At 49.3% G+C, this 129,807-nt stretch overlaps 6 protein-coding genes across 11 annotated transcripts; 2 read left to right on the plus strand and 4 right to left on the minus strand.

Moving 5' to 3' along the window:
* Nucleotides 1–15,713: 15,713 nt before the first annotated feature.
* On the minus strand, nt 15,714–31,475 carry PALB2 (partner and localizer of BRCA2). Its single transcript, XM_078600034.1, has 16 exons — nt 31,282–31,475; nt 28,606–28,682; nt 28,435–28,494; nt 27,583–27,682; nt 25,382–26,798; nt 24,247–24,859; nt 23,209–23,356; nt 22,633–22,844; nt 21,671–22,486; nt 21,071–21,235; nt 20,878–20,954; nt 20,157–20,315; nt 19,520–19,636; nt 18,984–19,071; nt 18,581–18,750; nt 15,714–16,664 (listed from the first exon to the last, which is right to left on the minus strand). Exons 1-16 carry the CDS (start codon nt 31,313–31,315, stop codon nt 16,418–16,420), a joined length of 4,500 nt encoding a protein of 1,499 aa, XP_078456160.1. The 5' UTR covers nt 31,316–31,475; the 3' UTR covers nt 15,714–16,417.
* Nucleotides 31,476–35,464: 3,989 nt separating this feature from the next.
* Nucleotides 35,465–61,533, minus strand: HEXD (hexosaminidase D). 5 transcript variants are annotated; one of them, XM_078600125.1, is made up of 17 exons: nt 61,424–61,533; nt 58,371–58,467; nt 52,227–52,357; nt 50,295–50,436; nt 49,300–49,536; nt 47,772–47,881; nt 46,712–46,799; nt 45,784–45,948; nt 45,223–45,406; nt 44,943–45,014; nt 44,443–44,508; nt 42,898–43,033; nt 42,378–42,460; nt 41,632–41,713; nt 41,136–41,237; nt 39,848–39,937; nt 35,465–39,167 (listed from the first exon to the last, which is right to left on the minus strand). In XM_078600125.1, the coding sequence occupies exons 3-17, from the start codon at nt 52,313–52,315 to the stop codon at nt 38,987–38,989; spliced, it is 1,827 nt and encodes a 608-aa protein (XP_078456251.1). In that variant the 5' UTR covers nt 52,316–52,357; nt 58,371–58,467; nt 61,424–61,533; the 3' UTR covers nt 35,465–38,986. The 5 variants fall into 5 exon arrangements, with proteins under 5 accessions (XP_078456251.1, XP_078456235.1, XP_078456229.1 ...); XM_078600109.1 differs by having other exon boundaries at nt 58,337–58,467; XM_078600103.1 differs by having other exon boundaries at nt 61,371–61,533.
* Nucleotides 61,534–62,320: 787 nt separating this feature from the next.
* MLST8 (MTOR associated protein MLST8) lies at nt 62,321–73,556 on the minus strand. 2 transcript variants are annotated; one of them, XM_078600180.1, is made up of 9 exons: nt 73,444–73,556; nt 71,515–71,693; nt 70,710–70,761; nt 69,811–69,973; nt 68,268–68,343; nt 66,434–66,586; nt 65,803–65,927; nt 63,775–63,938; nt 62,321–63,002 (listed from the first exon to the last, which is right to left on the minus strand). In XM_078600180.1, the coding sequence occupies exons 2-9, from the start codon at nt 71,641–71,643 to the stop codon at nt 62,884–62,886; spliced, it is 981 nt and encodes a 326-aa protein (XP_078456306.1). In that variant the 5' UTR covers nt 71,644–71,693; nt 73,444–73,556; the 3' UTR covers nt 62,321–62,883. The 2 variants fall into 2 exon arrangements, with proteins under 2 accessions (XP_078456306.1, XP_078456315.1); XM_078600189.1 differs by having other exon boundaries at nt 71,515–71,705; nt 73,444–73,539.
* A 6,430-nt stretch (nt 73,557–79,986) lies between these two features.
* Nucleotides 79,987–91,516, plus strand: LOC144722057 (large ribosomal subunit protein uL3-like). Its single transcript, XM_078600152.1, has 10 exons — nt 79,987–80,185; nt 83,030–83,222; nt 84,538–84,706; nt 85,330–85,465; nt 86,648–86,834; nt 87,327–87,487; nt 87,678–87,779; nt 88,864–88,959; nt 90,528–90,647; nt 91,389–91,516. Exons 1-10 carry the CDS (start codon nt 80,183–80,185, stop codon nt 91,446–91,448), a joined length of 1,227 nt encoding a protein of 408 aa, XP_078456278.1. The 5' UTR covers nt 79,987–80,182; the 3' UTR covers nt 91,449–91,516.
* A 489-nt stretch (nt 91,517–92,005) lies between these two features.
* Nucleotides 92,006–104,539, minus strand: TEX2 (testis expressed 2). The gene is made up of 11 exons (XM_078593905.1): nt 102,699–104,539; nt 100,640–100,831; nt 99,656–99,905; nt 98,694–98,839; nt 98,201–98,323; nt 97,285–97,384; nt 95,831–95,960; nt 95,107–95,232; nt 93,887–94,117; nt 92,878–92,998; nt 92,006–92,506 (listed from the first exon to the last, which is right to left on the minus strand). Exons 1-11 carry the CDS (start codon nt 104,025–104,027, stop codon nt 92,375–92,377), a joined length of 2,880 nt encoding a protein of 959 aa, XP_078450031.1. The 5' UTR covers nt 104,028–104,539; the 3' UTR covers nt 92,006–92,374.
* Nucleotides 104,540–106,705: 2,166 nt separating this feature from the next.
* MFSD11 (major facilitator superfamily domain containing 11) lies at nt 106,706–120,072 on the plus strand. The gene is made up of 13 exons (XM_078600140.1): nt 106,706–107,367; nt 109,850–109,902; nt 110,118–110,225; nt 111,100–111,179; nt 111,670–111,766; nt 111,921–111,979; nt 112,425–112,578; nt 113,529–113,566; nt 113,982–114,047; nt 114,749–114,874; nt 116,007–116,181; nt 116,333–116,468; nt 117,005–120,072. Exons 1-13 carry the CDS (start codon nt 107,272–107,274, stop codon nt 117,161–117,163), a joined length of 1,347 nt encoding a protein of 448 aa, XP_078456266.1. The 5' UTR covers nt 106,706–107,271; the 3' UTR covers nt 117,164–120,072.
* Nucleotides 120,073–129,807: the final 9,735 nt, after the last annotated feature.

Consider the following 129,807-nt stretch of genomic DNA (forward strand, 5'->3'; position numbering starts at 1 on the left):
CGGAGATGAGACAATCGCTCTCCTTAATTAACGCCAACAAGCTGGACGGGCATCCTGCAAGACGTCTGCCCCATCCGCCCCTCCTCCCCACTCACGGCACAGGCACGGTAACACCGTGCCCCGTTTAAGAAAAAAAACTAAGCCCACATGCCGGTGCGCCACCCGCACCCTTACCCCGTTAAAGACCACGTCCAGGCACCTCCTGCACCGCGTACAGACGTGTTTACATTAGTAACGACAATGCCACCAATTAACGACGAGTGACGAAGTGGTTCCCCTTTGTTCAGCTCATAGCAAAATTCGCAAATCCGCTCCAGCAAGTTGGGGCTGCGGGAGAGCGCCGCGGCTCTGTTGCCACAAACCCACCGCGCGAGCGCACGCCCTCGCTGGCTAATTAGCGGCCGCGCCGTTAAAAAATTTAGAGCGGTGGCGGCGATGCTCGTCGCGCCCGGGGACCGATGGCGTCACCGCGATCGCTCGCAAAAAACCCCCGGCGGTGACGCCGTCGCCACCGCCGCCACCGCCGCCACCGCCGTCAACGCCGCGGCCGCGAGCGGCGCCGCAACTCATCGCCGCGAGGTTCGGCTTGCGCCCGCGCCGCGTTGGGTTCGCAGAGCGATAGTCACAAAACACGACAGCAACGACGACAAAAGCGCGCCCACCCGCACCAACCATCGCCACCCCACTGCTCCGCGCCGTCGCGCCCTCAAATTCTCACACAGCTATCCTCAAAAATCTCTCCAAGTCCGTTACAGCCGGGCAGCCATGTTGGATAGAAGGATGCGAAGCGATGCCGTAAAAAAAAAAAAAATCTCTCTCCCCGTGGCCGTTCTCTTACCAATCAACGCTCGCCGCCACACAGACAATTAATTGTTTTCGGTCCTCATTAAGCGCACGGGGGAGGGGGAGGGAGACAAACAAGGCGAGTACGCGTATTACTGCTAATCACGATTATGCACACTTCTTGGCAGCGCGCCTGCGCTGAAAGAATAGCCAAGAGAAAAGCAAGACGCCGGGCGAACGGCGCGATCGGCGTGCACGGGAGGGAGGGAAGGTCTAGGGGCGGCGCAGTGGGACCGGCAGGGAGCGGCGAGCCCATCACTCTTCAGCACAACATCGGGTGGAACAACAACAAAAAAAATTAAGCACAATTAAAAGCGTGGGAACGAGGGGGGGGGGGCAGGGCGCCGGGCGGCATTAACATTCGTGCCGAGCGGTGGCGGCGGCAGCGGGCGTGGATCGCACGCTCCGTGCCAGCTCGCCGTGCCAGCGCAGCCGCTGCGGCCGCCACCATCGCAACCGCCGCCACGGGGCCCACGACGCAATCCAGGCCACGTCGCGCAGCTCTCGTGTCGCACACGCGCCCCGGAGGTGCAGAGGGGGGGTTTGCAATGGAAGGGGAGGCTGGGCAGGGGGCATGGGTTGGGGGACAGTCGGCGAGGTGGGGTTGGGGTCAGGGAGGGAATGAGAGTGGAGAAGCAAAAATAAAAAAACAGCACTGCATCTCCCGAAAGAAATCCACGTTCGCGCATTCCGCAAATATGGGTACTAATTAAGCGAGCGTTGATTACCTTTTGCAACAGACGGACGGATGGGGGGGGGGGGGGTGTAGGGGGGGGCCGACGATTATCACAGCTCTCCTTGGAAGGGTTTCAGTCGCACGCGACAGACGGAGCGCCGGTTCCCAGCGCGCCCCGCACGAGCTGCCACGCGCGTGCCAGGGCTGGGGCGTTCTCCGCCGCCTCCGCCCCGCTCCGGCTGGCTCGGGCGAGGAGAAACCCCCGGACCTGGAGACACCCTCCTCCTCCGGCTGCCCCCCTCGCCCTCTTGCGTCCCCGCTCTCTCCCGCCCCTGCTGCCCTCTTTCTCTCTCTCGATCGCTCGTTTGCGGGTTTTTTTGTTTGTTAGCGCCGCGAGTTGTTGGCAGCGATATCAAAGTTGGTTCAGTCGCGAGCGCCGGCTCGTCGTCACAGCGCTGTCCGATCGCCGACGTGAAGCGGCGGTGAGGAATAATAAAAAGTCGAGCAAGGAGCGATCGCGTCGCGTGGGCGCGGGCGCTGCGAGTCGCTGCGTCTCCGCGGTGCCCACTCACTGGCGCGGGCGTGGTGCGTGCTGGGGTCTGCGCGTCTCTCCGCGTGCGTCAAGGAACCGTGGGGATTGGATCGAGCGCGCGCGCGCACACACGTACGTATGTACGCCGTCGCCGCACACACGCCCGGCCCAGAGATGGCGGCCGCGCCGCCACCGCCGCCGCAACCTCGCGATAGCGCCGGTTTTCGCAGAGGGCCTCGCTGTAGAATCGCAAAGGTTCGCTTCTACGCTTCCTCCCGTCACGGTCGCACCGGTCGCCTTGTCTCGACGACTCTTGTTTACCACAACTGCACCGAAGGATTTCAGTCGACAAACAAAACCGCAGCGGGTTTTGGAAAAGTGCCACCTGGCCTGCGATCGTCACAGCACGGAACTGTCGCGAGTTCGCTCCACAAATCTAGCGTCTGATTCCGAGTCGGCGCGTGCGCACTCGACGCGGGCGCGTAGCGAGCGTTTGCGGTTTTTAGAAAATGTTTCGGTGAATGCACATTTACGCGATCGTGCACGGAATATCAAACGCGCAAAAATTTGCGTTTCAAAATTCGCAGAATTTGAATTCGGACGAAACTGCAGCTATTACGTGACGGTGGAGTATGCTTGAGGCCTACACCAGCCTAGATCGCTGTTTTCATATCACGCAATTTCCAGTAATGCAACCGTGCGGTTTGGCCGTTACTATTATTTTGGACTTATAAAAAATTGTGATTCACGTCCCAGAGAAATCCTACTAATTTTATGTTTTACCAATTTCGTCTTCATTCGGCGCCTATAAGAATTGCTTCAGGATCATATAGCCTCATAATATAACATCATCTACACACATGCTGCCCAAATATTTAATGGCATGGCTTCACTTGGCCTCTACCCTCAGCCCGAGACGAGGAATTCGAGCCGAGACGCGAAAGTTGAGCTGCCAGGTTAGGCAACATCCTTTCTTCCTGTTGACAAATCGCATCGCTTTCTCTCAGTTCAGATGCTTACAGCGAACGGAACTAAAATAACAAGCAAGCCCATTGCTTTCGGCTCGACGAGCAGTCGTCAAAAAAAATTTTGGGCGAAAATATTGGACTCCAAAGTCTACGTGACTTCACATTAAGTATCGATGGAGAAGAAACGCAAATAAAACGTGAACACACAACTATATTTTCGGATTTTGCCTGAAGGGGCAGCAGCAGCAATACAAAAAGCCCGACCGCGCCTCATGAATAATAAATCACTCCGCACCAGCGCCATTGGATGCTCCGCTGCAGCGACACCAGGAGCAGGTAGCGCCCAATCCTAAAATCCGGGTTAAAACCACGCCTGCCCTGAAATTACCTCGGTCCGGTTTACCCACAGCCTGTGACCAAAATCACCCGTAACGCACCTGAACTCGCCACATTTGGGAAAGCCAGGCAGGGCTGAGACTGAACACCGCTCGGATGGGTGACCCACGTACATAACAGGTGCGCTATGGGCTGTGGTACTACATTGTCAGTCGAGGGCAGTGCAACAAAACCCATTGTTGTGCTGTATTGGTTTTGGTTGTTTATTAGTCATGTTTATAGTATTTCCCTGCTTTTGTTCGATGTAACCCCAGTAAACTCCCCCTGTCCCCATGGAACGCACTTGCCGGTTTGGGCTGGTCGCCTTTAGAAAAGAGCGTCTTAGCTAAACTAAAAACTAAACTATTTTTATTTTACCAGATAAGCCTCACTGAGCTATACAGCTCTTTTTCAGAAGCAACCCGGCCACAAATGATAGCTCAACGAAGTCGCTTATTACATGGAAAGTTATAGCAGCCAAATACTCTAAACCAATGGTTCTTAACCTTTCCTGCAGCCTGTACCGCTTTGGTTCTCAGAAAGGGCATCTCGCACCCCCAGGGGCTGCGTGCACCGCAGGTTAAGAAGAACCACTGCTTTAAACATACATAGATTATAAATATGGAGGAAAAAACCGGAGGACACGGAGAAAAAACATCGCGCGACCACGGGGAGAACACGCAAACTCCAAATATACAGCAGGCGTCAGGGTCGGGATCGAACCGATGACTTTCTGTATACCAGGCGAGGTAGTTCACATCTCCTAGCCACCGTGATGATGATGAGAGAGACACGCAAACTCCAAATATACAGCAGGCGTCAGGGTCGGGATCGAACCCACGACTTTCTGTATACCAGGCGAGGTAGTTCACATCTCCTAGCCACCGTGATGATGATGAGAGAGAGACACGCAAACTCCAAATATACAGCAGGCGTCAGGGTCGGGATCGAACCCACGACTTTCTGTATACCAGGCGAGGTAGTTCACATCTCCTAGCCACCGTGATGATGATGAGAGAGAGACACGCAAACTCCAAATATACAGCAGGCGTCAGGGTCGGGATCAAACCCACGACTTTCTGTATACCAGGCGAGGTAGTTCACATCTCCTAGCCACCGTGATGATGATGAGAGAGAGACACGCAAACTCCAAATATACAGCAGGCGTCAGGGTCGGGATCGAACCCACAATTTTCTGTATACCAGGCGAGGTAGTTCACATCTCCTAGCCACCATGATGATGATGAGAGAGAGACACGCAAACTCCAAATATACAGCAGGCGTCAGGGTCGGGATCAAACCCACGACTTTCTGTATACCAGGCGAGGTAGTTCACATCTCCTAGCCACCGTGATGATGATGAGAGAGAGACACGCAAACTCCAAATATACAGCAGGCGTCAGGGTCGGGATCGAACCCACGATTTTCTGTATACCAGGCGAGGTAGTTCACATCTCCTAGCCACCGTAACGTCCAACTATTTGACAAAAAAGGGATGCATACGGCGACTCGAGGGCTCAGGAGCCATCGTACAAGCAGCGTCCGTAACTCGGAGTCGCCGGAGCGGAAACTTGTCGCCCCAGCTCATGTGTGGCACTCCCTTCTCACTAATGGCACTCACGCACCGTTCACGCATCACACGAAAAAATGCGTCTTTCTCTTCCGTAAAAAAAAAATCACGATCACGGCTAAAGTGAGGTTTGGGAATTTGTATGTTTGTAAAATTAAAAAATAATGTGTTAAGTGGCACAACTTGAAAATGTCACATTTTGGGTAATGCCGCAAACAAGCAGGTAGCTCATTATCTGGCCGAGATATTGATGGTCTTTACGTTCACAGTAGTGTCGATACATTAGTAGTATTGGATGTCACAAGATGATGATTACTTATTTCTGTCGTCACTGACGAAACAAATCAGTGGCATTTAATTTAAGCTAATTAATTGGTGGCGCTGCTTGCGTTGGCAGTTGTACAAAAGCGTAGCGGAAAAAAAAACTAAACATACTCGTCAATAACGTGTCCTTGAAATAAGAAAATATGAAGGTGATGTTTCAGGCAATGGCCCTCCTTCACAGCACACAAAATAGCACATTCCTCTCGCTATTCAAAACCCATAGCACATTCCTGTTAATAGTTCCGAAAAAAAAATTGTGGCACAACTACCAAATATAAAAATTCGTGTAAAAAACACTGTACTTTTACCGCGAGATGTTCATGTTGTAAATACTTAAACTGGAAATATGATTGAAGAATTACAGAATTTGCTGATGTTAGACACGTCTGCTTTAAATTGGGGGGGAAAAACGAAGTAAAACAGATCGAACACAATTCGTCAACCCAGAGGTCACATCCCAAGTATCCACCGGGTGGCCATCGAGAGGGCCGGGTCGCTCGTCATTTTGCAAAGAAAGGAAGAAGAAAAAAACAACGTCACAAAACAAGGCACCACACGTGCAAAGCGCCACGGTGCTCCGCCACATGCAGAGTCACGCCGGAAAGTACGCGGGCCGTAATTACGCCGGCTAATCGAAGAATTACAATTTCAATAATGTCCACGAGCACATCAACCATATGCTGGGTCACATGGGGAGTACGACCTGCGGCAGTTTGGGTAGGTACTGAATTATGATTTTGCTTGCTTTGAAATTAGCGTGGTTTTTTTTTTACGAGCATAAACTAAAGTTGTGAGCACAGTCTCACACACAAAACGAATAATTGCGCTAAGCGACAGCAGACATGCGGAGCAAGGCGAGCCAGTGGAATAATACAAATAATAACTATAAAGCTGCCGGATAATGCACCGCATAACGAGAGGGAAAATTGCGGCAACACAAAATCACCAAACAAACGATGCGATCAAAATCGACGTTCGGGATATACAATCGGCGGTGCGGTTCGAAAGGGGGGGGGGGGGGGTGGGAAGACAAAACTAGGCGTCATGCTGGACCCTCCGATGCCAGGCGGTGGTAGGGGTGGGGGGCACTTCGTGTTCAGACGCCATTTTGCGACAGCAGCGCGCGACAAAATGGTTGCGCAGGCACAAAACCCCTGACTGGAGAAATGCCAAATTAGGGCTCCGGCAGCGGGGGCAGCCATGGGGGCGGGGAGCGACGCGTGCACACACACACGCACACAACATGCGCTGGCACAAACGCGCACGCAAACAAATAATACTAGACTACACATGGCAAGCCAAAAAGCTCTCTCGCGCGCCGGTCCCACAAGCGCGTCGGCGGCGCTCGCCGCTCGGAACCGCGGTGCTCGCGCAACGGAGCCTCCATTTGCCAGGAAAGGCAACACGGATGCCGAGTTACTGCGCCACGGGCAAAAGGGCGAGAGAGCGGCGAGAGAGCGCAAGCGCCCGCGCGGGAACTCGTCACGTTTTCACCGAAAGCACCCAGCATTGCGCGCAACGGCGAGAAATTCGTGTTCTAAACGGTTAAGGGTTGTGAGGCAGGTCTACGTAGACACTTTGCATCCACGCTCCGAGACGTCCATTACGTCACGGGTGCTTTACGGACGCAAGTCGTCGTTGTCGCCGTCGTCGTTAACAAATGCCACAGGCGTGAAACACAAAGCGGGCTGTGCGACGAGAGGCCATGTGACGCGTGTTGAATATTGCAGAGACGTTCTCAGTACGTGCGTGCGCATAGGACCTGCAAGGTGGGCGGTGGGCGAGTGGGGAGGGCCTCGAGGAACTGCAATGCAAGGCGCAGATATAGGTTACGCACATCAATTTAACTCCCATTAGAATCGCTTTACGATCCCTGCTGTACAAGCCTTACAGAAATCAGGCAGTGAAGGTGCAGTGCCTTGCCAGTGCTAAGCCTCGTGTGTTTAGTGTTTTTTTGGTTTTTGTTCTGATTTATTTACCTCATTGCTGTACTTTATTTTATTTGTTTGGCTTTTGTCGTTTTTGTGACTGAGGCCACTCTTGTAAATTGAACTCATTCTGGTCTCGTGAGTTTTGACCTGGTTAAACAAAATAAACTTGACAACAACTACAAACTCCGGCACTAAAGATGTGCAATTTGCCCTCTGACTGGGAATCTCTCTGTGTTCATTTATGGCCACAACTAAGGCCCCACTTCACCAACCTGCACCTGACCCTGTTGAGCACAAAAGTAAATCCAGTCATTGGGGTGTAGATTAGGGTAGTTTTTCTGCGGCTTGATGTCCTGCAGACACTGCACAGCGGTCAGTTTCACCTACAGCAAATTGTGATCGTTTCACAGGCCTGTTGCGCAGATAAGGCGTGCCACTTAATTTCATACGCCCTATGGCCACACAAGGCCAATCTCTTTGAATTGGACCACAACACGATATTCAAGTCACAGCAAGTGTCTTTGCCACTCTAATAGAATACGAGAAGGGGATGTATTTGACCTATTCAATAGTACTTCTGTTACTACAAGGGCCCCTACAGCGACAGATGTGGCTGAGATGTGTGCATTCATCTATGGCCCTCTAAGGGTGCTTGAAATGCCCTTTTGGACCCTCAATTTTAAAAAAAGGTTCTCCACACCTGGAATGTGGTATGTATGACATATGTGTTTCGGTGTTATGATTTGTATGGGGGAGCAGTAGTGTAGCATTTGGCGCGCTTCGCTACAAACCGATTCGATTCCCACTCACGGCCAATACCAGTGACGATTATCTGAAACTGTCTTGGGCCTCCCCTAGGTCGACTCAGCCTCAAATGTGTACCTCGTGTAGTGTGTAAACATTGCCACAAGAGAGAAAAAGGCGACCGGACTTGGTACTGGCCACCCACCCCCTCGTGTGCTGTGCCAGCCTTCGTAGGTCCTCATGAGCAGCACTTGCTCCAAAAGCCTGTTAAGGCAATACGGGGATCTTTGTATTTTGGTTTTGGTGTGTATGCATGACGTACGTGTAAGTGTGCAAGTCACTTCTGGCACTGCCAGAGCCTCCCAGTAAACATGGAATGTTGGTAGAACAATTCCAACCACATGCCAACGTTGCCCAACATTGGCACATTTACCGAGCTCGTCTTGCGGTGACAGTAGTGACCGAGATGTTTGTGTTGGCGAACGATTGCCTCCGAAAATTATTTGATAGTCCTGTTCCTACGTATGTAGGCATGTTGAACTTCTTTTGCGCTGTACGGAGCCAACCGTGCTAATCGGAGGTGCGGGGGAAGGAAGAAAAACAACTCCCCCCACCCCTGCCCTACATGGCCCATACCGTAACAAGTTGTGGCCGTTTCACGGTGGCACGGTGGCACGGCTATCGGCGCTGGCAGAAGAACAGGCATTGTCACTTGGGCTTCTTGGAACACTTACTTTTACATGTTCACTATTTTTATGACAGGCTCTGTCATCATGGATCAATCAAACATGTTAAATGTTCCACAGAGATTTGTTTAAAATGTGTGCTCCAAAAAACATTGCCCATAAAGCACCCACGGTGCATGTCTCCTTCTTGTGCGCAGCGTCCTGAGACATGGTCGCGTTTAGACACAAACAGCCCTTTGTTGATCCACAACTGGATGAAGGCCTAACTACACTGTCTGTATCTATGTATGTTGAACTTCTTTCGCGCCATACGTAGCCAATTGTGTTAATATCTGAGGTGCGGGGGACGGATAACAAACTAAACACAAAAATACATTCTAAAGAAATTAGTTTTCAATCTAAATTTAAAAGTGCATAGCTCTAGTGGCTTCCTAATATTGGAAGAGCGTTCCAGACGGCCGAAGAAGCGCATTTAAAAGCACGCGATGCAGTGACTGTCTTTGTTCGATGGCCAGCCAAAAGCCGCTGCGAGGATGACCAGAGTTCGCGTGATCGTTTAGGCTCCTTGACGAGATCAGCGAGGTAATGTGTCGACCACGGGGGTTGTTTGACCATACTTAGACACACTGATCGGTGCAAGTTGGTGACAGGTGGGAAGGCCCAGGACCAGTTTAGATATCACTCGCCATGGATTTAGCTCTGGCTCGGAGTCGACCTTGTGTTGCCACGTTCTTGGCACAGTGCACAAACCACTGCACCACCGCTCCATGCCATTTGGACAATTAAAAAAAACTCAATTGTCCTGCAAGGTAGCGATAGGGTCTCCAGTTTGTACCCTACGTGAATGTCACGGCTTTGAGATCTGAATGCAATGGGACCCATACCACAGCTGAAACTTGGCTGAAAGTGATGGCTCAGAGGCAGCTATCGATCACTGTCACACAAACGCTCCTCCAGCTACAGCATCGTACACCCTACACTGTAATGAATACGCACATAACACCGTATCGATGTATCGATGTAAGTAGACGATGTTTGCTCAGGATACATGAAATTGAATTGTGAAAATAGGATACTCTGGATTCGTATAGGTTGTACGAGATGTAATTGGTTCATGTACACCAGGGGTGAAAACCGACAGCCCGCAGGCCAGATACGAAGCGCATCTTAGCGACACCGTGTACTGGAGAACGCTTTTGGGTTAACAACACTCGGGCAGAACAGAAGAGTGGCAGTGCAGTGGTCACACTTGCGCCTCACAGTGAAATACCTAGGTTCGATTCCAGACTCGGGCATCTTTCTGTTTTGTATGTTCTGCCACTGTTCTGCATGGGCTATCTCCAAGTTCTCTGCTTCCCCCATAGCTAAAGAACATACACGATTGTTGTTGGCCAAGCATCTCAATGCAGACACAACGTGTGGCTTCCCACGCGAAATAAGTAAATGTTAATCACGCTAGTGCACTCAACCCATGTGTGTCACTACAATGGCCTATGGATGGCACAATCCATGACTAAGCTAGGTTACTGTAGAGCACAATTCTAAACTGAGACGATACGGCAATTATGAAGACACAGCTCACGAGTAACAATAAATAAAAACTCAACACATTCTTCAATAACACTGCGGCCTTAAGAGGAAACATATTTAAAAGATGACGTTTCGCGCATAATGGGAAATTGCCTGAAGCATCGACTATTCTATGTTTTTTTTCACTTTAAAGGCCAGTGCTATTGACACATGTTGAGTTTTTGTTGATTGTGCCTGTGCACCACTGCCAACACAGCAGCAGCAGCAGCAACACCACCACCTAATATTTAGTAAAATAATCATGAGCGTCGTTGTTGAGAATATAAGTAACAGAATGGACACAGAGACAACTCCCCTCGGTCATATATTTGTCTCTTCATATTCGTATTGATTTACAAGTACCGCACTCTATCAATACAAGTCGGTTATTGATTTGCACGCTGTGCAATTTTAAATCTTTGGGAGTGTGACTTTATTTAATTTTCCAATATTTGCATTGTTTTGGGGCCCCCCTCGCCCCCCAACAAACCCCGTTATACGCGAGGCACAGAATGTAGGTATGTTGACCTTCTTTTGCACCGTACGTAGCCAACCGTGCTAATCGCATACTCTATGCATTCGGATTAATTGGCCCAACGATTCCAACGGCATGCCAACGTCAGACCAACGTTGCACATTTACCAGATTGTAGTTGCAGTTCAGTATGCACCTCGGGGCTGTGGATCTGCAACCATTGAACACGAGTTTGCAGGCTTCGATATTAAATGCAGGGTAAAGTTATACGGTCAGGCACTCAATTATAGCGCTCCGGTGGCGTAACTCTAAACATATTAATATTATATAAATCGGTTATTCACACATTCACACTGAAGTGAGTCAGAGCAGCCGACACGCCGCGGCTGCGTGCATCATTTCAGAAATACGTAAAAAATATTCTACTGTACGTGAATGCAGGGAAAATATTTAACAGCTCACGTTTCACACAATGGCCCTTCTTCATTGCACATCATGGAAATTGCCCGAAACGTCACCTATATTTATTTTTTTACTTTCAACGTCAGTGCTATTGAAACAGGAGGATTTTTTCCGCAACTCTGGCTGTCGCCTGATGATGGCTGGTTGGAATTACCGGCGAAACGTCGTACTCGAATTGTAAAAGGTTTTGGGTTTACTCTCCAACACACCGGTGGTGCTGAATTAGTAACGAATTGGCATGTTTTGTTCACGTGACAAACCTTACTCATTGGCTGCGTCGGGTGGTGGCGGGTTTAAGACACATTTATATTTATGCGATCTAAACCAAAAGAGGAAGTGGACCAAAATACGAATGCATTGTCTCCGATATTAACAAAGCATCAACGGGTGTGTGGAACACCGTGGGGAACACAGCCGACCACGTGGGTTGTGTTTTTTTCCTAGGCCTTCCAACCGTCTTACCGCCACAACTCCCCAAGACCCCCAACCCCGTTGTCGGGGGAGAAAGCGGCAGAGTAGAAATTATTTTCTGGAGCTCAGCCCAAGACAGCTCCAACTGAAATGAAGGCCTGGTCATTGTGCTTTGGTGAAACACCCACCGTGGTGAGCGGAGGCCACGCCGATGAGACCACGTGTTCCTCCCTCTCTCGCCACGTGGCACACGGAGTCGCTGTCCACTGCGCGGGTGCTGAAGCGGCCTCTGTTGGCACACAAGGCATCGATTAATCATGCGCGCACATGCCTAGCTACCCTTTGCCAATCCAATGCTGTATGAGGCCCTACCCCCACGCGAGAGAATATATTACTTTCACTTAAGGACAAATAAGCGAGTCGGAAAACAGGAAACAAAAAGAACAGATTATTGAATCAAATATGGACTGTAATGTTGACGGTTATAAAAAAAAAAATCAAGAGGCCTGAATGGTTACAGGCCGAGTCGACGTGTCAGGCAATGGGCCCTTCTTAACAGCACATTATTGACGAATGTCGAGTTTTCTTTTATACTGTGCACGACTGCTAACGCAGCAGCAGCAACATATAATTTGTTAAACATTCCTTGTTGACACACTTTGTAATGACCATCAATCAACATCACAGACTGGCTGCCTCTATACAACAAATATGCCCACTTGAGATGCGGTCATATTTAAGACCCTTATGTAAAACCACATTGTATTGTATCACACACAGACACACACAAGCTTATTCGCGTGGGTCCCTCCAAGGTTACCCGTAGGGTAAATAACCGAGGTCATTCACTGTAATTATATGTATACGTTACTCTTTAGTGTAAACGTTTGCGCAATACTGTACTCTTTGAGAGTCAAAAATATGTTGTCTGATATATAGAGCGTATGTTCATGTAACTTTAGCTGAACATGTTTAATGATGTGTAGGCTTGGAATAAGGTTATGTTATGCTACATGCATTATAGTATTTTCATCACTCGGTATATAGCAGGTGGTGCAACTGTACCGGGCCAAAGCACTCGGTTCCGTAAGAGTGCAGCAGCGGGGCGAATTGGAAAGTGGGCCACATTAAATTCCTTGTACCATGTTCCATGTATATAAGATCTTGGATTTCACTTCACTTGATACAGTAAATTTGGCTGACGGTCCCACCTGAAGACGGAGACTTGTGTTGCCTCCGAAACGTCGCGATTTTATTTAGTTATTTTCATTTATTATTATTTTATTTTATTTTTATTATTATTTTACCTACATGACTTTACCGAAAAAACCTAAGAGTATGTTCCATGCCACCAATCACGCTACGCCACCAATATGCATACTCGCCACTGGCATTCATGGTATACCGTCCACATTCCCACGAACTCTCTCACACGGTGCAAAGGACATCAGCAACTCAGCCGAGCTAGAGATGCCGCTTCAACTGTGTCGCCTATTTTCCTCCAAACGTTGCATATTTCTTCCCATCTCGGCGACATCAATAACCTTGGCTCCTACGTACACCTTTACCGAATCTCACTCCGTGTGTATGCGGCCAACTCCCGTCACCCCCGAGCGTTGCCGGGCCATCCCTCCCACGCGCCGCAGAATTTGCCGTCGAATTTTTGCACAAATTAAAAACAAACAAAAGCGAAATTGCCACGAGACGAGAGAACACGTTGAGTATGTGCGCAAGAGGAGAGCCGGAGTGTGAGTGAGAGAGGCGGGAACGGGCGAGAGACAGAATGGGTGCATGGCCCAAGCATCGACCCCGAGTGCTGGCGCTGTTCCCTGGCCGCTGTTTGACCGTGGGAGGCAGCCAGGCGTCACTAACCACCAAGCAAGGGGTGGGGAACACGGCGCTGACAGACAGCATTGATCAAATATCAAATGCGGAAACACCAGTGTCAGCATGGGACATCAACAGCAGCAGTCACTCTCAATCCACTCACTGGAGGAACGTTTCTCCAAGCTGTCGACATCTCTTACGGTCCTACGATATGACAATCCACACATAGCATCTGCACATGAGCTGATTTCATCACAAAATTTCAAGTGTTTCCACTTTTGGGCTGCGACTCGACCGTTGACCATCATCCCACCTTCTACCGACGTGCCCTGCCAAAGCCCGCTTTTCTTAACGTGCAGTCACGATGCTATCTCTAATTTGCATGTGCTTTATAACCCGTGCATTACTCTTTCTTTCTCTCTACATAATTCCAAGTGTGCACCTTAGGCGCAATTCAGGGTGATTTGGTTGTAGGGCAGGGGCTCATTTCATGAGGTCCCGGTAGACAAGCAACATCGGCCCAACGTCAACTAATGCTGGTCCAACGTTGCACGCTGACTGGGGTAGGAGCAGTGGTTGGGCCAGGAGTTACCGGGGAACACACGTGCCGCCTTGCCCTCTTGCTGCTCACCTCACCCAACAGCACACGTTACACTAAGCGCTACGACTCGCGAGCGGTGACATGATAAGCAAGATCGTTATTAACCAAGCGTCTGAGGCTCCGTTATGGTACACTGTCCTCAAAATTACGGGCTGGTTGTATTTAAGTTGAACTTCTTTCGCACCATGTGTAGCCAACTTTGCCAATCGGTGGTTCAAGAGTGGGGTGCCCCAGAATGTTTAATTAAGACCTCGCTATTTTCATTTAAACCAAATGTATGCAATTTAAGGCTTGTAATGATATACAGGACCTCCTCTACTTACCAACTTTCATTCGACTTACGAACTTTCATAGATACGAACGAGCATTAAAAGTTCAACCGCTGCGCAATAGATGGCGGTGGTGGTGGCATCTAAATCTGCAGAACATGAGGAACCAGTGGCGTCTACATCTACAGGAGATTATACAACTTTTAAAGCCATTCCCCGTGTTTAGCGTACATGCCGTACAACATGTTTGGAATCGACAGGAGTAAAGTTGTACTTACGAACAAATCGACTTATGAACAGACCTCTGGAACCTAACTCGTTCGTAAGTAGAGGAGTCCCTGTATACATAATCAAAACAAATGAATACACCGCAAATCACAAACCGATTTTGGAACGCAGAATCCAATGCCAATGTACACATGACATTGCGAAGCTGGGGCTGCCCGACACGTGGCGCTTCTGCGCAGCCAACAGTCACTAAATAAAACCTGAACACATTCGTCAAGATCGCATATACGTGACGTTTTGGGCAATGGCCTTTCCTTGGAGCACACATTTACGTGCTGTGACGAAAGGCCATTCCCCAAAACGTCACCTCTTAAATATTTCCTTTAAGATAATGCTATGTATCTGTTGAGCGTTTTGTTGTTTGTGCACCATTTTAAGTGGAACACCACAAGGTAATGTTTCACAAGTCAGCACGCCTTTCAAATGCAATTATTTTACATTTTGTATTACATGGATTCCGCCATAAGACTCCATTAATGTACGGGACACAGTATATCCGCCGGCGTGAATCTGAGAACACACTGTACCTCGGTATTGGGCTGTATGCCCCAAGGTGGATGCGACACACGTGCTGGTGGAAAGGATATAGCGGTCGCTGAGCACGGAAGAGCCAAAGACACAGGACCCCTGTTGCAGGGGATCCTTCCGTATAAGAGGACACCACCCCTCTGTGTTCGACGGGACCCTCCTTTGTGCCAAGACGGCATCAGCAAACCGGAGTCCACCTGTGCGGACGAGCACACCTGTGGGGCGGAGAGGGTGGCGTTACACGGGGACACGCCCTGACCCTGGGGAAACCATCTTGCCAGTGGGGGGAGGGAACACCTCTACTTATACGACCAGAGGATTATTCCGGTGTTTGAAATTTGACCAAAGTACTTATTTAAATGGGATGTAGTGGCTCAGCAATTACTGCACGGTGCTATGAACCAGGAAAATCCAAGTTCGATTCCCAGCCACGGCTAACATAAGCGGTCAGTGATATCTGAACAGTTCCAGGACTTTTACCTTTGCCGTCCCACTCTGGCCAGCATGAAGTGTGGTCAAACAACTCCCTGGACTGTCACGGCTTGTGAAGGCCATCATCCAGTAGTAGTTAGGAAAACGGATGTTAAATTATTTTACTCATTTATGTGTACAAACTAAACAAAGATACACACACAAACGTTTTAATCTCTTTTTATTAAGTCAACGTAACCACAATACAAATGTAAAAACTGGTGAAGTTTAACATTAAAAACACATGTATTTGGCTTTGTACAATGTTTCCCAAAGAATAAACAATTAAAGCTTTGACAATCCTGTATGTACAAATAAACATTCAACATATTTTAAGCAATGAAACAACACCGCTAAATATTTACATTGTTTGCTGCCCACTATGAAGTGACCACCATTGGCATTTCGTTTTTTAACCAAAACATACGTACATTTATAGCCCTTCAGCCAACCCACTTCTGGATGAGGGCCTCCCTATGCCATATGGATGATTGGGGTTATATGGCCATCTTTCACCATGCTGGTCAGTGCAAGTTGGCGTTGGAGAACAGTAGTGAAAGAGTATAACAACTGTGGATTTTGATGCACGACCCTCTTCCGCCCACAACACAGCCTCACAGACCTATGACAGCCCATTTGCGCATGGTGGATACCCATACAAAAACTATCCATGCCCATCCTGCTTAGCGCTTCCGAGATCTGACGTGATCAGGCACATTCCCGTGATTTGTTCTTAGGCAAACAAATCCACACGTGATTATTTTTTTATTTTTGCCCAGTATTTTGAAAACGCAATAATATGAGGTGTACAACAGCACAGCAAGAGGCTGTCGCGAGGACCATCTTCCCAGCTAAAGCAGCACAGGCCTTAGAGCGGGCCACATTTAAAAACCTTCACCGATCCCTGCACGTTTTCCAGCAGTGCCATGTGACAGGGAGAGGCCCCAGGCTGATTGTGGGACATCGTGGCCCAGTCGAGAAGGGCCCAGCGCTGCCCAGAGCCCGGGGGGTCCCACACTGCGGCGAGCTCGCCCGAGCAGACATCCCACACGGCCAGGGCACCGGAGGTGAAGGCTGCAGCCAACGTGCCACCGCCCAGAACTCCACACACAAAGCTGTCGGGGAGCCACGGTTACAATGAGATGTCTGTTTTCCTTCTTATTTTCAATTTATGTTTGCCTCTGCATTGCTTTCCTGCCTCAGATAACGAGGTTGTTTTTTTTATTCACCCGTCTATATTGGATGCGGCGAGGATCTGTATCCTAGTTTTGCTTTTCTACGATTGCTTTGTTGAAAATATAAATTAAATCAAACATGTATTCGATGTCTGTTGCATAAGTGTGTTGCAATAAGAGCACCAATCTTCAAGGGATGGAAGGAACGCAAAAAGCAATATTTTACTGTAATAATGAATATGTATTTGAAGCATAATTTGCATGAATGATGCTGTAGAATATTAAATAACTATTACTATTAATTCAACTTGTTTTTAACATCTGGGCATGTCTATTAAGCAGTGAAAAAAGCATGGGATAACTTTTTACATACACGAATCGTACATTATTTTTTATTAGTTAATATCCAGGAGAGCCACACTTCAGTCGTTCGACTCATTTTCATGACAGTCCTGCATTGGGTTTTTATTTTAAGATGTTTTCAGCCAATTAATGAGTGTGTTTATACAAGTGGGAGGAAACTGGAGCACCTGGAGAAAACCTACTCGTGCAAGGGAGCAAACTCTATCTTCGTAAAGATGGAAAATGATGGTGATCAGTCCACTTGCTGTACTGACATCTCCTGGCGAGCCAAATTATGGCAACCTCAATGCCCATGGGAAGAAAGTTTCACAACATTTGTAAGATCCACAACCCTAGCCTTCACACTACTGAATTAAATGCACGTGCAACCACTGCCTGGCAGAAACTGTTGAGCGATATGCCCCAAGGTAGGGATGCTGTGCAAGATATACCAAGTACAGTATTCTTCTTAGAGCTACGGTTGTGGAGTGACGAGTGACGAATGTTGATTTGAGCACCACTGATTTCACCGACACCCATTCCCGCTATTCTCTTCCCCTTTTAAGTTATTTTCAACCCCATGATGTTGTAAAACTGAAATCCCTAGCATGTGATGTTGACATTGTAAATTGTTACGATATGAGTCACATAAAAACACCAATGGGGGTATAACCTTCTGAATCAGAAACAGAATGACGGCACTATGAACGAGCCCAGGGACATCAAAGACACGAGATCAATTATAAAGAGGTAGAGACCTCGCCGAACGCAGGGGTTACTAGAAAATTCCGTGTTGGGCAAACCGTGTTCATCACTCTACGTTGAACTAAATCGACGTAATTTCCGCCCCTTGTTATTGTACTAAAGGATGCCGAGTCGCTCTCCATGTCTTGTGTGTGTGTGTACAGTCTTTATATTTCAATTGAACTTCAACACAAAACCCCCGTGTCCATTACTCTTCCCACACTGCGGCACTCATGCCCAATGCTCGCTCCTGACACTGTCACTTAAACGTTAATGATTCACAATCTAGGCGTCCGTATGGCCAACGTTCTCAACAAGTGGACAGCTAGATCCATGTGGAAATGTGTGAACAGTTGCGTTGTGTTGTTGTACGTGTCAAGTGTGTTACATTATCACACAACACACAAGACCACATGCAAAAGCATACATGGTAAATAAATCGTTCTCTAGGTCAATTCATTCACACTTTCCAACGGATGCGGCACTCACACGTCACTACTTTTCGACGTGGAGATGAGAATCTTAGCAGCGTCAAACCGCGTACAGCCGAAACATCACCTCCAGTGTTCCGGCAAACAGACCTCATTAGGTTAACCACGTGTAGCCGAAAAGGCATTCAATAAAGCAGCGTTGGGCAAGGTTTTCCTGTATATATCTAGAAAATTATTCGCGTGTTATTATTAAATAAATTTTAAAAAAATTGCCATGCCTCCTTCGATTCAATTAGTATAAGCTTGGGAAAAATCACAGGCCTGGGCTGTGCGACTCACCCGGCCGTGTGCCCTGAAGGCAGCTGGTAGTGCGCGGCGGTGCAAGCTCGCCGGCTGCTCGGGTTGATGGCGGCGAGCGTGCAGGCGACTTTCTCAAAGGCGCTTGGCTCTGTGCAACCTTCTTCCTTGGAAATCTCATCCATTGGACTCAGCACAGCAAACAGGAGTCCCTAGATCAAGTTACAAAGCGAAAAAAAACTCAGCTACCACAGATACGTTCACACATGACCAACCAAACACAAAAGCACACACGCACGCAGGCACACAAAGCATGCACAACTATCAAGGCAACGTTCAATGCAATAATTGACTCAATGAAAAATGAACTGCAGAGGTGTATCGCAAGTCTGCCATGTGAACTGTCGTGAAAGGATTTGTTTAAAAACACAACGGAGGTACGTACCGAATCAGAAACAGCACGCCTGCACAATGAACATGGGCCAAGAAACGTCAAGGAGATGCAACAAATTATATGCCCGGATTTCACGTTCCTGTCAAAGTAAACAATACCACATGTTAAACAAAGCATATTTTGTATATGCTAATAATTTGAGCCTGCATTACTTAATACCATGTAAACATTGATATAATTGTTCTTCCATTTCATGTGTGCATCTCAATCGGGCAGTGATTCAATATACTTGTGTGGTGATGGCAGGAGGCATTATGTTTTCCAGGTTATCGTGCCAACTAGTGTTTTTGATCATTACTGTACAATTTTAAAGCAGCTACGCAGGCTTGGTTTGGCGACAACCCTGCATGTTTACAGGCTGCTTCGGGACTTCTATGCTCCCTGCCTTCACCAACTCGAACTAGCATGGTGGTCAAATAACTCCTACCACTCCCAGTGTGGAGAGACCCTCATCCAGCAGTGGATCAGCACATTACCGTACTCAAGGGCGTGTACAACATCTGAAGCAAGAAGGGGATATATTTCACCAAATAATAAGGTCCTTTGATGCAGTGGAGCCAATCAGAGCTTCATCTTCTCCTGAAACATCACTGAGGGTGATGATATCATCATCAGGGGTTGAAAGATGTGACGCACAATGGCTCCTGCCAAGAACAAAAAAGGACTTTCAAACCACAAATCGTAACATTAACGTGCATGACCGCTAAATAGCAGTCCACCTGAGCTCCATCGCAAACCAAGCTTGTTGTTAAAACAGAGCCATTTTGAAGATGGACTCGAGTAAGCTGGAATTTGCACGAGGCCAGAAAGACCAGCCGAAAATAAATAAAGCATTTTTTTATAAAGCAATAACACACAATTTGCACTTTAATTAATGCATGGCAGATATACGGCATTCACTCTGCATGTGGTAATGGTGACTCGGAATAAACGAGCGATTGTTAAAAGTTTGTACATTATAAATATGTATTTGTTTCGTGTTATTTATATATGTTAGGTATTAATTATATGTAAATGTACATGTATAGTGACAGATAATTTAATTAGTTATAGTATGCATCACATCGCCCCAAAGCCAGAAAGGCTCTCTACTATTAGTCCAGCTTTGAGAGGCTTTAGTGGACTTTTAAATGTGTAATTTGTGTGTTTTGGCAGGTTCCGGACCCATTTTGCTCGTCAAAGGACAGCATCGTTAGCGTCTGCACAAGCCTCCTCCGCGTGACGCACACCACCCGCCGCCGCCGCAGCGCCACCACAGCCCCCACCGTCTCTCCAATCAGAGGCTGGCTCACCACCGCCAAGCCTCCCACCACATGCAAGATCCTGGGAAAAGATAGATCAACGTTGTGGCCAAACAAGACTACTGGCGTTCATGAACATGTACTGCCCTTTTCTGCTGTCAATCGACTGCTGGATTAGGGCCTCTCCATATTGTGCGGGTCATGGGCATTGTTTGACCGTAGTTCACCACCATTGGCGTAGGTTGGTGTCGACGGCTGCGTATTGCAGGACAACGGCGCATGTTTCGGCACTGCCCTCTGCTGCCCACAACGCAGCCTTGAAGCCTCACAACGACCGTTTAATACAAGGAGGCCAGCCAGCCAAGAACGATCCAGGCTCAATACCGCTCGACTTGCAAGACCCCACGAGATCGTGAACATTCCGGGTGATTTGGTTTTAGTCTACATGGTCACCGTGATAAGTATGAAAGAAAATCGAATGTCAAATTGGTGACCCAGGTCATTCTTGCAAGTGAGGCCATCTTGGTCTTTTGAGTTCTCACCTGGCTTCACCTGGGCTTGCCAGCCCATTACATCTGCCTTGCAAAAGATTAGGCGAGCACTGCCATCGACGACATCTGGTGTTGGCGAAAAGTAGCTCTTACCTCACATTACCAGCTACTGCCACCAGTCGAGGAGATTGAGAGTCTTGGATGAGAACCAACTTGGAAACTTCTGCTCCCTGTTGGCAAAACAAACCACAAGTTTGATCACCAAAACAAAATAGGTTATGGCGTTTCAATGACAGTGTGTCCAATAAAAGGCAATTCTATAAGTAAAAAGGCAATGATTACTCACATCAGTCAAGACCCATGTATGGATTTCTTGCCATTGTCCATCTTCCCAGTGCTCAGCCCACAAGGAAACAAGGCCTTTCTGAGCAACAATGAGGCACCTGCAAGGGTGTCCTTGAAGCTCCCAGAATGCACTGCACAGGGCCTCAATGCTACCACTTGCAGAGCACTGCCAATTTCACACAAAAACCATTAAATAATCATCATGATATAACTGTATCCAAACAGCACAGGGCTTAAACTACTACTACGTCACATCTTATAGGTCAATGTTGTCTGTATAAAAAAAATGTACACATTACAGCATTTTTACATGTACAGCTCTTTTACCAATCCGCTGCTGAACGACTCTCCCCACACTGTGCGGGTCATGGGGGTTATATGACCATACCTCACGACGCTGGTTAAGTTCAGGTTGATGAAGGTGGTGAGCATAGATTTTAGAGCATTGAACAGCATAGCAATGGGTTTTCTGCACTGCAATCTGCTCACAAAGAGGCTAGTTATGAATACTGTATTAAACTCTCTAATACGGCCAAATCCAGAAGTCCCCAATCCACTCTCATTCATTCACTGTATCGAGGACGGTGCGCTCACAACATACCTGAATCGTAGCCATCAAGTCTAACTGCCAGTGAAATTGCGGCTTGGGCGCTCCTTGGGTCACGTCCATAGGATTGTTCTCATCATCAGTTACAAGCGGAGCAGAGCTGTCTGCCTGGTCTCTGTGCACGTTTAGTTCATGTGGACTCATCTGTACTACTGCTGCTGCGTTGTCAGGCTGTGAAGGATGAATAAGCACAGTCTCTGGCCTCACAAATTCTTGATGTTCCCAACCCTGCAGCTCAGCAGCAGAGCACTTGGAAAATAATTCTGCTCCATCTCTCATAGGAGGCTGTCCCTCGTGACAAACTGGAGCAGCAGCTGCAACCGCCGCCGGTGGCAGCTCCCCTTTGCAGGGGTTTGCAACATTCACCTCGCTGTGGGTAAAATCCTTAACTTTGTTTACTTGTCGATTAGGGGCACACTCTCCATTTACATCAGCATATTGGAGATCTGAATTGAGCGGTTTCACCAAGCCACTGGTCTGTGACAATCCACAGACTTGGCTCAGATGCAGTGAAGGAGGGCTAAATCCCACTGACAACCGCGGTGGTGATAAAGCAGGCATCTGATCGAGTTGCACCTGTCCACTCTCTACTGGAGTGGACAGGATGACAGTAGTGGACAACTGTGCCTTGGCATCTCCACAGTCAAGTTTTTGTGATTTATCCATTACATTGTCATCTGGGCAGCATGCATTTGCTTTTTCAAAGCGTTTATCTTCTTGTGGGGCTACGTTGTTATCTTCACGTGTAACCGAGCACTTCTCTTCACATGGAACACCTAAGGCAGCTCCAACCTTTACTTTTTCTGCATCCTGTTTGGAAATGCAAGACCACCGATACACATTTTACCATCACTGAACAAACATAATTGTACACACTACATTTAATCAAAAGTGAACGTAACCATTTACTACTGTGTTGTGTTTAGCTCGAGAAGAAGTGGCCTGTAATGCCTGACCTCGTCATCAGTGATTCGTGGATTGGTCAAGGTTCCGGTGTTGAGTTCTGTATGTGCGTGGAGTCGCTTCAGCTCAGCAAACTCGTCGGGCAGGGAAAACTCCTCAACGACACGACGCCGACCTCGGGACTTTGTTTGCAGGCATGAGAGCATCAGGCCCAGCGAAAAGGTCAGCTCTTGTGAAAATGATGAAATATCTGCATCCTCAAAATCTTCATCAGGTACAAGTGCCCCAGAAGGGAGAATTATTTCACTTTAAAATGCATGAAAATGTAAAGTTACACAGTACTATTATTTAAAGAGGAATCAATTCACTAAATTAGCCAATATATATCATCTCCGACTATACACCTTATTGGTAACGTTTTTTTTTTACCGATCAGTGCACACCGGTTCAGACATCACTCGCCACTGACATTAGTTGTGGCTATGAATCAAGCACAGGTCACACGGTTTCAGCGTAGCGCACAAACCACTGCGCTACTGCTCCACTCCATTGCGTGTTTATCATCGTATGTTTATCGTACATGCATTACGATTTCAAGATAAAAGGGAGCGACTGTAGAATGTGCCTACCTGTGGGTCCCTGCTCCTCCTGTCCCTGTGCTGTAGCCGCTGGGGACCCTTGCTTCCGCGTGTCTGATCCGATCCTCAGTGATGAGCTACGCAAGGGAGGTGCATTGCTCCATGTGCTGCACTGCGTGTCAGGGATCAGATCCTCGCTCTGGCAGCACCGACACACCCACGATATTCAGCAGATTCACAGGGTTACCATCAACGTCACTCTAAATTGTATGGCATTTTAATTGGCTTGATACACAGGAAGCACCGTCACACATATTTGAGGTGGTCAGGCACTTCAGGTCAGAGCACCGAGCTGACACTGCCAAGATGCTGGATTTACATCAAGACACCGGGTCCTAAAAGGTAGAGAGTTGGTCTCGACCGAATCACCAATTATCGTACTCAAAAACACACTAACATTAAATTTGGTTCTACATTTTATTTGACTAAATTCAAGCTCTGATAATTAATACATTTCTTAGGGGGTTGACAGTCATGGGACAAACAATGGTCTATGGCAGAGCATGTGGGAAAGTACTGCCCTCTACTGCGTGGTTCAGGTCACTTGAAGGGATGTCAGAGGTAACTCTGCAATATCCACTTCCATGTGCCATTCTCTAACATGAAAGGTTTCACTGTTCTGTGGGAGATACGAATCAATACTTCGACACATAATGTGATGGCATTATCACAATTGGGATCATAGTGGGAGAAAAACATGCTTTAAGTCACATGTTTTCTGTATCTCTGCCTATACAATTAAGAGAAACTCAAGAACACAACATATTAAACGGAGGCCATATGATATAAAAAGACAGTAGCTTTCATCATATAAATTTTCATAAATTCGACAGTTCATTATAATAGAATACTTATTTGTATTCTTTTATTACAGGAATACGTAATATAAAAGCTCTAGTCCCAATCAAAGCATAAATCAATTTATGGATGCAATCTTCTCTATTTAAAATGCGGTTACAAGAATAAAAAACAAACTATTGCTATATTTTTCTATTAAATATAACATGTGAAGAATGCAAATGTGAGTACCTGATTTTCAGAATCTCCTGCAGTTGCAAATTCTGGTCCAACATCAGAACACTCTTTATGAATACTGATGCCATTCAAATCATGACAGCCCAATGCCAAGATGTCTTTTGTAATGTCTCGTACTTTCAATGGTGCCGTTATATTCTCATACATCGAAGCACCCACACCCTCATCGGTTACGGTCGATGGCAAACTCTGGATGCCAGAGTTTTCAATGGATTTGTATCGCCAACAGACCTTGGATCCATTTTGCTTCCCTTTCACCCTCCCTCTGCGCCTGATGCTCAGTACACGCCGTTTCAGCACCCCAGTGTTGCAATCAACCTCAGTGTCTGTGAGGCATTCCCTGGCCACCACCGGTGTGTCAACGGAGGTCTGCGAGATACCTTCATTAAAAATAACAGACTTGAGACCAGACACCTCCACCAGCTGAGGCTGACTTTCGCGAGTTACAGGTAAGCAAGATACACTCTTTTCAGATGACGCCGTCGAATTGGAGCTCTCAAACAGTAGTTGTGTCTCTGGGCTCGTATTTTCTTCGCTCTGACTCAATGCAATTTTTTTTCTACGAGATATCCTGGCTCTTGAGGCTCCCTTACCACCTTCACAACTCCTATGAGAGACAGAAAAGCCATCACCATGGGTTAAAATTTACCAACTTTAAATAAACCACTCACAAATAACTTCAAAAATTGGTGTGTTACGGTTATTTTTCATTGTGGTTAGCAATGTCTTAATATACCATTGCTTCAGCCTTTGGAAAGATTCCCCAAAGATTATTTAGCATATTGCTGGCAACAAAGGCTGATATGTTACCATGGGTGTACCAGAATAAAATTATATTATCTTTAATTACATCAAAACAATGTATTTTTGAGAACAATTGAAAAGTAGAATAAGTAAATATACAGATTTAAAAAACGAGTAGTTATGAATATAGCACTGGGTTAATATTACTTTGTGGAAAGGTAGACTCGCAAACAAGCCAGAGAAGCATCCAGGTTAATCTATTCTTGTAGTGTACTTATTTAGTTCAGCATGGTTGTGCTAAAGGGAACATTAAAAGCTTTAATACAGCAAAAATACAATAAACGCTGCTCTATTAAAGTATTAGAGGAAAGAATGGTGTCACCACCTGGTTTTTAAGTGGTTGTTAATGACGGCCTGCAGATCCACCTCACTGCGGCGACTGGCCATGCCACGTGTGGTTCGCACGTAATACTCCACGGGGAACGGGAGTCCGTTCACCAGCGTGTGGGAGGTTCCCGGCTCTGTTCCGTGGACCTCAGTCGCACATCTTTGCTCATCGGCATTAGCTTCTTTGCAGGTTTCACTCTGCAGTGTTTGTGGTAAATAATTTTCCTTCTTTTTTACAATCGATCCTGGAATGTCAGAGCACTGGATTTTGTGTCCCATGGCTGTGCATTTTTCACTTTGACATCCAGAGGCTTTTAAATCTGACGGAGTACAAGTCCCTCCCTGTGCAATGCAGTCTTCTTCATTGATGTCTAATTCAGGGGTGTCTGAATTTTCAAGTGCTGTTTCTTCGTAGTGTTTGACCGCTGCATCATTATTCATCTTTTCAGTTGGTTTATTGTCAACAGCCAAACGCTCTCTGGAAATACTGCTCACATTTTCAATACCAATTACTTCTTGAATGGCATCAACGTCTTTCAAATCCCGAGCATATTGATTTAGTTTTGCAGTGTCTTGGATACTTTGCCAACCAGAAACCTCAGGAGATTGTATATTGCTTCCAGAGTACTCGTGCACAGGATGAATTGCAGAAATATTGGATATAAAAAGCAAGGAACTCGTTTCATTTAGTTCAGGAAGGCGTTCATCAGAATGTGGATCATTATTTTTGGAAGACGTTAATATGTGAATGCTGTCAACTTCACGCTCAGCTCTTTGTGATCGCAAAGAGCTTCTACTGCACCTCCTGTTGCTGATAGAAAAGTTGTAGTCAGATGGTTTATTATGCTGTGAGCTCTTAGCAACACAGGGAAAATCTGACATGGTTTGTTTTGTATAAAACTTTTTTTGTAAATCAATTTTTCCGCCCTCCAGAACCCTATTACTTATCTCCGAAGAAGTAGAACTCTTAGGGCCGTCATGTTTGCTTCCTTGCGGGGCCTGTATTCTGCAAGTGTTACCTTGCTTTTGACTCCTCTGTGTCCATCCACGTTCAACTTCACTCCTACATGTCCCATCTGTGGTCCTTTGTTCGGTAAGTGCTTTGCTTATTCTCACATTTCTTTCATCCATATTTGTCTGTTGGTCGCATTGGGTTACATTTCCCAATTCACGGCCAGTTCTTGCTTCAGACTGAGAAAACGAATCTGTGTTTGCCTCGCCCAAGACGTGTTCAAGCCTTGGCTCTGTCAATGGCTCAGACACTTTCCTGGCACAACTCTCCGGGATGTGATGAAATGTGATCACTTTGGGCTGTGATTTGAAGCCGACAGTCGCCACCTTTTCTTGGTACTTTTTTTGAAAACCAACAGCAGATGGAATTTGGTTTTCATTGTAAATATGATCATTCCCATCATCTAAAAATGAATGAAAATGGGAGAAAATTCCAAGGGCAATTTACCAGCACATGTTAGTTTTGTATAAGATACTTTCTTCCTCGTACAAAACCATGTTTTTATTACTGAATTTTTCTAACATTATGATTCGTCATGACTTTTACACGCATATATACCCTCACGTTAAAAACTCCAAGCTGAAATTATCACCTGTGTAAAAATGAGTTCAGCCGTGCTTCTGAGCATTTGTGTAGCATACTCTTTGGTTTTTTCGGTAAAGTCAAGTCGGTAGAAAAAATAATAGATCACGACGTTTTGATCGCCACACAAGCAATCGTCCTCAGGTGGGACAGATCCCACCTTAGGACGATTATCTATTATTTTTTCTACAAAACGTGACTTTACCGAAAGAACCAAAGAGCATGGATTCCTGCAGTGACGAAAGCTTCAAATCAAGATTTGTGTAGCAATTACCTATACAATTATAAATTCACAGCCCTTTGTCAATCCACTGCTGGATGAAGCCCTCTCCATACCATGTCGGTCATGGGAGTTGTTTTACCATAACCACCATGCTAGTTAGGTCAGTCTAATGAAGAAGTGGTTCCAGAACACATTTTAGATATCACTCGCCATTGATATTAGCTGTGGCCGAGACTCAAACTCAGGTAGATTGGTTCATCATGTCGTGCACTGCCACTTAACCTAGACTGCAATTAGCCATTGAGTACTATACTGAATCTAATCATATTTCAAGGTTTATACACGATTGCATAAATATTGCATTAGAGGATCACTACTTTACCCAGTTCGACTTCCTCACGGTTCCCTTCCAGAAGCAGATGGTTTTGCTCTGCAATGGTCATCCTGACATGCGATCGAACTCTGTCAATCTTCTCCACTCTCTGCAAAGCAGCAGGAGGTTTACACAAAGGTGTTACGATGATCCGTTACCAAATACATCTGCGCAAAGCATTCATGCAGTTGTATGTATATACACCAAAACCTTGCCCATCGCGGATTCGACTATTGGCGCCAAATTTTTTGAAGTACTGTACAGTTCGCTGATGGCGCCCATGCCTCTGCCCTTAGCAGTTTTGACCACGAGATTCCTTTACAGTTGCTATCGTAAAGTACTGTACACTAACTGCACTCTGCTTGCAGTGACGCTCTCGTGAAAGAATACACATGTCATCATTAGTCATAGTATTTTTAGTACATGTTTTTTACTGCATGTTTACTATACATGATCCTTATGTTTATTTTTAGGTTTACTTTTACGTATACAGTACATTACTGTCCCCTACATTTTGTTATTCTATACATTTAATATAATAGTTATATTTAACACTGTAGAGAATATTAATTATATTTTACATTTAATATACTTCCTGATTCATGTTAATGTAGGATAACATAAATCAAAAACAGGGATGGAGTGTCATATTAAGAACCGTGAACCAAACTCCATTTTTCCCATATGCCTTTGAGATTGTGGATTGCGAATTTTCCGATTGCAGCCATTATTCAAGAACATAACTTCCGCGCTGGGCTAATTTTTGGTATATATATGAAATTCCACTGAAATTAAGCTTATTGCAGGTTTCTATTGGGGTCCTAGGGAAATACAAAGGAATCTAACGTGAAAATCGATTACCTCCAGTTTCTGCTGTACTTTTATATATTGCTTCTTCAGCAACGCCAGCCTCTGCTTCAACTAAGATTGCACAAAGAAGGTTTTAGTGTCACACTGTATCATGTTGCATATTTACACATTTTCATATGCTGTATGTAAAATGCCGCAATGGACAATTCCGATGCATTCTACCTTTTCTTTTTCTTCCGCCGATATTTTCATCTTTTTAGCTTCTGCAGAATCCATGCTGGCAGTGTGATTTTTGTCATCTTCAAACAGAAAAAGAATGTTCACTGCAAATGTATTAATTTAACACGTAGGCTTCCGCGATCAATATTGATTCATAATCGATTTTTGGGTCATCAGTGTCACAACACCCTCCTCCACCCCACACAGCCAAATAAGTAAAATTGTACGTGAACAAAAAGTGCCAATGTATTATTGCTTCAGCACACCAGTATGTTGGAGGGAAATTCACAAGTTTAAAACCTTGTGGACTGTACGACACACATTGGCATTTTATATTCTGTGGTTCTTTCGATAGTCACGGAAAAATAATAACAATATCAAGTGAATAAAAAATAATAAAATATCACGATGTGATATTTTATTATTTTTTATTCACTTTCTTATTGGGTTTTTTTTTCTATCTACGTGACTTTACCGAAATAACCATAGAATATGAATTCCTGCAGTCACGAAAGTTTTAAGTCAAAATTGGCATTTTACTCACGCGGCTTTTTTTACCAAATAATCTATTATGAATGCAAATCAATAATTAATCCCTCTGGGTAATTATTTTGCCTTCATTCTGGATGGAGCCAGGATATGGCGTTTTCATTCATTGCTAGTATTTAAGACGAAGCCATTAGCTCTGGACACTTTATTAAAACATGGGAGCCACCTGGCGCACTGTCCACACTGCAAAGCATAAGTGACCAACCAATCATACAATCTTGCAAGTTCATGTATGCAGATGACTCTTGGAGCAACAGTGTTTGAAATTTTACCAGTGCACAAACCTAAAGACCATTGCCAATGCTCTAACAGCTGACCTCAGGTACTGGTGTCATATTTCCAACCTTGGACACTCCAACCAAATACCTCCAAAGCCACCACAAGTGCTTTCCATCTGAACAATCCCACAGCAAATGCCATAAGCAAGAACAAGCATGCAATGCACGCCCGCAAAATAACCTAAACCATAAGATTCGTATTATAAAAACGCAGGTAAACTGTGTTAATAGCTCTGAAAATAGTGAGACAAACGCATACCTTATCAATGCCCTACCTAAACACAGACCTTATTGGTCACCCCGTGCCCTTATAAATCTCAACATTAATCCTACAAAGTCCCATCACAAGGGAGAAACACAAAAAAATAGACGTACATAAATAAAACGGCAACCCGTATTGAAACGGCTATACGCCGTATGGACCTGAAAACGCAATTTCCCTGTACAAAGAATGCGGGATTAAACGGTATGGGTTGACACGGTATGCAAAAGTACTGCTCTGTAGTCATTGAAAAGGAATGCTTTAGTGCCATCAAATGATAACCCTCGACTCCGGTTATACACAGCACACATACCAATGTAACCGAATAAGGGTTCAATCCGTGCATTTACAGGACATGTGCTTGCCATGGTATAGGCGCTAGACAAATATGGACACTTGATGCATAACATTGAACAATATAAAGAACGGGAGAGTCGTGGAGGTTAATAGCCTATGAACTCATGAAGAGATGAGTAATGGTGGTGACGATGGTGATGATGGTAGTGATCGTGGTGATATTGGTAAAGATTGTGGTGGTGATGATGGTGGTAAAGATGGTGATGGTGTGATGATGGTGGTGATGATCGTGGTGATATTGGTAAAGATGGTGGTGATAAAGATGGTGATGGTGGTGATGATCGTGGTGATATTGGTAAAACCTTAGATTGCGAGCATAATTCGTTCCGGAAACGTGCTTGTAATCCAAAACACTCGTATATCAGTTGTGATCACGTGACGCTCGGCAGACAAAGCGTATACACGTACTACTCGTATTGCAAGACCTCGCTCGTTTGTCAAATTTATATTTATTTTAAAAATGTGCTCGTCTTGCAAAACACTCGCAGACCAAGTTACTCGCAATCCAAGGTTTTACTGTACTTGTGTTTAGTATCGAGTACTTGTGCTTCGTGAGTACATTAACACTGTCAGTACTTGTTTATTTAGTATTGAGTACTGTGCTTAGTAGTGCACGGATATACTTAGTATACTTTAGTATTAGCAGTACTCGTGCTTAACGGGTACTGCACTGACATTAATTCTAGATTTTAAGCTTTCGTGAATGCAAGGATTCATACTCTTAGGTTCTTTCGGTAAAGTCACGTAGGTAAAAAAAATAGTAATAAAATAATAATAAATGAATGTAATTTTGTTCTTTTCATTTCTTATTTTATTATTTTTTTACCTACGTGACTTTACCGAAAGAACCTAAGAGTGTCCACTGACATTCTCAACATTTGAAAGATTAAAACACGTATTTAGTTAAAACTGAAAATGTCGTGCTTAAGTTTGTTTCGTCCCCCACCCCCCCCCCACGATGAGCGCCGTTGGCTACGTACGGCGCGAAAGAAGTTAATCACACGCACGTGTTTAGTCATGTGGCGAGTACTCGCGACTCGTGAGTACTTTGCTAAGGTACTCGGCGAGCTCTAAGGGTGGTAGCAAAGGGGCCTCGCGGCTCATCTCTGAGGCCGCCACACGCCGTGAGGAGACTCCGGCCCGGGCCTGGGTCGCCGCGAGCCGTCGACGGGACGCGAGCGAGCGAGCGGCAGAACGAGCGAACGAGCGAGAAGAAAGCCCCCCGTGGGTTACCAGCGTCTTTATAACCACGACGGCATCTCTCCATTGTCTCCTGAGAGATCGTGGCTGAACTCGAGATGATGATGAGGAGGAGGGGGTGACTTGTTCGCGTTCCCTCACGGGGCCGCGTCTCCGATGTTTTGGCGCCAAAAGAAAGTTAAAGGGCGCAGCGCGGGACCAGTGGAGGGCGATACACACGTGGGGTGGTTCATACCGCCCCCACCACGCACCACTCAGAGATTTATTCATGTTGTTTGGTTCTTTCGGTAAAGTCACGTCGGTATAAAATAAAACATAATACATTATTATATTTTATTTTATAAAATATAATGAAATATAATAAATGTATTCTATTTTATTGTATACCTATAAAATGTAATATAAATAAAATATAATAAATTTATTCTATTGTATTATAAAAAATGTATTATATAAATGTTTTTATTCTATCATTTATTATATAACATTTATTATATTAATTTATTATATTTTATTATTATATTTTATTTTGTTATTATATTTTATAGGTATAAAATACAATACATTTATTTTATACCTATAAAATATAATAATTTATTATATTTTATTCTACGTGACTTTACCGAAAGAACCAAAGAGTATGGATCCCTGCAGTCACGAAAACTTCAAATCTAGATTTATTCATATTCATGAGTATTATAATTGATTTGAAGCTTTCGTGACTGAAGTAATCCATACTCTTTGATTATTTCGGTAAAGTCACGTTTTTATTTCTAACTACAGTACGTGACTTTACCGAAAGAACCAAAGAGTACTGTATTATAATTGAACTAGTTTGTTTTGCCCGTCCAAGGACGGGTGTATATTGCAGTAAATCTGAAATATTCAATAGAAAATTTGTTCAGCTCATGATTATTATTGAGGGGGGGGGGGGGGTTGCCCTATGTGGAGTGACGTCACCCGCTAATGGTTATTGTGTAGGGGTGCGGCATGTGGAGTGACGTCACACCCTCATGGTTATTGTGGAGGGGTGCGGCATGTGGAGTGACGTCACCCGTTCATGATTATTAATGAGAGAAGGGTAGCGGCATGTGGAGTGCGATAGTGTAAATTTCCACGCGGACATGAATATTAATGAAGGGGGGGGGGGGGGTCTTTTGCAGTGACGTCACACACGGATGTAGCACTGTGCTGCGTATATTTATTTTTTACAGTCACTTTCTGTAAAGAAACGTCATATTTGAAGCGACTTTGCGTATTAAATTATTTAATTCAGCTCGACCTTCTTCTGCGTTAGTGTAAAAATCCACCCACTCATGAATATTAATGAGGGGGGGTGGGCCTCATGTGGAGTGACGTCACGCGGGGGGTGGGCCTCATGTGGAGTGACGTCACGCGCGGGACGGACAGACATTTCTGGGTGATTATAGCAGGTAATACGTCTTAGTGTTGTGATTGATTACCGTACAGTATTTGTTATTACATGATCATTACGATGTATTATTTCTAAGTATTTTAATTAATAAGCATGAGTTGCGTTTGCTCCACTGTTAAATGATACTGACAAAAAAGGTCCCATGTTGTAGCTGGTCACTATAAATGCCCTGATAAGTGAACTGTCTTTGGTACTGATCGCCCTTTGGCGTTTTTTGCTTTGAAACTGGCATTTTAGACTATGAAAGAATCTTGACTTAAAGCTGTCGTGACTGCAGGAATTCATATTATTGGGTCTGTTGGTAAAGTCACGTAGATAGATTCAAAGAAACAGAGACAGCAGCCTGGTTTTTTCTTTGAACCTATCGACGTGACTTTGCCGAAAGACCCAAGAACATGTAATACTGGTGTTGGCCAATCAGTTTCCAAGACAATGCACACATTGGTAGCGTGTTTTGTTTTCATGTTCATCACAACTACGTGTGGTTATATCATGGGACCTCCCCTTTGCCAGTATCAAAATATAAGAATAGTTTTTGTTTGTTTGTATTTTCACCATACGTATAATGTGGTTAGGGGCCGTCCATCAATGACGTCACGCGATTTTGGACAATTTTTTACTCCCCTGAGAAGCCAAAACCTACATTTTGCAGACAAACACATTCCGCTGGAAAACATTGGTCCAGAAGACATGCTCATGAAAACAATTGGCAATTTTCTATATATCTCTTACACATCCTGTTGATGGTTCAGAAAATCCATGATGAATCTTACGAAGTCTACAGCAATATAAAGTCGACGCCTTGTACACATCAACGCGACACGCATTCATCACCGAAATTAAAACAGGGCAAGACGTCTTCCCAATCAAAACAAGCGCGGCTCTCTGCTCGTTTCTGTTGGCAATCTCGAGCCGTGGCCGATAACACAAATTCAATCCTGCCTCATCACCGTGATATGATGTGCCGCTGAGATACGAAGGTGGATTGATTATATCACTCACTGGGCTCCCGGCTGCCAGAACACAAGAGTTACTACTCCACATACGCCGAGAGACACCCGACTCGATTCGAGTTTGACTGCGTGCCTCGCTTGTCGAACTGCGCCGACCAAAAGGCAGCAAACGTGACTTAATTTATGGTCACCATCGTCGGGTCATAATTAATCCACCGCTGCGTGGAATCCTCCGCAAGCCATCGGCGTACCTCACGGCTCTGCGGTGTAACAACCGTACCGTGTCAACCCATACGGTTTACCCTGTATTCTTGTACAGGGAAATTTAGTTTTCGGGGTCCATACGGCGTACAACCGTTTCAAGACGGGTAAAAAAAAATGTATATTTGTTTGCGTTTCTCCCTTGCGATGGGACTTTGTAGGATGAATGTTGAGATTTATAAGGGTACGGGGTGACTAATAAGGTCTGAATTGGTCTGTCATAAGGTAGGTACTGATAAGGGGTTGACAGGTATGTGGAACAATCCATCTAGCACCTGTGCTACACTCATTCCACACGGCTCCAACTCGTCAGTGAAGTTCCAATAATCTTTTCACATGGGATATTTTAAACATTATTTGGTAGCGCTGCATTGGCAGTGCTGCAGGGGCACGTGATAAACTTGCAGTGGGTATAAATTAACGAATAAACTTCTGATGAGGCAACACGATATTTATTGTCTTTCTTACAAGTCCCTAACACAAAGGGTATATTGGTCCCTTCACCCGATACCTGGGGAGGTATGGCCTCTGGACTATACGGGCCCTATCACTGGGTACCCCGTTACCCTTCGTCCTCCGGCTGGGGCCCTAGGGGATGCTATGCTGACCCGACCGGACCCGGTCCGTGGGTCCTGACCACTGGCCTCACTGAGCTCCAGCCCTGAGGACATCGGAGCTTGAGGTCCAGGGTCCTATCTTCACAGCCAGGTCTTCGTTCTTCAGCTTGCAGATAACTGAGCCAGACCTCTGAGAGGTCCGGCTTATATACTGGTTCGTGGCTTGCTCCGCCCTAGTCACGCCTCCCTTCTAGAACTTTCTGGAAGGTGACATCATCCCCCCGGCCCCCCCCCCGGGGCCCCGGGGAATGTGTCCCAGGATCCGTTTGCTCGGGTTTGAAATTGGCCCCTATTGGGCCATGGACATGAGCCCTGGCGTGATGGCGCTTACGCCCTCTATTGACGATAAGGGGAAGCTACCAGCCCACAGAGTGGTGTGACGATTACCCCTACAAACTCATGACTTTCGGCAATAACACTCTGTCTGACAAGGAAAATAATGTAGAAATAAAATACAGTAATACTCCGATTTACGTCGGCCCCGTTTAACGTCGTTTCGCACATACGTCGTCACTTCATCATTACTCTACCACGACCTGATTTGCGTCGTCTTAACCCCACATTCACGTCGCTGACAGCATTGTCCGGTCCTGTCTCGTATCCGTCGCCTCTCATATGCATAGTCACACCTTTCAGAAACGTATCCCAGACGTAAGCCGGGGAATTACTGTATATATAAAAAGGCGACGTTTTGGGCAATCGCCCTTCTTCATAGAACATGGTAAGTGCCCGAAACATCACCTGTCATACATTTTTCCTCTCAATGCGGTGTTGTTGAGGTATGTGTCGAGTTTTTTTTTGGTGATATTGGGATGGTTGATTAATTCATCATTGATTTACATTACTGTTGGATCTGTCTGAAAGTTCAAACGCTCAATGATAGCTGACGAGATACGGCATTCATTAACTGCTTCGCACGTATAGACAAGAACGTAATAGAGGCCCCTAAATAGCGTTCGTGATCATTTGAGCATTTATTTCACCAGTAATCAGTCCCACGGAGATTAGAGTTGCTATTTTAATGGTAAGGCGCCTATAACCAGGCAGGTGATATCACAGAACAGCTTCATACACGACACATTCGTCAATAATGTCAACACCGTAAAACTAAACGCCATCACCACACGTAATTATACCGCTTGTACACAGGCTACGACATTAAACGTCACGTTATTAGGCAGCTCACAAACAGGGCCGAGGCATTCATGAGAGAATACACAACTGTATATGTGGATAAACCGCAGGCAACGTGGTTTTCATTCCCATGATTATGCGTTCTGATATTTGACAATAAACAACCACATTTGCTTAATCGCAAACACAATAACTTGTGTGTGTGTATAGTTCGTATTCGATGGAGTAGCATACGACGAACAAAATCTAACACGATTGGCTTAAAGACAAAGCAAAATATACAGCACAGTTAACACCAAAACACACAGGGCCGGTCAGGTCAACACACAATTTGATGTGCATGATGTTGTGTCGTATAAGTGCACGTACATTCACTATGTGACACAGCACATTAGACATAACCCAAATCAGATCATGATGCAGCAGATATTTACGCAGCGCAAGTTGGACCGCTGGCAGTCACTTCATTTGTGCCCACCTAATGTGGCGTAGCAACCAATCCACCACCCCCCCGACTGTGTCTCACGTGCCACACACACCGCAAACTGGAACCAAGGTGCTGCCCCGCCGTGAGCGGGCACACTGGGTCAACCGAACATCCCGCACGACGCTATTAACATTTACTTACAGGGTCTCGGTCCAACCAACCTTGTGAAAGGATTCATTTCTCGCTGAATTGCATCTTGAAGCAGCCCAATTCCTTGCAACGAGAGTTTTCGTTACATTTCCAAATTAGCTTTTGAGACAGATCAATGCAGCCAGAGACAGCCCAATGCATTCAACGGCTTAAGTTAGCACTTACTAAATATTCCATATCTAGTAGGCGGGCAAGGCCTACAAGTGGTTTGTCGATTCTCCCACACCGAGTCCTCAGAGCAGCCACCGAAATTATATCACTCACAGGCCACTCGGTACACACACACGTGTCTTCCAAAAAAACACCAACCTGTTCCACTTGCTCTTTAAGGAGACAGCGAGCTTGTTATGTGCCCATAGTTTGGTTAATATGGAAACATTAGAAAGCCACTGGAGCTCCGCACTTTTAAATCAAGATTTAGAACTCATTTGTTTAGAAGTGCCTTCTGTCTTTGATTTGTTGTCCTTCCCCCGCACCTCTGCTTAGCGCGGTTGGCTACGTATGGTGCGAAAGAAGTTCAACATACATACATACAGATCGCCAAGATCATCAACTGCGTGTGGCCCATGCGTTCCGGAGAAGTCAATCCCTGGTCTACAGGAACACATGTGTTGGAATACAAAGGCAGACCCCACAAAACCAGTCCGCCCATCCTGTGAGGACACACCACAGGATGGGCCTTGTGTCTCGGTCTCGGTGAGACACAAGGTATGGTCTTATGACTCTAAATGGTCTCATGATTCTACATATTAATTGTGCAACAGAGACAGACTCTTTGTAGTGGATATCGCATCAATGGTGACAAAACTTCGCTAAGTGTGGATTTGCTAGCAATGCACACAAAACATTGTAATAAATAGCTATTTTTTAAAAAATGACTCCACTGCATTCAAAACATATACAAATGTTTGAAAACCGAGAGTTCTATGCAACTCGTTGGGCAAAGTTGCTGGATGACTTCTTACCAAATGATAAAGCCAGCAGCAACTAAAGTGCACTCTCCAATGAGAGTCAAACATGGGACAACGAACATAAGAGCATAGAGAGCACGTGGTATTGATGTCGTGAACTCTGCAGAGTACGTATGCAATAAAAATGGTAAACAGTTAATAAAATATATTCTGGATATTTTACTGTGCACGGTAAATATCTGAGAATAGCAATGCCAATTGACTTTGTTTACGTTTTACAGTAATGCAAAATGTTGTACCACAGGACCAACACTGTTTTGTCTTAGTTCCATGATTGCACTTGTAAATAAGTATACATAATTGTCATTTTCCCACCTCCGATTAGCACATTTGGCTACGTGCGGTGCAAATTAAATTCAACATACATACATACATTTTAATATTAATAGTCAGGGGCAGACACAAAGCTTAACCCCCCCATTACACCAATCGTAACCGCTAAGAATGGATCCGACCTCATGGAAATGGACCGTGCTGCTGCTCAGAGCAGAGGTCGCAAACGGGTTTTGATTCCTTACCCGTACCCGGCCGCACCAGGGTCGCAAACGGGTAACCGTACCCGGCCGGGTACGGGTAGGGTACGGGTATCGGGTACCTGATTGCGACCTCTGGGACGAAGCCATGTTGCAGGCGCGGGTGGGTTGATTCTAGGAACTTGAATTGTGAGAAGAGACAAGACGTTGGGAAATGAGTGACAAACAGTTACTCACCAGTGACTCATGGCCTACCCGTACCCGTACCCGGCCGGGTACGGGTAGCCGGGTATCGGGTAGGGTACGGGTATCGGGTACCCGGTTGCGACCTCTGGCTCAGAGGCTTCTTCAGCTAAGCTCCGGGTGAAGATGTATTCCTTGCGCAGGTGCATAACAGCTACACTTCAAATGGTACCGAGAAAGGTCCAAACGCAAACAACGCCGCTGGCTCTCGTCCTCTGGTAGCACCAAATGCAACTTCAGAACCCAACACTTAACAAGACCCAGTTGTCAACGTTGATGTTTTCACTCGCTGTACTCCACCCTTCCTTCACCCACTCACGCAGGCGATATTTCAGTTTGAACATGGTGACACAGGGATGTTACAATTTGCCTGTCGCCATTCAATATTGTCATGCCTCAGGGTCGCGATTCACCTCTGCAGTCGTCCCGGGAGCCCACTCTCGACAACATGTACGAACTGAAAAGAAGCGATTCTCACGCACAATTCACGACAATTATCACGAGCATAATATTCGACTATAAATCGATGCATGGATGCGTTCTATGTCTCGGGTGCAGCCGTGGCGCAGTGGTTAGTGCACTATGTTACAATCCAAGTTTGCCAAGTTTGATTCCCAGCAACGGCTAGCACCAGCGGCGAGTGATTATCTGCACCAGTCCTGGGTGCCCCCGCCCACCCCTTCACCGAGCTGCACTGACCAGCATGGTGAAGTAAGGTCAAAACATCCCCTTTGATCGACATGGCATGGGGAAGCCGTCATCCAGCAGTGGACTTATCATAGTTCATGATGATGAAGACGATGATTAATATCTCTCGTGTGCTAACAGGTAGAGCGTTGGGTTGGGTGGGATGAATCTGCACCTTTGAGCAGCCACTCCCCAAGGCAGCGTCACGAGCCACGGTGGTCCACAATGATACATGATTGAGGGGTGCATGGAATTTCCCCCCGTCCACCCCACGGAGCCCACAGACAGTGCCCAGTGAGGCGCTGCCTGCAGACGACGCCGGCGCGCTCAGGACTTGGGCCGTGCCCGCAGAGCGATGATCTCCTTGAAGTCGTTCACAAGGGCTCGCAGCGGCTGCATCTCCGGGTTCACGTGTTCGTCCAGCCACTCCTCCACCGCGTCCGGGAAGAACACCCTCTCCATCTCGCCCCTCAGCCTCCCCACTATCTCCTCCAGCCCATCGTGCACCCTGACAAAAGCGCGGTACACACGGAGTGCTCAGGAACACAGCTAGGGTCCCCCGAGATAAACTCGCGTACAAATTCTCTCCTGAAGCTACCAAATATTTCTGAGGCGCAACAAGGACAGAGCCCAGCCAACTTTTAGGGAATAACCACGCCCATTCAATGAGCCCCGCTCACACCGAAGAGGCCTCTTTGTCTTTGACATTTACCCTGCCCACTGCTCACAGGGCCTGCCCACTGCACAGGTAGCCCCTCCTACTACCCAGGTAACACCCTCCCACTGCTCATGTAGCCACGCCCACCACTCAGGTTGCTCAGCCCTCTTTCTGCCCGATGATGAGTGAGGAATGAGGCCAGAAAATGTTGAACCCGTAAAAAATCCTAATTTGCGCAAAAAGCTTCGGGACACCTTCGGACAGCCTTTATGAAATTGGGATTGTCCTGGCCAAAGTAGGATATCTGATAGCCTCATTTTCTCTTGGAATTTGAGACACTAACTCATGTTCACACGCTTAATTGATCCAGATATACGTTTACAAAAAGGATAGGCCATTTAAAATGAATTTTTGCTCAACACATGTTCCAATTAGTTGATAAAAATATTTGATGATTTGCGAGTACAAAAGATTAACTTAAATATGATTTCATCACGCAGTGATCTCTTCATGGCACAGTGCGCACTCACTGGCTCGTTTTCTGTCCAAAGTGCTCCATGTACAGCGGATTTCCAAACTTGTGCTTCCGGTGGTAGGGTGAAAACCAGCCCTTCAAAAACCTGCCGATGATGAAACGACAACCAACATCACCAGAGCAATCATCGCCCCCTACTGCAAGAAAAACTTGGCAGGACCCTCCCGAAAGAGTCACGGACTCAGTGAGGTAAAAAACAAGCATAGTCATGATAATAATACATCCTATTTAAAAAAAAATCTATACTTGCTACTCATCCATTAGTAAACTTTAATAAAGAATATTTTGAAATAAAAAGTACTGTAAGGGAGAGTGATGGTGCAGCGGTTAGTGCACTGCACTCTGAATCCGGCAATCCTCAGTCTGGATTATCCGCTACGGCTAACATTAGTGGCGCGTGATATCTGAGCTGGTCCTGGGCACCCCCTTGACCAATCCACGCTGACCAGTGTTAAGTATGGTCAAACAACTTCTACCATTGACATGGCATGGACAGATCTTCATAAAGCAGTATTTTCACAAAGGGCTGTGAATTATAATTAACTATTTATTTTCTTGGTTCTTTCGGTAAAGTCACGTAGAAGGGAAGTAATAAAATAATAAAAATAAAACATAATAAAATAATTCTCACGACGTTTCGGCCACAACGCAAGCAGCCGTCCTCAGGTGAAGACCAGGTCTATCGGCTGTCTCCCCGACAGACCTGGTCTTCACCTGAGGACGGCTGCTTGCGTTGTGGCCGAAACGTCGTGAGAATTATTTTATTATGTTTTATTTTTATTATTTTATTACTTCCCTTCTACGTGACTTTACCGAAAGAACCAAGAAGATGAATCCCTGCAGTCACGAAAGCTTTAAATCGAAATGTAACTATTTATTACTATATATATTTTATCAGGTAAGACCTACTGAGCTATGTAGCTCTTTTCAGAATTGACATGGCCGCAAATGATAGTTAAACGAAATGGCTTGTGATGTAGAAGTTTTTAGCAGCTAAATACTTTAAACTCATATTTCTAAATGTAGAGGGAAAAACCGAAGGAACTGGAGAACAATCCAAGCAACCATGGCAATAACTTGCAAACTCCAAATATACAGGCATCAGGGTCGGGATAGAACCGACGACCTCCTATATAACAGGCGAGGTATTTAACATCTCGCCACCATGGCGATGATTATTAATATTACACGAACCATAAACATACAATTAATTTATCCTACCGTGTTATTCGTGCACATTGTAATGCTTCATAAAGGAAGATGGTTGAGAGCACACATCTTACTCGTTTTTTTCCAGCACCTCGGCGACGGAGGACCGCAGGTTGGCACTGATCCAGGTGACGTCGCGATAGATCTCGTATCCGGGGAACGTGCCGGAGCCCTCCCTGTGAGACGAACACCAAACGAGGCTCTCAGGCGCAGCTTGGGACGCACACAACGTAAAGAACAAAGACCTCATCACTGATGCAGCAGTAGAGGTCCCTAGCTTTGACCTCCCTCGGAGACAGTGGACAGCACTCAACCGAATCCACACATGACAAGGGGGGGGGGGGGGTGGTGATGACACAGCCACCTGCTTTGCAAGTGGAAGTGCGACTATGGCCATGAGTCCCAGACCACGGAATGCATCGCATCAACCTGCCCACCTAGATCTGTTGCACTTAATTTCTCCACTTAGCATCTCAGGAAGCCACTGAGTGTCTCACCAAACTCGACCTCCCGTTGTCAGTTTCTCCTGCCATGGCGATAGAAGGAGGAGATTCTACCACCGCCACTCACCAGGTAAACTGTGCTGCATCGGTCAGGCTCTGGAAACCCAGGAGTTCAGTGGTCGACTTCTTGGCCTCATCAGTGAAGCCACCTGTACGCACAGACACGGTGGGACAATTGCAGCGTTGGGATGCATGTGTGGGACACGGTACATCACAGCGTTCCTGCACAACAGCGACAGCTTGCAAGTGCACGCATTCCGCTGAAAGTTTCACAGCACAGAAAAGAGTGGAGGCCCACAAATCGCCATCGATGGCCTTGAACTGCTGCTTCGCGGAGGGCATGAGAAGCAGCGTAAATATGTAAGTTGAACTTCTTTCGCACCGTACATAGCCAACTGTGCTAATCGGAGGGGCAGTGGGCACATTAACGCAAGAGGTGGATTTACGGCACAAAGGAGGACTCAAATGGGAAAAACGTAAGCCGACAGGAAACGATCGCCACGACCGGAGGACGGAAGGATTGCGAGAAGTTCGTCCAGCCTCACCGTCAGTGGCCAAGTGACGAATGACAAAAAAGAGAGTGATGGAGAGAGAGAGAGAGAAGTAGTGCAGACGAATAGCCAATAGCTCTGCTCCTCCGCCAGACAATTGGAGCTTTACCTGGTAAAATAAAAAAGTTGAGTAAACAAAATAGTTTTATAGTCTCGAGGACATGCGAACCACACCGAGGTGGCGTCGCTCGACGCCCGGAGCCGCCGCGAGAAAGTGCCTCCCTCGCCCCCTCCCCCCCACCACCACCACCCGCCTTCGTACCGTGGATGAGCGTCTGCAGCGAGGCGGCGAGCGACGGGATGGCCACGGGGAGGAGCTCGCACAGCACCGAGTAGTGGTCGTACCTGCGGCACGCACGGCACGTACGCGACCTACATCAGGGCACACACAACTACTCCCACCCCCACCCCACTATCCCTACCACCTCCACGCCCCAACCTCCAGAAATTCAGTCACATCGATAATAGTTGCAGTGTACGTAGCCAACCGTGCTAATCGGAGGTGCGACAGAGGTGAGCAGCACATTTGACATTTGTAACTGATACCTAATTTTAGAAAGCTCCCAAAACATTTGCCAATTCGTATATAAATTGCACAGGGCACAGTTAATCGGTCATTTATATCTACACTGCATTTCTTTCAGTAGTTTGTCATTCGAATGGGTTTCGCTCGGCTCCTGCATACAGAATGGCTGCGTGCGACTGACAATTGTGAGAGGACATCACGGAGGGCCCACGGACGAAGAAGGCCCACGGTTGAAGAAGGCTGCCCTGGGTCTCACCTCTGCCAGCCTGTGAGCGCGATGCCCTGCAGGGTGATGGGCTGGCCCGCCATGCCCCGCGCCACCTCCAGCCACCGCAGCTGATTGTCCACGTGGTGCTTCACCGGTGCCACCATCGTGCTCGGCCCGGACGCCCCTGAGGAACAAAAACGAGGGCGCTTTAGATACGAGCATCGCTCTTGCCATTTCACACGTCTAAACGAATTGAGGCTAATCACGCAAACGCATGGATTCTGTGACGTTTCCAACTTGCGTTCATCTTCGGAAGTACATGGGGCGCCATGGTGGCAGAGATGCTAACTACCCCGCCTGGTATACAGGAGGTCGTGGATTTGATTCCGACCCTGACGCCTGCTGTTGTATATTTGGAGTTTGCATGTTCTCCCCGTGGTCGTGTGGATTTTTTTCCAGGTCCTCCGGTTTTCCCCTCCACATTTAGAAACATGCGTTTAAAGTATTCGACTGATATACATTTCAACACATGATAAGCCACTTCGTTGAGATATTATTTGTAGCCTGGTCACTTCTGAAAAAGAGCCATAGAGCTCAGTGGGCCTTACCTGGCAAAAATAAAAATAGTTTTTTAGTTTTACAGTAAGTCGTTGCTTAACCTGTTTTTACACAATGTGCTTTCGCTAAAACACGTTTCTTCCATGAGGCAATACTTTTGCACAACGCAGAATGCGCACCATATTAACGCGGTTTCTGAGCAGTCGCTGATAAATTACTTTCTTGAGCTGCGCGGGGGAGTGGTGTGGGAATTCTGGGTATCCGCACGGAACGATACGCCATCTCAATGCATGTGCGAATTCCATATTTTGCCAAACCTTATTCTCTACATTATTTCTTTTGGGGGAAGTTCTATCTGAACGCGTTTTCGCTTTTCAGGAACGTATCTACTGCGTTAAATGAGGACCCTAAAGATCAGGACGTCATCATGGTCGAAGCCATTGCTACCACCTTGCCAGCGCTTGCTCGCCTCTGCCGGATGCTGTGGCTGCCGCACAGGTGACGTGTGACAACCGCCAAGGATCTGCCCTCCCAGTATCCCCACCATCTGCTCGGGGTGTGATCCCTGTGGTCGCCGGATCCGAGGTGACCGTAATTATAACGGTAGCGATCGCACAAAGCGAGCAGCAAGAAATATTTTAGGCCGTGATGAAAACTGGACATCTGTGAACCTAGTGGAGATCTATCTGTGAAACAGCTTCATAGATCATTGGATTCCTCCAATGTAGATAAAGATTATGATTCTGAGATCACGGGTCTTGGAACGCTGCTCTGCCCCAGAGGGTGCACCTCGGCCGGCTGTGCCGGGATACCGAGCGAGGGTCCTTCTCGCGCTGGTTTGTGTCTCCAAGTTCTAGACAACTCTCGTATCAAATTGTCCGGTTTGTTTTATTGGGTTAGGTCCCTAATTGCAACGCAACTTCATATCTGCTTGGACTGTGATTGAAGCCGGCTGATCTGGCCTCCTGGTGGGGCCCATTACAGGTCTTGACCTACCTCGCGACAATGGACACGCCGCCTCGTTCCATCGCTCACCTTTGAAAGCGCTGGCAAACCACACCGCCTTGAAGCCACTGTTTGCGTACTTGTGCACGTGTTCCACTGGAGGCACGGGTACATTCGAGGCATTGGGTAAGAACGCCGCCCCGTGAAGCAGCGTGACATTTACAAAAAGACCCCGCAGTGCAATCAAAACACAGCTGACATCAGCTTGCCCTTTAACAAAATCACCCGGAATGCGGCTGATCTCAGCAGACCCCAGGAGCTCAGCCGAAGTTTCAGCCTGGATCGCGCTGGGAAGGGCGACCAACAAGTCGGTTGTTATCGGCGGCTGCAGGTCTACGTGGTGCAGAGCAGAAGGCAGTGCTGCCAAAACCATTGTTGTACTGTACTTCTACGCATGCACATCTATAATGTTTGCCTTCGCCACCCAACAATGACCGCGGTGGTAAAGCATGATCAAATAACGCCCACAACAATGGACTTTTCAAAGGAACTTGCACACGGAAATACGCACAATGCTGACTGAGAAATACCTTTCTGCTGGACGTTGAGGTTAGGCGAGTAGCCCCACAGCATCGGCTCTACATCTCCAGCGATACCGGACTCTGATGGGGAAACACCAGTGGGTACAAACAATTGACACTGTCAGCACGGTTTCTGTGATACAGGCACTCAACCAATACAGCCACTCAACCAATACAGCCACTCAACCAATACGGCCACTCAAACGATACCGCCACTCACACTCAAATGGCTGTGCGACCTCGTGCGGCCCCGTGCGACCCCGTGCGACCCCATGCGACCCCGTGTGACCTTTGAGGGCGGCCTCGTCGATGCCGCTCAGCATGTCGTCCCACACGAGTACGCGAGCCTCGGGGCGCTGTTCCCGCACGTGCTGCGTCACCACGGCCAGGTGGCCCAGGAACATTCGGCCCAGGTGAGAGCCGTTCTGGCTTAGCCACTCCTTCGACTCGGGGCTCTCGCCCAGGTGGTAAACCTGCGCACGACGGGCGACGGTCAGAACACTCCTGCGTACACCCCGCCAACCTGGCCAGACCTCCTGCTCCACGCCACCAGCAATACTCGCCTAAGCACCAGTGATTCAAGCCGGCACCCCCCAAAGGCCTGGCCTGCACCACCTGCGCTGTACTAATCACCCACAATCCAGGCCCGTACCTCTACCGTAGCCTGCACCCGCAATCCTGGCCTGTACACCGACGCCCAAACCTGTCCCTGACACTCCTTAATCTGTTCACACCTCATCAGCGCCCAATTCACCTGCCCACGCATTGTTATGGTCGAAAAGCGCACACACACACACACATGTGTCGTGACAACCATTGATCGCGCACGCACACACACACGTGCACGCACCTCGTCGCAGCCGATGTGCAGGTAGCGTGCGCGAGGGTGCGCAAGCAGGATCTGCGTGACCATGGCTGAGAGCAGCTCGAGGGCGCCGGCGCGGTGCGGGTTCAGCGAGTTGGGGTAGCGCGGGACCTCGCGCAGGCCCTCATACTTCTCGTGCTTCAGCACAAACTGTGGGCGGCAGGCCACACCGAGTCACGGGCTGGAGGGGTTCCGGCCACATCACCCACACACGGGGTCACGGGGGTGGCACTGGTCACACCAAGCGTACACAGTGTCGCGTAGGGACACTGATCGGTGTTTTTACGGTGCCACCGGGAACACAATCCCATCGTGCGCTGATCGGGGATTCTCAAATATGCATGTATGTCATACAAATTCCATCAGCGATAGAATGTACGTGCTTTCGGCTTTATAAAACATTGTTGAACATGGCACACCACGGGAATGGGAGTCAATGATATATCAGGGGAAACAGCATGGAATGGGAAAAGTGCATGGCACAATATGGGCAGCAGGAAGAAAGGAGGAGGAGCACCGGAGAAGGAAAAGTAGGAGGAGGAGAAGCAACGACCGGGCCAAGATGTCGGAGACGAGAGGGCGATGGGAGGGGAGAGGAGAGAGAAGGAAGGAGCGAGCAGAAGTGAGCTGCACGAAGCAGCGTCTGTTTTCACAGGCTGCGGCGACGAGAGATTCAGAGTGGAGTGGTGGTTGGGGGGGGCTAAGAAGTTTGGATATCACTTGCCGCTGACGTTAGCCGTGGCTGAGAATTCAACCCACGTGACCGGGTTCACGGTGCAGTGCGCTAACGACCGCACCCCCAATGCTTCACCGTCGTCATCATCATCGTTGTCACAATAATATAGCGGGCGAGCGTCGACGCGCGAAGCTGTGAACGTGCGAGTGAGCAGGGCGCCACAGTAGCCGCGCTCACCTCCATGTGGCCGAACGTCTGCACCAGCGGGATGACCTCGAGCCCGCAAGCCTCGGCCAGTTGCAGCATCTTCCTTATATCCTCCATGCTGGAGGTGCACACGGGGGCACAGAGGGCACGCACGCTCAGAAAAATCTAGTTTTTACGGCGGGGAGTAGAACATTTTCACGTGAACTCGTGTCATGCTCGCAGCAGCGGCTTTTGGCTGGCCATCGAACAAAGATGGTCACCGCATTGCGCGCTTTCAGATGTGCTTTTTGCGGCCATCTAAAAGCTCTTCCTACCGATATTAGGAAGCCCCTGGAACAATGCACTTTTAAATATAGATTGAAAACTCATTTCTTTCTAACTGCTTTTTGTGTTAAGTTTGTTGTCCTTCCCCCGCACCTCCAATTAGCATGGCTGGCTATGTACGGTGCGAAAGGAATTCAACATATATACATTAAAGCTGGGACAACTCGCCTATCCAATCAATGAATAAAATAAAATTACAAATCACTTTTGATGTGGTCGATTACTCGCGCCCCTTAGATATGGTGGGTGCTCCTACATTCTGCCCTCCCGAAGGCAGGAAACCCCCCATGAGCCACAGCGAGCTTGATGCGCTCATTGCGCCGACGACATCATCAAGCTCGGCTTGTGAAAATCCTGAGAGTGGCTGGGACCATGCTCAGAGTCAGCTCAAGTTAAGCACGGCTTTGAGCCACAGCTCACTTGAGCCAGAGCCGAGCCTGAGCCAAGCCGTGACTCAGAATATGGGGCCTTAAACCCAGAGAGACGCAGCGTCGGGATGGATTTTCCTGACAAAACCACCACCGTCCTACACAGGCTGCTGACGTAATACCACAAAAATTACAACTTCATAACACGGCTGCAAGCCATTACAAACAACAGAGCCATCAAATATTGGTCATTTATATGTATAACATCGTCTAAACGAGCGTGGCTGGGTCGTTCGAAAGACGGTTTTACAATGAGACATTGTTGCTGTTGTTGGTGTTGTTGCTGTTTCTATTGGGCCCCAGGCGGAACGGTGCAGGTAAACGTATCGGGGGCTCACCTGTACGCGTACTGGCTGCTCAGGAGCTGCAGCTCGCCCTCGTAGGGGAACGAGTCTTCGTACTCCACAAGGAGCCCGTCTGCCCCCAGCGTGGTCAAGTACGGGATCAGCTGCACACGCGGTCACACGATGGGACACGTGTGTCGGCACGCATGTCGGCACTTGCGTCACAGTCAGCATCACGAGTGGCAGCATGTGTCAGCATGAATGTCAGTGTTTTAGCGTCACGCATGTCGGTATGTATGTTATCGTGTTCAAATCTGTAAATGATGAGAAAACCCCATCATTACGGAATAACAGTGAGGGTTCCCAAAACTAAGTTTCAAACAACAGCACTGAGCCTTTGTGCATTGATGCAAAAGAACCATCAACAGTTTCTGAATAAGTGCACTGTGATGGTGGCTCAGACAAGAGGACCACAATGCACTTCTCCAGGAAATGCTGGTGGATTTGCATCTGCACAAAGAGCATACGCTATTAACACGTTTCTGCGTGTTGTTGCTTGCAATGTGTGTTAGCGTGTGTTGGTACATGACACATCAACCAGTGTTAGTATCGCAAACGAGAACAGTCCTTCTCAATAAGTTAAATCCTCCCGCAAGTCACGTGACTCCCGTGTATGACCACCCCCGCTCTGAATCCCTTCCCCTCTCCCCACCGTCCCGTTTGAAAACAGACGCTGCTCACTTCTCCTCGCTCCTTCCTTCTCTCTTCTCCCGCTCTGCCCTCCACACTTATCACCCTCTAACCCCCGGACATCGTGGCCAGGCAATCCCTTCTCCCTCTCCTCCCCTTCCGGCACGGGCCACACCTTCTTTCTTCCTGCCGCTCATTTTGAACCGCGGCCCTCCGTGTCCCGTCTTGGGGACTTCCGTCCCGGCGACCCCTTCCCCTCTCCTGAACATTTGTCCCTGCGTGCCCTTTTGAACAACCGACTCTCCTCATCCTCTGCCCGCGGTGTACCACGGGGTAAGCAGTTTGATAAGAACTACAGCTGGAATAGAACTGGGACTGAAGGTTCACTCTGTTTAAAGAATGAGAACGGAACAAGAACATGACTGAGCGGCCACAACAAGGAATCGTATTTCACTGCACCATGTCACGTACAAAGTCAAATAACTAGTGTATTTACCAAGGTTTACGTGCTTACAGTTTGCAAAAATCACCAAGTGGTTACGTGCGCCGCTCAAATTCGCCTCCTGAAGATGCTCCCAGCACGTCGAGCGAAACGCCGGGACACCGTCGCGCCGAACAGCGCGCGGCAGAGGTCGCAAACGGGTACCCGATACCCGTACCCTACCCGATACCCGGCTACCCGTACCCGGCCGGGGTCGCAAACGGCTACCCGTACCCGTACACGGCCGGGTACGGGTACGGGTAGCCGTTTGCGACCCTGGTGCGGCCGGGTACGGGTACGGGTAAGGAATCAAAACCCATTTGCGACCTCTGGCAACCGCCAGAACAGACCCGAGCAGTGGTATTTACGGCGGGAGCCAGAATCGGCTTAACCAACGGCCGCCGCACTCACCTGCTCCAGGTACCCGATCTGTGGGGCAGCCCCCTTGAGGTCCAGATGCACGAGCCTCATGCCGACGGGGCTGTGCTCACGAGCCTCCTCCTCCTTCTCTTCCACCGGGGAGGCCGCCGCCGCCGCTCCCGCCGCCCCCCCGGAGTCGCGCCGATCGTCCATCGCGTGGGGCACCTCGCCCGGCTTCTCCTGCTGCTCCCCGTCCCCGGCGGCGGCACCGGCTGTCGCCTTCTCGTCCTGCGTGGGAAGACGCAGGCGGCGGAGAAGGTTTTGTCCGCGGCTCGCACGACGAGAAGAATAGGCGGTGTGCGCCGTGGACCGAGCGGCGTCATTGAGTGCGGTCAAATAATCCCAAGGCTCTCATCCAGCATTGGAGGGCTGCACATTTTAACTCGCAGTATGTATGCATGTATGTTGAACTTGTTTCGCACCGTACATCATAGCCAACCGTGCTAATCGGAGGTGCGGCGAGCTTGGCATTGGCTAGCACCAGCCTGAATATGGACGCCATTCCATGGTACTGGTAAGAGAGAGCATTTTTACTCCGCAGAAGTGTGACCCTTGCATGAGAACACTAAATGTTTTATCTCAAGCCCGAGGAGAACATGTTCTCTATTTGAGGAAAAATTACTCCTCCTGCAGTAAACTTACCCGTCAGGGTCAGAAAAGGATTGAATGAATTAGACCCCAGGGTACAATTATTATGTGAGCCACATGGCTGCACCCACCCAGGAGATAGAAAACCCAAAAGGGTTTTGGTTTTGGGTATCTATCCGGGGTTTCTTGCAATCTTGCTCAAATTGGCTTTTGTCTGTATTGAGGCACAAGATCGATAGGGGAAGTCCCTATATCATGGCTGGCTTGAAAAAACTAGAACGACCCAAATGGCTGATGGAGGCGGGGGGGGGTAGTGGTGGTTGAAGTACCACCGAAAGTGGGTTTTGGTTCAATTAGGCTTCTACGGGGGTCAAAATACTACCTCGCTCCGGCCGTACCTGCGAGACCTTCTTCCCCCAGAACTTGTCGACCAGGCTGGGTTTCCCCCAGAAGCGAACGGCCAAGGGGCCGGAGGGGCTGGGCGCTGGCCCCCACAGCCTCGTCAGAACCGAGCCTGGCACGGCGGGGCGATGACCCTTCCTGGGGCGGCAACGAACACCCGAGTCAGATGCCACCACTGAGCCGAGCCGGGCCGAGGGGAGTAGAGTGAGATGAGAGGGGAGAGGTAGGGGAGAGCGTGGAGGGGAGTAGAGTGAGATGAGAGGGGAGAGGTAGGGGAGTGCGTGGAGGGGAGTAGAGTGAGATGAGAGGGGAGAGGTAGGGGAGTGTGTGGAGGGGAGTAGAGTGAGATGAGAGGGGAGAGGTAGGAGAGTGTGTGGAGGGGAGTAGAGTGAGATGAGAGGGGAGAGGTAGGGGAGTGTGTGGAGGGAAGTAGAGTGAAATGAGAGGGGAGAGGTAGGAGAGTGTGTGGAGGGGAGTAGAGTGAGATGAGAGGGGAGAGGTAGGGGAGTGCGTGGAGGGGAGTAGAGTGAGATGAGAGGGGAGAGGTAGGAGAGTGTGTGGAGGGGAGTAGAGTGAGATGAGAGGGGAGAGGTAGGAGAGTGTGTGGAGGGGAGTAGAGTGAAATGAGAGGGGAGAGGTAGGAGAGTGTGTGGAGGGGAGTAGAGTGAGATGAGAGGGGAGAGGTAGGAGAGTGTGGAGGGGAGTAGAGTGAGATGAGAGGGGAGAGGTAGGAGAGAATGTGGAGGGGAGTAGAGTGAGATGAGAGGGGAGAGGTAGGAGAGAGTGTGGAGGGGAGTAGAGTGAGATGAGAAGGGAGAGGTAGGAGAGTGTGTGGAGGGGAGTAGAGTGAGATGAGAGGGGAGAGGTAGGAGAGTGTGTGGACGGGAGTAGAGTGAGATGAGAGGGGAGAGGTAGGAGAGTGTGTGGAGGGGAGTAGAGTGAGATGAGAGGGGAGAGGTAGGGGAGTGCGTGGAGGGGAGTAGAGTGAGATGAGAGGGGAGAGGTAGGAGAGTGTGTGGAGGGGAGTAGAGTGAGATGAGAGGGGAGAGGTAGGAGAGTGTGTGGAGGGGAGTAGAGTGAGATGAGAGGGGAGAGGTAGGGGAGTGCGTGGAGGGGAGTAGAGTGAGATGAGAGGGGAGAGGTAGGAGAGTGTGTGGAGGGGAGTAGAGTGAGATGAGAGGGGAGAGGTAGGAGAGTGTGGAGGGGAGTAGAGTGAGATGAGAGGGGAGAGGTAGGAGAGAGTGTGGTGGGGAGTAGAGTGAGATGAGAAGGGAGAGGTAAGAGAGTGCGTGGAGGGGAGTAGAGTGAGATGAGAGGGGAGAGGTAGGGGAGAGGTAGGGGAGAGCGTAGAGGGGAGTAGAGTGAGATGAGAGGGGAGCGGTAGGAGAGTGCGTGGAGGGGAGGAGAGTGAGATGAGAGGGGACAGGTAGGAGAGTGCGTGGAGGGGAGTCGAGTGAGATGAGAGGGGAGAGGCAGGAGAGTGCGTGGAGGGGAGTAGAGTGAGATGAGAAGGGAGAGGTAGGAGAGTGCGTGGAGGGGAGTAGAGTGAGATGAGAGGGGAGAGGTAGGGGAGAGGTAGAGGAGAGCGTAGAGGGGAGTAGAGTGAGATGAGAGGGGAGCGGTAGGAGAGTGCGTGGAGGGGAGGAGAGTGAGATGAGAGGGGACAGGTAGGAGAGTGCGTGGAGGGGAGCAGAGTGAGATGAGAGGGGAGCGGTAGGAGAGTGCGTGGAGGGGAGCAGAGTGAGATGAGAGAGGAGAGGTCAGGGAGAGTGTGGAGGGAAGTCAGCTATAAGAGGTAGGAGAGTGCATGGAGAGGGGTAGCGTAAGCAGTAGCGTGAACAAATGTCACGGGTGAATGGTCGTGACAGGTGGCGGTGACAGTGAAGAAGAGGGGGTGGGGGGGGGAGAAACCGTCGCGAGCGCCTTGCCTCGAGTCCGCTATGAGCTTGGAGGCGGCCAGCAGCGCGAAGGCGAGCAGCAGAACACGCAGCGTGCACACGTACTTGGATCGCATCATCGGCGCCAGTGCCACCGTCAACTGCAGTTCACCGCTCGCCGCCTGAGACACAACGACAGCCACACCGATTGGCTTCCGTGGTGCAGCACTCGGCGTCACGTTCGGGCTCTTGCCGCGAAGGTGCCAACACCGCGATCGCTTGCTCGCGCCGCCGCCACCGGTGGGGAGGGCCTCCACTGGAGGATGTTTTAGGTCTACTCTTCCACGCCGACCAGACGTCTTCGGAAGAGGAGGAGGCGGGGGGGTACAAACACTTTACGCTGTCACACACGGATCTGCCAATCTACTCGCTGTGGCGTAGCCACGTATATCTGCTGAGTGGGCAGAGGAGGAGGAATTTGAAAAATGTCCGCGTTATTTCAAATGCTGCCCCAGCAGAACGAACCGGTTGCCTTTGAAAAACAAGTCCAGTGTGCTCAGCAACACACCTTGACATCATCACGCAAAAGTGACTGTGATCACCAGGGGCAAACCATCGATCACGTGATCCAACACTGCCCGCAGCACGAATTTTGCCACGAGGAGAAGAAGCGTCGCATGATCATCACAAACCAATAAACAAGAGGAGGCCGGCACCAAAATCAGAATATTTATTCAGACTGGAGGAATCCGATGAGCTATGAAGCTCTTTTTCACAGATGTCCAAAAAGAACAGGTCAGCAAGGGTAAGAGATCCTGGGGCAAAAAATCCGGGCAGACGCCACCACTGCATTAGAAAACACATCACTTAAATAAAATGCACGTAATTCGGCTAAATTCGACAAATGCTTGACCTGCGATGAACATTCGTCGGAGGTTGACTGTGTCATGACCTTGAAAGTAGTTCTGTGACCTCTTCGCGTTCACTCTCTCACACAGGGGGGCGGAGAGTCCACATTCCTATGGTGGGCGTGAATAATATGGATGTAATAATGATTGTCCACGTCCCACAAAGTGGTTCTCATTTTACCATCTTAGATTTGAAGCTTTCGTGACTGCAAAGATTCATACTCTGTTTTTTTCGGTAAAGTCACGTAGGTAAAAAATAAAATAAATGAAAACAACTACGTTGTCCCCACCTGAAGAAGGACGCTTGTGATAATTGGTTCTTTACCCTTCTATCTGGCAACAAAACTGACACCTTTTTTACAAGGAGTCATGTTTGCATAGACCGCAATACCTGCAGTCATAATACAAACAAAAGAACATAACTCTGATAATGTGCACTGTCCTTAAAGTTGATTGATCCACACCCGAGACAGCTTTCCTTAGAGCCTAGTCTCATATGGGTTGGACCAGATGACGCCAAAAGGCGCACAACTCAAAGACAATGCACCATCAGAGTATGAGAGCTCGGGGCATAGTGAAGGACGCTTGTGTTGCGCCCGAAACGTCGTGATTTAATTTAGTTGTTTTCATTTATTTAATTGTATTTTTGACCTACGTGACTTTACCGAAAAAAACAGAGAGTATTTTACCATCCGCCAACTGGGCACTGCGGAGGCCACACGGTGCGACTCGCAAGTTGTTAAAGGTTGCCAAATTAATCCAGGGAGGCAAATACATTATTGCAAATGTTCAATGTTACGGCAAAATGCACCATTATAGCCAACTAGAAAAAGAGCGCGCTCCCCCAACACTGCAGGAATGGGCCAATAAATGATCAAAATTGTCGCTCTGGAGCATCTAAGTGAAAAGCCAAGGGGCAGGGAGGAAGCTTACCACCAAACATGGGAGCCCCTTCGCTACCACTCCTCCAGGGAGAATTGATTCTTAAGAGCATTCATCAGAGGCATTTTGGCACTCCCCCCCCTTCCCCTTTTTTTCCCTTCTCTTACAGGGGTATCAGAGGTCAGGAAGACACGAGGGTTGTAGAGTTAATCGAAACATGCGGTTTAGACAGGTTTCCTATTGCACTGTAATCCCTAATGTGTTTATGCAGGTCTCAACCCCCTTTCATATCCTTTGTGTTGTGTACCTGATATCGTTTTGTTAATAATACTTTTGGAATAAAAAAAAGGTTGCAAAGTTCATACACTAACGGTGCCGTTTATGTAAATGAGCATTGGCCACAATAATAAATTAGAAAGATGTTTGCGCCGTTCTTACAGCGCAAAAGTTCCCACAACAAAGGAAGGTGCCGTAGTTACGCTTTGTGAGCCTTACTGAACATTTACGTCGTGAGCTGACTGCTGTGGACCTGGTTGAGAGTTAACGACAGAGGTGGGACAAAGTCATTGTTATGCAAGTCACAAGTAAGTCTCAAGTCTTTGCTCTCGAGTCCCGAGTCAAGTCGAGTCAAAGATGAGGCAAGTCCAAGTCGAGTCTGAAGTCATCAAAATCATGACTCGAGTCTGACTCGAGTCCAAGTCGCATGACTCGAGTCCACACCTCTGAGGTGGGACAAAGTCATTGTTGTGCAAGTCACAAGTAAGTCTCAAGTCTTTGCTCTCGAGTCCCGAGTCAAGTCGAGTCAAAGATGAGGCAAGTCCAAGTCGAGTCTGAAGTCATCAAAATCATGACTCGAGTCTGACTCGAGTCCAAGTCGCATGACTCGAGTCCACACCTCTGGACTTAACGAGAAATCACCAATGGGGTGAGTAACACGGCGAGTAGATGGACCAGATACCAGTAACACGAGTGAGTGAATAAGCGTGTGAGTAGGTAGGCGAGTAGATGGGCCAGATACCAGTAACACGAGTGAGTGAATAAGCGTGAGTAGGTAGGCGAGTAGATGGACCAGATACCAGTAACATGAGTGAGTGAATAAGCGTGTGAGTAGGTAGGCGAGTAGATGGGCCAGATACCACTTACATGAGTGAGTGAATAAGCGTGTGAGTAGGTAGGCGAGTAGATGGGCCAGATGTCACAAATGTGTGTAGGTGAGTGAGAGAATGAGTGAGTAGGTAGACGATTAGACAAATATCCCCTGCATAGCCTGAACAGAATGTTGAGGTAAGTACTGTTCGCGAGCATCTGTGAAGGCCGGCACAGCACAATGGTGGTGAGTCGTCAGCACCACGCGCGTCAATCTTTGCCTCCCTAGCAGCAATGTTTACACACTGCACCAGGTACTCATTTGAGGCTGAGTCGACCTCGGGGAGGCCCAAGACCAGTTCAGATAATCGTCACTGGTGTGAGCCGTAAGCGGGAATCGAGTTCGGGTGGCCGGGTTCGTAGCACAGCGCTCAAACCGCCACACTCCCACACCAGATACCACAAACGTGAGCATGTGAGCGGGTGGGAGAGAATGAGCGTGTGAGTGAGTAGATCGGCCTGACAACGCAAGACTGCAGGGGGCCGTAGTATCTTGATGTCTTTGTGCATGTGACAATCAGGTCTGTGTTCAAAAAAAAGAATTAGACCCATATCTAGAGCCCCCGGAGCAGGTTCTGCTCATTTGGCAGGTGCTGTAAAATATCTTTGACGCCCAGGTGTGGTATGAGTTTTAAATGGCTCCATGGGTGTGGTGGACATCAAAATAGCACAACAACTTCACCGACATACTGTAGGTACAGCAGCAACTTGCATCACCCGGTATACGTGCCAAAGTTGGGCTAACGTCGGGCCAAAATTAGCATGTTGATGGAACCCTTGGATCAACATTCCACATTTAGCGGGTAAGCGATTTTTAATTAAATAGACCGACGGAATAATAAATATTTTTCAAAATATAAAATTCACCGTAACAAGATGACAAACGACTAAGCCGTAAAAGAAGAACACGGTTTATAATTATTAATGCACGCGGGGGCAGCCAATGTCGCGACGCTGCCAGGAACTCACGCAAACGTGGCCACGCGCCAAGCAGCCAAGCAACCAAGACACGACGCTTCGTTCACTCGTGTCCACACGGCCCCGGCATCCACTGAGCGTGTTAATGGGGAGCGGCGGAACCAGGAGGAGGAGGGAGGTGAGGAGCGAGATGTTAACTTAGTCAGCGTCAAGTGCAGAATGAATGACAGCAGCACACAGGCGCTCACACATGTCCACAGGAGGAGTGGGGGGGGGTTTGGGTAAACCACAGGTGTCAACTATAACCTGTAATACCAATAGTTTACGTGGCGATGTAGGTACAATTAAATATTAATCTGGGGATCAACGCTCATTGCAGAAAGTAACAGTGGGGAGTATTTGTGAAGTAGATTGTGAGATGAAGTGTGGAGGATTTTCGAGTATACCCCCCCCCCCACTGCAGACATGGTATGACCTAAACACTCCCCAAGCATCAAGTTCCCTGGATGGGGATTGTTTTGGTCCACGCTCCGAATAAAAACACACGCAGGCAACGGCGGCCCGGCACACGTGGAACGTTGGGCCAACGTCGGTACGACGTTTCCAACCACGTGCCCAATCGTCTTGGTTCTTTCGGTAAAGTCACGTAGAAGGGAGATAATAAAATAATAAAACATAATAAAATAATTCTCACGACGTTTCGGCCACAACGCAAGCAGCCGTCCTCAGGTGAAGAACAGGTCTGTCGGAAAGACAGACGCTGTCTTTCCGACAGACCTGTTCTTCACAGACGCTGTCTTTCCGACAGACCTGTTCTTCACCTGAGGACGGCTGCTTGCGTTGTGGCCGAAACGTCGTGAGAATTATTTTATTATGTTTTATTTTTATTATTTTATTATCTCCCTTCTACGTGACTTTACCGAAAGAACCAAGAACACGTGCCCAATGTTGACCCAACGTTGACACGTTTACCGGGTGTGCAAACGTGTGGAAACTGTTGCGTCAATCCACTGCTGAACCGTGAGTCACTATCTGGTTAGCGAAGGTGGGCAGAGCTTGAACACGGGGAGACGAGGACATTGCAATGGGTCTTGTCGCACGGCCCCTCGACTCTCGCAAATAATAATTTACATTAATTTGTTAGGTGCCTTTCACTAATGTGTCAATGTGCCTTGAGACATTAATGTCCCCACAGCAACCTAATAGCACCGCATCTGTGGGCACCCATTCAAGTACTGTCAAGGTGCAAAGCCACTTAGCTTGCAAGGTCTAAAGAGACTGGATGCATTCGTGATGTGGTCAGAGAATGCATTCAAATCGCGATTTAAATATAACAATTCATTGAAATGTATCAATTTAAATATAACGATTACCACGTGTTAATCTGGTGTGGATTTCACTCTTGTGTAAAGTGTCCAGTTTAAAACGATAACGCATTTTGTGTGGCCAAAGGCTATTTTGTAGTACAACGAGCACAAATAAATAACCACTCGATTTTCATTCAACACTGCTTCACAACAGAAAACATGTATAAAGCAGGCTGACGTTCCAGGCAACGGCACTCATTCAGAATAAGAATATTGCTCTATACTGGAGGAATCCGATACGCTGTGTTCTTTTTCACAGATGTCCAGTCGGGGCGAGTAAGAACAGAAGGCAAGATACATTGAGTGGACTTCATAGTTGCGATGTTATTCTGCTACCAGTGAAAGCACCCATAGCTAGGCAATGCCCCCAACTTTCCACCCCAGGGTGCCCCCGCCCCTCGCGCGTGACCCCGCCCCCACGCGCGTGACCCCCCCCCTCTCCTCGCGCGTGACCACCCCCCTCCCCCTCGCGCGTGACCACCCGCCACCCCCCCTCCCCCGTGACCACCCACCACCCCCCTCCCCCTCGCGCGTGACCACCCACCACCCCCCTCCCCCTCGCGCGTGACCCCCCCTCCTCCCTCTCGTGAACCCCCCCACCTCGCGCGTGACCTCCCCTCGCGCGAAGGGGGGAGGTCACGCGCGATGCATTGTACTCACAATGTCGTCGTAATATCGTCCACCAATGCTGCTGTAACAGTAATTATAACTGACCCCAGGTCTGGTTGTGAGGCCCCCCTCATCCAGCAGTGGACTGATAAAGGAGTGCATGGTACAAGCACTGTATGTTGAACTTCTTTCGCACCGTACGTAGCCAATCGGAGGGTGCGGAACGACCTCCGATGAGCACGGTTGGCTACGGTGCAACGTACATACGGCACCGTACAACGCCGAACGAGGAGGGGGTGATGATTTTTATTTTTATTTCACGGAAACCCACCAGGCGGACACCAGCGCAGACGATGTCGTCTCACCCATCGAGGAGGGAGGAAGGGAAGCTCGCTTACACACGGGCACGTGGGCGCTTCGTCTTCTAGGCACTCATCAGCGCGTGGCTTCCTCGAGCGGCCTCTGGAGGGTGGGAATGAGAGGACAACCCACAAGTTCAAGTTTAATTATTAGGTATAGCCCTGTGAGCCATTCGGCTCTTGAATCGGGTGCAACCGCAACAAACAAAAAACTAAAACATGAACAAAAACATCTTAAAGTGAATATGTGACTAAGTGCAAACAGAAAATCCAAGAAAAGACAGCAAAACATTGCAGAAAAAAACAGCGTACGCCAACGCTGTGTGCAAAAATCCCAGTGGGATGCAAGTCAAACAACAACAACAACAACCATAAGACAACTTAGATTAAGGCCATCAGTCTAACTCTGTACTACAACAGAGTTCACAACTAAGAACGCAAGAGCCGGCGGCGGACATGGGGGCATTCCACTGGAGACGTGTGGGGGAGCCAGTTTTGACTTCGGATTTATGCTCCGACGATTATTATAGGTTCCCCGTCTCCGGGAGGCAGAGTGCAGACGGGCGCGGCTGTGGTGTTCAAGAGGCCCCAGTTACTGGCCACGCAAGCAAAACATAAAACACATTCCTGCGGAGGGAGCTGGTAGGAACGTTGGGTTGCTCGGTCAATGGCCAGGGTCAACGGCGGCGTGGTGTATTCCGCAAATATGCCCGACTGTGAGGGCGGGCACAAGCCGGCGTGAGTAGGTTAAACGTTGAGTTTTATAAGGGCACCACGGGGTGACCAGCCCCACCCCACCCAGCCCCACCCCACCCAGCCCCACCCCTCCCACCCCCCACCCAGCCCCACCCTCCCCACCCAGCCTCTCCCCACCCAGCCTCTCCCCACCCAGCCCCTCCCTCCCCTGCACGACGGACGGACACAATAATCCCCTGTGGGCTGGTGTAACCAGGAGATTCCTACCAGTATAAGCTCTATGTACTTGCAGACGAATCATAATCGCGTATACTCGTCCAAGCTATAACGCGAATATTGTACTGGGCTGATACAGTCAGGACGCGTGTAATGTTTGCCTACTTTAGGTTGGCAGTGGGCTGGGCGGGTGAGGATGTGTCAAATTTACAATGAGCGTGGGAAACGTTGAACATGAACAGAATGTGTCAACATTACATGGGCGTTCGAACGTAACGGTGGCTTGCCATGGTTTTGTTTCACTCGCCAGGCTTGTTGGACTCACTGCTGCGTCAGTTTCGTCTGACGCAGTAGAGGTCTTAATAAACACGGAACATCAAAATAATGGACATCGCTGCGCACGAAACAGCGACAACCACAACCCAGAAATCGTGCGGCGTTTGGACCGCAAAATGTTCCAAAGGCGTGCGAACATCGGCCCAACTTTGGCAGGTCGGCCGAGGAGTTTGCACGTTGTCGATGCGATCAATGCTGCTGAAATTATGCACTCCCAGAATGCTGATGCAGACACACACACACAGGCTATGGGAAGGAGGCCAACAGGCTATTAATTACAGTATTTAGAATTCGTAAGTCATGCGTGTGAATTTCACAAATTACAGTATTTAGTAACCGCTGCTGCGTTGGCAGTGTTATTGACGAATGTAAAATTATTTCTTTTTTCTTAAATTCTGTGTCGCCTTTGCGACATCAGCAGTAAGTCGACAGTTAAGCGGCTTGGTACTGGTAGGAACCTCCTGGTTACACCAGCCCACAGGGGATTATTGTGTCCGTCCGTCGTGCATTCAAAAATGGGAAGGGTGGGGCTGGGTGGAGAGGGGAGGGTGGGGAGGGGCTGGGTGGGGAGGGGAGGGTGGGGGGTGGGGAGGGGAGGGTGGGGGTGGGAGGGGTGGGGCTGGGTGGGGTGGGGCTGGGTGGGGAGGGGCTGGGTGGGGAGGTGCTGGGTGGGGAGAGGGCTGGTCACCCCGTGGTGCCCTTATAAAACTCAACGTTTAACCTACTCACGCCGGCTTGTGCCCGCCCTCACAGTCGGGCATATTTGCGGAATACACCACGTCGCCGTTGACCCTGGCCATTGACCGAGCAACCCTCCGCAGGAATGTTAAAAAGCCCCCCATCGACATCCATTCACTGCATTCCTACAGCGATAGGATAGCGATGATAACGCAACGGGACTTCATCACTGGACGCTACAAGATCCAATCACTGCGATCACGGTGGATCTGACCAAATTAAAGTCTCATCAGCAGCTCCGTCACCGAGTGTCAATCACCCCTCGCCGCTTCCTGTGATACCATCCCACATCGTCCAGCAGATGTGTTGCGAAGCTGTGACCACACGCGCAAAAGGGGCATGCACACGCAGTCGAGGCCGGCACGTGCGTGCATTTCGATGTTTGTTTCACGGTTGAATGTCGAGGCGCACGTGGGCCTCCACCCCACCCCACGCATGTAAACATGAAAACGCCGGGCCAACGTCGGCGCAACGTCGAACCACCGCTCTCGTTTCGCGGCACATTTCACGTCGCGGCCGAACGCTGATTGTCGCCAGGGCGAATTCAACAGAAGCGACATTGATCGTGCGCGCTGCCGGGGTTGAGCAGTCGCGGGCGACCAGACACAACACACGCAGCAGGAGCAGTAGCAGGAGGAGCAGGCGACCAGACACAACACGCAGCAGCAGCAGGCGACCAGACACAACACACGCAGCAGGAGCAGCAGCAACAGGAGCGGGCGACCAGACACAACACACGCAGCAGCAGCAACAGGAGCGGGCGGCCAGACACAACACACGCAGCAGGAGCAGTAGCAGGAGGAGCAGGCGACCAGACACAACACACGCAGCAGGAGCAGCAGCAGCAGGAGCGGACGACCAGACACAACACGCAGCAGCAGCAGCAGTCGACCAGACACAACACACGCAGCAGCAGCAGGAGCGGGTGCGACAGGAGACGACAACCATGTGGAGAGCGAGCCGAGAGCCCGGGGGTTTGCTCAGCTCATGGACGCCGCGTCTAAATTGCGCGTGGCTCGCCTGTGTGAGCCGGGAGGCGTGGAGTAGGGGAGCGGAGGGGTGGAGACAGACACCTGAGCCGGCACAAACGCGCCAGGAAAGAGGAGGAGGAGGCGGGTGCTGTTTGCGAATCGCGAGCTCCTCCCCAGGAGGCCGCGATTTCCCGCGCTTCACTTCCGGGTTCGGCGCGTTGTATCCGCCCACAACGAGCGCCTCGATTGGTCAGAATTCCCGACCTCGTGACGTGGGTGACAGCCGGAGTCACGTGGTAACATTCATGAACTCTTGTCGTGAGTTACAGCCAGTCACGTGGTAACATTCGATTTAAAGCTTTCGTGACTGCAGGGATTCATCTTCTTGGTTCTTTCGGTAAAGTCACGTAGAAGGGAAATAATAAAATAATAAAAATAAAACAATGAAATACAATTCTCACGACGTTTCGTTCATTAAGACGCTGCCTTTCTGACAGACCTGTTTTTCACCTGAGGACGGCTGCTTGCGTTGTGGCCGAAACGTCGTGAGAATTGTATTTTATTGTTTTATTTTTATTATTTCCCTTCTACGTGACTTTACCGAAAGAACCAAGAAGATGTATATTTGGTGTTTGCATGTTCTCCCCGTGGTTGCGTGGATAGTTCTCAGAGTCCTCCGCTTTTTCCCCTCCACATTTTGACACACGATAAGCCTCTTCGTTGAGCTATTATTTGTGGCAAGGTCGCTTCTGACAAAGCTATTAAGCTCAGTGAGCCTTATCTGGTTAAATAACTTAGCTACCTTCTACTCCACCATCATCGTACTCCGGAAACAGAATATGGTAGAAAATTACAACGCTTGTTGTTTTGCATGACGGCATCACGAATAAGAAATATATGCCCACTTCAGCCCTCGCGTGAGTAATGTGCGGTGTGTGGAATATACTCCGAAGCCGCCAAAATTCTCTCGCGCATCGCAACGGACGGGAAAAGCACACAAAAGGGAATGGACATTTATTGTGAATGAAACTTTCACTTGCCTGCCTCACGCCGTCAACTACTTACATGTGCTAATTGTATTACGACAGCGTCCCGCTGTGAAGCAAACCCACACGGCGGACTACATACGTCTCGCGAAAAAAGGGTAGTTTATGTTGCACAGACTTGTTTGTATCTAAACACATAATCATTTATTTTGCACTACTCATGGCAGATCCACCCACTACCTGCACAGGTGGAATATCGCAGCCCCCCCACACGATTGAAGAAATACCGACCACACCATTGACCATACATTCGTGAACCACCGTGACCTCTAAAAATGTAAAATTTAAGCTATCTACCGGACTTAAACCGATGCCGCCATTTCCTGCTCAACTAATGTGGACATATAGGCCGACAAGTTGACGAACACCGTGAAGCAAAATACAATGTTCACGCACAGCTCGTTGCGACCCTGCGTCTGCTGTTGGTGGCTTGAGACGTAGAAGGGCTGCTGAACAGGTTGGCCCCCCCGGATGGCCTCCTCCGGCCAGGCCAGGCTCAGGGGACGACATGGCCAATCAGGCGATGACGCTGTCGTTGAAGGCGAGGCACACGACTGCCTTCTGGTGGCCCGTGTACTCGCGCTTTATCTCGCCCGTCTCCACACTCCACAGCCGCGCCGTGTTGTCCGACGATGCTGCACGCGACACGCGACGGGCACAGAGACTGTGAGCGGAGACGTCGCCAAGTCCACGCAACCATTTGCTGTGCCACGTTCAAGGTGAACACCGGGTATTCATCGAGGCTCTTTTTTAAACACAGGATGTTCGATTCTGGGTGACTTTTAATCGGTGAAAAATCTTGTAATGGCTGGATATTTTGAAATGTATTCATTGTGGAGATGCCCTTGTTGCTCAGAGGTCTGAACACTGAGCTGGCAATGTTGACCTTATGGGTTTGAATCCAGACAACCAATGGTGATCAAACTGGGTCTCAAGCACAGTCAGCAACGGCGGCACAAAACGAGTCATCTCATCAAATTCGGTTTCACACTTAAATTAGCCTAAATTCCAGCTCTGAAAATGAACATCGGTTTGACTGTCAAGTGATGAACAATACTGCCTGCAGCAGGGTGGGCAGGAAAGTGCTGTCTCCTAATGTCAGTTGAAGGAATCTCAGAAGCAGTTCTGTAATATTCACTTTCGTGAGCCGTTCTCTATTACTGAGAGTCACATCGCACCGGACGGATCCAAATGCATTTTTAGTCTTGTAACATGACACTGATAGTGCCATCGGGATTATGTTTGGGTATAACACGAAAAGAGATGTTTAAAATGCAATAAGTTTGAACTGTGTTTGTCACATAAACACAATCCGTAATCTCCAAAGCGGAGAGCTGGAATTTATGTGGAATGTATGAGGCTTTTCGTATTTCGCCCCACGACTCTTGAAGCCCCAGCGGCACACACCGGTGACCATGTACTGTGAATCCCCGGAGAAAGCGCAGTCCCACATCCATCCGCGGGAGCTCTCGGCCGGGTTACTGCTGCGGATGCTGAGCTCCGTGAGCATCGTGAAGTTCGCCGTGCGCCAAATCGTGCACGTCTGGTCCGACGAGCATGTGGCTAGGAGCCTGCGATCGCACAGCGGGGGAAAGCAACCGCTTGTTACCATGTCAATCCGTCCCCCAAACGCGTCCGCAGACATCGCTGGAGTTGGGACAATTGGTGGATTAAGTCAAGTCCCTTAAACAGGACTACCCGGATTTATGCCACCCCTTTACGTCATTTCCCGAATAAGTCGTCGCTTTATTATTACTGCTACCTGATTTCCGTCGCCTCAACCGACACATCCCGACAGCATCCGTCCTTTTTCGTATCTGTCGCATGAAAAAGCGTACTGTAGAGTACACTACATTATTTATGGACTGTATTTTGCTGATTTCATTTTATAGTGGACTGTATCTTATTCTACCCTGTGTAATGTGTTAAAGTTTACTGCTGTACACTCGTGTCGAGTACAGTATTTTTAGTAATTCAATGTAATGTTGTGGGTACGTCCAGGATGAAGATGTGCGCATTAACACACAGCTTCGCCATACCCTTCGTTGTGTCATTGTTTAGCTCTCGTGGGGAAAAATGCTTTGACGTCGTTTCCATCTTTGTCGTCGCACCTTTCAGGAACGCACTCCCGACGTAAACCAGGCTATTACCAGAGGTGTGGACTCGAGTCATGTGACTTGGACTCGAGTCAGACTCGAGTCATGAATTTGATGACTTGCGACTCGACTTGGACTTGCATAACAATGACTTTGTCCCACCTATGAGATGTGGACTCGAGTCATGTGACTTGGACTCGAGTCAGACTCGAGTCATGAATTTGATGACTTGCGACTCGACTTGGACTTGCATAACAATGACTTTGTCCCACCTCTGGCTATTACTGTACCTTAGTCCTTCCCGTGCTGCAGAGCACCTTGGGCAACGCGACGTCATCATAAACATCCGGTCTTCAGCTAGCCAATCACCATCCTCTCCCATGCTAATCCGATGACCTTAAAATTCAAACTTGATTTGGAGCTTTGGAGCAACCAGGTGTAGGGTGTTGACTGTTATGTTAGCCGACTCTCTGTGTTGTTTTGCATTATATTTCTAAGTTTACTAGGTTTCGATTTAAAGCTTTCGTGACTGTAGGGATTCATCTTCTTGGTTCTTTCGGTAATGTCACGTAGAAGGTAAATAACAAAATAATAAAAATAAAAGACAGCGTCTTTCCGACAGACCTGTTCTTCACCTGAGGACGGCTGCTTGCGTGATGGCCGAAACGTCGTGAGAATTATTTTATTATTTTTATTATTTTATTATTTCCCTTCTACGTGACTTTACCGAAAGAACCAAGAAGATTTACTAGGTTTGTTTTCTCTTTCATTTGTACCTGATGATGATTGCTTGTGTTGTAATCGAAACGTCGTACGCTATTATTTAATTATTATTTTCTTTCCACGTGACTTTACCGAAAGAACCAGAGTGACCTTATAATTGTTGTTAATCGTCCCTCCAATTTTGCCCAATTAATACATTGTTAAAATGTAAATAAGGTAAAGGGGCATCTCTGAAATTGACTCTCTCCCGCCACTGCTGGCGGCAGGGTCTCCGCAAGAGGGAGTTCACGCGCCCTTCTCGAGGATACTCACGACTTCTCTGTGGCAGATTACTCTGGAAACCCCCTCCCCCTATAAGCCACACTCAGCGTGGCAAGGCTGATTTTGCCAACGACACCACCAAGCCTCGCCCGTCACCTCCTGTCCTATCCAGCGGCACACGTGGCAGCAGAGGTGAAACTTTGTCTTCGCACCGAATATTTTCGTGCTGTCCAATTAGTCGAGCAATCCAAGCGACAGCCGAAAGAGTAATCAATTGCTCAAATAATGGGACAACCCCCAGCTGTAAACCCCATGAGCGTAACGCAAGATGTTGCGCACTGGCACTGTGACTCACGTGGAGTCTGGGCTGAACCGGCACTTGAGGGCGTAGGTCTTGTGAGCACTAATCTTGAACTTGGGGATGAGGTGTGTGGGCTGCTCTCGCACTCCTCCTGTCAGGTTCCACACATAACACTGGCCCTGGTGTCACAGGTGTGCAAAGCGAAGGGTCGTTAAACCCAGGTCGTCAGGATCGTAGCGCAGCGTACTTTCTAACACCCTTGGCAGGCAAGCACACATTACCATTCTGTACACCTTAGCACTATCCAATAATAACGTGAAGAATAACGTGCGTGCCGACCGAGTATGAAGTGCCCCTTGCATTGACAGAAGTGACTGATCGCGCCGACATTAGGAACACCTGCAATAAGCATGGTGGGCTATGTACGGTGCGAAAGAACTTCAGCGTACATTATTTTACGATAAAAAAATTCTACACAGCATTACCAATGCATTTTCAGAGTTGTGTGGATCCTACAAATGTTAGTGACGCAACGTTAAGATACACGATGGCAGCTTTGATAAATATATTTATTTCTAGCCAGCAGGTTTGGGAACGTGCGTCCACGAGCATGTGATTTTAGATTGGCTGTTTGTTTTTTTGCAAGAGTGACCCGGGCCCACCAAGACGAGATTTGCCTCCGTACCGTGCTGTTGACAGCTGCCATGTAGCTGGCGTCGGGGTCGATGTGCACGCAGTTCATGGCCACGTCCTGCTCGGGGATCAGCTGTTCGTTCTGGTCCGTCTTGAGGTCCCAGATGTGGATGGCGCCGCTCTGATCGGCCACGATGAGTTCGGCCTGAAAGAAGACAAACCACCCCTCCGTCAGGCTGTTGCAGACTGGTGCGGCAAGTGCTCTAAATGAGCACCTTCGTACAGGCTGGTGTGGTAACTTTAGAAATCCAAATGCATGCAGGAAACCAGGCAGAATCGACTCTGTAGAAAACACCCGACCGAGGATGCCATGCGAGACTTAAGTCCACGTATGTATTGTGTTACTCATAGCGATACACACACGCGCACCCCCAGAGTCCGTGCTGTGCAGCCAGGATTGGTCTCGTCAGTCATATGAAAACCCTTCAATATTCCACGCAATCTTTTCGCACTTGCCCGGCAGTCACCATCGTATCAATGCAGCGGCCGTCATTAAGGCTGGCATGGTACAATGCGGGCTGGTGTGGCCAGCACCCCACCTGGCTGACTTTGTCTCTCCCAGTACTGATGTTAACACACTGCACCAAGTGCGCATTTAAGGCTAAGTCAACCTCGTGGAGGCCCAAGACAGGTTTAAATATTTGCCGCTGATGTTTGCTGTGGCAGGCAACTGAACTGTGATCGACAGATTTGTAGGATAGAGTATTAAACGAACAACTGCACACACATACAGCAAGTCTGACTAGGCGTGGCTGGTGAATGCAAACCCACATGGCAAAAAGTGTTCACATAGTTACACAGGCAATACATGATGCATGTGTAGTGAGAATGGGTCACAAGGTAGCATAGCGCTGGTTGCTAACAGAGAAGGGGATCTGCAGTTGCAGCAGCCCTGACTGACAGCAGGTCACGTGATAAACCAGAGAGAGGGATGTAAGGGAAAGGGTACAGAGGGGGCACGGGAGAGAAGCCTGGGAACCCGCTAGTAGGTTCTGGAAGGGGGGCGTGGCTGGGGTGGAGTGAGGCCACTGGGAGGATAAAAGGGGATCCCAGCAAAGGCTCGGGGCTGTCGCCGTGAGTGGGATCCCCTCGTCGTGCTGCTGCAGTCTTCACCGCCGTCTGTGTCTTCACCATCTCGGCATCGTCAGTCAGGCGGTCTGCCAGCTGTCCTGACTGGGAGCTGTAGTTACTTTTGAGGACTGAGAAGGATGTTAAAAAAATAGAGTGCCTCCTACTCCTAGTGTCTCCGAGACAAAAGTCACTACACATGCAGTCACTGGCGGAGCCAGTGGGGGGAGGTGGGGTGGCACGTGCCCCCCCAATGATTAGGGATTTCGATCGGATCATTGGGGTTTATTAGTAATAAATGGGCATTTTGCGACCCCCACTGCCACTGTGTAGCATATTATTACGTGTCAGGGACTCTATGAGATGAGAGGACAATAGTCTGAGTCCATAATTGGCAATAAGTAGCGGAAAAGCAGTTATAAGTGACTCAGAATTGTGCGCAGTTGCGTCTACAGCACACGACTTCCCTGAAGGCATCAACACCTTCAGCGAGCGCGATGCCGATCACACAACGCGGTTCGAATTCGACCCTCGATCGATGACTGCACCATCGCCGCACACGCATCGAATAAAAAGCAAGGGACAAGTCCTCACTAACAACTCCTCTATCATTTTTCATTGTTGGAGGGGTTGCCCCCCCTACCTGAAAACCCTGGCTCCGCCATTGCATGCAGTAATGACACAAGAGCATTACAAGATACTGACTGTCAAAATAAATCCTTCCAGTTTCCATGTATTGCTTTGCAGGGTGGGATTACCTGGTTGGGATGCAGAAAAACACAGTTGATTGGGGCATTGACTTGCAAAATCCTCTGACACTGCAGATTTCTGGACCTGCATCAGTTTAGGCACAGACATACACACTATAATCGCACCAACACAACACCATGTTACGCGAAGCAAGCGCACATCTTCTTTAGACGAGCTAGGTAGGTGCTCATAATCAACGTTTTTGGGTTTAGTTCGCGTTATTTATAAATGTGTCGTAACCCTCCACCACCCGACACGGCCAATCAGTAAAAAAGTGTCACGTTGACAAAAGACAAATGAGTTCACTGCTTTAGCCCACTGGTGTGTTGAAGCGCGAAACCACAACATTTACAATTTGAGTACGACGTTTCGCTGGTAATTGCATCCAGCATCATCGGGCAATTCGCCAGAATGGTGAGGCTCTGCTGTGTCTCCCGTTCTTATATAGAGCAGCAGCAGAGTGACGTCATCATTAACTCATTAACTCATCAGGTGCAAAGATTTGAGGGGGGAGTTATTGTAATTATATACTAGATTAGTAATCAGGCTATTGTTACGATGCAAGTTGTAGATTAGTAATCATTTGGAATGTGTTTTATTGTGATTATGCTACATTAGTAATCAGTTAGTGTTTGTTTCCCTTATAAGGAATTGTAATGTATCTTATTTAATAATACGGAGACACAGCAGAGCCTCATCATTCTGGCGAATTGCCCGATGATGCTGGATGCAATTACCAGCGAAACGTTGTACTCAAATTGTAAATGTTGTGGTTTCGCGCTTCAACACACCGGTGGGCTAAAGCAGTGAACTAATTTGTCTTTTGTCAACGTGACACTTTTTTACTGATTGGCCGTGTCGGGTGGTGGAGGGTTACGACACATTTATAAATAACGCGATCTAAACCCAAAAACGTTGATTATGAATAATATTGGTCTCGAAAGCCTACGTGTTAAACTAGGTAGGTGCTGTTTATTATTTCAACTAGCAATGTTGCCAGGCTACAATGCCAGGGTCCACATATATGTGTGATAGGGCTGCTCATAGACCTGAAGGACCCAGGTGGCTCGGGTATTAGCTGTGTTGGAACACGGAGGTGACACCTGGCAGCTCCCCATGGTTAATCTGCGTTCTCAAGTGAAGTGAGTTCATGGTCTTAGGTTGGTGACCAATGAGTGCTTAAACATATCGCTTTCACTGTTGTCACGTGTTGGACAGAAGTGCGAAGACTTGGCCAGATAACTGCAGCTTTGGTTTCCCCAGGCATGGGCAAATTTTCACATAATTTCAGTTTGTTCCAGCTCCGTAGACTAAAAATGTTTCGGGTTGACTGCCACGTGATAAAAGACCTCCACAACAGAGGCACGTGAAACGTTGCTTCACCCCTTGTATGGATGAGAACCAATTTTGGGCATCTCGAAAGCATTTCTGAAATATAGCCTACTTCCAAATCTCAGCTATCCACGCGACACAGAGCGATGCGCAACTGCCTGTGAGAATTTCAAATGAAAATTAACACCTCTCGACAGGATTCTAACAGCACGCACAGACCTGAGATCCCAAATGCGCGTCATACAGTCCTCGCCGCCCGTGTACATCCAGCGCCCGTCCTCATGGAACCCGACGGAAGAGACGTTCTTGCTGATTCCGTCGTAGCTGATGACGGGGTTGGGGTTGTTAGAGTTGAGGTCGTACATGCGGATGTGCTGATATCCTGCAAAGACAAAGATCCCCCCCGTATAGCCTTAGCAAACTGTTGGGGCAAGTGCTGTTCGCGAGAACCTATGAAGGCGAGCACGGCACACAACAAGGGTCGGTGGCTAACACCACGCACGGCCACCTTTGTCTCCATAGTGGCGACATTTGCACACCACACCAGGTACTCATTTGAGGCTAAGTCGACCTAGAAGAGGCCCAGGACCAGTTCAAATAATCGTCACTGGTTTTGGCCATGAGCAGAAATCGAACCCAGGTCGTCGGGATCGTAGCGCAGCGTGATTTCTAACACCCTTGGCAGGCAAGCACACATTACCATTCTGGACACCTTAGCACTATCCAATAATAACGTGAAGAATAACGTGCGTGCCAACCGAGTATGAAGTGCCTCTTGCATTGACAGAAGTGACTGATCGCGCCGACATTAGGAACACCTGCAATAAGCATGGTGGGCTATGTATGGTGCGAAAGACGTTCAGCATACATATATACAATACAGTGCTGCCAGGTCATAACATATTCCCATCGTATTCCCAATTAGTTCAGCTAAGATGCTTGCAGCTTAGGATAATGATACTTTGCAGGCTGTTTCAAAGTGGTAGACCTCATGTCGATATGAAACGAGGTTCCGCACCCCTGCCTTACACCATGCATATTGGGGGTGGGGGGAGGTTGTCCCTTAAAATAGACAAGGCACATCATGTACGTATTGTGAAAATCTGAATCTTACTCACCAGCCGCAGCGATGAGTGTCCGATCGGGTGTGATCTCCAAAGCGTTCACTTGCTGAATAGAGAAGTTAAGCAGCAACTTCAAGTTTGTGTCAGTGCAGTACAGCAGGCACCTTCCAGTGACAGTTTGGAACATCAATAACCCCTCTTCTTGGTTCATTCGGTAAAGTCACGTAGAAGGGAAATAATAAAATAAAACATTATAAAATACAATTCTCACGACGTTTCGGCCACAACGCAAGCAGAAGCTGTCTTTCCGACAGACCTGTTCTTCACCTGAGGTTTTATTGTTTTATTTTTATTATTTTATTATTTCCCTTCTACATGACTTTACCGAAAGAACCAAGAAGATGAATCCCTGCAGTCACGAAAGCTTTAAATCGAAAAATAAATCAATAACCCCGTATGAAAAAATAAGATGTTCAAACACGGAAGCTTGCGTTGCCTCCGAAACGTCGTGATTTAATTTATTTGTTTTCTTTTTTCACCTACGTGACTTTACCGAAAAAACCAAAGCGTATGGATCCTTGCAGTCACGAAAACTTCAAATCTAGAACCAAATATAAAAACCTTTTGCAAGGAATCAATACTCGGTAATTGATTGGGATGTATATGTGCTATAAAGGACCATTATTCGAATTGTTGCCTATTACTGTATATTTTGACTTTTAAGGCAGTCCTATCTATGAATGTGTTAACTTACAGTTACTTGTGCACCGCTGCCAACGCAGCATCAACAAATCATTTGCTAAAATAACGGGATGACCTCGCTCGAGAGCAGACCGACGGGCAAAGCAGCAGAGGATACGGAGTCCTGGTGCTGCACGGTGCGCGTGCACACGCCGCTGTGCGCCTGCCAGAAGCGAATGGTGTGGTCGTAGCCGGCCGTGGCCAAGATCACCGGGTCACTGCCCACACTGCCCTGGCCGGTGTTCATCTTCGACAGCTCGGTGGGGCGGTCGCGCCGCCTCGACACAGCCCGTCCTCCTGTGCACCACACTGCACTCGTTAGCCAGGCTGTTGTGACAAATGTTCAGACAAGTTCCATACGTGCTGCCCATTGTATGAATCAGTCGAGGCTACGAGGCAGGTCAAGAAAGATGGGGTAATATGAAGTCATGAGGCTTGGGAAAAGAGACCACAGGAGCCCAAGGAAGCAAGCAGAGGGAAGATGAAGGCTCAAAGTGACGGCAACTAAAATTTACCAACTGACCCAGGTGGTGGCTGAACATTGATAGCCCTATCAGTAACTCAATGAGGTGTGACATTTTCAGACTAAGTATCCCTACTCTGCGCTGCAATAGCAAGAATGTGCATTTAATACTATGGGTAATTGTCACTGGACCCAGATTATTGTTAAGAAGAAATGTGTAGTGTCTTGTTCTGAACTGCAGCACACTCCACATGTGTTGTCTATCACCAGCCAAATAATTTAATGTCGAAACGCCGCTACCCACTGACAGTTTCACAACTTGTGCCCTCCGCTGCTGTGAAGCATGATATGTTATTGCATTTATACACTGTGTGAATTCACGTCATAGTTAAAGGAGACCACCCTACATTACCCATCCAAAGTGTTCACGTGGTGTGTGATACAATGGGGTAGCTTTGTGATGAACTGTGGGTCAAGGTAGTAAACAAAGGAACAAATAGTAACATTTTAGGTCAGTAACCGAGTAATACAGCATACTGGCCAGTGGTGGCATACACCCATAATCCAGCACTGTGGAGATGGGGGTTGGTGGATTGCACAAATCTTGTCCATGGAGAAGGCATGGCTTGGGAATCGAGGTGTCAATACTCTGGTTTCCTAGAAGGCAGCCACATCTCATGTGGACCCCATCTGATCCGTCTGTTTGGGGTAGTGTCGCTCACACACACGTGGCTTGTCTCCGGGTTCTCCGGTTTCGTCCATGTAAAGACTCATACTAGTAGGAACCTCCTGGTTACACCAGCCCACAGGGGATTATTGTGTCCGTCCGTCGTGCAGGGAAGGGCTGGGTGGGGAGGGGCTGGGTGGGGAGGGTGGGGAGGGTGGCGCTGGGTGGGGAGGGGAGGGTGGGGAGGGGCTGGGTGGGGAGGGTGGGGAGGGGCTGGGGGGAGAGGGTAGGGCTTGGTGGGGGGTGGGAGGGATGGGGCTGGGTGGGAGGGGTGGGGGTGGGAGGGATGGGGCTGGGTGGGAGGGGTGGGGGTGGGAGGGATGGGGCTGGGTGGGAGGGGTGGGGGTGGGAGGGATGGGGCTGGGTGGGGAGGGGCTGGTCACCCCGTGGTGCCCTTATAAAACTCAACGTTTAACCTACTCACGCCGGCTTGTGCCCGCCCTCACAGTCGGGCATATTTGCGGAATACACCACGCCGCCATTGAGCCTGGCCATTGACCGAGCAACCCAACGTTCCTACCAGCTCCCTCCGCAGGAATGTGTTTAACTGACTAAAAACACATTGATATACAGTTGTCCTTCTAACGCCACAGTGTTGTTGACATACGTGTTGGGGGTTTTATTTGCACAGTACCACCCTACTACTATTGATAAAGCTTTACTGTAGCGTGTTGCTACTGGTACAGCAGCGCTGTGGAGTGATGGTTGCCGGTGGCGCCTTTCGACTGATTGCGCGCGTCGCCTCACCTCCTCACCCGCCATCCTCCCTCACCCTTCCTCACCTCTCCTCCTTCCTCACCTCCTCACCCTTCCTCACCACTCACGCGACCTCAGCCCATCATCACACAAAACCTCACCTGCTCACTCCGCCGTGTTTGTCGAGGGTAGGGGACCGTGTCCCTCGCGGCGCCTTTCCGGGCGGAACCAACGAGCGTCGTGAAAGTGCGTTCCGACTTCTCAGTTCCGGCCTCTACAAACCCATTACCGAACCGATTAAATAATTGATTTTGTCAGGAAATGTTATATATCAGAGCATTTTAACGTATCATTGATGTACACGATATTTGGAAGAGTCCATACGATATTCACAATATGTTTATGTTATTTCTATCCCCACGCAACGCTAATGATGATAATCTCTCGTGTTAAGAGATGCTTTGTGTCAGCACGTGGCATCGTTAAAATCTAACAGAGACGTTTCATTGCCTTTACATCTGGCAGTTCATATATATCGTGACAAGTTATCTGGCGATGCTGTTGCTACGTTGGCAGTGGCGCACAAGGACAAATAACAACTCGGAACATTCTTGAATATATATGAAAGGGTTTTGTTTACAAAAGTATATTTTTTACACGATTTTATCCTCAAAAAATATTCTAACTCAAATTTTACCCACTTCCCAATGTGCTATCGACTGCAAACTTGGTATACTTATGTCATACTGATGACAAGACTATACATTATTCTATCATTACAATTTTAAAAAATCTATTCTTAAACATTTTACACGCTTTTTCATTTAACTCACTCTGTCAGTTGTCGTATCCTCAAATCTTGTAACTCAATTTCAACCGTCTTCCCAATGTCGCATCGACTGCAAACTTGGTATAGGTATGTCAAACTGATGACAATACTATATTCTGTCATTCAAATTAAAAATATATATGTAAATCACCACGTGGTCCCTGACGTCACGGCAAGCCTCGGGGAGCCACGCCCAGGGGCGGGGCAAGTTGAAGGAGGGGAGGGGCGATGGGGGAAGGGGGCAGGGGAAGGGGCAGCTCGGACAGTACATTTCTTTAAAGCGTGTTTAAAAAACGTATTTTTAAATATTTTATTACATTTTAAAGACCACAACGAATAGGGCTTCGAGTTTTTTTGGGATAAAGTTTGGCATTGCCATAGTGTTGCGTGGGTCTATTCCAGAGGTGTGGACTCGAGTCATGTGACTTGGACTCGAGTCAGACTCGAGTCATGAATTTGATGACTTGCGACTCGACTTGGACTTGCATAACAATGACTTTGTCCCACCTATGAGATGTGGACTCGAGTCATGTGACTTGGACTCGAGTCAGACTCGAGTCATGAATTTGATGACTTGCGACTCGACTTGGACTTGCATAACAATGACTTTGTCCCACCTCTGGTCTATTCTATTGCTGCGTATGGCAGAAATACGTTCGCATACCTGTCAAACCCGTGATCAGTGCCCTACATCATTTAGAGATACATTTCTGGTCATCCCGTGTCCTTATAAATTTCAACGTTCATCCTACAAAGTCCCATAGTGGCCCGTATTGAAACGGCTGTACGCCGTATGGACCTGAACACTCTATTTACCTGTACAGGAATATGGGGTAAACAGTATGGGGCCGTCCATAAATGACGTCACGCACCTAGGGGGACATTTGTGACGATGTGTGACGAGGGGGGGGGGGGGTGACAAATGTGACGTCACATCAAAATGCGCAACTTTCAATAAATATAGACAACACCTTCTACTTAATTGAAGAGACTTTTTAATAAATGTTTTCTCCTACAACATCAGAATGCAGCGGCACATTAAATACGCACTACAATGATAATAGTTTAAATCGATTTGAAGCATGTTTTATTTGGGGGGGGGGGGGGGAAATTTTGTGACGTCATATTTGAGGGGGGGGGTCTGACTTTTTGTGACGCCGTGTGACGATGGGGGGGGGGGGGGTAAAAAATCGTCCAAAATCGCGTGACGTCATTTATGGACGACCCCTATGGGTTGACACGGTATGAGTTCGGAAGCTAAATACCAATAACGAGAGGGTTTCATGAGATAGTTCGTGTAGTTTCTGCTTTCCCCTCTACTAGTTCACGATCTGGTCCATAGTTTTCGGGTTGGATGACCACAATTCCACTGTGGCTGGTCTTTAATTAATCTCCACGAGTCTCTATTGCGTCTCCGTGTACCTCCGTGTCTGCATCGGTTTAAGAAGACATTGTCCGAAGCGTGGGTTGAGTGTCGTCTTTCTATTCCTCCGTATGAAGGAGGGCACGCTACTGCAGTGGTTTACTGGCTTCGTCCATTGTGCTGCATGGCAACAATGGCACTACGAGTTGGCCTGTATCTTAAATATCTCCCATTTGACAATTGGTTTTTTACCCTTCTATCTGGCAACAAAACTGACACTTTTTTTTACAAGGAGTCATGTTTGCATAGATCACAATACCTGCAGTCATAATACAAACAAAAAACATAACTCTGATAATGTATGCACTGTCCTTGAAGTTGATTGGTCCACACCCGAGACAGCTTTCCTTAGAGCCTAGTCTCACATGGGTTGGACCAGATGACGTCAAAATGCGCACAACTCATAGACAATGCACCATCAGAGTATGAGAGCTCGGGGTAAGCATTTACACCATTAGAACCTCATTTGCCAGTAAAAAATATAATAATTGTTTTTTACCCTTCTATCTGGCAACAAAACTGACACCTTTTTTACAAGGAGTCATGTTTGCAAAGACCACAATACCTGCAGTCATAATGCAAACAAAAAACATAACTCTGATAATGTATGCACAAAAAAAGTTGTCAGTTTTGTTGCCAGATAGAAGGGTAAAAAAACAATTATCATATTTTTTACTGGCAAATGAGGTTTCAATGGTGTAAATCTCTCTATTTTTAAATCCTTTATATCAAGTTCGCTTGCTTGCTTGCTTGCGTGCTTGCTTGCTTACGACCGTGCAAATCTTTCGGTCGTTTTTTTAACACACTTCCCGTGATCCAATCGAGCTGACATTTTCCACACAGACTCGTTGTGCGTGACAATTAATTTTCGTGAAATTTTTTTTCCAAAATGTTACACTGTTTAGGGAAAATGTTTTAAATATTTAATTACCAATTGCTTAATGCTGGCAGACAATCATCTGACCCATAGGTGGCAGCCATCTCAAGCCAGAGGACGAGAGGACTCTAGCCGCCACGTATATAAAGGATTTAGAGTGAAAAACTTTGTTTTTACGGGTTAATTTTTTTAAGGTATGTGCGCATCGGCCTGTTTGATGGTCTAATGCGGTTGATGGTCGACTTGCGGCGACTTCGAGGAGGAATGGCAATGATGATATTTGGGTGTCCAATGAGGTGTTTATTTCTGGACGCCCGGTTGTTTGTTCCACTGATTGTGACGCACCCGTGGAGGAGGGAGGCGTTTGGAGGGGACTGGAAAAAATCGTCCAAAATCGCGTGACGTCATTTATGGACGGCCCCTTTGTTGCAACTGACTTAACGAAGAACGGCTCAACGTTCCATAGACACGTACACGGATTGGCTGCTGCTGCTGCTGTTGTCTGCGTTGATTTTTGCTCTGAATCTCAACAATAGGTGGCAGTCGAGAACAAGAAAGATCATCCTGAACTCGAATCTGTTTTTGCTTACGCGGTAAGAAATGTTCCGCCTTTAAGCTTTGCATTTTAGGGGCCGTCCATAAATGACGTCACGCACCTAGGGGTGGGGGTGGGGCCAGACATTTGTGACGATGTGTGACGAGGGTGGGGGGGGGTTTGAGAAATGTGACGTCACATCAAAATGCGCAACTTTAAATAAATATAGACAACACGTTCTACTTAATTAAATAGGCTTGTTAATACATGTTTTCTCCTACACATTAAATACGCACTGCAATGACAATAGTTTAAAGCGATTTGAAGCATGTTTTATTTTTTTGTGGGGGTGGGGGCAGAGCTTTGTGACGTCATATTTTAGGGGGGTCTGACTTTTTGTGACGCCGTGTGACGAGGGGGGGGGGGTCAAAAATCGTCCAAAATCGCGTGACGTCATTAATGGACGGCCCCTTACGCGGTAAGAAATATTCCGCCTTTAAGCTTTGCATTTTATAACAATAACCCGCGAACGACCCTGGTGAAAATACAGAAGTTGCAGCAGCGAACGAATCACAACATTGGAGACACCGAGTAGCGAACACAGTCGAGGAAAAAATTAACCCGTAAAAACAAAGTTTTTCACTATAAATCCTTTATATGCGTGGCGGCTAAAATCCTCTCGTTCTCTGGCTTGAGATGGCTGCCACCTATGGGTCAGATGATTGCCTGTCACCATTAAGCAATTGGTAATTAAATATAAAAAAAAAAATTCCCAAAAAGTGTAAAGTTATGGGAAAACATTTTCACGAAAAGAAATTGTCACGCACAACGAGTCTGTGTGCAAAATGTCAGCTCGGTTGGATCACGGGAAGTGGGTTAAAAAACGACGGAAAGATTTGCACGGTCGTAAGTGCGCAAGCAAGTGAACTTAATATAAAGGATTTAAAAACAACAACATTCAAGTGACGCACCACTCAAGTGACGCTGGCAGCGTGTATTATGCAAGGAGGGTCGTGAGTTCGATATCCGACCCTGACGCCTGCTGTATATTTGGAGTTTCAATGTTCTTGCCCATGGTCGCGTGGATTTTTCTTCGGGTCCTCCGGTTTTTCTCTCCGCATGGAGAGTCACGAGTTTAGATTATTTCGCTGCAATACATTTCCACGTGACGAGCCACTTCGTTGAGCTGTCATTTGTGGCCAGGTCGCTTCTGAAAAGAGCTACACAGCTCAGTGGGCCTTACCTGGTAAAATATAAAATAGTTTAGTTAGTTTAGTTGTCACGTCCCTCCTCGAGTCTCTCAGATATAATATTGTTCTGATGATTTGACTGCTACTAATACTCCTGCTGTTATGGAGTGACTCATGCAGCCAACTATGGCTGCAAAGTTTGGTCGTACATGTTATGTATATCGTTTATTGTTACATTTGAATCACAGTTCCTATGATCACTGTTACATTGTTTTTATAGCTTTATTTTGGTGAATTGAAAACTTTTGGTTTAGCCATGTTTGTTTGTTGTAGTACAGAGTTAGCCTGATAACTTTAATATCTATATTGTCTTATAGTTGTTATTGTTTGACTTGCATCCCACTGGGATTTTTTCACACAGCTTTGAAATACGGTGCTTTTTTCTGGAAGACTTTGCTTTTTTTAAATCCTTTATATTAAGTTCACTTGCTTGCTTGCTTAGGACCGTGCAAATCTTTTGGTCGTTTTTTAACCCACTTCCCGTGATCCAATCGAGCTGACATTTTCCACACAGACTCGTTGTGCGTGACAATTAATGTTCGTTAAATTTTTTTTCCAAAATGTTTCACTTTTTAGGACAAAAATATTATATTTAATTACCAATTGCTTAATGCTGCCATGCAATCATCTGACCCATAGGTGGCAGCCATCTCAAGCCAGAGGACGAGAGGACTCTAGCCACCACGCATATTAAGGATTTATAGTGAAAAACGTTGTTTTTACGGGTTATACTTGTCCCCAGGATTTTTCTGTTGCGTTTAGTCACTTTAAGATGTTTTTTTGTTCATGTTTTTGTTTTGTTGCGGTTGCACCCGAGTAAAGAGCCACATGGCTCACAGGGTTATACCTAACAATTGAAATGAAATGCTCTCGAGTCTACTTGCTTCTAATGTCTGTTCCCGTGTTCTGGCCTCATGTCTTCCTGTCCATCTTGTCTGCCTCCATCCGGGCATGCAGTGTAAGCAGGGCGTGCATCTGCCTAGAGCTTGCACGCTTTTGGCTCAGAGTTCTTAAATTAGCCGTGTGATCTAAAGAGGGTTATCGTCTGTAAAGAGCTTGCAGCCCTCTATCCATATCCCCAACCACACATCTGTCCCCTATCCCTCGCACTCCCCCTCTCTGCAATCTTCCCTGGCTCATTCCCTGTCCTCAGTACCCTGTATCCCCTATCTCATGTCCCCTATTCCCTATCCCCTCTGTACTGTCCCCTGTCTACGGGAATCTATTACTGTCACTTGTCCCAAATACCCTATCGCTTGTTCTATCCCCTGTCCACAACCCCTTGTGCTCAAACCCTTTCTACACTTCCCGATCCCATGTCTTCGCTACCCTATCGCCCTTCCACTGCCGACTATTACATCTCACAGGGAATCCATCGGGGCTCAGCAACATCGTCGTCGTCACCATTATCAGCCATGATCAATCCACTGCTGGATGATAACCGCTCTGAGCGTAAGCCACCTCTCACAATCCAGGGGTACCACTGCGGCAATCCATCTGCCCTGCGCACGTGCTGATTTCATCATCGCCGCTCGATGGAAACCAACTCGTGTTCACGTGCTGCTCTTCGAAACCCGAGCCGCTCTAAATGACAACTCTCGACGCAGCTCCACCACTCGACGAGTCGTGTGGCCTCCAGCCACGCGCGTGTGGGGGGGGGGGTTGGTGGAACTCACCGCCACCTGCGGCCGCCGAGCGGTGGATGGATGCGGGCGGGCAGGATGGCGTTTAGAGGCTGGCGGGGGCCCCCTGGTTGAGATATAAATACACGCCGTGTCGTGCACGTCCACGCTTTGCCAGGCAGGGATCGGGTCTCCGGGCTCCAATTTAGAATTTAAACGCCTCCCTCGCTGGGTGGAGGGGGTGGTGGTGGTGGTAGGGGGGCCGTTCCTTGTTGGGTCGGGCTCGAACCCTACGAAGTGTCTCTTTTCTGCGGCTCACCTCCGGGAGAGGCGCACGGACTAAAGAAGGGCTCTTCTCGCCACCATGGTACGCGTCTGGCTGCGTCTCTCTGTCTCTCTTCTGCCTGTGTCGCGGGCTTCTAGCCCTGTCTCACGGATGCGGTCTGGAACGTTGTTACTCCACGGCGGCTCCCAGTTTTTCACGACCACTGGGAGAGATGGGCAGAATTCAATTAAAGTACAAATTCACGGAGCAATGGTCGGTTTTGTAGACGCGAATTACAAATTAACCGTGTAGCGTGTAATGTAGACGGAAATGACCAACTACTGTACATTGATGGCGTGTAATTTAGAAAGCAATTGAAACATCACGAAGCTAATATCATTTAGATATTGCCCATCTCTCGCAGCCACGGTTTAATATTTGGCCCCATATATTGTCCATGCCGCAGGTTAAGCCGGAGTTCAGATGGCTCGTGATTAGTAGCCAGAACGAGAGGTTTCATGGACGTGGTGTGTCGGTCCCAGGTTCTCTGGGTTTACCATGACGAGACGGAGAAATAACTAGGTTCGTTGGGGGCCACGTTGTGTATTGCCTTCAGCGAGCTGCACTGACCAGCGTGGTGAAGTATGGTCAAATGCCCCCCGTGACCCCACGCAGCGTTGGGGAGGCTTTCGTCCATCAGTGGGTTGACAAACGGTTGTCCAACCATTGCCGTTTTTCGATTCTAAATCGTATTCGTGTAAGCTGAGTAACATCGCTTAAAAAAAAATGAACTCTGCAGTTTGTCTTCGACAGCTGCTACCGGTGTCGTTAACAGACAGATAGCAGACGCGGAGTTATTTAAAAATAAATATGTTTTTACTCCGATGGAAACTATAAAATAGACATACCCACGGGGCACAATGGACATCCCTGTCTCGATCGATATACACCCAGAGACAAGAACTCGTTGTGTGACCGAGACCTGGCCCTGTTGTGGAGTCCATCGCCTGAGAAGAGAGGCTGGTGGAAAGGCAGGGCAAGGCAGGCAGCGTGGCTACATGGAGATGTCTGTAAGATATTTATAGATGGGTTTTTTTTTGCGTGTTGTTGTTGCTTGGTGCCGTGAGCGTAATCCCCGGGTAGGCAAGCACAGTAGTGGCCCACGCGTGTTTGTGCGTGCGGAGTGTGGGGGAGGCTCGTGAAGGACGCTGCTGCTGCTACTGGGCAATTGGAGGCAGTCGCCCTCCAGGAACAACGGAGGGCAGAGGAGCGACGCTCACAACAGCGGATCAAACGCAGCAAATTGGCAGAGTAGGGGGTACAGCTGGTGGTGCATCTACCGGTCATCTCAGTCAGCCAACCCATGGCACCACCTGCGCCTGTCCCGATACCCTCCTGTCAGCGAGCCTTCGACACTTCACGTGGCATCAAAGTGCACCTAGCCTGGCACAGCTGCCGCGGTGACGTCACAGTCACCTCGTGTCGAATGGCGGGGTATTGAGTGGTGTGTCGTGGTGCAGCCCAGCGAAATTCCTGACGGAAACCTTGCTGAGTGCTATCAGCGATGTGAAACGCGTAACCTTTTGGACGTGTACGGGCACACGTGCTCGACACCCGTGGCGTCTCTCAATGCCAGAGGCGCTCGCCGTGGCAAACGTTTGCTGAGCATGCTTGTAAGCAACGTCATACCCACTCCATGCACGCACGTGTATATCCCGTACAGCCTTTAGCAGACTATTCAGGCAAGCGCTGTGAGCAAGTGCCAATGAAGGGCGGCACGGCACACAAGGTGGTAGGGGGGGAGGGTCAGCACCACCTCTGACCGCACCAAGTTCTCATTTGGAACCGAGTGGACCTAGGGGAGGCACGGGAACCGTTCGGATAGTGGTCACCGGTGTTGGCCGTGAGCGGGGAATCGAACTCGACTCAGAGGTTTCATGGCTCAGCGGCGCCAACCGCGACGCTCTCGCTCCCAGCGTACCCAACTGAACACAGGCACACTCCACACATCAACAAGTGGGACGCACACCACATGCGGACATCGTACGCCAGGGGCAGCGATGTTCGTTGTCACAGCGAGTGACAGAAGCGAACGAGCGTTTTGCTAAAATTTATAAGGAGGGTTTGTCACCGACTAGGACGTCGTTCCCTCTAACACCCGATCAGTGCGGCAAAGATGCGAGCCGCCTCAACGTGGCGCTAGACACTCTCGCGTGGCCGTGTGATAATGCGGTTCGAGCATTACTTGCAGAGAAATGCACCGCATCACCATTAAACCAAGTAATTCCCCCCCCCCCTCACCCCCCCCCCCCCCTCTTCATTAAGTATTATGCTAAAGCGATGGAAATTCAAAACATCTCCCAAATTAACACTATCTTCGTCTCTTTATTTCTCACATAGTTAAGCAACTAAACTTAACTTAAACGTTTGCATCCGGGACAAAGACTGCAAAGTGCAAGGAGCGTGGAGAGATGCTTGCATGACATTGAGACAGGAATAGCAACACGTGCATTGGACCACGCTAGCAAATTAGCGACATCCCATTGACTGTCAAGAGATGTACGCGGTCTTCGGCAGGAGACTTTGACTACCCGTGGACAAGATTAACGACTTAACGGAAAGCCACGGGAGGGAACATGGATAGGACGTCCATCACGGAGATGGAGGGACAATGAGATCAACTCACGTGCAGGAGCGAGGTCAACTGGTGCATTGCAGGACTGTGAAGGATGGCCACGACATCATGGGGAGGGAGGCCTTCATCCAGCCATGGATAGAACTTAGCTTTTAATTATGTATGTTGAACTTCTTTCGCACCATACGTAGCCAACCGTGCTAATCGGTGGCGCTAATCGGAGGTGCATGATGATGTTGACGATGCACGGCTGTCGCTGGTGTCTGTGCTGTCCGCCCCCCCCCACCGCCCCCCACCTCTGTGTCCTGCAGTCGCACCGCAAGTTCTCGGCTCCCCGCCATGGCCACCTGGGCTTTCTCCCGCGCAAGCGCTCGCGGCGCCACCGTGGGCAGGTGAAGAGCTTTCCCCGCGACGACCCGGCCGCCCCCGTGCACCTCACCGCCTTCCTGGGCTACAAGGCGGGCATGACGCACGTGCTGCGTGAGGTTCACCGCTCCGGATCCAGTGAGTCCCGCACCGACACCACCACCTCCGGCGACGTGGCCGTCCCAGTAAGCATGCAACGTCGAGCCAACCTCGGCCCATGCCAACGTTGGCCCGTTTGCCGGGCTAGCGGTAGCCTGCTTTGCCGCTTGTTGTGCGGGTTCACGGTTCGAATCCAGCAGCCGCCCCGATTACACGGCGTATGAACCATAATAATAATGATGCTCACGTGCCATCCGCTTCACAGTGGACGCTATAGAGATCGCGTGACGCCTTTCGCGAGTGCAGGCCGTTGTGTGCCGGCGTCGTGATCCACGTTTGTCAAGCTCGACAAGAATTTTGATAAATTACCCCATTTGGATTGTACGTCGCAAGCATCCCTCTCTGCTGGCAGGCCACAGAGGTTGTTGGGCAACTGTCGGCAGCAGTGTCTGGCTGCTTGTCTGTGGTGTTCTACCATCGCGAGCTGGGCGGCCCGAATGGCGGCCCTCTCGCGAACAACCCCTCTGATGGTCTGATGTTCTAACACACACTTCACACGGGGCAAAGAGACGCCTGTGTCAGGGACACAGTTCACAGGCGTGTCTTCGCCAATCTACTAAAGCCACAACAACAACAACAATCGCCATTCGCCACTAAGCGACGGTGACGACCACGACGCTTGTGCCAGGCTATGTGCACATTAAGGCCCCACGTGAAGTGTCGAATGCTCGCTGGCAGGAGGTCACGGGATAGACCCAGGTGCCATGGGTTGACTGAGATGACTGGCCGATGTACCAGCTGTGCCCCTTGCTGTGCATACTATAGCCACATGGGCTTCTGTGACACGCGCACCGTAAGGCCCGGTCACACCTGTTACGGTTCTAATTCATAGCTGTGTCATGTCTCATATTTGTGTTGTTTATCTCACTTTCATCTCATTAATCGATGTCTCTTGTCTACAACTCTCAGCTCTATATCTTACATTTCACTCCTTCATCTCAATAATCTGTATTCAGGGCTTAATTGTAGCCAGGTCTGTCTGTTCGAGTTGCCAAATTGGAAAGACATCCAGTACAAGACATCCAGTATAACCCTCGCTACGGCCGTGGCTACGAAGTCCCGCGCGACATACTCCAGTTAACCAGCGGCCCCGGAAAATATCCAACGAGAAATGAAGCCCTGGTTGTATCACTCTCCTGGTGAGCCATTTTGTCTCAGAGCTTCGCGGACCACTCCCAAGTGCCTTCGCGGACCAGATGGAGCCCCCGCGAACCGCCAGACGGAAAGGCCCCGTCGCAGGGAGGCTGAGCTCACGTCCTCGTCCCGCGTGCCCGCGTCCTTTGTCCGCGCGCAGAGATCGGCAAGAGGGAGGAGGTGGAGGCGGTGACCATCATCGAGACGCCTCCGATGGTGGTGGTGGGGATGGTGGGCTACGTGCAGACACCGCGAGGGCTTAGGGGCCTCAAGACCATCTTTGCGGAGCATCTCAGCGATGAGTGCCGCCGCCGCTTCTACAAGAACTGGTAGGGAACCCGCGGGCAGGGAGAGAAGGCGACTGTCGAGAACTCACACCCCAAAGCACCTCGCTGGTACAGAGATATGAACAAACCTGTCCGTATGTCCAGTTGCCTGTTCGGACCGGGAGTCGTAAATTCAGCTGTCGTGCAATAGATGGCGGTGGTGGCGTCTACATCTGCAGAATATGAAGAACCAGTGGCATCTACAGCTACAGGAGATGATTCAGCGTTTAAAGCCAATCCCCGTGTTTAGTGCACTGTATAGCATAACGTTAAAGGAAACAGAGCGACAGCTACAACCCAGAGAAAACGTGGATCATTGCACCAACGTTGGCCCAACATTGCAGGTTTATTGAGACACAAAGTCAGGCACAGCGCTGCTATGCTCACTATAATTGTTTAATCGCTGGCCATTTGTTGATCCCGTGGGGCGATGGCGATGATCTGTTCCCGGTAAACACGCAGCGTTTATGATGATGATGCTGACGACCATGATCATGGCTAATGATGATGATTATGCTGACGCTGACGACCATGATCATGGCTAATGATGATGATGATGATGCTGACGACCATGATCATGGCTAATGATGATGATGATGATGCTGACGACAATGATGCCATGACAGGTACAAGTGCAAGAAGAAGGCGTTCACCAAGGCGAGTAAGAAGTGGACGGACGAGGCTGGGCGCAAGCAGCTGGACAAGGACTTCGCCACGATGAAGAAGCACTGCTGCGTCATCCGGGTCATCGCCCACACGCAGGTAGCGCCCGAGCGCGTGGAGCGTCTACCCACCCAGGACACTTGCAACGATCTTGATTTGAAGCTTTCGTGACTGCAGGAGTCCATACGGACGCTTGTGTTGCGCCCGAAACGTCGTGATTTATTTTGTTCTATACCTACGTGGCTTTACCGAAATATCCAAAGAGTATACACTTGCACCGTCGGATCAACGTTAGCCCAGCCGTTGGACCAACGTTGAGAGCAACGTTCCCCAAGTTCCATCAATCGCGTGCGTAGAGATGTACGGCGCTGTTGCCGATCCACTGCTGGATGAGAGGCTCTCCGTGCTGTGTGGGTCGTCGGGCTTGATTGACCTTAAATTTCGATTTAAAGCTTTCGTGACTGCAGGGATTCATCTTCTTGGTTATTTCGGTAAAGTCACGTAGAAGGGAAGTAATGAAATAATACAAATAAAACATAATAAAATAATTCTCACGACGTTTCGGCCACAACGCAAGCAGCCGTCCTCAGGTGCTTGCGTTGTGGCCGAAACGTCGTGAGAATTATTTTATTATGTTTTATTTTTATTATTTTATTACTTCCCTTCTACGTGACTTTACCGAAAAAAACAAGAAGAGTTGTTTGACCATACTTCTCCGCGCAGCTTGAAGCACAGTACGACAACAATAGTGTCATCCGCACTGTCCCCTTCTGCGTACAATGCAGCAAAGCCCTGAGGGTGCCTATGACCAGCTGTTCATTGCGGTCACCCATCCAAGCACCGTGCAATCTGAGCCTGGCGTGCCTTCCGAGGTCTGTCGCGATCGGGCGCACTCCAGGGTCACTTTGCTCGCTATCCCACCCTTCGCGAGCTTCCCCAACGCGCGAACGTTTGCCGTTAGTTCATCATCACTCTCTTGACGACACCCGTCGCACCGCACTCGGTCGGGACTCGAAGGCACCGCAGTCTCGTGGGAATGCGGCGCGGACAGCAGCTCCCGGTCCTGCTGCCCTGCCTCCTGCAACACACAGGCACCGTGCAGGGGCCACAAACCCACAGTCGCACGGCATTTTTCGACGTATGCAACGACGTTTACAATCCATTACCGCCCAGCCTGAAACACCCGCTTGCGGAAACGTCTGGGAAATAAACGCACGCACACGCGTCCACACATACGCTCGGTTGCACCGCTCAGGGTCACCCGCCCTGCTCGCCCCACAGATGAAACTTCTGCCGCTGCGGCAGAAGAAGGCACACCTGATGGAGGTGCAGGTGAACGGCGGCTCGGTGAGCGACAAGGTGGACTGGGCGCGCGAGAAGCTGGAGAAGGCCGTGCCCGTGACCTCCGTGTTCGGACAGGACGAGATGATCGACGTCATCGGGGTCACCAAGGGCCGTGGCTTCAAAGGTGTGATCACCGCGAGCCCACGCCACGCTCGGCGTGGGCACACGTGGGGTGGACGGGGTCCCGACGTGGTGAGCGGGGATTTTATGACGGGGAATCGGGTCTGAGAAACAGACAGGTTGGCAGTGCCCGTGTGCTGTGCGTGGTGGCCATTGTGTGCTGGGCTGTGTGCTGTGCGTGGTGGTGGGTGCTGGATGTGTGGTGCATGGTTTGTGGTGGTCGGTGCGTGATGCGTGGTTCGTGGTCGCCGCTAAGCGTTGGGTATTCATTGTTCCAGGCCATTGTATGTAAAGCACTCTGAGACGTGATGTGCAGATAAATGTATTAATTGTATGCTAGCTGGTGCGTGATGTCTGGTGTCCCAGTGAACATGGAACGTTCGCCCAACATTGCCAAGTTTACCGGTGGTGTGACATGTGTCGTGCTTGTTTGTTTGAGAGCGGTGGTCCGTTTGCGACACCCCGTTTCTGATGCCCGGTGCGTGTCGGCCTGCAGGTGTGACGTCGCGTTGGCACACCAAGAAGCTGCAGAGGAAGACGCACAAGGGCCTGCGCAAGGTGGCCTGTATCGGTGCTTGGCACCCGGCAAGGGTCAACTTCTCCATCGCGCGCGCCGGGCAGAAGGGCTACCACCACCGCACCGAGAAGAACAAGAAGGTACAGAGACACGTGGGGCACGCCAGTACATGGACCAGGACATTGGGGGACATTGAGGGACATGTGGACACAATTTCTACCACCGCCACAATACGCGAAGAACGTTCACGACTTCATCACAGCTGTCCCGGTCAGAATGGATTTCAGAGAAGCGGCAGGTCTCACGCACGCTCACCGTGTCCCGCCGCAGGTGTTCCGCATCGGGAGAGGCATCCACATGCAGGACGGCAAGATCGTGAAGAACAACGCGTCCACCAACTACGACATGACGGACAAGAGCATCACCCCCATGGTGCGTGCGGCGGCTCGCAACTAGCTGCCGGCTCCACTGGTGGACTCGATTGACCTCCTCTAGCTGAGCCCCTTATCATCGCTGTGTGGGAATACCCCGAGGTTCTTGGAACGTCCCCGAATGATTGTAAACGCTGATTGTGTAACAGTACGGCAATTTTTGCCTGCGACCGGATCACCGGGAATGATAACCCATCTCGTCAGATTTCGGAAGCTAAGCACGATTTATTTTAAGCCTGGATAGTGCTTGGATGGGCGACCACCGAGCATAGCACGGGTATTGTGGGCCGCTGCAGTGCGGCAAAATCCATTGTTGTACTGTATTACACTTGATCGTCTACGCACCCTGCTGTCACCAACCCACACCGCCCAGCGTGCGTGAATCATTTGCAGGCAACTCGCACGACCCGTATGATGTGCGGAGGCACTCATCCAGCAGCGGATTGATGTAAGGGCTGCACGTGTGCATGTAGGAGACATGGTGGCGAGATGTTAATTGCCTCGCCTGGTATACAGGAGATCGTGGGTTCAATTCTGACCCTGACGCCTACTGCTGTATATTTGGAGTTTGCGTGTCTCTCTCCCCGTGGTCACGTGGATTTTTTCTCCGGGCCGTCCGGTTTTTCCCTCCACGTTTAGAAACGTGCGTTCAGAGTATTTGCCCGCTGTAAATTTGCACGTGATAAGCCACCTCATTGAGCTACGATTAGTGATCGCTGTGTCGCTTCTAAAAAAGAGCCATATAGGTCAGTTGGCCTTACTTAGTAAAATAACAAATATTTTATTTAGTCGTAGTTTTATGGCACAGGGAGCATACCCAGCCTCGAGAAGAGTTTCCTCATTTTTTTGGTTCTTTCGGTAAAGTCACGTAGAAGGGAAGTAATACAATAATAAAAATAAAACATAATAAAATAATTCTCACGGAATTTTCGGCCACAACGCGAAAGAACCAAGAAGATGAATCCCTGCAGTCACGAAAGCTTTAAATCAAGACTTTCCTCATTATTACACATGCGAGGGTTGGTCGCCTTGGTGCCGCCGCCCGATGTCATCGCGCGACTCTGGTGTCCGTGACCGCCGTGCAGGGGGGCTTCCCGCACTACGGCGAGGTGAAGAACGACTTCGTGATGGTGAAGGGATGCGTGGTCGGCACCAAGAAGCGCGTCCTCACGCTCCGCAAGGTACGCGGCGCCGCGTCCGCCTCTCACGGTCGCGCTCGGTGTCGTCGCGCACTCTTGACAACGGCGGCGTCAAATCGAGCGCAGTGCATACATTATCAGAATTATGTTTTTTTTGCATTATGGCTGCAGGTATTGTGGTCTATGCAAACATGACTCCTTGTAAAAAAGGTGTCAGTTTTGTTGCCAGATAGAAGGGTAAAAAAAACTATTATCATATTTTTTTACTGGCAAATGAGGTTCCAATGGTGTAAATGCTTACCCCGAGCTCTCATACTCTGATGGTGCATTGTCTTTGAGTTGTGCGCCTTTTGGCGTCATCTGGTCCAACCCATGTGAGACTAGGCTCTAAGGAAAGCTGTCTCGGGTGTGGGCCAATCAACTTCAAGGACAGTGCATATATTATTAGAGTTATGTTTTTTGTTTGCATTATGGCTGCAGGTATTGTGGTCTATGCAAACATGACTCCTTGTAAAAAAGGTGTCAGTTTTGTTGCCAGATAGAAGGGTAAAAAAACAATTATCGAGCGCAAGCTGTTCGAAAATTTAAACGAGGACGAGAGACCAGACGCGTTAATGGATTCTGCAAGATTTTCCGACGTGGGTTTTTTTTCATCGAATCTATTTGCCCAGTAAATATGCCAACGTTGGGCGTGTAGTTGGGATGTTGGTCCAAGGTTGTTGGCTCAACGTTGTTGGCTCAACGTTGGACCAACGGATCCAACCACATGCCAACGTCGGCCCAACGCTGATACACGTCGGCTCAATGTTTACTGGCTAATTACCTGCCGTGGGGTTTTCTCCGTTTGCTCTGGTTTCCTCCGGCGTATATAAATTATCATAAATTGACTGAAAAAAATCTTAATATATAGAGGACTGCTGAGCTTGGGCAATTGTTTGTGCCGGCTCACCGCCTGGCTGCTGTCATCCCGATCGTCTGTAGTTCCTCAGCGACTGTGAGATGCGATTCGCATGAATGACGACAATGCTGTATTTAAAACTAAACAATCCAGTATTGTTAGCAATAACAACGATAGCGTCTGAGCTACCTGAGATGACGTCACACGACACGTGACGGGAGGTGATGCAATCTCATTGGCCGACAAGGATTATCCTAAAGCACTGCTTTTGAATCGCCACGTTTTGGGGCAATAACCCTTGGGTGAATTTGGCCGGTCTTCCGTAGGACCAAATCTCGAATAGCGACGCAACTTTTGACTCAAGTTTTGTGCATAAATCGATCGCCTTTTGGAGCGTGATCGTGTACCCCTCTTGTAGACAGATGGACAGACTGACAACGCATTAACGCTTTCAACTTTGGAGGAGACCCGTCTGAAATGTTTTACTCGTCCACGGTAATGCTGATGGGCGGCAACCCTGCACGGCACATCGTCACAACCAGCCACGGGCATGTGCTGCTCGTTTTTTTTCTTTGTGAACATGGCCATCATCGTGAAGAGAAACACGTGCAGCTGCGAGGGAAAGGTTACCAATGCACCGTGCAGCGACGTATCCGTGGAATCTCGTTGTCAATTTCGATCGTCCCGCGTTGAATTCTTTCCACCGCTGCAGTCGCTGCTCCACCCCACGCATCGTCGCGCCACGGAGAAGATCGACCTAAAATTCATCGACACCACCTCCAAGTTCGGCTACGGCAGATTCCAGACGGCCGAGGAGAAGAAGGTTTTCATGGTGAGGCGCACGGGAGGGCCTCAGACACGCGCGCACCGCACATCACTCTGGCCAGGGCTTAACCCTTTGTCGTGCGGTAGAGGCCTTAACCCAAAAGCATAAATATTGATTATAACTCATACTCTTAGGTTTTTTCGGTAAAGTCACGTAGAAGGGAAGTAATAAAATAATAAAAATAAAGCATAATAAAATAATTCTCACGACGTTTCGGCCACGGCTGCTTGCATTGTGGCCGAAACGTCGTGAGAATTATTTTATTATGTTTTTTTTATTACTTCCCTTCTACGTGACTTTACCAAAAGAACCAAGAAGATGAGTCACGTAGGTAAAAAATGTTTTAAAAATAAAAAATAATACAAAATAAAATAATAGAAATTAAATAATTTTATTATTTATTTTTACCTACGTGACTTTACCGAAAAAACCTAAGAGTATGAATCCTTGCAGTCACGAAAGCTTCAAACCCTGATCATAACTCATTCATAGTTTCATGCAGGAGAAATGCGCCCCCCTGCCCATTGTCCCAAGGTGGAAACGCAATAATGTCCACGAATTATCACGAACGTAACTTGTTACACAAGTGAGAGTGCCTCCTAGCATTAAGGTGGCAAAATAAGACTTGGGTTTTTGGGATTTTTGTGTGCCCCCCCCCCCCGCCCATGCCTGTGTAAGACATAATGTGACATGCTGTCAGCAAGAAAACAATGAAATAACAATATTCTTCGTTTTGTCTTTTATTAGGGCCCGCTGAAAAAGGACCTGATCAAGCAGGAAGAGAGCGCGGCCGAATCTAAGCTGTGAACTTGGGCTGCGATCAGGACATGTAAACCCGCGCCTGGGAACTAAATAAACGGCTGTCGTGAACCCAACGGCTATGTTTAGCGCGTGAGTCTGTAACGGGAGAGGGCCGGAATTTCCGCACCCTCCCACCCGCCTCTCCAACCCCCCTTGTCAGATGAGTCTCCCTGCTTCTTGTTTGTCCGCGGCCTTCTCGGAGGCTGATACAGCCCACGGTCTCTTGGAGGGAGCACGAGGTTTTTTTTCTTCTTCTTGGAAATGAGCCGCAAAGAGCTCTCTGTTTGAGGCGGCACTCGGCGTCTCCAAGATTCTTCGCGGACTCAGCCACTGCCTACCTCTTGCCCTCTCGCCGCACTCTGCTTCCGTCCGCGCACTTTCCCATCCCAGCAAACCGAGGCTCTCCGTCGACTCTTACGGCCAGCGCACGGCGGCTTGTAAATATAAAAAGAAAAAACCCGCACACGCCGAACTGCAGTCGTCAAAACGACCCCCCTCTCCTGGGCGGGATGGATGCACATCGCACCAGTGGCAGCTGATGCCTCAGTGCCACCACTCAGGAAGCAGTCCATTAGAGGACGAGGAGGCATCACAAAGCGACGTGGTCTTGAGTACTACAGGAGCCTCGGCTGCCACCCGTCTTGGTTGACCCAGGGTCGTCGTCTTCTTTTTACACGAGCCGTCCTGAGAAATCTGAAAATCTGTCAATTTTTTTCTGGACATTAAAGGTCCCAATTTTTGTCAGTTGTATAAATAATACACGACTCGAGACGACGTTTTAACATGTAGCTCTCCCTTCGTCCGGCATTGAGAGATCATCTTCTTCTTCCCGTAATATGTCCCGTTTTGTTGTCCCTAGGAGGCGGCTACCCTTGCGTAAGCACTGTTGTAGTTGTTGTGTGAGAGGGGTTCACGGGAAGCTCCACGGGGGTTTATGGGAACTTTGACGGGGTCCCCCACGGCGGCCTGGGCAGCGAAGACGACTCCAGCGAGTGCAGCGCATCTGTAGCAGGGTGCATCATGGGAATTTGAAGGTCATCCATGTTGGGAATTACAAAATTGTTCTAAAAAAGCAAAAACACAAAGGAAAACATGGTTACGATTAACACGCAAGAGATCATGTGAATAATTACATTTTAGATTTAAATATTATGTCCTTGTATATTCTATAATCCATTACATGTACAATCCTTGTTTCAGTCCACTAATGGATGAGGGCCACCCCATCTCTTACAGGTCATGAGGGTTATGTGACGTACTACACCACACCTTTCGGTGCAGGTTAGTAAATGCGGGGAGCATAGAAGTACAGTACAGCAACGGATTCCGCTACTGCCCACCGCGTAGCCCCACTTACGTGGCGCTCATCTCCAGGCCCCCTGCTCCCACCCACCTCCCACCTCCCCCCAAATCGCCGCCGGATTCTACACGGTACCTCAAACTCCACTTCCAGCTTTTTCTCGATCCAGTCCGTGATGTGAGCCAACGTCACGTGCCGCTCCCCCAGTTTGGGATGAACTCTGAGGCCCAGGTGGGGAGGCTCGCGGAACCCGTACCTGCCCACGGCGCGCGCAGAGTCGATCACGACGCCGCGCGGCGCATTCGACAGCCGCGATGCCAACAGCTGTTGCAGTTCGCCACTGAGTGGCGGCGACATCACCACAGCGCTTGTGCCGCGGTGGCAAGATGGGTAAGGGGAGGAGGGGCTGGACGTTAACTACCTCCCCTGGTATACAGGAGGTCGTCAGTTCAATCCCGACCCTGGCGCCTGCTCTATGTTTGGAGTGTCTCTACCCACGTGGTCGCGTTGATTTTTCTCATGGGCCCTCCGGGTTTTCCCTCCACGTTTAGAAACACGCGTTGAGAGTATTTGGTTGCTATACATTTCCACACTGATGAGCCACTTCGTTCAGCTATTATTTGTGGCCAGGTTCGCTTCTGCAAAAGAGCTACATAGCTCAGTGGACCTTACCTGGTAAAAATAAAATAAATAGTTTATTGTTTAATTTAGTTGTGCCAGGCTAGACGTGCACTTTGAGGCTACGTGAACTGTCGAAGGCTCACTGGCAGGAGGTCACGGGACAGACCCAGGTGCCACGGGTCGACTGACTGAGATGGGTCGCAGCTGCAGCGCACGCTCACAGAGACACGACGCAGCTGTGCACTGCTGGAGTCGGGGGGGGGGGGGTGCTCCCCATGCCGTGCAAAGTGGTCATATGACCCTGCTTCACCACGCTGGTCAGTACGGGTTAATGAAGGCGGTGGGTATCCCCGTAAACATGCAAACGTCGGGCCAACGTTGGTTTTTCCAACGTCGCAACGTTCACCGGGATAGACGTGCGAGCCACGTGTTTGCCAACGACGTGTGTGCAGGCAGACGCGCGGTGTGCATGCGCGGTGTGCACGCGCGTGCGTCGCGGGCTGGGAACGCGCGGTGTGCCGACCAGATTCTGTCGGAAGGCGGCGGCGGGACGTTGAGCGCCAGCGTGCCCCAGCAGCGGTGCACGGCCACGGTGAGCGCCAGCGGCGTGTTGGACACCCCGGCCACCGTGCGACGCACCAGTGGGTTCTCGGCCGCGCGCCGCAGGCAGTCGGAGCGGGCCAGCCGCCCCAGGAGACCGAGCAGGCCTGGGCTGCTCCGGCGAGCCGTGCCAACCGCCGCCGCCGCGTCCGCGCTGTGGGAAGGGGAAGCGGCACCGGCGATGGGAACCGCGGAGGCTGCGTCAGCGTCACTCACCCCGCAGAGGCAGCGTCGGCGGAGTGCGCGGAGGTGGTCAGCGGCGGCGAGAACATGCACTGCTCCTAAGTACACGTTTCCTACTCCGTCACCACCCCCCGCCGCCCCCAATGTTAGTCCCATTATCCTGCGAGCATGAAGCCAAGAGATGAATCCATTCGTAAATGTTGCAGAGCAGTGTGCGCGCTGCGTGCTACGAGAACAGCCAGAGGACCCCCCCTGCCACCTCCTTCCCCCCCTCCCTTTCCCAGCCCCCCTTTACCCCATTAGGTTAGTTATCTTTCCTCCCATTCTTCCCTCCCCGAATAAGCTTTCTTGTTCTCGCACGAGGTCCCCACCTGGGTGGGGCACAGAGCCCCAATGTCCCCTTTCGCTTTGCACTGGGCTCGTGCTGATTCCCAACACAACATAAAATACAAACAGAGAACAGCCAGAGATCTCTCTAAGCGACCTGGGCGCTGCGGTGGCGAGATGTTAACTCCCTCGCCTGGTATACAGGAGGTCGTGGGGTCGATTCTCTACCATACCATCTGCATATTTGGCGTGTTCTCCCCGTGGTCGCGTCGATTTTTCTCCGGGCCCTCCAGTTTTTCCCTCCACATTTAGAAGCAACGTCACACGTTTAGAGTATTTGGCTGCTGTACGTTTCCACGTGGACAGCAGGTTGCTAATGAAAAAGAGCTACAAAGCTCAGTGAGCCGTACCTGATAATACAAATTAAAAGTCATCAACAAATGTATTGAGCTTTAATTAATTGTTTTGGGGGGGGGGGCACTGCCGAGGCAGTAAAAAAACCCAGCGTTTAATTCGAGTCATCCCGACTCGGCAGGCTTCTGCGCTCCCCCTGAAGCGTTCGCCAGAAAAGGCGCAGCGCCGCCGTGGTGCCGAGTGCACGCGGCGCGAATCGTTCTCCGTGTGGCTTCTCGCCTCTCGGCCTGGCCACCGGGCACGGCCTCCGTCCCGTCGCCGCCGCCGCCGTCATCGCCGTCCACGGAGCTCTCGGCCGACGACTCGTCCTCGCTGTCCTCGATGGTCTTCGTGCGCGACCTGCGGCTGCACGAAGCGCACGCAAGGGCGCGATCGGATCGTGCGGGATGACACGGGGGGGGGGGGGGGGAGGACACCGTGCGCAGAGGCACGTGTGCTGAACGTGTGCACACAGACAAACACACACAAATGTACAACTTCGTTCGCACCGTATGTAGCCATCCGTGCATACATGCAAACACCCAGGCTGCGAACAGCAAACACAATTCACACACGCAAACAGCACACACGCACACGTGCACTGCACTCAGCACGCGCAAAGACTCCCCCTTATGACCATGTTGCTGTCCGTCAGCACCTATGAGGTGCCAGAACGGCACACGAGGGGATGGTATGGCCACAACCATGGCCGGCACGCAGCCTTCCGCCCCCGCCGCTGATGCGTACACACCGCACCAGGTGCCCATTTAGGGCTGAGTCCACCTGGGGGAGTTCTAGGGACCACTTCTGGCGGTGGTCGGCTTCGCAGTTGCAGCGCCCTCGCCACTATGCCGCCGCTCGCCTGCAGACAAACAAACACTCAGCCACACGCAGCACGTGGACGATGCGCGTGACACATCACGTGACCGAGGGGAGGACAATGGTGCTCAGAGTGGCGAAGTACCGGCGATCCAAATCCTGCGCTGCTCTTCCGCCCTCGCACTCCTCCTTGCCGAGCTTCGACAAGTTCAGCTTTGTCTCCAGAGTCATCTCGAAGGAGCCACTGTAGCTCACGTCCAGCTCCACCCACAGTCCTGGGCGACGGTGAAAGAAAAAGTTATATTTTTAAAAAGTTTTTTTAAACACACGCTTTTATGAAATGTACCGTACTCGTAATGGCAGAACTCCACGACTCCAGGAAGTGGCCCCGAAGCTTGCAATAACGTAAGGAACCGTGGCCAATTACAGCCAACGTCAGTTGACCGTGGACAATTAGACCCAAGCCGAAACATAACATAAAAAAAAGAATGTAAAAAAATATATTTTTTTATGATAGAATATAGTATTGTCATCAGCATAACATAAGTATACCGAGTTTGCAGTCGATACCACATTGGGAAGTGGGTTAAAATTGAGTTACAAGATTTGAGGATGCAACAACGACAACAACGACAACAACAACAGCCAGAGTGAGTTAAATGAAAACGTGTAATAATACAAAGAGGGCAGAGCCGTGTTCGTTTTTGGAGGAGAGGGTTGGGGCGTCGCACATCCGACTGTTCACCATGGTAATCATTTCGACCGGTCACGTGCCGCAGAGAGAGAGAGAACGACTTGGAGGCACGAGGAACTGGGGAGGCAGCAGAGGTCGCAACCGAGTACCCGATACCCGTGCCCTACCCGATACCACCCGTACCCGGCCGGGTACGGGTAGCCGTTTGCTACCCTGGTGCGGCCGGGTACGGGTAGGCCGTGAGTCACTGGTGAGTAACTGTTTGTCACTCATTTCCCAACGTTTTGTCTCTTCTCACAATTCAAGTTCCTAGAATCAACCCACCCACGCCTGCAACATGGCTTCATCCCAGAGGTCGCAATCAGGTACCCGATACCCGTACCCTACCCGTACCCGGCCGTACCCGGCCGGGTACGGGTAGGGTACGGGTACGGCCGGGTACGGGTACCCGTTTGCGACCCTGGTGCGGCCGGGTACGGGTAAGGAATCAAAACCCGTTTGCGACCTCTGGGAGGCAGCAGCCAGGCGGTGAGCTGGCGCCAAACTCCCACCTCAAAGCTCTGCGATCCTCTATATATGAAGGTGTTATTCGGAAATTTACGAATGTTTACACGTGAGAGGAAACCGGATCTCCAAAATGAAACCCACACGTGCAAGGGGGAAACACTGTATCCCTTACAGATGAAAGCAGTGGAGTTGCACATTTGCTGGACCCCATTCTCCTGGAAAGCCAGGGTATGGCACCCTGACGTCCATTGTGATGGGAGATTGCTCCCTTCCATGGGAAGGGAAGGGAGCGATCCACCGGCCCTCACTGCCTCCACAGTGCTGGATTATAGGCATACGTAGCCACCAGCTGGTGTTGTTGCTGCTGCTGTTGCTGCTGCTGCTGCTGCTGTTGCCACCTTGCGAGTCGAGTGTGGGTGGGAAGGCGCGCAGGATTCGCAGCGCGTCCTTGCCCATGTCCAGCTCCGTGAGCTCCAGCGCGTCCAGAAACGGCGGCAGCTGCAGACGCGCACACGTTCAGAATCACAATCTTCATTCATATTGCAGGAGGAAGCCGGTGAGCTATGAAGCGCTCTTGTTTTTTTTTACAGATATCCAGCACGGGGTGGGTCAGCGAGTTACAACAGCAAAACAATACAAAAGCACACGGTAGGAGTCAATAAATATTAAGAAATAACAAATACATTTATTCAATTATTCAATTAGTCGGACCTATCAAGCTTGGGCAAGACAGCAAAACGAACAACGAAACCGTCCCAGACCACACCGAGATAGCCCCACGCAGCAGTCGTCCCTCAATAAGATGGCACATTAGCACTGAACCATCTGTGCCTCGGCGCAGAGTCCTTCGCTCTTCACAGCGTTTGTCACCTCGTGCGTGACGAGGTGAACACGAGGTTCACAGGTCAGAGCGCTGAGCTGGCAACCCTGAAAGCCAAGGTTTGAATCCAGGTTTCGGCTGCTAGCGATTAAACCGCGTTCTCCAGTGTAATGAGTTGGTGGTCTCAGCTCAGTTACCCAAGAAGCCATGAAGGCCTGCCCATGCCATGATGGTCATGGCGAGGGGGTGGGGTTGTTTAACCATACTTCACCATTTTAGTCAATGCAGGTTAGTGAAGGTGAAACCAGAGATGGTTTAGATATCATTTGGTTCCCAATCCCAGCAGTGGCAGTTTAGCAAAGCTCCCCTTTCTCTCTCTTATTGTTGCATTGTCAGTTGTCGCGTTGACAGCGCACGCTGTTCGAATCATCGTAGGCCTTGGGCAACACGTGCCACCACGGGGTGCGTGGCGGGTGTAGCTGTCCTCTCCACACCCGGATTTTGCCGAGTTTCTGTTGGATCTTGGAGGAGATGAGCTGTGCCCATTGCTCGCTGGTCAGCGCGTCCCACAGGATCCTCCCGATGAGCGCGTTGATACATGCCACCTCGCCGCCCATCTGATGGTGGTGGCGGGGGGGGGGGGAGACGACAGCAGGTAAAGATGAACAGGGTGACCGGGAGCAAAGGTCGCGTTATGCTCAACTAAACTTTTGTTTGACTATATTTTAACAGGTATGACGGTTTAAAGCTTTCGTGACTGCAGGGATTCATCTTCTTGGTTCTTTCGGTAAAGTCACGTAGAAGGAAAATAATAAAAGAATACAAATAAATAAAAATTAAACATAATAAAATAATTCTCACGACGTTTCGGCCACAACGCAAGCAGCCGTCTTCAGGTGGAGAACAGGTCTGTCGAGGACTACGTGACTTTACCGAAAGAACCAAGAAGAGGTATGACGGTGACGATGACGCGGCGTGCGATCGCACCTGGCTCGCGCAGGCCGGGCTGCCGCACGCTGCGTGGGGCATACTGGGGCCGTTCACGGGGATGAAGCTCTTCATGTATCGCTCGTAGCTGAGCGGGGCACGTGGCCCAGCGGCGTCTTTCCCGTGGTCGTTGCTCCAACAAGGCCCTGTCAACGCCACTGCCATGTCATTGTTTACACCCGTGTAGAATTTTCAGTCTTACGTACAATACAGTTATGTTTAATCATAAGAAAGTTTTTTTTTTGGCGGGGGGTTAGATCGCATGAGTGCAAATGTGTCGTTAAACCCGCCACCGCCCGACAGCCAATTAGCAAGGTTTGTCACGTAAACATAACGTGCCGATTAGTTACTGCTCCAGCACGCCGGTAGGTTGGAGAGATCTAACTCCCCCTGGATAGTATTGGTCGCAAAAGAACGCAATGATAAAATGCATTATAAGATGTCATTAGCACAGGAAAACAGGAAGGTCTCGACCCAGTAAACGTTGGACCAACGTTGGGTCAACATTAGCATGTTTACTGGGGATCCTGGACTTGAACAGGGGCAGGGAGGCTGGGAGAATATAATTCCAGACTGCAGCAGAGGATAAGGAGCGACCTTATGTCGTCTCATCTCATCATCTCATTATCTCGCCATCTAATCTGTGGTAAAGTGCGCCACGGATTGCCGACCCACTTTGATAACACCATTGTAAGCGGCGGGGTCGGGGAAGGATTTCAATTTGCGGTGATAACTGCCAACGGGCGAAAATGTTAAATTGATTTTCTCCTCCAAATGCAGCATCAAATGGTCAACCCCCTGACCTCCCAATCTCTTTGTATGTACAGTATGTTGAACTTCGTAGCCAACCGTGCTAATAGGTAGCCAACCTGTGCTCTTTGCTCCTCTCTGCAGAAGTGATACCTAAGATAACTATTTGTTTTCCCCCCTCTCAGGAATGTAGAGGCCGTAGCTCTTCTGACCGTGTGACTCCACGTGATCCCCATCCGCTCCTTGCGACGCGTGGAGGAACCTCTGGAACCACTCCTCCTTCTCGCGCCCGGTACGTCCAAACAGAAAGAATGCCGCGCCTCCCTCCGACCCCGCGACCCGGACAGCGCCGCTCCGCACGCCCTCAGCACCGGCGCTCGCTGCGCCTCTCAGCGCCAGCACGATGGGGTACTTCTTGCTCCACGTTCGTTTCTCAGCCAGGCGGGTGGGCGCCAGCGACAGCTGCGGAGAAACGAGCATCCGAAATCGCTACTCTGAAGAAAATAAAACACGTTTCCATTCAAAACCACACCTGCGGCGTGCACTCTCTACATATGTGCGTTGAACTTCTTTCGCACCTTACGTAGCCAACCGTGCTAATCGGAGGTGCGGGGGAAGGAAAGCAAACTAAACACAAAAAAGCAGTTCTAAAGAAATTCGTTTTCAATCTAGATTATTTAAAAGTGCATAGCGCCAGTGGCTTCCTAATATCGGAAGGAAGAGCGTTCCAGACGGCTGCAGAAGTGAGGATGACCGGAGTTCGCGTGATGGTTTATGCTCCTTGACGAGATCGGCAAGGTATTGTGGTTCATTTGTGGAAAGCACTTTGTGTGTAAATGAATGCGACCTTTTAACGTATTCGTTCGGCAACCAGAAGCCAACGCAGCTGAGCGAGCACCGAACGAGCACGGCCGGATCGTGCAGTACCCGTCTCGACACGTGCCAAAGAATGTTGTACACGCTGCAGCTCGGTAACGTTTCTTGGCAGACGTCCCGTAGAGTAGCGAGTTGCAATAAACCTCAGAGGCATAGTAAGCTCTCCAGTGTGCAGGTGGCGCAGCCACTGGGCCACGAAGCGAAGGGTAGGCGGACAGGGGGCCCCATTTCATTGCTGGCACCAGGGGGACCCCACGCCAACCCAGATGACGCCAAAATTTCGAGCGTACGAGGCGGCAATACTTTCGAACGTAACGCACCGTATACCCGGCGATGTCGAGCAGCCTCGTTCTGCTGCTCGAGCCACCGGAGCCACAGGGCTCTTGGTCCTTGGTGCCAGGCGCGGTGCGCGACAGGCACAGCGTGGCTCCGCGCAGCTCCACACGCACCCCGCGCAGCGCCGAGCTGTGGAACGTCTCTGGGTCGTAGGCGTCCACCTCGTTCATCCAGCCCTGGCACCGCACACGTGGGGTCGTCATCGTCATCACCATGGCTGTATCGACATTCTTACCATCATCGTCATGACCATCAGCATGTCATTCTTTTATCAACTTAGTCGTCGTCACTGACTTCATTTAAAAAAAAATCCATCATCGTGACCATCCGTATGACCATCATCACAGTATCAATTTTATCAACATACCATCAATATTACCACCGTCTTCATCACTGTGATCGCCATCGTGTCATCTACTATATATTTATTCTTACCATAGCCTATATCATAAATCTTACCACCATCATCATCAACATTCATACCAATAACCACATCATTATTGTTCTTACCATCATTACGATACTTACTTGCACTATTCTTACCACCGCCATTACATGACCATCCACTTTACCATAATTTATACCATCATCCATGCTAATAATAACAGCATAATTTTAACCGTCATCATCATCATCACCATGACCATCAAACCATCCATTATAGCGTAAGTATTCCCATCATCATTCTTGCCAATCATCGTCACCATCATCACCATTATCATCAGCATCATGGCATCACACTCACACGTGTCGGCAGATTTGACCTCCCACCGTGGGCTCCACAAGGTCAACGCTTTGTAAGCGTAGCATCCGTAATGGGATCGTGTTAATCCAGGCAAGGCTTATCCCGTCTGAGTGAAGGCTGTAGGTTTTCTGTGTCACGCCTGCTACCCCGGGTCACTGCCAACCCGCGAAGAGCGCAGCGGCACTCGCCAGGTACCGGCACTCACGACATGCCGGTACTGATGGGGACATTGGTATTTAACGAATACTGGTACTCGGAGGGGAGACCGGTACGGAGGCATGCGTGTGTGTAGGTTGAACTTATTTCGCACCGCAAGTAGCCAAGCGTGCTAATCCGAGGTGCGGGGAAGGACAATAAACTAAACACGAAAAGCAGTTATCAATCTAGATTATAAATATGTATGTACAGGCAACAGCTGTACTTAAAGAAATACGATTGATGAAGGACAATATAAATAAGCAACGTCTCCTTCACATATCCGTCTGTCCACATACAATAACATAAGTATTTACACATCCCGTCAGCCGCCACGGCCTTCTGGTGGTGCATAATTTCAGCAGCATTCATTGAAGATGAGCAAAAAACTCTGGGCCGGTTTCGACACACAGTGTCTCATCAGCAGAATCAGGCTTGGCTTGAATCAACGCTGGTCCTTGCCTGTAAGATTGGCAGTTCACCAGCAATGCTTCAAGCCAGCCTGACTCTGCTGCTGGTGAGACACTGTACTGAATCAACGCTGCTGCAATTATACACTCCCAGAAGGCATTGCGGTTGATGGGTTGTGGAGAGACAGATATGTGAATATTAATTGTCTGCTGATTTATTAGTTGTTCATATTCTCCACAACGACGCTAATTATTAACATGAGTTATGTGTTCATGAAGAAGCACTCGTGCCTAAGAATTACCAGAATGCTACTGACAGCACACTCATAGCTAAGAGATGCCTATCATGCGGGGACTCTAGTACTCGACGTATTGAGTGGACCCCAGTACTTAATAGATACTGCTCAAGAGAGGACACTGGCACCTGTGATATTCCAGAATTGAAGAGACAACAATACTTCGGGGGACCGCTGGCAATGAAGGGGTTGAGAGCCAAGACCTTGAGACCCAAACATCACGGCTCCTACAGCTATACCATCATGCCTGGTGGACCCATATTGTGTTCTGTTGAGCGAGGCCACAGTGGTACCTCTGGCGAACCGTCTACATGGTTGGCCTCATTTTACGTGGCCCACACATTCTGCCCGTGACCCTCTAAGCCAGCTAAGGGGCCAATGCTGCTGGGTGACGCACCTGGTGCACGGGAGGTCCTGCCGGGGTCTTTACATTCCCCCGTCCTCGAAGCCCGTGCCCCATGCGGCTGGAGGCTCTGCCAGGAGCCCTGGGGCCCCCCGCTGTCCCTGCCTGGAGCCACATGGAGCCCATCGCTGCTGCGAAGCCCCAGGCAGCCCCGAGGAGGAGACCCGAAGGTAGCGGGGGAAGAGGGAAGATGAGCCACGTGTAGGCCAGCAGGGACAGGAGGCACAGGGCCTCCAAGGGGACTCGGTCTCCACGCCTGGTCCCGGGGCCTGGGGTGGTGGTGGGGTCCTCTTCCTCCTTTTCGGAGGGCCCGGGATCAGTGTCGACCCTGCGTGGATGATGATGACGAGGTGGCGGTGTGGAGGGTCCGCGCTGCGGGGTGCATTCGTGCGCGAAGGTCGAGGACTTTTTGAGGAGAGGTCCTCCTCCTGGGAGGTCCTGAAGCTCCAGGTGGAGACCCTGTCTCGTGTCTCTCCTCCCCGTGGACGCCTTGAAGATGCAGTCGAGAGAGTCGCTCTTGGCCGCGTCCTCCGTGGCACGTTTCCTCACCGCGCCACCACTGCCGCCGCCCATCACCTCCACCATCGCCTCCTCCACTTCACTCTCCCCTCCGTCACTGTCGTGGCCGCTCATGATCTTCGTGAGCTCCGTGAGGCTGATGGACAGCTTCCTCGCGCCGCGCCCACTCTCCTCCCCAGCCACGAATTTGCTGAGCGCCACTGAGAGGCGGCGCCGCGCGCCCTCCACGCGCATCTCCACCTCCTCGGGGACACGCAGGTACGACGAGCCCCGGGGCGCGTCTCCCGAATTTTGGCGCACCGGCGACCCCGGAGCCGTGGTGGCGGCGGCCTTCCTCACCTTGCCCGGACACCTCCCGCTGGGGAGCTCGGCATCGACGAAACTCGACTCGGCTGCCGGAAACCGACTGAGGGAGCCGAGCAGCAGCGTGCACGGTGGGGAGACGGGGCGCGCCTTGGCATCGCGCAAGCCCAGCTCGGGGAAGCGCATGGAGCCATGGAGAGGAGTCGGGGAGCAGGGCAGCTGGGACCAGGTGGAGCCCAGGGGGACACCCTGCTCTAAGCCCTGTGCCTGGGGCAGCGAGGGCAGAGACGAGTAGGGGTGCTCCAGGCGGGTGCGCGGCGGAAGGTCCTCGTAGAAGACGGCTTCGTCAAAGCAAGGGTTGCTCTCGTCCAGATCCTGCGCGTCCATCAGGAGCAGATCGGACCCATCTCTCGAGCTGCGCTGCAGGTGGAGGGACGGACCTTCCTGGGACCCCATGGGATCCGAGCTCCCATATCTCGGTTCTCCGTGCTCTGGCTCCATGGAGGCCGTCTTGGCTGGAGTCCCCGGCTCCAGGCGGCCACGCGAGATCGGGCGTTCCAGGTCTGCGAGACGCGGACAGCACGCGGCGAGACCCGGCGGCGTCTCCTGCTAAGGGGTCCGTTTCTAACGGCTTAGCGTGCGCTGAAAACAAAAATTAAACAAACAAAAAACTCTCCGTGGAAGAAACGATTTTTGCTTTTAAATAAAAAACAACAATAATCCGATGCGCAATTGCCCTCTCGCGGAAAGGAGCAGGGTAATCCGCTCACGAATGTTCATGAAGTCCTCTTAGGGAGACCATGCCGTCAGCCCAATGCGTATTCTTCCCTAGCCATGGAAGTGAAATAATCAATCACTCGTCTCTTTTTTTATATCTACGAATTCTTCTTCTTCACTGGAATTGCTTCCACTCAGTGCCGCGGCAGGGCGTCTCGATGCATGGAAATGCGCGGCGTCTTCACGCAGCCTCATGACCAGGAGACTGCGCATCGGCAGCTACGCACACCTTCAGGATGGACACCACCACCACTCACCCGACCCCCTCACCCCGACTCCACCTCACTCGCCCACAGCCGGAGACCGCTCACCCGGGCCGGCATGGCACCGGGCTGTCGGCACTCGCAGCGCGCGCCCCTCCTCCACCACCAACTCCCATCCGATCCGTTGACCTGCGTGTGCCTCCTCAAGACAAGGATGTTAAGGGGACGTCTCCCCACGGATCGCATCAACTCCGCGCGGATCACCTTTTCATCTAGAGCGTGGGGTTAGTTAATCGATTGATTCCTTCGATTGATCTAGGGACGTCAGTGGTAGCTGTCCGCCAATCTCCACCGGCTCAAGTGACCGGAAGGGGTGACCCTGCGTTCACTTTGCCATCACCGAGCTTGGGAGGCGGCAGGAGGCTCGTTGCAGGTGGCTCGCAGGGTCTCCTGGAAGAGTCTGGATGAGCCCCCCCCCCCCATCGCGTGTCGCATTAAGGAGCCCGTGTGGGATTAGGCGCCGCGTCACGGCTTAGCTCGGGGTCGTAAGCTCGGGGCTGTGGCCGCTTCCCCGCCGGGCTGTGCCCACGCCGCCGACTCTCGCTCGCTGGCCTGGAGGAGCGGGCACGATGATGACCGGGCGCTTTCCCGCAGTCCCGCGCGTTCACGCGAATCGCTTTGAGGGTTCACGCCGATGAACGAAATCACGGCGGAGCGCGCCCGATCTCGTCAGATCTCGGAAGCTAAGCGGGGTTGAGCCTGGATAGCGCGTGGATGGGTGATCACCATGCATGACAGGTGCTATCGGCTGCTGCCGGTCTACGTCGTCAGCAGAGGACAATGAAGCAAAATACATTGTAATGGACGTTGCTCCAAAGGCTATGATGCGCACATTCACCAACCCGCATTCCATAAATAGTGGAACGTTGGGCCAATGTTGGTCCAACAACATGACAACTTTGTGTCAACTTTGCATGTTTACTGGGATCTGACCAACGTGACGAAGTATGGTCAAACGATCTTTATGACCCGCACGGAGTGCAGTTAAAAAATCGCCGTCTAAATGTAAGGTGTGAGCTTAACCACCCAGCTTAGGCTGGCTCTTAAGGAAGACGATGGGTCTGTTATCAGGGAACGCTTGATAGTCTCAATATAACTTGCAATTCCACCTAAAAGTAAGCCAGTGGACGGATAGACAGGTGAGCCAGTGGACAGGTAGAGAGGTGAGTCAGTGGACGCGCGAGCTCGTGGGCAGGTAGGCAAATTAGCCAGTGGACAGAGAGGAGAGGTAGTGGAAAGGTGTGTGACCATTTGGACAGGTAAGCCCGTGAATATGTATTTATACTGGAGGAATCCGATTAGCTATAAAGCTCTTTTTCACAGATGTCCAGGAGCTCAGTTGTGCATCTGAGTGTGTGGACAGTGACCTGTGAGATTGATACACACACACTTGTTTATTGTTTTACCAGTTAAGGCCCACTGAGCCACATAGATATTTTTCAGAAGCGATCTGGCCACAACTGACAGCTCAACGAAGTCGCTTATCGTTTGGAAATGTATAGCAGCCAAATACTCTAAACGCACGTTGATTCTAAATGTGGAGGGGAAAACCCAGGAAGAAGATGCAAACTCCAAATATACTGCAGGCGTCAGGGTCTGGATCGAACCCACGCACTCCTGTATACATGGCGAGGTAGTTAACATCTCGCCACCCGAGAGACTTCATATGCCAGGCCTCTCGCGGTTTGTCACCCAGAGCTACATGACCCGGGGTCAAACCCAGCACCATTACAAGCTCAGCTGACCATATTATCGCTCACTGACAAAAGCCGCGCAAGCAGAAGCCGTTGTGTTCAGGTACAACAACACCGGTCCGTCAGCCGACGCCGACAGAAGCTGTGGTGCACAGCCACCCCCGCTCGAGTCAGCTGACTCGGAAAAAAACAGCTTCTGTCCCCGAGTCAGCTGACTCGGAAAAGCAGCTGACCCGGACACAGAAGCCTCTGTTTTCTCGAGGCCACTCCCAGTGCTGTGGCTGCGCGGCAGTGGGGAGTCCCCGTGTTGTTATAAACAGAAGCTGTTGTGCACGGCCCAACTCGCGCACGTGACTCGGCTTGGCCCAATCGCGAGGCGAGTTTTGCCGGGCGCGAGCGAGGCAGCGCTCTCGGCCAATCGCGTGCGGCGGTGGGCGCTTTCGCGCATGCGCAGTGCCGGGGTCCTCGCGCGGCCTGTGAGGAGAGGACAAAGGCGGGAGCTGGGAAACGACGGTCGAGGCGCAGCGATCCGCGTTACTTTTACAGCGTTACACGTTACTTTCACGACGTTACATTCACCCTCCACGCGTTACTTTATCCGCGTTACACTCACCCACCGCGCTACACATACATTACACTAAAATCACCCCCCGCGTTACTTTTCAGACGTTACATTCACACTGACCGCGTTACATTTCACGGCGTTACACTCCCCCACAGCGTTACATTCACCTTACCGTTTCAACAGAGCCAACCGCGTTACCTGAACGTCACCACCGTGCCAGCAGTTAAAACTAAAACCGGGCCCTCTTGCGTTAGCAGTGTCGGAACGGCGTTACTTTTTGTTTAATCACCAATCGCCCGCGGGATCGATTTTGGTGGTAAACGCCACTCGTAAAGTCAACGAGGGAGCTGCTGTTGCAGCTCAACTCTCGCCGAGAGAAGTGTGAAGAAGAGCCATACGACGAACAGCGACTGCATTCGGGGGGCTTTGTTCGTTCTGCCGCTGCCATGACGGAGGACAAGAAGAAGCTGATCAATGTCCTCATCTTGGGCTTCGCCTTCATGTTCGTGTTCACCGCGTTCCAGACGTGCGGGAACGTGGAGGTGAGGCAGTCGGGGTGACTGACACGGCGAGGGAAGGCCGGCAATGTGGCACACGAGGGGGGAGGGGTGGTTAGAATCACACCCGGGGCCGCCTTTGTCTCCCAAGTGGCGATGTTTACACACCCCTACAAAGGTACGAATTTTGAGGCTGATACAACCTAGGGGAGGCTCAGGACCGGTTCAGATTATCGTCACTGGTGTTGGCCGTGAGCGGGAATCGTCCACTAACGCGGGTGATACAGGCAGAGATGTAGCAGAAGCTCTATCGATACAACCGGTGGAACTAAAGCTTGTTTTTATTTCACCAGCTTTTTTTCTCAGAAGCGACCTGGCTACAACTGATAGCTCAACGAAGTGGATTGTTATCGTGTGTAAATGTATAGTAGCCAAATACTCTAAACGCGTGATGTTTATTCTAAATGCGGAAGGGAAAACCGGATGACCCGGAGAAAAATCCACGCGACCACGGTGAGATCATGCAAACTCCAAATGTACAGGTGTCAGGGTCGGAATCGAACCCACGACCTCCTGTATACCAGGCGAGGTAGTTAACATCTCACCACTTCGGGCACCAGGCGAGGTAGTTAACATCTCACCACTGTGGCACGCATGGAGTTAAATTTAGGCAGAAAGAGGAACACGTGGAATGTAGAACATATGCAAATGAAAGCTGTAATTTGGCTGATGGGGGCTTGGCAGAGGTCGCAAACGGGTTTTGATTCCTTACCCGTACCCGGCCGCACCAGGGTCGCAAATGGGTACCCGTTCCCTACCCGTACCCTACCCGAAATGAGTGACAAACGGTTACTCACCAGTGACTCACGGCCTACCCGTACCCGGCCGCACCAGGGTCGCAAACGGCTACCCGTACCCGGCCGGGTACGGGTAGCCGGGTATCGGGTAGGGTACGGGTATCGGGTACCCGGTTGCGACCTCTGGGGCTTGGGCTGGACACTGCCTGGACACTTTGCCAGAAGAGATCACGGCCGATGGTCGAGACTAACAATGGAGTGACAGGCAGTGGCGGGAAGCGTGCCCGAGAGGAATGTCCACCGTGAAGTCGAGATTGATGAAATCCCGTGTTCAGGTGCGAGATGGATTGCTGCATCGCAGGACCGTGAGAGAGGGTTGATGGCTTGGGGAGGCATTCATCAAGCAGCGGATTGATTACGGACGCTGATGATGACATGAATATGTAATATGGTATATACAGTATTACATGTCACACCATTTCAAACTTCACTGCTTAGTGATACCAATTATGAAATACGAGTACAAATTAAATTTATGTGTGTGTGCGCACAAAAGCTGTGTGTGTGTAGGAGGCTGGGTGCCAGGTCATGGCATTGAACCTGGGGAAGTGCGGTGCTGTTCGGTTGTGGCCATGATTCGGCGGTATCCATTTCAGGGCTAAGGAAATTGTGCAAGATAAACATGCACGCAACACACAGATGTACACACAGGGATATGTACACAATCCTGTGTGAGTGGTGTGCAGTCTGGGCATCAGTTCACCTCATTACTGCAACACACCCTTGCGTCGCGATAGGGGAGGGCACTGCAGATGCGGAAGAATCATTGTGAGCGTTTATTGTTATGCGAGTCAATCAATACCGAGCTCCTAAAAACTGTCAAAAGTGGCAGAGGGTGGAGATGGGGATAGAATTGACGGTCAAAAGCCTTTGGTCACGTTGTGCTGTCATTTATGAAACGTAAAGGCAGATCAACCTCGGTTTAGAATCTTACAGGGCAGTGTTTCTCAAACTTTTTTGGCTCGCGGAGCCACTCAGCCGATGGAAACATTTCCGCGGACCACCCAGACCCTCCACCCCTGGTGACAAAATGCATTCGCTTGTCTTTCTAAATACCAGTCGTACAAAATGATTCATATTACATAAAAACAGAGTTTTTAATGCAGCTATGAGTTTTTTCGGGTGGCATTTAGATGTTACGGTTAAAGTGGTTTAATCAGAGTAGTTTACCATCATTTTCAAATTAAACACAATTAAGATATTAATGTCCGAGACAAAACATGGTCATTATTTTCGGATCAACCTGCATTTGGAACGCAGTCCACCGACCACTTGGAGGACCGTCACGGACCACTGGTGGTCTGGGTACAGGGGACCACACTGCAAGTATAGGGCGCATGTAACTACTCTTGTCGATATAGCCACAGCGTATGTCGTGGCAAACCTACTGATAGTCGAGACTAACGGCGGGCGTTAGCAGCCAGAGGAGGGAACATGCCCAAGAGGACTTCCACTGCACGGATGGAGCGATGAAATCGACTTGTGTACAGTTACTTCAATTGAGTGGTACATCACAGGGCCATGGGAAATGGTGAGGCCTTCATTCCAGCAGTGCATTGATTATGGCTGATGATGACGGTGGTGGTGTAGTAAACTGCATTCGTGGTTAATGATGGTTGATTTTATTGTACAGCGTTTCATGCGGGCTCTGATGTGGACTTCTTTTGCAGCAAACGGTCATCAATAACCTAAGCACAAACTTCAGTGGGAGTGGCTACACGAGGTGAGTTCTCTGAACCCAAGTACAATTACAGTGATTGGTCACAATGTAAATCACAGATACCTAATTCAGGCGATGACTGGCATTGCTCTTTCCAAGCTTCGGAATTACACGCATTCGCTAAGAAATCTCTGGAACCCTTGCGCATTACTTGTAACGTGCTCTTTTTATTGGCTTATCCTTTTGACACACTCGGTGGTTTGTGTTCTCCCTTGCAGCCTTGCCATCATATATGGCGTGTTCTCAGCCTCCAACATCCTCGCCCCGTCCGTTGTGGCCGTGCTGGGGCCTCGCTGGTCCATGGTGCTGGGAGGCATCGTCTACAGGTCAGGAGTTCACGGGAATTGGGTCGTGGGCACTCACATGGCTGCTTCTGCTAACTGCCATTCTCATCCCAGCTGATATGTAATTGAAATCGACTAGCCATGTTACTGCAAACGATTACCCAGGTGACCCTGGCCAGCTGCAGAGAATACCACAGAGCGTATGGTCCCTATTTACAGCCTTTGTCAATTCACAGCTGGATGAGGGCCTCCCCGTGCCGTCTCGATTGTGGGGATTGTTTGATCGTACTTCATACAGGACAGTGTGGGTTGGTGAAAGTAGGTACCAGGATCTGTTCAGATGTCACTTGTCAGAAACTGAACTCAGGAAACCAAGTTAATAGCGCAGTGTGCTAGCCACAAAAAAAATTTGCAATTGGTGACCATAACCAAAAGTGTATGTTGAGTCACGTGATGCATTTGTTTGCGAGAAAAACCTCTCGAGTCCTTGAGACTTTGTGTTTGAACCTTGAAACCCTCGTGTGAGTGACTTCCAGGCTACTCGTGAAGATGCAGGTTGAATGATTGTTTTCACAAAACACCAGTTGATCTTTACCTGGGAAATACTGTGTGTATGTTCCGAGAAAGTAAAATTCTAAAGCAACATTTGTACGCAATGTCAAGCAATCGTGACACTTTATGTCAATGGTTAGAAACCCCATTGCACAGAAAAGTGCATGCAGGCTCGAAACAAATAGTAACACACGCAGCAGGGGATTTGTAGATGTCAAAAGAGGCATGGTTGTGACCATTTAAGAACGGTCCTCCCATCCTGCCTCGAGTGTCGCCTGATGTCACCATACCGCACGTGTAAATGAACGCAGCCTGGAGTTATGCTACCAACTCAGAGCATCGCGTCCTCTGTCTGTGTTTGCAGTGCCTACATTGCCACGTTCATCAAGCCGATGGCGTGGTCGTTCTACACTGCATCGGTGCTCATAGGGATTGCCGCGGCAGGTGAAGGCTTCTGCCTATAAACGTTGCCATTTTTGCCTAATATTTTTACACGTTCCAACCAAGGTTGAAGTGGTTTCCACATTAGCGCTGTCCGTCAGTTCATCTAATAACGTGAGAGGATGTGCATTAGATTTCTGGAAATTATCATCCAATGAAAGATAATCTGATTCACCTCATTGAAAGAGGGCCAAATTGATCGGAGGACTTCCAAAAACCTGGAGATAAAAAGCAGAGCAGAAAATTACGATTTGCAAATCAGCAAATTGGTTTTGCCTTTGGAAGTTGCTCATGGGCTTGTGCATACTGCTCATGAAATGCTTTCAAAGAAAAACATGTTGACAAGTGATACAGAAACCAGAAATGTGCACGGTTTTTTTGTTGTTGTTCCCAAACTTGTTTGAGAAAAAAAAGGCGTAAAGAAAACTGACATACTCTCACCGTTGCGTCGATGGTGCACACGTGCGATTGGTTGATTGCGTGCGGCGTGCAGTGCTGTGGACGGCCCAGGGCACCTGTCTCACGGTCAACTCTGACGCCACCACCATGGCCAGGAATAGCGGCATCTTCTGGGCTCTGCTGCAGTTCAGGTCAGTCCCCCCACCCCCCTCTCGCTGTCACACAGTTGGTGCATTTGCGCCGGTCATAGTGAATCCCTGTCAAAGCAACACACAATTGTGTGCAGATTGAAAGCAACCACAGAGGTTAACGTTGTCGCAATATTATAATGTTCTGTCGTTTCAGCATGGTGTTTGGGAACCTGTATATTTACGTGAGTTGGAAAGGAAAGACACACATCTCCGGTGAGACCCTAATACTGAGTGTTTCTGTGGCATGAGCAGCTTATGTTGCCAGTGTGAACATTTTTTCCGGCATAGCATACTCTTTACCAACTACAAAATCACCCGGAATGCACCTGCAAAAATCTTGAAAGCTAAGCGTGGTGTTAGAGGCTATAGAATGCAGGGCTGTACATTGAACTTCTTTGGTACCGTACGTAGCTAATAGGAGGTGAAAAGGCAGCACGGTTGATAGTAGAGAACAGTGGCACACAAGTGCTGTAATTCTATACTCCATGCTCAAAGCCTTCACTAACCCACACTGACCAGCGTAGTGATGTTTGGTCAAAATAACCCCCAAAACCGGAAATTAATTGAGAGGCCCTCATTCAGCAGTCATTTGGAAATAGTGGATGTACATGTATGCCCATAGCTGTGGAGAGGGAACTCTTTGCCGTGTTCTCCGCAGATAAGGATCGTCGCGTGCTGTTCACGGCCCTCACCGTCATCAGCCTGGTGGGGACACTGGTGCTTGTGCTGGTGCGGAAATCTGGCACCCAGGACTCGGCGCTCAGCGACGCGGGCGATACAGACGAGCCCTGCGACCAAAACGAGACGACCCCGTAAGTGATGTCTTGCTCGGCCACGATTCCAGATCCCCGCGCCCAGCCTCGGATCTTCCAGCCTCGGAAACGTCAATGTATTTTTACCCCAGGAGACTATTTGGTGATACTACAATGGCAGCGGTGCACCAGCACAAATAACAAAGATCTAAACATGTTCAGCAGTAAGAAGGCAGTGTTAATAAGGTAGCGTTATTGACGAACGCATTTAGTGTTTTTCGTTATTTACTTGGACAGTTTACTGTTCACTGGACTTGCTGAAATGTATTACCATTTTTTTTACGAGTTAGGAAAATTTGTGCATTCCCATGATTATGTTGTGGTGGTTTCGGAATAGGAGCCTGTGCTCCTATTCCATGAGTTTTTTCCTCATTTACAGATTTAACGATAGTTCTCGTAGAGATGATCCAACATTAGCCAACTTGTGAGTATAACATTGCGTTGCTCTTAAGGACATTTCCGATTTAAAAAAGGTTTGCCCAAAACTTGGAGACACAAGCCAATTGGCAATATGCAAATTAATGTTTTGCCCCGACTACTAACACGCTGCAAATTAAATATGAGACAAACACGCTCTCGTGTGAAACATACGAGAGCGATAGTACCTCCTCCGTCCCCTGCTATGAATCGATGGACACTAAGGAGTAACGCGTTCAAGGTGGAGATTAATAAAAACAATAATAGTAATCTATCCTGCTTTTGGCCACGTTAGAAAGGCATACAGCTACACATCACGAGTTTAATTCATCACCCGTTCAGCCCATACTGTGGAATCGTCTACAGACATCGTAACTATGTGTCGGTACATCCGCACACCACCAAGGCTGCCGTACAGAAATTATTTGTTTAAGCGAATCAGACATTTTCTTTGTAGTCATTCACATAAGCACAGTTTCCTTTACAACGAATGATTTTTGTTGCTGTTAAATGGTGTATGTGTGTGTGTTTAGGCAAAGAGAAACTCCACATGGCCCATTACAAGCTCTAAGTAAGAAACATTAACACTCACAAGTTTATACGATTTAACCGCATACATTTCACACATGTTGGCGATATGTTAACTTCCTCACCTGGTATGAAGGAGGTCGTGGGTTCGATCCCGATCCTTACGCCTGTATATTTGGAGTTTAATTCTCCCTGTGGTCACGTAGATTTTTCTCCGGGTCCTCTGGTTTTTCCCTCCATATTTAGAATCAACGTGCATTTCGAGTATTTGGCTGCTATAAATTTCCACGTGATAAGCCACTTCGTTGAGCTTTCATTTGTGACAAGGTCGCTTCTGAAAAAGAGCTTTATAGCTCAGTGGGCCTTACCTGGTAAAATAACAATAGTTTAGTTTAGGCTATTTGAATTGAGACGCAAATCCAATGAATGTAATCCCTTGTCTTGTGCTCATCTTGCAGAGAATTCCGTGAAGCTTTTCTTCACCAGGAACATGCTGCTGCTGAGCGTGTGCATGGCCTACACGGGTGAGTGAGGCCACACGGCGCACGACCCCAGACACGAGTGTCGGCTACTGAAAGAACTCCCTACCCACGCGGTCTAAATCTCATACAAAGTACGGAAATCATTTGTCATGCAGTGGATGTTCAAGTGTGGCCTCCCGGGTTTGGCACCATGTTGAGCATTGAAGATGCCCAAAGCGCCACACATGGTTGGTGAAAGCTTGAGAGAATAAATTGTCAAAAAGCCGCACAGCAGTGAAGACTACACTTGTATTATGAGTGGCCGTGAAAACCTAGCTGCCGTGTGGAGTGGATGTGTTTGTGGATATTGAACGATGCTGTTGGGGTACCTCTGAGCATGCGTCCGTTATACCTGTGCGAGGAGCGGTAGTGTAGTGGTTAGCACGTTGTGCTGCGAACCCGGCAGCAGAGTTCGATTCCCGCTCGAGACCAACACCAGTGACGATTATCTGAACCAGTCCTGGGCCTCCTTTAGGTCGACTCAGCCTCAAATGAGTACCTGGTGCAGTGTGTAAGTATGTCACTATGGAGACAAAGGCAGTCGGGCGTGGTGCTGGCCATCCACCCACCCCCTCGTGTGCCATACCGGCCTTCATCGGTGCTCGCGAACAGCACTTGTCCCTACAGTCTGTTCAGGCTACTATACGTGGGATCTTTGTCTTTGTTATACATGTAACTGTACGTGACCATGCTTCTGATGCCAGGGCTGGAGCTGACCTTCTTCAGCGGTGTGTACGGCACCTGCATCGGTGCCACCAACCGCTTCGTGGCGGACGCCAAGGGCCTCATCGGCCTCTCGGGCATCTTCATTGGTGTTGGCGAGATCACAGGTCCGATCGATCAGACCTCATGGCTCAGACATCTTTATCACTACAGACAAATACAAATGAGCATATAGCCCCCACATTGTGAGATCGGGGCTAGAGAGCACAACCCCTGAAATATTTAACTCCCCGCAGCCATCCATGCTATTGACTCCCTGCCTCCCTAGTTCAGGATAAACTCCTTCCTCTTCACTTAAGTCTCTAATTTAGAATGCGTATACGGGCAGTCCCTCGGACTTATGAATGGGTTACGTTTCCGAAACCCGTTCGCAAGTCAATTTGTTTGTATCTCGGAACTCAACTCAGGAACCAGAGTTCGATTCTCGCTCACGACCAACACCAGTGACGATTATCTGAAGCAGTCCTGGGCCTTCCCTAGGTCGACCCGGCCTCAAATGAGTACCTGGTGCAGTGTGTAAGCATGCCACTAGGGAGACAAAGGCAGACGGGCGTGGTGCTGGCCATCCACCCCCTCGTGTGCTGCACCGGCCTTCATCGGTGCTCGCGAACAGCACCTGTCCTTACAGTCTGTTAAGGCTATACGTGGCATCTTTGTTATACATGTGACCGTACGTGACCGTACGTGACCGTACGTGACCATGCGTTGATGCATTGTCCAACTCATAAATAAGAAATATTTGCATGTAATACTGTAATAAATACTGGACAGTAAATCCAACAAAATAAAATAACATGAAAAGAAGAAGAGAAAATCCGTTTTATTTTCACTTACCTTGAGTTCTGATGCCGGCTTGCTTGCCGGAAGGAGCCTAATGAGTCCCAAGACGTAATGAGTCCCAGCAGGATGCTGGGACTCCATTACGTCTTCCGGAGGATCGGTCCGCCAAAAAAAATGTTCTACGGTTCGGTTTGTAAGCACGACCGAACGTTCGCAAGTCGGATGGATAAAAATAATAACATCTTATGGGGGTTGATTCGTAAGTGCGGGTGTTTGAAATTTTGACGTTCGTATTTTGGAGACTGCCTCTGCTGTAAATGTTATCAACATAATGCAAATGTAAAATGTAATACCGTGACATGACATACAGTTGTATTTAGGTACTATTTATATACAAATAGTATTGTGTGTTTAACCTGGATGCTGTATTTTATTGTGTCCACTCACCGTCACACGTAGGCGGAGGTTTATTCGGGCTGCTCAACAGGAATAACCGCTTTGGGAGGAACCCTGTGGTGCTGTTGGGCATGGTCGCTCACATCATCGCCTTCTTCCTCATCTTCCTCAACATTCCGGATGATGCTCCCGTCGTCGGAGAGGCCGGCTCCAACAAAATCGGCTTCATGAATCCCAGGTGCAGGCCCCCGCTTGTCCGTAGGGGACAACACGCCATCACGGCTGATTTAACCAGTTCACGTGTTTTTACTCGTCGGCGTGTTTTGTCATCAATCACAAACTTGAGATTTGGCCGCGCTCACCCTGGTGGGCTTCCTCCCCTGCCGTAGTGTCGAGGTGGCGATGCTGTGCAGCTTCCTGCTGGGCTTCGGAGACAGCTGCTTCAACACGCAACTGTACAGCGTGCTAGGCTACATGTATGCCGACGACAGCGCGCCCGCATTCGCGGTCTTCAAATTCGTCCAGGTGGCGCTCTCACTGCACGCGACCCACATCCCGTACACGCTGCAGCTAGACACGAGAATGCTTCCAGTCTGCGGGCTGTACCCGGACCTCGATGTGTTTTTTTTGTTCCGCCCCGTGAACACCAGGAAAACGCAAGTGCTTGGCAAGCACCTTGGCTAGACTGTTGGCCACAAACGGGCCACCGTGCCCACTTTCTTTGTCAACAACTTTAAGCCTCTCGAAAATGTGTCGTCGTTGTTTTAACATCACGTTTTGCCAAGTTGCCACGTGACCCTCAGCCCACAGGGAGCCAGGAGATTTCTGATTCAATGTACACCCGACGAGAGTTGCGAACCTTTGCTCTGCATTTTATGTGCAGGGTGCAGAATTTTTTTTCATAAAAACGATTAAAAGTAAAAAAAAAGAGCTATGGTTGTGCCCCCAATGTCTCCTGCCACCCTACCCTTGCACACAATGCTTCATTTTTCCCAATCCTCAACACCACGAACCGTACACTGACGCTGCTCCCCCACCACCTCTCCTCCCTCCCCGCCCAGTCTATCACGGCCGCGATCGCCTTCTTCTACAGCAACTACCTGCACCTGACGTGGCAGCTGCTGGTGCTGGTGGTGACCACGCTGCTGGGCACGGGCTCCTTCATGGTGGCGGAGTGGCAGGCGAGCGTGCCGTCGCACGTGGGATACGGGCGCATATGACCCCGCCGCGGGCTCGCGGACGCCAACACGAGAGTAAACCCGATGGGCCGCACCTTGGAAGTCGATTTTCAATTCCACGCTTTGTAAACGTCGGGAGGACTTTTCACACAGCACGCGTTTTCGTGATCGTCGAGGGTACTTGGGAAGGCCGAGAGAGCCGATTGGGCATGCCTTTTGTTGTTTCAGGGTGAAGTTAATGAAAACTGTGGCCAAGTGATTTGGTTTCCAACAACACTTTAAAAAATCTCAACACCAGTTCCCAAAAGAAGCCTTTTTTTACATAAGGGAATTATATCTTTAATTTGTTTGTCTATTTTAATTATGTTGTTGCTATCTAGTTAAAGGGAGGAATTTTATCTTTAAAAAATCGTGACTGTTGCACTGCTGATGTAGCCTTGCTGTGTATAGCGCGCGGTTAGCACCTCTGAGGTAGAGCCATGACCGGTGGAATCCGGGAATTGTACACTGCTGTCGCTTCGCACCCCTGGAGCTATCGGGCGCCTCGGACGAGGCCCACTGTAACGAGAGTGGATATCAGGCAAGGAAGGTTCCCCGCGGGTCACCTCGGCCTCGATAGAGAGCGCCCCCCTCCGGCCGCGGTTCCAGTGAGACGCGGTGCAGGACACCCACAACCCCGCTCCACATTTTGCGATTTTATGCCAATTCCCTCCCCCCACCTCCCCCAAGTGCTTCCAGGCCAGGCTGCGATGGCAGCGAGCGAATCCTGAATAGGGAGACAGTTTCGTCTGCGTGGTGGACAAGTCTCCCACAATCGGAACCTGACTGGCTGTGGTTACAGTGTATAAGAGTATTTGGTGAACGGGCATTTTATCTAAAGTATAAATAGAATGGGGAAATGTTTGTCAATGTAGTATTCTACAGGGGCTCTCCAGAGCTCCCAATGGTTTAAGCCCTTCTGCCATCCGTGGTGTGTGAAAAATGTTTTGCAGGCCTGCACCTTTAACCTTTACTCTTGGGAAGAAAAAATATTGCCTTCTGCGAAACATTTAACTGGGTGTGCCACTGATGCCTGGTTCGGGGGTGTACATTGGGCAGATAAGTCTTCCCCCAAGTCACTCGCATCACACTGCAGGGCTCTCCCGACAATTTCGTTGCACACCAAACGTTTTCCTCAACCCGGCGAGAAAACCTGGCGCCGCTACAAGGCAGAGGTCAGAGCCAGATTCACTCCAGAATATTAAGCCAAAGCACTCCGCCTTAGAGAGTCTCGTGCAGTTGGGGCAGGTGTCAGGGTTGGAGGCTAAGGCTGTATTGCCGCTGAACCCAGGGCTTCTGTGATCTGGATAATTCATTATACGGCACACTACATCCAGTGTAACCTCCCCCCCCCCCACTATGGCTACTACGAGTCGCATGCCACTCCAGTCTGGCGGAGATATTTAACCCCCCACCCACTGTGTCATTCCCCGTGCTTTATAAAGTTTGTGTCTTAGAAGGAAGGAATCTGCTGGCGCGAAGTGAGGGGGGCGCGTCTTGGGCGACGTAACCGCGAGAGCCCTGCGGCCCGTATGGGCCACGTTTACCCAATGCTGTCGCTCCACCGCACGAGCCGTTACCATGGTGCGGTACGGCATGGCAGCGCGATTTATGTTGTACATTTTTGTTGTATTTTTAGTATTACTACTACGGTGATGAGTAGTAAAATAGTAAAATCATGGGTGGACACGGCACGTGCCGATAAGCTGAGCGATGCACTATTTTAATCTCCGGAGCCAGCACACACACACACAGGGACAGGTGGTGACAGCAGCTGCTGGTTGGTAGAAATATTTGCGAGTTTTTTGTTTAATTTTAGTCAACGATGACTTGGGTGGATGAAAATCATCAAGCATGTGACAATGACTACGACTACTCGCCGAAGACTGCGACGGGACCAAATTAGCGAGGCAATGAAGACGCAGATGTAAGATTATTTAGAAACATGTATAAGCATCATTAATTGGCTGAAAACATCTGAATACATAGAGAACTGCAGAGCTTTGGAAACTGTTGGTGCCAGTTCACCACCTGGCTGCTGCCTTTCCGCTCATATGTGGCTTTTCAGCGATTGCGCGATGCAATTTGCGTGAACGACGAAGATACCTATATTAAAATTAAACGAGATCCAACCGATACTTTAGAACGCAAGACTTCTGCAATTACAGTGGTACCCCGGAGATCGAACTTAATTCGTTCCAGAAGGCCATTCGAACAACGATTTGTTCGAACACCGAATACATTTTCCCCATAAGAATTAATGTAAATTACATTAATTGGTTCCAGACACAAGAAATCTCTCATTATAAAGCATTTTTACACGAAGTTTACAGTAATTACATGTATAAATCATACAAAAAAACAATAAATAAATGAATAAATATATGGAATAAATGAACATTGATCTTCACTTTACCTGTAGTAAGGAGAGTTGATGGCTTGAGTGGAAGGTGGTGAGAAGGAGGAGGTGGTAAAACCTTTGGGCAAGCGTCATGCACGCTGGCTATACGCATCTCAGCCATACAGGTTCTTTCAAGTCGCGATTGGCCGTTCGACCTCCGAATTTCGTTCGATTTCCGGGGCAAAAAATGTTGGGAAATATCGTTCTAACACCGATTTATTTGAGTTCTGGTGCGGTCGATCTCCGAGGTTCTACTGTAATCCCCAAGACTGAGCAATACTAAATTAAGCCACGGCCTCAAAACCACCAAGATTGTATGGGCTACCAAAGGTTCATAAAATCGGTATCCCAATACGACCCAAAGTAAGTACAATAGGCTCTGCTACATACACATTAGCAAAATATGTAACTAAACAAATATAGCCCGACATCGGTAGGACCTCTTCATTTATAATAAATTCAGAACATCTTGTGAATGTGATTACAGATATTAAACGTAACCCTAATGATATTCTGGTGAGTTGATGTAATTTCTCTATTCACTAAGGTTCCAGTTAACGAGTCACTTAAATTACTTGATACACTAGTAAAGAAGACAGGTTTACCAGAAGATATTCCAAAACTAACTGACCATTGTCTAAATATCACTTATTTCTTATGGAGAGGTAACTTCTTTAAACAAAAGGAAGGAGCAGCAATGGGCTCTCCTTTGTCTCCTGATATAGCAAATCTGAACATGGAAAACTTTGAAACAAGGGCACTTGCCTCAAGTACATTAAAACCATCTTTTTGTTTTAGAAATGTCGATGACACTTTAGTTGTCTGGCCACATGGTAAAGATAGACGTAATGAATTAAAAAATCATCCATCTCAGTGCACAAAACCCGGCCATCCAGTTCACCATGGAAATGGAGGTGAACAACACACTCCCCATCCTGGATATTTTGCTTGGACGCGGTCACAATGGTTAAAATAACACAGCGTCTACCCAAAGGGAACGCACACTGATGCCTATCTGAATGCAGATTCTCATCATCACCCACCACAAATCCTTTCTCATCAAGACGCTCATACATTGGGCAACAACAGTGTCAGATGGTGAAAGTCTAAGGAGAGAGATTAAACATGTTCAAGAAGCACTACGACTGAATGGCTACAATCATGCTCAAATTAACAGCATTGAATGCCAAACCAAGACCAAGCAATATTGCTGAAAGTGATCAAAATACCATATATCTCGGGAGTTATTGACAAATTAGCCTGTATTTTGCAAAAGCAAAACATTAAAGTGAGGCTTGGTACGTTACACAAACTTAAAAAACTAGTGTCTTGTACTAAGATGAATTGCCGAAGTTGTCAACAGAAGGTGTATATCGGATCAATTGCTTATGCGGTAAATGCTATATTGGACAGACGGGACGTAGCATACGACTAAAATAATATCAAAGGAACATTTAATTATCTCAAACAGCTGTCAGCAGTGGCAGAGCATGCTTTGCTAACAAGGACATTCAATTGATTTTGATAACGAAGTGTTATGCAAAACTAATTATTACTGGCCAAGACTAATTAGAGAATTAATCGAAATTGATAAAAAATAATTTCAACCGCTGTGATGGCTACAGACTGGAAGCATATTAAGTAATACACAACACATTGCAATTCCTTATCGAGGAGTCGCATACTAAGTGGCTGATTACTGATCTATTATATAATTGCAATACCCCCCCACCTCCGCCTCTGATTTCGAAACCTGATGGGGTTCAACAATGATGACGTCATCCTGCACTATTTAAGACCGGAAGCAGGTGGATGGCTTCACTTCTGGCAAATCGCCTGAAGATGTTGGATGTAATTATCAGCGAAACATTCAAATTCCAAATATTGTGGATTCACTCTTTAAACACACCGTGGGCTGAAGAAGCAACTAATTGGCGTTTTGTTAACGTGATACATTTTTTACTGATTGGCCGTGTCGGGTGGTGGAGGGTTGTGACACATACAAAAAACATTATTATGAATAATATTGGTTGCGAAAGCCTACGTGTTAAAATGACGATTGCTTCTATAAAACTAAACTGATTATACTGCGGTGAGACGGAGGAAGATCAGAACTGGTCATTGGTTGTATATGTATAAGAATATTGACAGTACCAATTTCACCGATTGGCTGATCTGGGGTGATATTGTCGGGGAAAAAATGTTACCTTCACATAACATTTATATGTATCTTGAACTTCTTTTGCACCGTACGTAGCCAGCCGTGCTAACCAAGGGTGGCCGAAACGTGTTCTGGCTCGGGTCACCTCAAGTTGACCCCGCTGGTCCCGCCGTGATGCTTGGCGTTATCTTTCCGTCAATGGTAGTTTTGAATAGTTTCCGCTAGTTACGTGGGCACATCACGAGCCACCAAGGGCAGTGTCTTCCCGCGGCACGGCACAAGCCGCCACGCCAACTGCGCGCCTTTGCACGTTGGCTTATCAAATGTCCACGCTGCATTTGCGCGATGGTTTACTACGATAATGAGCCAAGAATGTCTGCGTGTCCTGCGCGTGACGTCACTCCGCGTCGGCCAGCCCACCTCATTAATACTCATGAGCAGGTGACGTCTTCCAAATGGACACCCCCCCCCCCCCATCATGGGACCTCCTTTGCCAGTATCAAAATATAAGAATAGGTTTTCCACCTTTCTGGCAGGGAATCATGTCTGCATTAACCACATATTTGTGGTGAAAATACAAAAAAAAACATGGCCTGACAGTATATGCATTGTCTTTGAAACTGATTGGTCCACACCAGAGACAGCTTAATAATAACTCGCTTTTTTGCCCGTCCAAGGACTGGTGTATATTGCAGTAAATCTGAAATATTCGATAGAAAAATTGTTCAGCTCATGATTGTTAATGAGGGGAGGGGTTGCCCCATGTGGAGTGACGTCACCCGCTAATGGTTATTGTGGAGGGATGCGGCATGTGGAGTGACGTCATCCGCTCATGATTATTAATGAGGGGGAGGGGTGCGGCATGTGGAAGTGCGTTCGTGCAAATTTTAACGCGGACATGAATATTAATGAAGAAAGGGGGGCTCTTTTGCAGTGACGTCACGCACAGATGTAGCAGTGTGCTGCGTAGATTGTTTTTTCACCGTCACTTTCTGTAAAGAAACGTCATATTTGAAGCGACTTTGCGTAATAAATTATTGAATTCAGCTCGACCTGCGTTAGTGTTAAAATCCACCCACTCATGAATATTAATGAGGGGGGGTGGGTGGGCCTCATGTGGAGTGACGTCACGTGGGGTGTGTGCCTCATGAAGTGACGTCACGCGCGGGACGGACAGACATTTCTGGGTGATTATAGGGTAAATTGGCGGGTGACGTCACTCCACATGGGGGGGCGAGGCGCCTCCTCCCCCTTCCTCGGCGTCAACTTCACTACAAAGGCAGAGCCCTCACGTCACGCGATCTCCGTTACGCTGTTGAGACATCGAAGTAAAAAGGACGTCATGATGAACAAGGGATTATAACCTTGAAATGAAATAGGTCTGTGTGACCGCGCCCTTACAAATTGCACACGAATTGATGCAATGCATATCACGTCGCGGTCTGATTTTCGCTCGCAAGTTTCAGTGATGGGGTGGGGGGGTCTCAAGCGCGCACTCGTGGTAATTAAACGATTATGACCGTGAGAATTTAAGCGTGTTTGTCTGATTGAACGTGTGGGTGGCGGCGGTGTGTATGATTGTGGCTCTGTACGCCCGTGACCCAGCGCCTTGGAGGCAAGGGCCGATGGGTCGCGTGGAAGTTTGTGAAATTCTCAAGCGCGCTGGCCTTCAAGGCGGTCTGGAGATAGCAGGGCAGTAAGGGGGGTTTAAACCCCCACGTATGTGTAAGTGGGCCTTCTCCTGGTACGGCTTGTGTTTCTTCCCACACAAAGATCCAAGCGCCCGTTAAATAGAACTATGTACGTATCTTTCGCACCGTACGTAGCCAAGGACGACAAGCTACACACACGCAAAAGTTGTAAAGAAAATTAGTTTTCAGTCTGGAATTGGCAAAGCTTGCCAGCACAGGATGCTCCCCAAAAACCCGAGCGAGCGACGTCGGCATCAGAACCATCGGCAGCAGGTTGGAGATCGGGCGGGAGCAGTGAAGCTCACTTGGTGCTCGGCAGAGCCGCCGCGTCTCCACTTGATTTGCAGGGAGCTTCCAGCCTCCGTCAACATCACCTGACGACACGTGCGCACTCACCTGCACGTGTCACACCTCGTGACTTATCGTCAGTCGTATGATTCACAGCCAACGCGCGGCATTGTTGAGGCCCTAATTGAGGGTCTGGACCGCGTGCGTCTGGTTCGGTACGGCACGTTGTTTCCAGACCATCGCCTAACTCGTCGCAAGGTTGCGTGACACAGGACAAGTCGACGATCATCTTCACCCATTGCTTCCATCGAGATCTCGTCCAAATAAATATTGCCACCAGTCAAATCCATCCTAATCGGATACATCCGATGAACAGCATCCTCATCTAAACCATTATCGTCGCCCAATCCATCATCACCATCACGTGCGCGCGTTTGCGTTGTATTTGAGGCATTAACGGAAGGAATTAAACCTCATTTAGAGAAGCCACAAGACGCAGACACAACATAATATTATAACCATAGCGATGTTTTTCATTATCAATACAACCACTCGATACAGTATCTACACGTGCACACCACTGTTCACGTTACAGGACCAGGGATGGGGGGGGGGGATACTGCACACCACTTCATTTCTTCATACCACCCATGACCAGTGCCGGATTATCCTTGTAGCAAAAGTATCTACACATGTAGCTACGGGCCCCGCACTTTCAAGGGCCCCGCGCTAAATGCTTTCAAGCTATCAATTCTCAAGCTATCAATTCCGGCTCAGTGATTCTGCACTTGCTATATTGCTATAGTACTATACTGCCTTCAACTTTTATGCACGACTGGGTATTTAAGGTTAGCGATTTGTTGTCGTATTATCTGTCTGTATAGCAAATGAAAAAATACAATTACTTTACTATGCAAGTAAAAAATGTGTTTTAATATGTACGTGTTTTTATTTTATTTAGGGCTCCTTTATAACCAATGGTACAGGTCCCGCACTAGCTTAATCCGGCACTACCCACGGCCACGTTGACGCCTACCACCACTTCCAAACAGCTCCCAAACAATCTTCGGCGACTGTCCGCGTTTTGGATGCACCAATCGGGGGTGGTGGGGGGACGCGGGGGGGGGGATCTTCAGTCGGGGAGGTAGTAGAAGCAGAATGAGGCGCAGAGGCTGTTGAGGAAGCACAGGTCCAGGCAGAAGTACATGGTGCGCCACGTGGCCATCTCTAAATGGGGAACAGAGAGCACGCGTCGCACGGCCATGCAGGGTGAGCGGGAAGTCCCTGTACCACAAGGCCGTATTTATTATATATATTGGGGGGGGACACATCCCCCCCCCCCCCAATATTCAAATATGTTCAAAATGTCCCCCCCCCCAATATATTGCTATAAAAAATAATTGCTATGCTATGGAAATAAAAACAACAATTTGCTGTACCTTGGTCACAATATCTGGACTTGTCTTCATATAAATCAATGCATAGATTTCTGTTTATATGATTGTAGTTATGGTTGTACTTTATTAATCCCTAATCTCTGCCATTACATACAATGAAACAAGAAATGGTAAAAAAGTAAAAACAGAGCAATGTAATACAATACACTATTCGAAATTTTGGTTTAAAAAAAAGTCCATCCCATGCGTTAGTGAATTTTTTTTTATATTCTAGGCAGGAAATTAGTTTTCAAATTTAGATATTTTTCTGGGTTGGGACGCCCTGGAAGATTTGGTCCCCCCCAATGTTGACTCCATGGCTACGGCCTTGCTGTACCATCACCTGCTGCGCCACTAATGGTGGGTGTGAATGCTGGGGGATAGGGATTTTTCGCCCAGCCTACGCAGGGTGCTAAACCATACACGCATTCGTCAAATAAAACGACCCTAAAAGGGAATAAATGCGTGTGTATAATAAGCGACGTTTTGGATAATCGCCCCTTTTCATAGCGCATATACAGACTTTAATGTTATCACGTTTAGCGAGTAATGATGATGATGGCTTGTTTAAACCATGATGATCTTCACAATGGTGATGACGATTGATCCGTGATAATGATGCTGCTGATGATGCTAATGATGTTTAACCCATTGTGAGAATAATGGCGATTGACCTGTGAGATTGATTTACCCCTGTTGTTGATGATGATGATGATGATAATAAATTTTTGTTTCATATTGCGTCGTTCATGGTGATGCTGCTGATGATGACCATGCTGCTGCTGTTGCTGATGATGCTGATTGTTGACCTGCGGATCTCGCCGCCCACAGCACGGGCGTGGAGTGGCAGAGCGCGGGCACGGCTGCGTGCCCCGGGAGGGGCGTGGGTCGCGAGGAGCGGATGAGCAGAATCTCGCGGGGGAAGCGCGTGGCGTTCCGGGAGATCTTCACCTGGGGGACACGGGGCCGCGACACGTTCACCGTGACCATACGTGACTTTACCGAAAGAACCAAAGAGTATGGGCCCTAGCAGTCACGAAAACTTCAAATCTAGAATTCACCGTGACCGTTTGATATTTTTTTAAAATAATAAACCTTGTTGGACATCTGTCGAAAAAGAGCTTCATAGCTCATCGGATTCATCCAGTCCAAATAAAGATTCTGATGCTGATATTACGTTGGTTATATGCAGTAACCCGGCCCAGTAACCACGGTGCATCAACTCCACTGATTAACCTGTGACCCGTGAAGTCGCCAAGCGGCCGTGGGGTCACGACGCTGTCCGTTTAGCGTGGCATCAAAATCAAATCCCTTTCCCTCCCGGCTCAGGGGTCAGGTTTGGGGTTCGGGGTCAGGGGTCAGGGGTTGGGGGGTTCAGCGCAGCGCCGCACCTGACCACCGCGGCCGGCCCCGCGCAGCACGGACGCCACGTGGCGCTTCTCGGGGCGGCTCATGCGCCTGAGTAGACAGACGCGACGTGAGGCCGGACGCACCCACACGAGACCCTGTCCCACGGGGAACACGGAGACAGACACGTGAGACCAGCCGCTCAGAATCAAAGAAAAAGATCCCCCCCCCGCCCACCCCGTATAGCCTTGACAGACTGTTAGCGAGCACGGCACACGAGGGGATGGGTGGTCAGCACCACGCCCGATCGCTTTTCTCTTCCCAGTGGCGATGTTTGCACACCGCACCAGGTACTCATTTGAGGCTTAGTCGACCTAGGGGAGGCCCAAGACCTGTGCAGGTAATCGTCACTGGCGTTGGCCATGAGCGAGAATCGAACTCGGGTCGCCAGGTTCGTAGCGCAGCGCGCTGACCGCTACACAACCGCTCCACAACGCTTAAAGACACGAACGGACATGCACCTGGGGGGCAGGTGCATGTCCGGCTCGCGATGGAGCTGAGCCGCTCGGCCTGAGACTCGGGGCTGAAGGAAGGGGGGTGGGGGTCACCGTCCCAGAGACCCTGCTGAGGTCCCAGGGGGGGGGGGTCTCCAGTGTTCCGAGACTCCCCAGCCCCTCCGTGCGTGGTGGAGTCGATGTAACCAATTTGTCGGAGCGTGTGGAACGGGACTCGTGGTGCGGGTCGATGCGAGCCGTTCCCACAGTGGCTCGGCCCGGCTCGAGTTTCGCGTTGCTACGGGGAAGCGGGAGGTTGAGGGCCGGTGGGTAGTGGGTGGGTGGGGGGGGGTAATCCTACCCCCACGCTCCCCGCTGCAGGAACGCGAGATGGTGACAGTGGCGTCGCCTCGCAGCGAATGCGCGGCCCTATTTGTGCGGCTGTCACTTAGGGGAAAGGGAATATTCAGCCTCACTCAGTGCGCGACACGCGCGGACGAGCACAGACACCCGGCCGGGTCTAAACCCCCCCCCCCACTCAGGGGAGGTGCGGGGGGAGGGACGCTCATCTCATCCAGCCCCCCCCACTCCACATCCCATGAATAATTGCGTTGTAATAGAATGATGACATTTGCTGACCAAGAAAGGCGTAAAGGCCTTTTTCCACGAGGTTTCGGTCTGCATTGGGATGTTTGGTGAGTCGGGACATGTTCATGAGTTTTTGTTGTTGTTCGATTTGTCGTTATTATAATTATTATAGGTCATGAGCAATCCACTGCTGGATGGGACATGACCGAGCCGTTAGCGCATTTGCCGCGTGGCACAGAGGTTCGTGGTGCGAGAGCGACGGCCGCCCTGGTTAATCGTGCGAGAGTGTGTGAGCTGTGACTGCTTCGCGTCTTCTGCTTTCCCAGTGGACGTGAAAGGTCCCGGTCAGAATTCCAGGAGCCAAAGGGGTTTTGTGGTCTAAATTCTTCACAAGTGGAAAGACCACCCTCAACTTTCTTGCTTTATTGATTTGGAGAACACGTGGCGATCATAGACACCCCCCCCCCCCCTACTGCAAAGAAGTGAAACACAGCGCCTTCCTGATAGCCTTTGTGCAAAAATAACGAGTGCGGATTCCACATATACTCATGATTCATAGATGAAATTTCTTCATGAAGGCTGCCCAAAATGCATTAATTGGTGAGGGGGGGGGGGGAGTGCGGTGTGGGGGGGAGGCAAAGCCCCCCACTTGCCCCGTTGCGTGGCGTGAGCTCACGTTGTGGTAGTCGTAGAGCGCGCAGTGAGACTGCTCGGCGGACCCGAGCGTGTGGAAGGTGACGACCTCCTCGTCCCTCCTGACCACGATCGTCTCGTTCACGTCCCGGCCCCGCGTGTCCTCAAACACCAGGAAGAGCGCCACCTGCGGGGGAGACGGCTGGACATCTGTGACATCGACTGGAGATCTGTGACATCTACTGGAGATCTGTGACATCGACTGGAGATCTGTGACATCTACTGGAGATTTGTGACATCGACCGGAGATCTGTGACATCGACTGGAGATCTCTGACATCTACTGGAGGTCTGTGACATCGACTGGAGATCTGTGACATCTACTGGAGATCTGCGACATCGACTGGAGATCTGTGACATCTACTGGAGGTCTGTGACATCTACTGGAGATCTGTGACATCTACTGGAGATTTGCGACATCTCCTGGAGATTTGTGAGTCCTCCGGTTTACCCCCCCCCCTACATTTAGAATGAATATCACGCGTTTAGAGTATTTGGCTGATATAAATGTCCACACAATAACTATCATTTGTGATAGCCAGGTAGCTTTTTTAAACAAAGCAGCTATATAGCTCAGTGGGCCTTACCTGGTAAAATAATAACATAGTTTCGGGGTTGAATATTTACTGTTTACATTATCCCTCCAATTGGCTCCGACCACCAGCCCCTCGTGGACAGAAATTATGAGCAAAGGGCGAAGGCCGCGTTCTTCATTGCAAAGGCCGTGTGCCACTGGCAGCCCCTGGTGGCCTTTAGAGCGGCCCCTGACGTCCGGCCCCCGATAAGACACAAATGTGAAAACACCACCACCATCACCACCATCATCATCGTGCTGCTGTCAACCCCCCAATGGTTTCAAATGTTTGGGCTGCCCTAACACTGATGACATCTTATCAGCGAAATTGCCCCCCCCCCCAACCTCTGAAAATTAGTGAAGAACACTGGGCTAACATCTAATGTTTCACTCAAAGTCAAAGGTGGTGGGCGCGTGGGGGGGGTAATATCCCACGCGCGCTCACCTCCACGGGCTCCCCGCGTCGCGGCCCGAGTAGCGTCAGGAGTCCGAGACACGCCGCGAGGAGGAGGAGGAGGCCAAGGGCAGCCGCCCCACCGAGCGCGTGGAGGCCACACCGGGAACTCCCGCAGCGAGCAGGCAGCCCCCCCAGGGAGGCCCCCACTCCACAGCAGCGCGAGCAAAGGGGGTCTGTGCCCTACCGGGGCAAGCGACCGGAGCAATATCAGCAGCAGCAGGATCGTCATCAGCAGCAGCGGCGGCAGCATCGATCATTGCGATTACACAATGTAACACAATTTTTTTTCCTGGGTACTAAGTGTTATTTTTAATTGTGTATGCCTAAAAAGTTTTTAAAAAAATGGCTATTATTCCCCACAAACTTTGTTTTTGTGACCAGGACTTTATGTGAACGAAAGACACAAATGCACACGTTTTCTCATTGAAAATAGGTACATTTCAAAATATCACTGTCCTGGTCACAAACGCAAAGTTTGTGCGGAATAAGAGTTATTTTCTGTACTTTTGAGGCATAAG

This window comes from Lampetra planeri, chromosome 1 (genome assembly GCF_965212315.1).
Source record: "Lampetra planeri chromosome 1, kcLamPlan1.2.h2, whole genome shotgun sequence".
Lineage (NCBI taxonomy): Eukaryota > Metazoa > Chordata > Hyperoartia > Petromyzontiformes > Petromyzontidae > Lampetra > Lampetra planeri.

Excerpts from the sequence above, each read along its gene's own strand:
- PALB2 (XM_078600034.1), bottom strand. The coding sequence starts at position 31,315 with ATGGAGAGATGCCGTCGTGGTTATAAAGACGCTG. Across the intron at positions 27,683-28,434 it reads AAGTACAGCAGAAACTGGAG|AGAGTGGAGAAGATTGACAG; the intron begins GTAATCGATTTT and ends GCTGCTTTGCAG. Across the intron at positions 20,955-21,070 it reads ATACATGGGTCTTGACTGAT|GGAGCAGAAGTTTCCAAGTT; the intron begins GTGAGTAATCAT and ends TTTTGCCAACAG.
- HEXD (XM_078600125.1), bottom strand. The coding sequence starts at position 52,315 with ATGATGCGATCCAAGTACGTGTGCACGCTGCGTGTTCTGCTGCTCGCC. Across the intron at positions 49,537-50,294 it reads GGGGGAAGAAGGTCTCGCAG|GACGAGAAGGCGACAGCCGG; the intron begins GTACGGCCGGAG and ends CTTCCCACGCAG. Across the intron at positions 42,461-42,897 it reads GCGCTCACAGGCTGGCAGAG|GTACGACCACTACTCGGTGC; the intron begins GTGAGACCCAGG and ends TGCGTGCCGCAG.
- MLST8 (XM_078600180.1), bottom strand. The coding sequence starts at position 71,643 with ATGAACACCGGCCAGGGCAGTGTGGGCAGTGACCCGGTGATCTTGGCC. Across the intron at positions 68,344-69,810 it reads ACGCGCATTTGGGATCTCAG|GTCCAGAAATCTGCAGTGTC; the intron begins GTCTGTGCGTGC and ends AAACTGATGCAG. Across the intron at positions 65,928-66,433 it reads TGGCAGCTGTCAACAGCACG|GGCCAGTGTTATGTGTGGAA; the intron begins GTACGGAGGCAA and ends CTGTGACACCAG.
- LOC144722057 (XM_078600152.1), top strand. Across the intron at positions 85,466-86,647 it reads GGGTCATCGCCCACACGCAG|ATGAAACTTCTGCCGCTGCG; the intron begins GTAGCGCCCGAG and ends CTCGCCCCACAG. Across the intron at positions 86,835-87,326 it reads CAAGGGCCGTGGCTTCAAAG|GTGTGACGTCGCGTTGGCAC; the intron begins GTGTGATCACCG and ends GTCGGCCTGCAG.
- TEX2 (XM_078593905.1), bottom strand. The coding sequence starts at position 104,027 with ATGGAGCCAGAGCACGGAGAACCGAGATATGGGAGCTCGGATCCCATG. Across the intron at positions 95,961-97,284 it reads ACCCACACTCGACTCGCAAG|GACTGTGGGTGGAGCTGGAC; the intron begins GTGGCAACAGCA and ends ACCGTCGCCCAG. Across the intron at positions 94,118-95,106 it reads CCCGGTGGCCAGGCCGAGAG|CGCGGACGCGGCGGCGGCGG; the intron begins GCGAGAAGCCAC and ends CCCTTCCCACAG.
- MFSD11 (XM_078600140.1), top strand. The coding sequence starts at position 107,272 with ATGACGGAGGACAAGAAGAAGCTGATCAATGTCCTCATCTTGGGCTTC. Across the intron at positions 113,567-113,981 it reads TGGCCCATTACAAGCTCTAA|AGAATTCCGTGAAGCTTTTC; the intron begins GTAAGAAACATT and ends CTCATCTTGCAG. Across the intron at positions 116,182-116,332 it reads ATCGGCTTCATGAATCCCAG|TGTCGAGGTGGCGATGCTGT; the intron begins GTGCAGGCCCCC and ends CCCCTGCCGTAG.